Source organism: Clavelina lepadiformis, chromosome 5 (genome assembly GCF_947623445.1).
Source record: "Clavelina lepadiformis chromosome 5, kaClaLepa1.1, whole genome shotgun sequence".
NCBI classification, from domain to species: Eukaryota; Metazoa; Chordata; class Ascidiacea; order Aplousobranchia; family Clavelinidae; genus Clavelina; species Clavelina lepadiformis.
This window is the reverse complement of record NC_135244.1, coordinates 1,232,605-1,345,787: the sequence shown is the minus strand read 5'-3', so window position 1 is coordinate 1,345,787 and position 113,183 is coordinate 1,232,605. Positions and strand designations below refer to the sequence as shown.

General features: G+C 38.6%; 15 protein-coding genes across 30 annotated transcripts; 5 read left to right on the top strand and 10 right to left on the bottom strand.

Annotated features, from left to right (window-relative positions):
- The first annotated feature begins 1,049 nt into the window (after positions 1 to 1,049).
- LOC143458976 (uncharacterized) lies at positions 1,050 to 22,239 on the top strand. Of its 5 annotated transcripts, XM_076955894.1 has the most exons (20): positions 1,050 to 1,173; positions 1,757 to 1,916; positions 2,758 to 2,927; positions 3,912 to 3,963; positions 4,505 to 4,672; positions 5,470 to 5,639; positions 6,197 to 6,248; positions 6,795 to 6,962; positions 7,197 to 7,367; positions 7,804 to 7,973; positions 8,099 to 8,147; positions 8,799 to 8,941; positions 9,066 to 9,140; positions 9,383 to 9,497; positions 9,602 to 9,691; positions 10,795 to 11,678; positions 11,754 to 12,138; positions 18,874 to 18,972; positions 20,955 to 21,220; positions 21,635 to 22,239. In XM_076955894.1, the coding sequence occupies exons 2-20, from the start codon at positions 1,763 to 1,765 to the stop codon at positions 21,758 to 21,760; spliced, it is 3,507 nt and encodes a 1,168-aa protein (XP_076812009.1). In that variant the 5' UTR covers positions 1,050 to 1,173; positions 1,757 to 1,762; the 3' UTR covers positions 21,761 to 22,239. The 5 variants fall into 5 exon arrangements, with proteins under 5 accessions (XP_076812009.1, XP_076812008.1, XP_076812010.1 ...); XM_076955893.1 differs by having other exon boundaries at positions 10,795 to 12,138; XM_076955895.1 differs by lacking the exons at positions 20,955 to 21,220; positions 21,635 to 22,239 and having other exon boundaries at positions 10,795 to 12,138; positions 17,228 to 18,914.
- Positions 22,240 to 25,576: 3,337 nt separating this feature from the next.
- Positions 25,577 to 28,323, bottom strand: LOC143458675 (troponin C, body wall muscle-like). 2 transcript variants are annotated; one of them, XM_076955524.1, is made up of 6 exons: positions 28,195 to 28,323; positions 27,926 to 27,956; positions 26,956 to 27,102; positions 26,182 to 26,345; positions 26,015 to 26,114; positions 25,577 to 25,756 (listed from the first exon to the last, which is right to left on the bottom strand). In XM_076955524.1, the coding sequence occupies exons 1-6, from the start codon at positions 28,195 to 28,197 to the stop codon at positions 25,716 to 25,718; spliced, it is 486 nt and encodes a 161-aa protein (XP_076811639.1). In that variant the 5' UTR covers positions 28,198 to 28,323; the 3' UTR covers positions 25,577 to 25,715. The 2 variants fall into 2 exon arrangements, with proteins under 2 accessions (XP_076811639.1, XP_076811640.1); XM_076955525.1 differs by lacking the exon at positions 26,956 to 27,102 and adding an exon at positions 27,393 to 27,539 and having other exon boundaries at positions 28,195 to 28,319.
- A 3,444-nt stretch (positions 28,324 to 31,767) lies between these two features.
- Positions 31,768 to 50,576, top strand: LOC143458674 (diacylglycerol kinase delta-like). 4 transcript variants are annotated; one of them, XM_076955520.1, is made up of 31 exons: positions 31,768 to 32,729; positions 33,562 to 33,694; positions 40,230 to 40,280; positions 40,510 to 40,572; positions 41,021 to 41,101; positions 41,660 to 41,764; positions 42,754 to 42,886; positions 43,312 to 43,418; positions 43,606 to 43,731; positions 44,007 to 44,106; positions 44,243 to 44,405; positions 44,474 to 44,582; positions 44,779 to 44,918; positions 44,990 to 45,166; positions 45,304 to 45,463; positions 45,593 to 45,868; positions 46,087 to 46,180; positions 46,413 to 46,563; positions 46,737 to 46,897; positions 47,055 to 47,117; positions 47,237 to 47,354; positions 47,448 to 47,564; positions 47,665 to 47,866; positions 47,989 to 48,139; positions 48,211 to 48,317; positions 48,395 to 48,531; positions 48,635 to 48,836; positions 48,926 to 49,042; positions 49,111 to 49,228; positions 49,389 to 49,519; positions 49,778 to 50,576. In XM_076955520.1, exons 1-31 carry the CDS (start codon positions 32,638 to 32,640, stop codon positions 49,856 to 49,858), a joined length of 3,966 nt encoding a protein of 1,321 aa, XP_076811635.1. In that variant the 5' UTR covers positions 31,768 to 32,637; the 3' UTR covers positions 49,859 to 50,576. The 4 variants fall into 4 exon arrangements, with proteins under 4 accessions (XP_076811635.1, XP_076811636.1, XP_076811637.1 ...); XM_076955521.1 differs by having other exon boundaries at positions 31,769 to 32,729; positions 49,114 to 49,228; XM_076955522.1 differs by lacking the exons at positions 31,768 to 32,729; positions 33,562 to 33,694 and adding an exon at positions 36,979 to 39,605.
- Positions 50,577 to 51,899: 1,323 nt separating this feature from the next.
- LOC143458724 (uncharacterized) lies at positions 51,900 to 53,668 on the top strand. Its single transcript, XM_076955576.1, has one exon. It carries the CDS (start codon positions 52,337 to 52,339, stop codon positions 52,874 to 52,876), a length of 540 nt encoding a protein of 179 aa, XP_076811691.1. The 5' UTR covers positions 51,900 to 52,336; the 3' UTR covers positions 52,877 to 53,668.
- On the top strand, positions 52,952 to 55,267 carry LOC143458719 (protein YIPF1-like). The gene is made up of 2 exons (XM_076955568.1): positions 52,952 to 53,764; positions 53,950 to 55,267. The coding sequence occupies exons 1-2, from the start codon at positions 53,380 to 53,382 to the stop codon at positions 54,804 to 54,806; spliced, it is 1,242 nt and encodes a 413-aa protein (XP_076811683.1). The 5' UTR covers positions 52,952 to 53,379; the 3' UTR covers positions 54,807 to 55,267.
- On the bottom strand, positions 54,829 to 57,814 carry LOC143458722 (mitochondrial fission factor-like). Of its 3 annotated transcripts, none has more exons than XM_076955570.1 (6): positions 57,549 to 57,814; positions 57,221 to 57,366; positions 56,986 to 57,080; positions 56,442 to 56,636; positions 55,312 to 55,393; positions 54,829 to 55,183 (listed from the first exon to the last, which is right to left on the bottom strand). In XM_076955570.1, exons 1-6 carry the CDS (start codon positions 57,772 to 57,774, stop codon positions 55,040 to 55,042), a joined length of 888 nt encoding a protein of 295 aa, XP_076811685.1. In that variant the 5' UTR covers positions 57,775 to 57,814; the 3' UTR covers positions 54,829 to 55,039. The 3 variants fall into 3 exon arrangements, with proteins under 3 accessions (XP_076811685.1, XP_076811686.1, XP_076811687.1); XM_076955571.1 differs by having other exon boundaries at positions 56,986 to 57,047; XM_076955572.1 differs by lacking the exon at positions 56,442 to 56,636.
- A 584-nt stretch (positions 57,815 to 58,398) lies between these two features.
- Positions 58,399 to 59,279, bottom strand: LOC143458723 (ankyrin repeat and SOCS box protein 11-like). The gene has a single exon (XM_076955575.1). The coding sequence runs from the start codon at positions 59,212 to 59,214 to the stop codon at positions 58,408 to 58,410; it is 807 nt and encodes a 268-aa protein (XP_076811690.1). The 5' UTR covers positions 59,215 to 59,279; the 3' UTR covers positions 58,399 to 58,407.
- A 3-nt stretch (positions 59,280 to 59,282) lies between these two features.
- Positions 59,283 to 63,523, bottom strand: LOC143458721 (pro-neuregulin-2, membrane-bound isoform-like). The gene has a single exon (XM_076955569.1). It carries the CDS (start codon positions 62,102 to 62,104, stop codon positions 61,010 to 61,012), a length of 1,095 nt encoding a protein of 364 aa, XP_076811684.1. The 5' UTR covers positions 62,105 to 63,523; the 3' UTR covers positions 59,283 to 61,009.
- Positions 63,524 to 66,155: 2,632 nt separating this feature from the next.
- LOC143459670 (uncharacterized) lies at positions 66,156 to 68,553 on the bottom strand. Its single transcript, XM_076956897.1, has 5 exons — positions 68,419 to 68,553; positions 67,981 to 68,072; positions 67,222 to 67,323; positions 67,028 to 67,157; positions 66,156 to 66,724 (listed from the first exon to the last, which is right to left on the bottom strand). The coding sequence occupies exons 1-5, from the start codon at positions 68,440 to 68,442 to the stop codon at positions 66,467 to 66,469; spliced, it is 606 nt and encodes a 201-aa protein (XP_076813012.1). The 5' UTR covers positions 68,443 to 68,553; the 3' UTR covers positions 66,156 to 66,466.
- A 2,099-nt stretch (positions 68,554 to 70,652) lies between these two features.
- LOC143460182 (uncharacterized) lies at positions 70,653 to 81,427 on the bottom strand. Its single transcript, XM_076957598.1, has 21 exons — positions 81,261 to 81,427; positions 80,952 to 81,112; positions 80,255 to 80,437; positions 80,008 to 80,091; positions 79,686 to 79,844; positions 79,304 to 79,453; positions 78,793 to 78,870; positions 78,470 to 78,588; positions 77,786 to 77,931; positions 74,545 to 74,626; positions 74,243 to 74,359; positions 73,908 to 74,059; positions 73,644 to 73,714; positions 73,499 to 73,548; positions 73,207 to 73,366; positions 72,845 to 73,047; positions 72,531 to 72,680; positions 72,195 to 72,324; positions 71,937 to 72,040; positions 71,576 to 71,751; positions 70,653 to 71,276 (listed from the first exon to the last, which is right to left on the bottom strand). Exons 1-21 carry the CDS (start codon positions 81,383 to 81,385, stop codon positions 71,210 to 71,212), a joined length of 2,667 nt encoding a protein of 888 aa, XP_076813713.1. The 5' UTR covers positions 81,386 to 81,427; the 3' UTR covers positions 70,653 to 71,209.
- On the top strand, positions 75,153 to 77,136 carry LOC143460183 (uncharacterized). Its single transcript, XM_076957599.1, has 6 exons — positions 75,153 to 75,417; positions 75,738 to 75,778; positions 75,963 to 76,008; positions 76,156 to 76,356; positions 76,565 to 76,662; positions 76,734 to 77,136. Exons 1-6 carry the CDS (start codon positions 75,245 to 75,247, stop codon positions 76,814 to 76,816), a joined length of 642 nt encoding a protein of 213 aa, XP_076813714.1. The 5' UTR covers positions 75,153 to 75,244; the 3' UTR covers positions 76,817 to 77,136.
- A 4,191-nt stretch (positions 81,428 to 85,618) lies between the features above and the next one.
- On the bottom strand, positions 85,619 to 91,165 carry LOC143460978 (uncharacterized). 2 transcript variants are annotated; one of them, XM_076958688.1, is made up of 11 exons: positions 89,896 to 91,165; positions 89,542 to 89,710; positions 89,412 to 89,484; positions 87,576 to 89,264; positions 87,442 to 87,494; positions 87,161 to 87,352; positions 87,020 to 87,101; positions 86,741 to 86,935; positions 86,477 to 86,658; positions 86,296 to 86,395; positions 85,619 to 86,223 (listed from the first exon to the last, which is right to left on the bottom strand). In XM_076958688.1, the coding sequence occupies exons 2-11, from the start codon at positions 89,653 to 89,655 to the stop codon at positions 86,105 to 86,107; spliced, it is 2,799 nt and encodes a 932-aa protein (XP_076814803.1). In that variant the 5' UTR covers positions 89,656 to 89,710; positions 89,896 to 91,165; the 3' UTR covers positions 85,619 to 86,104. The 2 variants fall into 2 exon arrangements, with proteins under 2 accessions (XP_076814803.1, XP_076814804.1); XM_076958689.1 differs by having other exon boundaries at positions 87,442 to 87,496; positions 87,584 to 89,264.
- Positions 91,166 to 93,063: 1,898 nt separating this feature from the next.
- LOC143460980 (uncharacterized) lies at positions 93,064 to 96,138 on the bottom strand. Of its 3 annotated transcripts, none has more exons than XM_076958692.1 (8): positions 96,002 to 96,138; positions 95,672 to 95,807; positions 95,542 to 95,614; positions 95,273 to 95,391; positions 95,073 to 95,157; positions 94,847 to 94,968; positions 94,238 to 94,337; positions 93,064 to 93,773 (listed from the first exon to the last, which is right to left on the bottom strand). In XM_076958692.1, the coding sequence occupies exons 2-8, from the start codon at positions 95,753 to 95,755 to the stop codon at positions 93,574 to 93,576; spliced, it is 783 nt and encodes a 260-aa protein (XP_076814807.1). In that variant the 5' UTR covers positions 95,756 to 95,807; positions 96,002 to 96,138; the 3' UTR covers positions 93,064 to 93,573. The 3 variants fall into 3 exon arrangements, with proteins under 3 accessions (XP_076814807.1, XP_076814806.1, XP_076814805.1); XM_076958691.1 differs by having other exon boundaries at positions 93,082 to 93,773; positions 94,712 to 94,968; positions 95,701 to 95,807; XM_076958690.1 differs by having other exon boundaries at positions 93,084 to 93,773; positions 94,712 to 94,968.
- Positions 96,139 to 98,897: 2,759 nt separating this feature from the next.
- Positions 98,898 to 101,447, bottom strand: LOC143460237 (uncharacterized). Of its 3 annotated transcripts, none has more exons than XM_076957668.1 (6): positions 101,234 to 101,447; positions 100,903 to 101,093; positions 100,761 to 100,845; positions 100,400 to 100,656; positions 99,932 to 100,031; positions 98,898 to 99,471 (listed from the first exon to the last, which is right to left on the bottom strand). In XM_076957668.1, exons 1-6 carry the CDS (start codon positions 101,235 to 101,237, stop codon positions 99,050 to 99,052), a joined length of 1,059 nt encoding a protein of 352 aa, XP_076813783.1. In that variant the 5' UTR covers positions 101,238 to 101,447; the 3' UTR covers positions 98,898 to 99,049. The 3 variants fall into 3 exon arrangements, with proteins under 3 accessions (XP_076813783.1, XP_076813784.1, XP_076813785.1); XM_076957669.1 differs by having other exon boundaries at positions 100,535 to 100,656; XM_076957670.1 differs by having other exon boundaries at positions 99,334 to 99,471; positions 99,762 to 100,031.
- An 8,272-nt stretch (positions 101,448 to 109,719) lies between these two features.
- On the bottom strand, positions 109,720 to 112,038 carry LOC143458767 (uncharacterized). The gene is made up of 8 exons (XM_076955625.1): positions 111,931 to 112,038; positions 111,598 to 111,788; positions 111,456 to 111,540; positions 111,085 to 111,353; positions 110,814 to 111,002; positions 110,538 to 110,634; positions 110,137 to 110,464; positions 109,720 to 110,083 (listed from the first exon to the last, which is right to left on the bottom strand). The coding sequence occupies exons 1-8, from the start codon at positions 111,932 to 111,934 to the stop codon at positions 109,720 to 109,722; spliced, it is 1,527 nt and encodes a 508-aa protein (XP_076811740.1). The 5' UTR covers positions 111,935 to 112,038.
- Positions 112,039 to 113,183: the final 1,145 nt, after the last annotated feature.

Below are 113,183 nucleotides of genomic sequence, written 5' to 3'. Positions count from 1 at the left end.
GTAACCGTCACAAGCTTATTTACATGACTACACATTCAGCTCAAAGGGTTTTGATGCGACTTTACCATCCACGTATCGCAGCTTATTTTTAGCTTATGTTAACACAAATGACAGATATTACTTTTAACTTTTGCATATCAATGTTTTATAAATTCAGTTTCATCTCTTTCTTAATAAAGTTGTATTTTATGATATATTATGATGATATATTACGTTTATTTATGAAACATAAACAAAGTATACAAGTACGTAAAGCTTGCACAGCATAGTACGTGCAAACTGTTGCACGATTTGACCACCCAACCATCTCAACCACCCAAAAATATTAGTAGGACAAATTTACAACTTCTATAATTGTGCTAAAATTAATATGACCATAATATAATTAATGTGCGGGTTGAAGTTTCTGTTTAGGTAAAAAAGTTTAAATAGCCTATTTTAAATGTTTAACAGTTTATGCGTGATGATTTTGATTGTTCCCGATGGTGTCGCAGAATTTGTGGTCAGCACAAGGATTTTGTTTATTAACAAATTCCAAACAGTCATTGAAGTATTTTTAAAGACTACCAGATTTATTTAAATAAAATTTTAGCTGCCAGAGGTTATGACGAAACGTAGGCTACATCATACGATATTGAACCACTGCAATAAATAGGCCTATACCTTTATGCGAAGCAAATCAATTTTGTGCGCCATGCTCACCATGTTGATATGACGTCCGAGCCAAACGCTCCAAACACTTATGCTTATTGGCGCATAGGAATGTGGCGCATGGCCTTAACTGCTGTTTTAGATTTTTGTGGACAGCAGAAAATCTTTTACCTTGCTTTGTTAGGCTAACAATTAAGTTAGCGCCCAGCTGTAATATAGGCCTACAGATAATTAAAAGTAAAATCGTTTTTAAAAGAATAATTAAAATTACAATCTAGGTACAGACCTATCTTGCAATTACAGAATTAGCCTATCTCTGTATCTATAGATTTTTGCGTGTAACTGGTCAAAGCCACACAGAGACAGTTCACCACTGTTGTTTGCTTTCACTTTTATATAGTGAAGTATGTATGTAGATTGATTAATGATGAAAATTGCTTCAGAAAATGTTAAACATATAATTATGAACATCTGTTGTGAATAAGACGACAAGCTTTATGGGAAGTGGCACCAACAAAACAAGTGAGTAAACTATTTCCTGTTTTTTTGCTCCAACTCTGGTCCCACCTGACTCAGAAGAACGATTCATCCCTTTGACCCAAACTGCAGAGTACAGCCTCCAGCCAGTATTGCAGCCTCTTTCAGCAAGATCTTGGATGCGCCAAACAATTAAAAATGATAAGTCCACTGCACAAAAATGCTCTCATGCAATGGATATACGCAATACCACAGTAATGTACACAGTTTGACTTATTCAAAATTTAAATCAATTGAAAATTGAGTGCACAGAAGTTCTGTACAAGTCATTAAATGCAAAATAATGCATTTTAAGTGCGGCACTGAAGCTCATGGAAAGCAGTATTGAGTGCTCGTGTGCCAAACTCTCAGTATGGCCTATGACAGTTGACAAGTTTGCTTTTAGTGTGTTGGATAAATACACACCAATAAATTTATTGCCAAAAAGTTGTTTCTGATAATACTTATAAAATACTAATCTATAAAGTGTCAATGAACTTATCCAAAGTGTTAAAATTTCCGATTGTTATTGAAATAAAACTCCTAAAAGCTATTTGTAGTTATTAAAACAAGAAAATATAACATTTAGGTCAACATGAACAACGATGAGCAACAACCTTCAACAAGTCATCTTCCGTCGAACCAGCGAAGTGCTCAATCTCCTCCTCGATGGCCAGATGGAGACCACAGGAATCACTCCACGCACCGATACCATCCTTACCATCAGCATGATCATCCTGTTCATCAAGGTAGTTATAGTAAAGAAATACATTGTTCAGCTTGAAGTTACGCATACTTTGCATTATTGTAAGGCTGTTGTCTTGTTTTAATAATGGTAGTCATCAGAAAATTGTATTTCTTGTCGATGTGTGGTAATCATAGCTGCCTTGTTAATGGCTTGATAATGGAATCTAGTTAACTTAAAAGTTGAATGGGTTGATTAGATTGTTTCTTAAAGGTCCAATGTTCACATAATTTGCTTTTCGCAAAAATGTCCATGACAACATGCCATGTGATAATGGATGAAATCAAGACACCAAACTTTAGTAATTCCATGATATGCAAGGTGGCACACACATTCCACTATATTGTGACATTAGTTGTCTTTGTTGTTGCTGCTTGTATCAGTAATGCTAGTTGGCTTCAAGACGTGATCAGCTGATCATTTTATATTTATGCACCATTGTACCTAAATCTAAGTTAGTTATCAAACAAAGCGCTGCTAAATTAATTTGAAAGCAATTTCTGAACCTTGACTGCCGGACTTTAAGATCTTCACTTAAGACATAAGTTGAGGTGTGAAAGTGATCTTGGCAAAAGAGCTTGTGAAGTTGCTATTGTCATGGTTAGAATGTTAGAGAATAGAGAGTATAGTTGACGCAAGTGAGCTTTTGAGAAAGTTCTGTTGGCAAAGTAAATACACACTCAGAGTATGGGTACAATTAGTATTTCACACTTTTAATGCGATTTACTTTTACTAGCTTTCATTGAAATTGTACTGCAAAAAATTTATCGTACTTTAGCAAAAAGATAAAATCATATAAATGCAGTATTTAAATGAATTATATATACATTATTTCTTATACATAGCATCCACCAGCATGTATGGACATGGAAGTAACTATACTCAGCGTCAACATGAGCAACAACCTTCAACGAGTCGTTTTCCATTGAACCAACCAAGAACTCAATCTCCCTCTCAATGGCATCCAAATAGAAATCTTCTGAGTTCATCAATGATGCAACCTCAAATATATGAAGTTAGTTTTATTTTTTAAGTCCATGATTAGTAATGTTGGTCAAGTGTATACTTGATTGTAAAATATGCTGGAGTTAATGAAGTAATCTTAAATTATCCTACAATATTAGTGTTTACAAAGTGGAGTTATTAAACTTCCACTGTTTATAGCTATTCATGCGTATGCACCCTTGCATGTATAGACCAGTGTGTAGGCATAGGCATCGATTTGTTTGTTTTTGTTGAGCTTCAAAAACATTAAGTGCAAAATTTACTTGTCGAGTTTTTGTGTGTGTCATTGTATTTTTCTATTAATTTACGTCATAAAACTTTTCCGTTTTTGAAATTTGTCTTCTTCTAGAACTGGTGGTGACTGCGTTGTACATTATGTTCATTGTTGTGCTGTAATCAAGTCATTTTTTTAAAACTCGAGTCAAGTCATTTGGGAAGTTGAATTAAGTCAAGTCGAGTTAAATTACTAATTGGACCAAGTCAAGTCAAGTTAAAATTTAATGCAAGTCAAATCAAGTGATGTCATTGGCTATACCTTTTAACGATCGTCCGCAACGAAATAAGATGTCCGTAATTTAGATGGTCAATAAATTAAAAACAAGGAATGATTTGCATCAAGTTACTTTTCTAGACTCGAGTCAAGTCAAGTCATTTCAAGCATTGACTCAACTCAAGTAATTTAAAAACGTGACTCGAGTCATTATGACACTGGTTTATTGCACCCTAACATTTGTTTATTTATATTTTTTCTGAGGAAGTACAATTTTTATGTCCAAAACATGTCAAATTAACTTGTTAAATTCGATTTCTTCACTTGTTGCTCCAAATACAATCTTTTCTATAAAAATGATTTAATTTTACTGGTGCTTTAACACCTTCTTCGATGGGTAAGTTACAACTTATATTGTCAGTTTTTCTCTGACAACACTCTAACTTAGCACATAGAGCATGCAAGAAAGTTTATAATCAACATTTACTATAAACTGTCTTGCAGCGTATTTCAAGTTTTCCACCCACATACACCGGTCAACAGCAAGCAGCCCAAAGTATGATACACATGTGACATATCAAATGCTTGCAATTGTTTGGGAATTATGTCTTTTGTATCAGTTGTTTTTTATGCATCAGACCTCTATTTAATTGAAGTGCATGATAAAAGCAGCACGTAACAAATGTAATTTTGATGCTCACAATTGATGCATCAATGGTTCATTGATTGTGTCATAGAATTATTAGTTGGATGTTTTCTAAAGGATATGGTGGACAGATGCTTTCCTGGATAAATACAATATTCAGTTTAATTCAGAATCGTAACCATTAATCAATGATGACTTCCGACCTCAATTTCAGCAACGAGTATTTCAACTTAACTTAATGAAATATTTACAGCCTGGTCTAATTTCTTGTATCTTTTATCTTGAAGTGATTTGCAGTTAATAAACAAACAATCACAAAAGTTAATTTGCTGAAAATTTTTCATGGAATAGTTTTGTTTATTGTAAATTTTTAATGAAATTGCTAATCTATATACAAAGCAATCCATTCTAATATGTATATATATCATTTTTTTTTACTTTGCGTCGTTAGACCCAACCTTTGATTCAAGTCAACATCATCAGTTAAGGCAACTTGAACAACAACCATCAGATTATTTACGAATAAATCAATCTGAGCAACCTCGGCAAGAGTTAGGGCAACATCATTCACCTATTTTTTATCCTCAACAAACTAGAAGGCCTGAGTATAAAGCGCAAGGTATTAATGCTTTTTTCCCTCATTCTCACATAAGATATGGTTTTGTGTAATTTATCATAAAATTGTTATTCTGGGAATTATTCTTGTCTTTTGTCGATGTGAAAATGCTCGTTTTTGATTTCATGTCAGGCAGCACCTAATAGCTTTGTTTGATATTACATTGTAAATTTAGTTATATGATTGCAGGGTAATATTTTGCTTCTAAACTTTGTATCTATTTTCCACATTTATTATGTCACAGCAATAAGACGAAAGAATTTTTTTCAAGAAGTGATATTAGACCTGTAAATAAATGATTTTTTAATATTTATGATACTATGCCATACCATCATACTAGGTTTATACTCATACTATACATACTATACCATCATACCATAGCAAAAATGAGTTGCAAGTTTATGCTCTATTTCATGCATTTTTGCCAAAAGTTCCAAACATTCCTACCGTGTCCGATGACACATCACTTCTTCCTTTTTTAATGTTTTTTGCTTATGCTGCTAATCTGCTCATGTTTCAATCTGTTCGTTTCTGGTTTGAATACAATTATATTTCGATTTAAACTTTTCTTCTGGTTTTCTATTCTTGTCTCTAACATGATAATCAAAAAGAAAAACGACTCGGTGTAAATTAAATCAAAGTCAAATTTGTTCTTCTGTTGGCAAATTCTATTTTTTTTACTAGCAAAGAAAAATGCAACATTGTGAAAGAAACAAATAAAACTTTCATTATAATTAATCAAACAAGTAACTACCAAACATGTAACTACCAACTAACTAACTCATATTTCTTATATATAGCATCCACCAGCATGTATGGCCAAGGAAGTAACCATACTCAGCATCAACAAGAGCATCAACCTTCAATTAGTCGTTTTTCATCGGATCAGCCAAGTACTCAATCTCCTCGTCGATGGCATCCAACTAGAATTCCACTCCATCCATCAATGATGCTACCTCAACCACATCTGGTTAGTTTTATCTTTGAAATCATTGATTAAATTATTATTAATTATTATATTTATTATAATTACTAACATTGGTCATGTGTATACTTAATTGTTGATATGATTTGCTGGAATTGACGAACTAATCTTAAGTTGTTATAAAATTATAGTTTGTGATGTAAGCGTAATAAACTTCCACTGTTTATAGCTATTCATGTGTACGCAGACATCCTGGCATGTATAGACCATTGTGAAGTCATAGGCATAGATTTGTTCATGTTTGTTGAGGTTCAAAAACAAGTGAAAATTTACTTGTCGAGTTTTTGTTTTTATTTCTTTGAGGAAGTACAATTTTTATGCCCGAAACATGTCAAACTAACTTGTAAAATGTGATTTCTGCACTTGTTGCTTCAAATACAATCTTTTATATAAAATGATTTAATTCTACTTGTGTTTTAAAACCTTCTTGGATGGGTAAATTACAACTTATATTGTCAGTTTTTCTCCGACAACACTCTAACTTGGCATATACAGCATGCAAGAAAGTTTATAATGAATATTTACTATAAACTGTCTTGCAGCGTATTCCGAGTTTTCCACCCCCAATCACCGGCCAACAGCAAGCAGCCCAAAGTATGATACACGTGTGACATATCAAATGCTTGCAATTGTTTGGGAATTATGTGTTTTGTATCAGTTGTTTTTTATGAATCAGACCTCTATTTAATTGAAATGCATGATAAAAGCAGCACGTAACAAATTTAATTTTGATGCTCATAATTGGTGCATCAATGGTTCATTGATTATGTCATAGAATTATTAGTTGGATGTTTCCTAAAGGATATTGTGAACAGATGCTTTCCTGGAGAAATACAATATTCAGTTTAATTCAGAATCGTAACCATAAATCAATGATGACTTCCGACCTCAATTTCAACAACGAGTATTTCAACTTAGCTTGATGACATATTTACAGCCTGGTCTTATTTTTTATATCTTTGATCTTAAGTGATTTTAAGTTAATAAACAAACAATCACAAAAGTTAATTTGCTGAAAATTTTTCATGGAATAGTTTTGTTTATTGTAAATTTTTAAAGATAGGACTAATCTATGTACAAAGCAATCCATTCTAATATGTATATCATTTTTTTCTGTTTTTTTTTACCTTGCGTTGTTAGACTCAGCCTTTGATTCAAGTCAGCATCATCAGTTGAGGCAACTTGAACAACAACCATCAGATTATTTACGAATAAATCAACCTGAGCAACCTTGGCAAGAGTTAGGGCAACATCATTCACCTATTTTTTATCCTCAACAAACAAGAAGACCTGAGTATGAAGTGCAAGGTATTAATGCCTCTTTCTCTCATTCTTTATGTAATATGTTGGTACATTAGATATGAGTTTGAGTAATTTAACTTTAAACTGCAATTTTATTGTACTTTTGGTGACATTTTTTGTCCTTTGTCGATATATGACTTTAATAATCATCCATCCATATATCCATATAAACATCCATCTATGTATAGTTTGTTTTTATGTTTCTATATTATCTTTTTTTATATAAATTTGTGTCATTAGATTCAATCTTTGATTTGAGTCGACATCATCATCATTTGAGGCAACTTGAACAACAACCATCAGATTATTTTCGAATGAATCAACCTGAGCAACCTTGGCAAGAGTTAGGGCAACCTCATTCAACTATTATTTATCCTCAACAAACTGGAAGACGTGAGCATGAAGTGCAAGGTATCAATGCTTCTTTCCCTCATTCTCACATAAGATATGGTTTCGTGTAATTTATCATAAAATTGCCATAAGTTGCAAACATTCTAACCTTGTCCAATAATTTATACATCACTTCTTGCTTGTTTTGATGTTTTTTTGGTTGTAATGTTTTTTGCTTATGTTCTTAATCTGCTCATGTTTCAAACTTTCTGTTTCAAGTTTTAATTTAATTGTATTCTGGTTTACACTTTTATTTTGGTTTTCTAATGTTGTCTCTAACACGATAATAATCAAAAAGAATAACGACCCGATGTAAATTAAAGTATGCTTAAGTCAACTTTGTTTTTCTGCTGACAAATTCTACTTATTTACTAGACAAGAAAATGCAACACTGTGAAAGAAACAAATAAAACTTTAATTATAATTCATCAAACAAGTAACTATTTCTTATATATAGCATCCACCAGCATGCATAGACTTGGAAGTAACTATACTCAGCGTCAACATGAGCAACAACCTGCAACGAGTCGTTTTCCATTGAACCAGCCAAGAACTCAACCTCCCTCTCAATGGCATCCAAGGACAAATCCTTTGCATCCACCAATTATGCAACCTCCACCGCAGCAGGTAGAGTATTAATGGGTTTTATTTTTATTTTTGACTGTAACTAGTTACTTCACTTATAAGCGATCATAGCTATGTTAAAAGATTCGTTGTTGATAATATTTTTATTTAGCAAAACTGTTTTGTAGAATGTTCCTGGAAGTTGGATTCAGCCTTTCAGCCATCTGCATGCCCAAGGTATGATGTGTTTGTGTTGTTTTAGCTTAGATTATGTTTTTGACATTTAATGTTCTTTAATAGGCAGTAATTTATAAACAACGTGTGGTACCTGAGGATTTTTGTGGTATTGCTTTAGTTAAGGCCCACAATGGCACATGCCAGAGCTATCAGAGCAAGGTTAGCTTTGGAGATTTCTTGCAAGCAGATTTTGCTTAATAGAGCGGGCAGCAAGTTAGCTAAATTAAACAAACGTAAAATTTGCTTCCAAGTAACCTCAGAGTAGTTGCAGCCTATTGCTAAATTCTGTCTAATGGTTCATGATAAGTTAGGAATGTATTTTGGTGTGTTAAAGCTGTTAAAATATTGCAAATGAACTTACACTTTTGACTTACACCTATGTTTCACTTTTCTACTCACCCTACCCTTTCAAAGCTACCAGTTCTTAGTAAACCAAAACTATGTCACTGATATAACTTGATATATGGTGAAAAAGATAAAACTGAATGAAATGTGTAACATGTGCTACAGTAGTAACTTTTTGGCGAAATTTCCTTAAACCAGTTATGGTCTACACTCTACAGTAGGTACAACTCAAATTGTTTGTTGCTAATATGTTATAAGATTTGACCGAACTCATCATTGTAACTGGATTTATTTTCTCTTTCCTAGAACCTAACTATAGCGCTCATCCACATGAAAAACAAAACCAATTTCAACCTTTGAAGTTTCAATCATATCAACTGCCTTCAAGCTTTTCACATCCTCAAAACTGTGTTCCACGGATTCCGCATCTTCAAGGATTTTCTTCAATGGTTAGTTATCAACCAGGATAAGAGCAACACTAAATTATTTCACTAAAGTTCAACAAAATTTTTAATGATTTGTGGCTTTGAATTTTTTAAAGAGTAACAATTTTACTTCACTTTGATGTTTCAGGCATTTTTGCCACACGAAGCTTACAGATATGACGCCGTGGCTTCTCAGCTTTTCCAGCCAGGGCCGCAATCTGAGGTAGCATTAATAATGCTGCATTAATATAATGCTGCATTATATTTCAGTGTGATTTATTCAAGTTTTTTTAAATTACAGCATTAAGCGTAGTTATTATCCACAATTGTTCACATCATTATTCATATCCCAGGCCGCTACAGCTTTATGTTGCAAATGGTACATGACCATGCATGACCTTTGCACCCTTTCATCTATGATGTCATATTTAAAATTTTCATCTGCAAATTTATGACTCTTTTTAGACAAGGCATCGTGCAGAAAGCAAGCCATCAAATTATCAAAGCACAAATATGCAATCATCAAATTACTCCAATCTTGTTAGTGACAACCAGATACAAGACTCAAATCTTATACAAGGTAAAAAGTGAAATAAAGACATTTTCAATTTTGTTTTCTGCATAAAGCGTTTTCAAATCTTTGATGGCACATGAGTCCTTATTTTGTAAATTGGTTTGATTTAGGTATCCACGGAAATGTCAATATCAAACAAAACCAATATAATGTTACACAACAACACCAACATGATGAAGTGGTCGTAAGCGATGAAGATGGTATGTTTCAGTAGTTTGCTTCATTTTTAAATTTGCAAGTATGTGGCAGAAGGTAACGATTAATGGAAACGTGGAGAATTGTTTATTTTGCATAAGTTGATCTTTACAACAGCACTTTGCCAACAAACACTTCTCTTTTTAACTCGTTTGGGCTTAAATGGTGGTTGTTGCAACACAATGTAAAACAGCAACGATATAAAAGCAATAACATGCTTGATGACTAAGATGTAGATCTAGGATGGTAACAGTGGTGGACTAGCTTAGGAGTTGGCATCAACTCTAAATACTGAGCTCAGTGAAGTTTAGCTGAGCAACTACCATTACCAGTATAAATATATTAACAAAATACTATACAAACATCAAGAGTAATTAGAATTTTTGTATAGATACGTTACTTTTAATAACAAAATCTTGTCGTACCTGGATGCCATTACAATCAACAAACTGTGTTTTGAAATTACAACAAAAAGTTTGCTCTGTTCTTACTGTTTATCATGCCGTTAACCAGTTAGCTGAAACACAAATATCTGGACAGTAAATATTATGGATATCTGAACTACCTCTACTTAAGACTAGGCTGGCACCAACCCTAAAGACTGATCCTGATAAAGAATAAAAACTGATAAAGCTGTAGCTAAAGTTAGCTGTAGCTAAGCATCTACCATTGCCCTTATTAATACATCAACTGTAAGGCAGGTAAGGCTTTACATAAGATATTCCTGTTGCTGGTATCCACTTAGTACACATCAGCTTAATCTATTTTTGTCACCCACATAAAACCACCTATTCATGCTTGATACAAACACCTGAGTCATGAATATTGTTTGCACATACTGTAGTGACATCATAATTTCCAACATGTATGTCATATGCTGATTCTGTGTGTTACGGCATTATTTCTGGCAATAACTGTTTGCTAACTAAGTGTCATATAAAAATCTGTCCGTTAAACTTCTTGCAACTACTTTTTGCTTAAGATCAATTTCAAATTTGGACTTTCACCCACTTGACCCAGGGTTTTGTTATTATGTGTGTCATTTTGCTGTTTTTGTATGTCAGTCATGAAGACAAATCATGTGTGATACAGTTTTTTATATTTTTAGGGAAAAAAGCCATCGCCGAAGTGCTTAAATGTCAAGAGAGGTATCTGGAACGTGAAGGAGATTTGCATTTCCAAGGCAGCGGACTTTGCCAAGACAACATCCCAATTGTCCATCCAAGCATCACTGAAATAAATTTTTACGGTGGAGAACTGGCTAAAAAAGTAGAAAAATATGAACCATCTTCAATCAACGACTCTAAAGATTTTCATCGTGCGGGAAATACTAAATTCAAAGATATCTTAAGAAATTCTGGTACGTCACGTTTGATATCTATTGTGGGAATCCCAGGTGCTGGAAAAACAATCCTGAGCAAAAGACTTGTGAGAAGCGGAAACAAAAAAACTGACCGTGTCTGGTTCCACAAGAAGTTTATGAACATGGATTATAAATCAGAGAAGCTGACAGTGAGGGAGTTGTTTTTTGACAAAAGCTACCCAGAACTTGATAAGAAGACCTCCTTCAATGCTTTTGCTTGGGTCAAGAAGAATGGCCATAAATGTACATTTGTGTTTGACGGCCTTGACCAAGCAGAGTTTAAATTAAATGAAAAGCCTCCGGAACAGGACTACGACACTCCATGTAAAGTGGAAGATCTGTTCAGTAATTTGTGCTGCGGACACTACCTATCAAGATCTGATATAATTATAACGTCACGGCCACATTCACTTTTATTTCTAACACAAAACATGAGACCTGTTACAACTTACCAATTGGATGACTTGGCATTTCATGACATGAAAACACTTTTTTGGGCATATGCTGGCGGAGATGCTGATGAGTTATGGAGGAAACTTAATAGTGAAGCTCGCCATTTGCTCCGTCTTTGTCGCAATCCACTTCTTCTTCAACTTGTCATATCAGCCGGACTTGATCCATCTTCAAAGGTTGGGGAAATGTTTACCTTAACAAGACTTTTTGAAAGTCTTAAAGACAACTTGAAATACTCTAAAAATGTGCAGGATGTTGAAATTTTGATGTCAAAGGAACTTTTGCGAAGCATTGCAAAACTGGCGTATCGAGCCACCAGCAAAGGAACAGTCGTCATTACTGTCGATCAACTCAAAGATGTTGGACTAGATCCCAGCAAGGTCCATGACATCATAGTTCAGTTGTTTACCTGCAAAGATTTCACCAATTGCTTCAGAGTATTTGATGGAAACACAAGGCTCTACTTCAGTCATCAAAGTTTTCAGGAATATTTTGCTGCTTACCACATTGTATACAACATGATGAAAGATGAGTTTGAAAAATTTGTGGAGGAAAGGTTGTTTAAAGACCACTGGGCTGTTGTAAGAAGATTTGTTTGTGGTTTTCTACTTGATTTGGAAGCTAATTCTAAAACAGGTATTTGGTTGTTTTTGCATAGTCCCTAAATGAGAATAATTAATAACATAGCCTAGTTTGTTTATTGGTTTAGAGAGTAACATGATTAGTTTTGTATGTTGATGTATTTTGACTTATGTTGGCCACCCACCTGACTTTCATATCTTCATTTTCTCATTGGTCAATAATATGTCTTTACTTCATTTTATTCTTTCTTGGCATTATTTGTTTAAGTGCAAATTGTGCAACCCTAAAAATTAATCTGTAGCTAACACTTTATTGTGTGCGCATATCCATATATATATATATATATGTGCATATATCTATCACAATTTCGTTCTGAATCGTGCCATGGTTGCAGGGAAGTATCTGGCGAGTTGCATTGTGGGATAAATTTTAACTGTCACGAGAAGTATTTGTATACACCGTTTTTATATCAGTCACGTTTTATTCGTTTTTATTCACATCATCACGTTGTTCGCATTGTCACCGTCACGTTTTATACATCGATTTATCCGCGTTGTATTGTCTCTTTGTACATGTTCACATGCTGCTGTGTTTTAGTTGTTTATGTTCTTTTACTTGTTCTTGTACACCTGTTTTTATCAAATCTCTTGTGACGTCTCACGTAGTTACCCCAAGGGCTAAATTAGTATCGTGTTTTACGTTCCACGTTGATTCCTTCATCGCATGGAATTTGTTCGGTGTAGTACTGTGCTCGGCTGGGCGACGGTGGTGGGCAGTAACGTTTGGGTGATATAGCAGAAGGACGTATGTTTTTACCTAAGAGATATGCCATTAAATGTGAATAAAGAAGACAGAGCTAACTGACTAGCCGTTAAGCGGGAAGATTCCTGGTAAAGAAAGTTTTGGTTACAATTGGCGAGCGCGCCAGGATCCCGCAGTCAAAAAGGTATCAAGGTATTGTTCAACAGTATGGCTTTTAATGTGACGTTACCTCCACCGAGATATAAGTCCAATGAAGACTTTCAAGACTTTCTCAAAGTTTTTAACTCTTACTGCGCCAGCATTAGGGCAAATCAAGATTTTAAGAAACACCTCCTCATTGAAAGTTTCGATAAGGACTTTGTCTGGGAAATTCAAGGGAAAGATACCTCCATCTACGACTTAGAATTCGACGAGTTGGTGGAAAGGGCCTCAGGAGCAGGGCGATCAAAGGCGGAAATCAGCAGATTGAAAAACAGCCTTTTGGATAGGGTACAAGAACCGGACGAATCTACACGATCATTCGTCTACGCTTTGCGGAAGCAGGGTGACATGGCATATGCCAGTGCAGATCAAGCACCTGTAAAAAATGAGGTACTCTACTTGGTATTGATCCGGGGTTTGAGAAACCGCAAAATATCGGAAACCTTAGTCGCAGACCTAGAGATCGGCAGAGTCTTCTTCACTACCAGCGCCCGAGCCATTGCCCTGGACGTCTCGGAAAAGACTCCGTGTTCAGACGTGTTCACTGTCGCTCGACCTTCACATGGAGACGAAAGCCGCCAGGACGAAGCGACTGTCTTGATGAAGAATGAACTTGCTAAGATAAGTGGCGAGATAAAGTTGTTTAATGACAATATTCAAGGCCGGATTTCCAGTATTGACGAAACTGTGTCTTCAGTGAAAACACAAATGAACACTTTACAACGAGACGTGGATCGCCTCCATTGGAAACCACGCGCACCGGGTCCGTCTGAAGGAAGAAATCAATGATACCGAAACCGTAAGTCCCCTCCCGATAAAACATGTAGGGTCCGAAACGACCCACGTTCAAATACAAATCCGTCTAAATATGATTCATTTAGGCGAAATCGTCCAAACCGTCAAAACCTAGCTACGAATCACAACCCTCAGACTAACGCATTTGATGTAAACAGATCAAAGTTAAGTTGGAATCGATCCCGTCCGACTGCTCCAGCCAACGCAACACCCGCTCAACAACAATACCGGAAAAGGTTATGCAAGTATGTCAATGTGATGTTGTGTTCTATGCCCATTTGTGCTCTGGTAGACACGGGAGCCAGTGTATCACTCATGTCTAAAACTTTGTTCGATAAAGTTTCGTCAGAAAATCCGGGTACTACACTAGGCCCCACGTTAGATACACAGTTAACAACGGCTAGCGGGACGGCCCTACAGGTGTTAGGCCTTGTCACTCTGTCAGTGCAAGTGGCCGGTTTGATCACAGAGTACGAAATCTACGTCGTTTATCGACTCACAGAAGATTTCATCATTGGGTTAGATTTTGTTCAGCATCACCAATGCCGGATCTGCTACAAAGACAAAATTCTAGAAGCCGGATCGTCGTCAACACCCCTGCTCGATGGGAAAGTGACCTTACAGCGAAACGAGGTTTATATCGTAGAAGACCTGATCGTCCCCGCTTCCACTGAGGTGTGTACTTTCGGCATATTTTGTATGGATCCGATGCTTAAGATGCCCGACGTTGAGTTTCCGGCACTAGTCGAAGGTAATCTCCGATTGAATGATAAATATGGGGTACTAGCGGGTAATTACCTCACGCAAGTTCATAACGGAAAGGTCCCCATTCGATTGGCTAATTTCAGTGATGACGAAGTCAGATTAGTCAACGGAACCAGGGTCGCCACCCTACACCCAGTCTCTGTATTCGGCGGAGGTGATGTTTACCAGCCCGGCACGTGCGCTTTAGTTTCGAGATTAAATTCCACGTGTAACTGCAATAATAACCGATGCATTGTGAACTCCGACCAAAGATGCTCCGTGGCGTCGGTAGAAGAACATCGTTTTAAACCCCAGCGTGATCACTTGCAAGCTATTGAAGAAGGCGTAGATTTAGGGACGAAGCTGTCTAAGAGTGAACGTCGCGAAGTACTCAATTTATTAGCGAAGCATTGGAAGTGTTTTTCGACCAGTCAGTTCGATCTAGGTAAAACCGACTTGATAGAACACCATGTCAACATTGGGACTAACGCCCCTGTGAGACAACCGCATCGTCGAATACCCCCTCGAGACAAGCGCCAGGTGGAAGAAATCCTCACGGAAATGGAGAAGCAAGGCTTGATTCGCACATCCACATCCCCTTGGTCCAGCGCCATTGTTCTTGTACGAAAAATATCGGGCGAGTTGAGGTTTTGTGTTGATTACAGGCGCGTGAATGACCTGATGAAAAAAAACAGTTTCCCAATCCCACGTGTCGACGAGAGCCTGGACGAATTGTCGAGTAACATTTATTTTTCTACCCTGGATCTGCGTTCAGGGTATTGGCAAATACTCATGAATCACAGGTCCCGCGAGGTTACTGCTTTTACCACCCACATGGGGTTATATGAATGGAACGTTATGCCGATGGGTCTCAGCAATTCGGCAGCTACATTTCAACGATTGATGCACATCGTTCTAAATGGATTGGAGTGGCGCGGCGCTTTAGCGTATTTAGACGATGTAATAGTGTATGGTCGCACATTCGGGGAGCACATGTCTCGTTTAAGCGACGTTTTAAGCCGACTGGAAGAAGCCGGTTTGACACTGAAACCGTCCAAATGCTCTCTTTTTCGGGAGTCGGTGAAGTTTTTAGGGCATGAAATTTCTAAGAAAGGCGTGATGTGTGACGCCGAGAAAGTAGAGGCAGACGCGAATTGGCCGATACCTCGTACCGTGAAACACGTTCGACAGTTTGTGGGTCTGACATCATATTATAGGAAGTTTATTCCCAATTATGCCAAAATTGCCTCACCGTTGCACAAGCTCACCGAGAAGAACAAGACGTTTCAGTGGACCGAAGAGCATCAGAACGCCTTTGCAGAGATTGCCCCCGCTTTGAGATGGCTACAGTTGGGGAAAAGACCTCTGTACAAACACGTTAAAAACTTGTCAAGAATGACTAAGCATCTATGGGCCCAATTTGGAAGTTTACACACTTTTGACGGCCCCGTCTATTGGGCAAATAGTAATCGCAGTTTACCGGGAACACACTGTTATCGACTTATAACTCCGGAACCTATGCGTTTGTCTGTCTTACAGTCACTACACGATTGCGTTCTTGGCGGGGCTCATTTAGGGTTGACGAAAACTTGCCACAAAGTAGAAGAAAAATTTTATTGGCCTGGTTGGAGACAGGACACCGAAAAATATTGCCGAAACTGCGATGTATGTCAAAGGAACAAGAAACCGCCGGCCGAGCCAAGGGCGAGGTTGGTTCCGTCCACGGAAGATAGGGCAATGCAGAGAGTAGAAATAGACGTCGTGGGACCCCTACCTATGACATCATCAGGTTTTCAATACATCTTGGTGGCGTGCGATTTATTTACCAAGTATGTAAGGGCCTGGCCCATGCGCAGTCAAACAGCAAAAACCACAGCGGATGTCTTGTTCCACCGATGGTTCACAGTCCATGGTGTACCAGATGTTATCCACAGCGACCGGGGTGGGAATTTTGAGAGCGAGGTCTTCAAAGAACTATTACGATTGATGGGTTGTTCGAAAACAAGGACCACAAGTTATCATCCACAAGGAAACGGGGGAGTTGAGAGAAACAACAAGACTATCATCACCATGTTACGAAACTACGTACAGGAGGATCAACGTAGTTGGGATCAAGCTTTGTCAGCCGTCGTAGCGGCCTATAACGCGAGCGTCCACGACAGCACAGGTGTATCGCCGCATTTCTTATTAACTGGTCGTACGCTTCGTTTACCTGCGGATTTATTGGGTACACCGACCGGTGGTGTGCTGAAAACGTCGGTTATTCAAGATTTACAAACGCGGTTAAAGATTGCAGAAAAGACGGTGCGGGAAACTCAACGGAAACAACGAGCGAAGATGGCAGACCTCTACGACCAACGACAAAGGGGGCTACCAATTGAAGTGGGGAAAGAAGTATGGCTGAAAGACCCAGTGGTCCCACAGGGAGAATATCGCAAATTTCATCTTCCTTAGAAGGGCCCTTTCACGGTAGTGAACGCGCGACATCCCACTTATACTATCAAAGATAAAGCCGGCAAAGAGCAAACGGTCCATTTTAACAGAATGAAATTAAGGGTTCATAGTGATGACAAGCGTGACAATCAACTCCCGTACGATCATGTTCCGGATAATTGCTTTAACCACTGTTCTCCTTTTGAAGGTTTGGTGTTCATACCACTAAATTCAACGGATACCGCCGCCGGAGAACCCGAGGCTACATCAATCAACACGAGCGCGACTGAGCGATTATCCAGTAATCAAGGACCAGAAGACTCGGCAGTTGGGCAACTCAGGATCACAGAAGAGGGCAATAACGAGACAATGGAGACAAGCCAACCTGCCCTCGAAGAGAACGGCCCCATTCCCAGCGAGACCACTTCGGCCATGACGGAAAGAAACCTACCGCCACGGCGAGCTCGAAGACAAACACGTTTTTACCCGGATATTGAATAACTTTTCCGGGGACGAAAAAGAACTGAACGGGGGGGCGATGTCACGAGAAGTATTTGTATACACCGTTTTTATATCAGTCACGTTTTATTCGTTTTTATTCACATCATCACGTTGTTCGCATTGTCACCGTCACGTTTTATACATCGATTTATCCGCGTTGTATTGTCTCTTTGTACATGTTCACATGCTGCTGTGTTTTAGTTGTTTATGTTCTTTTACTTGTTCTTGTATACCTGTTTTTATCAAATCTCTTGTGACGTCTCACGTAGTTACCCCAAGGGCTAAATTAGTATCGTGTTTTACGTTCCACGTTGATTCCTTCATCGCATGGAATTTGTTCGGTGTAGTACTGTGCTCGGCTGGGCGACGGTGGTGGGCAGTAACGTTTGGGTGATATAGCAGAAGGACGTATGTTTTTACCTAAGAGATATGCCATTAAATGTGAATAAAGAAGACAGAGCTAATTGACTAGCCGTTAAGCGGGAAGATTCCTGGTAAAGAAGGTTTTGGTTACAAAACTACGTATTAAATACTTTATTTTAAGTATAACTTGTTTTAGCGATGAACATGTTTTTTTACTGTATTTTATTGTACTGTTCTTTTTATATATTTTCATGCATGTCCCAACTTATGTATAGTGAAGTGCTCTACTTTTTCTTTGTTTTTATCTTCATATAATCCAAAATTTTTGACACAGTGCAATAGTAGATCCAGCCAATGCTTGTTGGGTAATAATGCAATATTACAATGTGCTTTGTAAATGTATTACATTTCTATGAGAACTTTTTGTTAAACCTTTTAATCTAGTGATGCGTGTAACAAGCATTTTGCAGATTTGTTTTGATACTTGCTACAGACACTTCTTGGTTAATTTGTTGGAAAATTTGCTATTTTTGTAATTTTTTTAAAGGAAATCTTAAATGGCAAGCATCTCAAAACTTCAATTACTGGCAGTGTCCAATTATCTCTGACTTGTTTTATTGTTTTTTATTTCTGGTCACCTATGATTAGATTCCGCAATATTAGCTGTTTTTACCATGAAATCGATGTTAGTTGTTGTATTTTAGTTGTTTATTTCGTTGATGTTCTGCTTCATCGCTTTAATACTTTTACTTTGCTCAAATACTTTATTTCTACTTGCTTGGAACTGAATAGTTTCGCCATTATCATGCCACCATTGCCATTTATTTATTTATTTCTAAGCAAAGTCGGCAAATTTCCAGCCCTATTATGGTTGTGACTTTGTTTATATTGTGTCTATTTTATGTCGGACTAACAGTTGTTTGGCTACTGATGTGTGATAATTTGTAACATGTGTGTTTAGCTTGAAAAGTGTTTGTTATTTGTTTTTAGATCTTGAAGAGAAAACGGAAATTTTGAAGACAAATCTTATTCAACAGTTAACGATCAGTTCAGAAGGTGTCAACAATTTTAACAGCAACCTTACAACAGGTACTTCAATACTTGATAGCACTAAGTTAAATCATTTTATCAAGGCAATAAAACTAATTCTATGGAAAATGACAGTATTGGAAGTTTTATGATGGTAGGTATTTACCTTCTTTTACTTCAAGATCTTGAGTTTTTGTTTGAGAATTTTCCCAGATTTTTGACACAAAATGTGGCATTTTACTAACTTCTGTTCTTTCATATATATTCCTGATGCTACAAGAGTCTTAATTTTTTTAGTTTTCCTCTTCGTTTCTGCCTGTGTTGAGCTTGTCGTGCTCTTTTATTGAGTTTGGCAGTGAGAGGCCAAGTTGCATACAGTGTTGATAGAAGAGCAACACGTCTGTATGCGTTGACCAACTGCTGTGAGGTTGTCTTGCCAGTCTATATCTGGCTTTAAATTGTCATTATTTGGTAATGATGGAGCCTAGATATTTGAAAGAAGACACAAACTCCACATCGATATGATCGATGCAGATTGATTGTGGGTCAGAGCCTTCACCTTATTACCCACATACATCCATTCTTCCAGCAAGTTGTGGACTCATGTTCCATGTTAGTCACAATACTGACAGTGTCTTTTATCAGGACGAAGCTAGTGTAGGATTCTTCTTTTTCCTTGCTGAGGTTTTTAAAGGTTGATTTTGACTCTAACGTAGAACATTTTGATGACAAAGTGCCGTAAGGAACCTTTTCCTTAATTTAGATGCTTGCACTCAAATCCTCATCGTTGTTTGAGCCGGATGTTATTCAGCCTCCCAGGTTAGATGTTGGGACATGAGTTGAGCAGCTACTGCGTCGTGCTCTTATCCAAAACTTGCAGGCCATGTATTCCGTGGGATACGAGGTAGATAGAGCAATTGGATATAACATGGTCTACGGTTGACAACCTCGCACTACACTCACAACCTACAGAATTTGCCACTCCCCATCTGTACATAGTTGAGAAGGAGCACTCCTCACTGGTTCGCTGGTGATTAAGCCGTCCCCAGAGAATTCTGGTTAGCAGAACTTCAATGGACTAGGCGCGGGCGTTAGTGATGAAATTTCAAGAGTTTTCTGCTGTTCTACATTTGATTTGTGGTTCGCTCAGCGAACAGCGCTGATGACTTTGTTTGAACCCAACTATAGAGCGTCTGGGAAAAATACAAAACTATGTATAAAGCTCACAAGCACAAAAACAAAATTTTCAAAATGTTTTCATCGAGAGCAGATTTGCCAGGCAGATTTAGTGGTTTTGGATGTTTACGGTTTGCTTTATACTGTGATGCCAACATTTTGAGTTTTTAGTACATGGGTAGACTTACAGCTCAGTATGTAAACGTTTCTTTCTGTTGGTACTAACGTGTATTGGATGGTTTGTAAGAATTAGTTGAATAATAATAAGTAAGAATAATTAACCGTGGTTGCCCCTCAAGCCAATATTTTGTTGCTTTTTCCTGAGTGGCAACTCAAAAGATATGTTTGAGCGGTTTTATTTTTATCTCTGCAAAGACATTTATGTCTTCCAGTGTAAATGATTTATTCATTTTGTGTAATCGAGCCCCCAGTATTGAAACGGCACACATTTTTTAATCCTGTCACTTGTCAACATTGAGATAATTTAATGCTTATCTTTAATTCTGAAATTAGATAAATCTACTGCATACCAATTTTCCTTATGAATTTAATACTAGCCCATAAGCTTACTATGAGCAACCTTTATTATGAGCCAATCATGACAGCTTCTGAAATTAGCCATCTCTAGGTATTTGTCATTTTAATTTGTTAGCCTCTAGCCCAGTGGCTGCTTTTAGCTTTTAGCCGTTATTCCAGTTTTTTTTTAACTAGTTTTGTTTAAATTTTGTTTTTATTTGAAGCTTACTTGAGTTTTGTTCTAAATATTCATCTGCAGTTGTAAATATTTTATTAAATTGTTAAAACTCTAAAATTTATTTCATACAACAGCAGCTGGTTGATCATTGTGTTATGTTTATATATTGTAGCTGAAGACCACGCACCCAGACTACTCGACTTGTACGCCTGCGTTGGAGAAGGAAAAGATTCGTCCATCGCAACCAAAGCAGCAGAGCATTTTCCAACAACAATCCAATTACCGCAGCCGATAAATTCAAACCTGGTCCCTGGGTTCTGCTTCGTCATGAAACACGTCACAAAGCAATTGGATGTACTAAGTCTGGCCGGCTGTTCCCTGGATGCGAATTCATTTCACGAGATCGCATCGGTCATAAAAAAGATGAAACCAGGACAAGTAAGATGTTGTTTACATGAGTTACTTATTTCCGTTTTGTCTATATGTCATAATAATACCTATTTTGACATCTAAAATGAAGTAATAATGAGCTAAACGATGCGGGATTAAATAGGCCTATTTTAAATTGCTTATTAATGAAATAGTATCATACCAAGTTATAGTTGACACGTGATGTAATTAACGACGCTGTGATTAACTTGAAATATTATTAGAAACAAACATAACGAATCATCTGAATCTACAACTTTGGTCGGTACCACAAATGAAAAATATTTTCCGTACTTTTGTATATAAACCACGCACATAGTATGTTATAATAAGATAGAATCTGTGCATCGACGTCATTAGCACTGAGTTGAACCGAGATAGACCAAGTTATAGTTGACGTCATCACAAATATTTCAACTCTAGATTGGAGAGATAGATATCGGTGTTAACCTTCTGCAACCATCGAACACCGATGACGTCATCGGGTTGTTGAGAGTCGTGAGGGATGAGAATGTTCATTTTGGCATCAGACTTCTCTCACAGAAGTGAATCCGGATGAACGAGACAAACTCCAAGAAGCGCTAAATCAGGGATGTCCAACCTTTTATTAAAGTGGGCCGCATTGTCACTTGAAATAATTCACTGGGCCGCACGAACCTATTAAATTTCAAGAAAAATGGGTACATAAAGTGCATACTTTTGGAGTGAAAATGACTAACGGGCCGCAGGTTGGGCATCCCTGCGCTAAATGATGTGTGTCTTGGCATCTTACTTCGCTCACGACAATTTCATTTCAGTTTTTTGAAAGTTGCGACACAACCGCTTAAATTAAACAAAAACTAAACCAAGGTGAAAAGAAGGATCATTGTGATGTCATAACTAAGCCATGTTTCCAAAATTGAATTGAAGTTTTTTAAATTTATTGGTACGATTTTTTGTCAATTTGTTTTTAGCTTTGTTGTTGTTGTTTTGATAGTGAGTACAATGTTCATGGTCACGTCATAATAAAAGAATATTGATTTTCTTGAGTTGGTGCTTCATCAATAGAAATGTTTATAATATTTTTAAAGAAAGCTCAAGTAATGGGTAGGCCAAGCAGACTTTTTCAAAATATGTAAATTGGTCATTCGCATCATATATGTTTGGCCATCGTCACTCAGGGAACGAAAAATATAATGCTAACCATTATTAGGTAGAAAAATCACACAATGACGGGAAAAAGTAGCAAAGCCCAAAGGCTTAAAACGTGCAAGAATGACATAAACACATGATAAAGACTATCAATGGTTAGCACGGCCACTAAACCCAATATGCACGTAACAATAAAACAAACGAAAACAATAATAATTGTTACAAATAAAGTTGGACACTGATGCAGCAAGGTAATTAAAAGCTGATGGCATAAATACAGTAACTTGGTAACAATCAACAATAAGTGCAGCTGGATGGTGAAAGAAACCCCGTTCCAAGGATTGTAATCCGGTTTCCGTGGCCAAGGAGAGGGCACGATAGTAGGCCCCATGTTACAATAAACTTATTCGATTGCACATGTCTGCAATGAAATACTGAGAACTTATAGCCCTCAGAAGTCCAATACAAGGTAATAAAGCGAAACGTCACACTAACATAAGAACTAAAAAAGAAAACATACACACATAATGAGCCATTGGAAGAACACGTCAGGGAGCAAATCAGTTTAAAAATGAAGACGCTCATGGAGCAAAAATGATGAAACCGGATCAGATCAGTAATCTCAGGATGACTTTGTTGAGAATCCAGGCTTTGATTGATTGGAATCTCACCGTGATTGGTGCGGATGACGACCCTTGGAGTGTGGAGCGGTCCTTGAACTTCTTGGTATGTTTTACTGAGTCAGGTAACGTAGCAGTTTTGCACCAAAAATCTCAGGGATTGTTTGGTCGCATTGTTTCAACAAACAGGCAGAAAGATATTATTTTTACCTCTTGTTTCTTGTACCTATAGAATGAGTAGTTATTCCCAGAACATTGTTAGAAATTGGTGGCAAGAGCACATTTAAATATTTATCTGTGATTGTGCAGGTTTCTAGTAAAAAATGTCATTTCCCATGTACTTGTCTACTTGATAACTTTTAGATGTTTGGCAGGTACTGGGTCTCTGCTGCCAGAAACGGTGGTTATTTTATAGCAAGCTGATGTTTCCGGATTTATTACAAAATAATTGTTCGATGGTTTTTTATTTGGTGGGTAAAGTAACAGTGATTATGGGTGTTGAAATATTTTCCGGAGTTGAGTTTGTTGGAGTTTGAAATCCTGACTCCCATCCATGTGGTCGATATACCGGAAAGGTGTTTGAGGCGATTTGTGAACAGAGGCAGGTTAAGGATCGCCGGTGCCTTGGAACAACCTTAAGTTGTGGAGCTTCATTTCCACCATGTGACGTCTATTCAGGCACGTTGAAACAGTGGCGTGGTTTTTGGCCTCCATGTGCCGAAGCAAAAAATGCCGCCCCAATTTGCACTACCGAATTTTGACTTATATTCAAAGCGGGCCAAAAGTGTTTAAAAGTTGGTTCGTAAATTCCTGCATTGGCCTATCCCGCCCAATTTTTTTGGTTTGGTTCTTACAACTGAAAAATGCTTTAAAGTACCTAAAAATGACAAAATTTATTGTCATATTTACCTGTAACATAGCTCAGCAGCTTATGATGCAGGTTACAATTTTGAAACGCCGTATACAAAGATGACACGCTTGTCATACAGTATGTTTTCTATTGTATTTGTATATTTCAATTTCAAAGTAGCATCAACTTACGATTTGCGATGGTGGATAATTTCTTGTAACTTAATTGTAATGATGGTTGCATGGTTGTGTAAAATATTAAATTCTACAATTATTTGAGTGTTTACAGAAAAGTTTCAAAGAAAGTCGCTAATCGCCTTGTTGGGTCGTCTGTGGCCATTTTCCTCAACTTCGTCTATAATGACATCACATTTGCTCATAATGACACTTTTTCTTAATCACTATGAGCGACTTATACTGTAGGATCCATTTAATATGACGTAAGAAAATCATTCTATCTTTGAACCGATTTTCAAAGCTATGGTTGATTGGATACCGGTAGTTGGAAATGTCGTGACCTTGTTCCACTTGAACTTGGCCACCTCACTCTCCCTACGCACTATCGCCCACTGCTGGATGTGGCATCGCCTTTTATTCGCGACTTCCATATTTGGAGTTTCCCTTCTACCCTGGTTCTTCTCAGCAGGTCGAGCTAATTCTGCTCATCACAGAAGATAGGTTTAAATCTCGAGTTTCAATGCAAGGTTCTATTTTATTCAAGTTTTGCAAAACACTTTAGCAGCTGGCACTTGTGTATTCTTGTACTTTGTTGTATTATTTTGATAATCTGCTGCATTTCTACTTGCAATGGTGCAAATAACTCTTTAGTTATGAGTTATGACCGAATTAACATTATTTTTGATTTCTATGCTGTTTCACGCAACAGTGTCATTTAATCGGGTATATGTTTAGTTTCGCGTGTCAGAGCCGGTCTGCCTTCGTTTATCGACCAAGTTCATGCGTTTCTGTCACCAGCATTTTTGTTTCTTTTACAAAACGTCATTTTATATTTAACAAAATATTATTTATAAAATTTTGTTCTTTTAATCCAATTCACAGAACTCCAATATTTTAATGAACATCGAGTGCAAACACATTTAAACAGACCTGGCATACACGGTGAACTGAACAGACAGTTGTAAATAATCGTATTAATCGTATTGTCTTTAATTGCACAGCTTTAAGAGACAAAAACTAAACTAAGCTGCAACACAACAAGTAAAATTAAACAAAAGCATAAAAAGGAAACTGATAATCTTAAAATGGTGAATCGTAATCACGCAACTGAAAAGAACTGAGGAGCTGAACTGAGAACATCATGGACGTGATTACGAGATATGCGACGAAACTACAAGGGGCGTTGATTAATGACTGCGAGGAGCGTTGCATTAATCATTACTCTGTGCTCTGTGTTAGAGTTTGTAGTTTTCTGATGGATTTTTTAAAATTTAACTTCGTGCGTTTTCATCTCTCTTTGACTTGACCTCGTCTATACAAGCAGCTCAAGCACTTACCATTGATACAACCATCCGCATGGGAATTGCTCTTTCACTCTGAAGCTAATTACTCTCTTTATTACGAAACATTCCCCTCTGTTACATCACAAACAGAAGATCTAAATAAAGCCTGGGCTCCCGATAAGGCTAGTGACTGGCAGTGACGCGTATCTCAACGCAAGGGTAACGCTGTTAATGAAACAGCTGCCACCAACTCTGTGTGTCTACATGCTAATACCTCGACTGCTGTCCTATACCGCAAACTGCAATGAGTTTGAACTGAAAGCGACTTTATTGAAACACGACTTATACTGCGCACGACAGCGGGTTTTGTAAAAATATTTTCATCACTGATTCGATGCGTTGTTGTTGATGTTTTACGAACTTCATGGCAAGTTTTTCTGTATTTTACACCGTCACTGGCACACATTTCATCATGTTCACCCACTCTGTTGGAAGGAAAATGAGAAAGTAAATTAACTTACATAACATTTTGTTACAGACAAAAAGAACACCAACACTACGAAACCATCTATGAGACATATCGAAATTTTTACATAAATATTTACTATTAGCCCTATGCATGTCTATCACTTTAATGGCAAGGGAATTGACTATTTTACCGTAAGTAGTTTACGCAGCGCGTTGTAAAATCACAAGCAGTGAAAGCTAATAACAAAAGTGCAGTTATGTTATGTCTTGTCCACCTTCGTAATCCAGCATCCCGTCGTGATTTTTGTCGCCATCTTGCATCATCTCGTCCACCTCGTACTTCTCGATACACTCCCCGGTTCCGTCCATCGCGCTCTGCGGGGAAAAAGGTCATTTTCACCCCTCCGCTCCGCACGATGCAGACGCACGTTACCGTAGTTACCTTGAGCTCGTCCCACTCGATGTATCCGTCTCCGTTGAGGTCGAAGAGACGGAAAGCCTCCGACAGTTCCTTCTCGTCTCTCTCCGGAGCTTTGGTCTCTTCATCGGCCTGCATCTGCCGGTACATCATCATGCAGAACTCGTCAAAGTCGATCGTTCCGCTGTCTGCGCGAAATATGAGATCTCGTCGTAAACGGACGTCATAATCGCCGATGAGATAATGTTGCTCGTGGATTGGTCAAAGTATTGACTAACTTTAAATGGTTAACACGCTGCTTAAAATCTTAAATTTAAACCTATGGCCAAGTTACCATGCGCATTGATTCAAGCAGCATGCAAGACGCTTGTCACAAAGCAAGCTTGTCACACACCAAATGTTTCTAAACATAACTTGTCGTACTTCATACATAGCATGCAATATGACGCTGAGCTGAAATGTGCCACGGTGACTGAGGTGTGGGGTAAGAACGGGTTGAGAAATCACATTCAGGTCCAGCTATGAAATCCAATCCAGATATCTTGCATTCCTATTTGATACTGATGAACGATGACTTAGTTGTTATTAAAAGTCACAATCAGCCCTTCAGTGACGTCGAACAAGCACAAGTGAGCTTATTACGTCATCAACGCAGTGATCCCTGTATGTCGTTGATGACGTGACCAATAAGTGACCTTTTGGTGGTGACGTGTGTCAGCAAACCAATAGTTTGCTAATGAATAGGTTTTTCAAGCTTATGACGTAAATGTTGATGAAGGCGATAAAATGGGGAATTACCGTCCTCGTCCACTTCTTCGATCATTTCTCTGAGGTCGTTTTCGGTCGGGTTCTGCCCCAACATCCTCATCACCTTGCCAAGCTCTTTCGTGGTGATCGTTCCATCCTCGGAGTCGGTCACGAAGATGTCGAAAGCTGCTCTGAATTCTACGAAAACACCGATCAATGAAATCGCGACAGAATTTAGCGTTAGAGTGTTTTTCGCTCCAGAAGTACTCGTGATGTGGCCTGGACATGACGTCACTTGTTTTTGACTCGTCCTCTTACTGACACTAGCATGCGAGGGTCACAAAGGTCATGCTAAAAATCCAAAAAAATAAAAAATCCCAAATTCCACTTTGAAGCAAACTCCAGGTCAAGAAATATGCCTGCAACTGCACAATTATGCTCTTGTTGTCGTCATAGACCAGTGTGACGCAACAAAGGCCGTCGCTCACCGTCCATGTCAACCTCGTCGACCATTTCCTTGAGTTCTTGCGCAGTTGGATTTAACCCGAGCATTTTCATGACGGTGCCGAGCTCTTTCGTGGTAATTGTGCCGTCATCAGAATCGGCGACGAAAATGTCAAATGCGGCTTTAAACTCTAATCCCGTGAATGGGAGGAAAATCGCTCTCGGTTAAAAAAGAGCTGGATATATAGCGGTGGGCGGAATTAATGTTGCATCGTCGCAGTTTACGTCAGACAGACTATCGTAAAATTTACACATTGACTGGTTATTCTATAAATCGTTGATGTTATTTGTCGGTGCCTGAATTTTCACCGGCAGGTAGCGCTGCTGATCAGGATCAAAGAAATAGGTTAAGTATTATATATTTTATATATTCACCACATGATATGATATGATAATATTCATCAAACGAAACTTTTATAAGAAAACTAAGAGTCGCATTCTTCATTTGAAAGATGCAATTTAGTTTTCACAGAAGAAATCAGAAGTTCAAAATGTTTTAATAACGGTTAAACTTCACCTGCTTTTTGCTCTTCTGTCAAGTTGAAATCCTACAAAGAAGAAAAATTTTCTTTAATTTTTGTGGTTTAGCATTTCAGTTATCAAACATAAGCTACAGTCCATCTCACAATGAGCATTATTCTCATTGCTCTAATAGGCTACATATTCTACTCTACGTGAAAACTTAAAGCGTAGCAAGTTGTGGCCAGAATCCAGACAAGTCTTAAACATTACATCCAATAACTCATAGGCTAGGGCTAAAGACTACTTCATTCTTATTCAACTTACCATCTTGCCTGTAGAAGCGGTCTCCCTTGCAAAGATTACTCAACTCGAAGTAACTGAGGGAACGTCTGTTGCTATGACGTCAGCCCCAAGTGGCGCTTTATCTTCAGCAACTGCTGCTGTCTGTTACGAAAAAGGCTTGCTACGTGACTCTAAGTGGTTTTCAAGACCATCTACTTATCGCTTGTGACGTCACTGTAGTCAACCATGGATAGATTACTACAGTAATGCACCGTCTAAAGTCTAAGCTATTATGCTTATTGGGTTAATATGCTTCAGGGTTTTTATTAATGAAACTTGAACTTGAAACCCAAAAATGTAATTTATTGGCATCAAATTTAGTGGCATTTGCTAAGAAGTACACTAATTTCTTCAAAATTGGTTTTATCACATTATTCAAGAGTATTACGTTTAATTAACCAACTTTTGCTAATCTACCATCATACAGCGCAATTGTATGATTGCTATCTTGCATGTTTTAAACACTTCGGGCTTTGTCACTTTTTCCTGCTCAATTGATTGTTTTTGAACATGCTCTTTATTGCGCTGTAATGGTTAGCATCGTTATTGCTGCGCACGGTTAATAATGGATGACGTAACAAATGGTAAGATAAAACTCTTGGGCGGCACTTTGCGGTCGTTTAACCTGGAAGATGGTAAAAATGTAAACAAGATATCAAAGAAAAAGGCAAAGAAGTTGTTTCTATCCCACTTCCATCCAAATATATCAAACAAAAATGATGCGATGCATAGCTTATATAGTCAGGGTTGCCATACCGTCCTTATTTATAAGATTTGTCCTTATTTTAAAGGTCCGTGTCTTAGAAAATATGTTTGTCCTTATTTCTAAGAAATGTCCTTATTTTCACTTTCGTCCTTATTTTTAGGGCGGAGGTGGGCACTTTTGTCCTTATTTTGGGCATTTTGTCACCTTACGATACCATTTTGTACCAAAGAGATACCAAAATTATGAACATGCAGATAGTGTCTTGTTTTTTTTTTTTTTTTTTTAGGAACATTGGTTGCTTTCTCTTGTTGTACACTGTTTAAGGTGGTATTCCTCGTTCGTTTTCTAGTCGTCCTTATTTTTGAGTTGAGACTGATGGCAACCCTGTATATAGTACATGGAAATATGCACTTCAAAGTATTCTGCTTGGATGATGAGCTGTAATTGGCTGGTGTTGAAGGTCGATGTGAATGTTAGGGCAGGCAGCTATACAGTCTCCATAAACTTGCAGCCCTTTCCAAGACCGAACCATATCGTTGTTTCTGTTATCTGTTGTTAATATGTTTTTATTACAAGTTTTTTACAACTATACTACACCATCACACTGTCATTGTCACGTTGTCATGGTTACGTCGCCGTTTAGCGTCGTGTTGAAGACCATTGTCATTGTTATTGAATAACGCTTGTCAGTGTTAATGAGAAATTACGATTGTGTCATCAACAAAATGCCCTCAGAGTGATAACATAACCAAATTGTCCTAATTAATTAAGTTTCTGTTTGGTTATCAAAAGTTTCAAATTCCTGATTGGATTACAAGGATCATCACTTGAAGTATGACCTACGATAGATTAGTCGAGATTGTTACATCCCAGTTAGTGATAAATCTTGTCGGTTTCCGGAAATTGACGTTTGACCTTTACGTGTGAGTTTATTCTTTAAAGCGGATAACTGTAAGCTTTGTAAGCTGCAATAATGAAAGAGCTACACAAACTTCAACATGAAAATCGACATTTAAAATTTATAAACTATAATTTACCAAAAATACTGTATTACATCTAACAGCAGTTACAGGTTTAGGTTAAGTCATAGTCAAATGATAACTTGAGATATAATTTCACCTAAAGTGAGTTTTGAGATTGACATCTGAATTAATTCGCAAAAAACAGTTTTGAGTGAATGCAGATTTTTGACCTACAAAAATAGACCATGATAGCGATAGCGCTTAGTGACGTTAGGGAATTTGCAAAGGTTTGAAAACATCCCACAAAGGATATAGATTAGGTCTCTTTTCAAAAGCACATTTCTTTTAAAATTATTTTATTTTTACCTCTACACTGCACTTGGCTTTTCAAGTGTGGTAACCCTTCAATTAAAAAAGCACATTTTAGTGCGTTTTTAACTTTTCTTTCATGAGAAAACGCGACCACTTATAGAAATGAGGATACAGAGATCGAAAGATCTCAAAATTCTTCCCAATACAGGCGATTTTATTCTTTTCCGGAATCATTGTTGAATCATTGAGTCATTGTTTGGGTTTGCTGCAATTTGGAGTGAAAAACGGTACTATAGTTGATGGCAATGACAGACTTGGTGTAACGCTTTTTGCAGAGTTTATAATGTTCTCAATTGGTAAAATTCCGAGGGTAACACTGGACCTGAGATGTCATGATGCAGACAACTTGGAACATTTCTAATCTAACAAAGAGATATTTAAATGCCAAAATGGCCGTTTGCGTTTACGGTGAAATCTTTTTGATACCGGGTTTGCATCTTAACAATCCACGTTTAAAATTATATTCTCTGCAGCTGTGTATGCGAAAAGCATTTACCGCAGTTCCAGTTTCTGTGCACTTTTTTCAATAACAAAACTAAAGATAAAGTGTAAGGTGAGGCCTACGACGAAGATCACATGAACATGTGAACCATGGCTGTCCCAAAAATCCACTAGGCACGACCCTTTGCATATGTTGCCTTAACCAAGTTATAGGCCTAGAGGTGATATTCTATCAAGATTGACTACGTTTAAGCTAGAACGTAACATGAAAGCAATGTTGGTGATAACGGAAACTTTACTGTCGGCAAAGCATTGACGAACATTGCTTTTGGCCACTTTTAAACAGAAGTCGAAAACTTTTGAAAAGATTACTACAAATAAAAAAGACAATAAACAATATATTTGTCGGACAATGAACGCAGATGAACTCAAACGCCAGGTGTGATAATTTTACTTGACGGATTACTGACTGCTTGTTGCCTGAAGCGGTCGGTGACTCGGTGTAGTTTGAACTTCACCACAAATCGTTTAATTCAGTCTTGCATTGTGTGTATGGCCCTGTTTAAAGTCGGCTGTGAATCCACGCTCTTTTACAGTGACCCATTTAGTTCTTGTATCACTTACCACGTCTTGTGTGTTCATGTAGGAGCTTGAGTTATGATTTGCGTGAAGTCTGCTTTGTGCTGATTGTTGTTGAGGGTTTGTGTGCTGATGGTTTATAGTGATATTGTTTCATTTGATCAGCTTTTCCATTTCGCTCTGTAGATCGACTTGAATCGACTCGAAACGAGAGTAGCTGATTTTCGTACTTCCTCATTAATTGTCTGAGGTTATCAAGCTATAAATAAAATTCGAGACATGAACTTAAACATACCAAATTGATTTGAACAAAGGCATATGTTTTGTTTTCAATGTTTTTACTTTCTTACGATTTTAATGTTTGACTTCTGTCTGAGATCATTGAAGCGTGGCGGTTACGTCATTATATAAACCAAGAATATTTTTTTCTCTGCAACTCACGGCAGTGACTGTCAAGTCATTCAGAAAATTTTATGCTAGCGTTAAGTTGCACATGGAACATGGAAGATGTGAGATGGATCGAAATCCAGAACTTCATCCAATAAGCTAGCTTCACTGGTGGAAACGGTACTGGTTTGGAAGTTCTACAGCTGTGTGGATGGTGTTTTGTTGCTACTGTAACTACTAGGCTTAGTTATGTGTTGCTGTATAGGCGCTGTGCATACCAGTAAGTCTTAAAAATTAGCCTAGGCCTATGTGATTGCTTCAAACATTGACATAGTCATTGATTATCTGTAGGTTTACAATCTCTATCGACTAACTTGGTAAGGCACCAAGTTGCTAAGACAGGCCGTTTACGTGCAGCCTTACCTGGTTAAATACAAGACTGAATACGGTGATAAAGTTTTGCTTTCTGAAAGTGAGTACGTTTCAGTTTTGTAGACGAATTTTTGGAAATTTGTCAGTTTTTTTCTTAGTTTCAGCATCCACAGTGTTTTGGGTTTAGCCTAGTTTAATCAAATAGCCTATACCAACACTGCCAGGCAAGTAGGCTATACCTCAGTGAAGGAAACCTTCTTTGGTCAAAAGTAGATTTCAAACTGGTCGAATGAAATTTTAGAAATATTGGTCCCTAACCTAGACTTTTAAAGGCAGAAAAGAAAAGTGGAGCTTAGTGGAGAAGTGCATAACTGTGTGATTCATTTGTTTACGAGATTCTTGCTACCCAAATTGTGACATCAAAATCATTTTCATTTGGTGGTTCACTAGACCAAAAGATGTTTATTTATGTACAAACAGAGAAAGATTTAAGTTGACAATTCCATCGTTTTTCTCACCATACTATTAGTGTTAAGTTAAACAACAGGTTTGTATAATTTTATTCGCTAATCTAAAACTGTAATTATGACTTGTAAATTGTTTTAAATGGATGAAATGCCGTTGAGGGCAGGCAAGAAGAAGTCAACCAATTTAATGCAGCAACAAGCAAGTAACTCCAGCAAGCCTTCTACTCGATTGTGAGTTCGCCTTCTTATTCAAAATTGTAAACTAACACATTTTATGACCATGAGTGAAAATATCTTTTTGATTTAATTTTGTTTTCCTTCCAACAGAATGCTTATCTTTTCATAAAATAATTTTAGACATTTGTATACGTGTAAGTTAATCGTGTCAAGCTAATACTTAATAATACTTTTCATGGCAAGTTAGACCATATATAAGTATATGTACGTGTGGTATGTAGTCAACCAACTGTCTGCAGTCCTCCAGCAGACCAAGTTATTTAACATGGATGTAGCTTCACAATAGTTCCCACTTTTAAGCACCTAGCACTTTCGACAGAAACAAACGTTTCGGCGTAACAGATTTTGTACCGTAATTATTAAACGAGTTGGATTTTAGAAGTAGGGTTTAATTTGTTTCGGTTTCATTTGATCACAATTATATCGTCACCGCCTTAATTACAGCATTGTTCATCTGGTTATTTGTAATACCAGCAGGATTTGTGTAATGAAGTGATAAGGTTTTATGATTTTTGCGTCTACACAGTGGCATTGTGAAGAAGCCCATCGTTCATCACTGAACACTCCTTGGTAGTTGATGTCATGTAATGCAATTCTGGTTTTGCTCAAAGTTATGTGCTTGGTTGAGATGAGCATTATGTTGCAGCAAACATTGTTTTGGATGTTGTCTTTGCAACATGGTGTTGTTGATCGTACAAAGTTCGAGAGTTTGTTTGCTCAGACCTCGTTAAGCCCATACACTAGCTCCCTGTTTAGGCAAATTATGCAAACAACAGGCGATGTCATGCTCATGACTTTGATAAACTTTTTTATCGCTCTTGTTCAGCGAATCAACGATTAGAATGAAAGAACTGCCCAACTCGGTGACTCTGACGTCAGAAAGTGACGATGAGGAGCAGGATGATGAAGGAAAGCTGATTATGAGGAAAGTCTCCACGCAGAGGCAGCTCCAGAGCAAGGTAAATCCTCACATTTTCCCCAGTTGCATATTTCTTGGTTTTGTGTTCAGTTGCATTTGAATGATGTCTTTTTGTATACTATTTGTGAAGATGTTTGTGTTAAACTGGGTTTAAATTTTTTATTTGTTTTGAACGGATGAATTTTTTACTGCTAAGCCATAGCTGTTGAGGTTGTTAATCATCAATTTTTTACTGAAAAAATATCATATTAAAAAACTTCCTGTTAGTCTTTGGCAGCCTACTAATAAAATTAGTATATTTAAATTTATAAATATTTTTGTTAATTTCCCCGTTGCCTAAATTGGCAAGATGTTCACGCCTCCTGCGAGTCTATAGTTAGCAAGTTGCGTGGCAAAGAAATGTAAGTGGGCTTGCGTGACCATCAAAATCTTACTGTGCTTTAATTCAATGCACAAACCAGCAACACGATCAGTGCCAGCGCTGACATAAAGCTTCACTTTTAAAGGGTGAGATTTGAGCGGGGAAAGGGAAATCATTAAGCTCTTGCGGTCTGCGCTTTAATGTCAAACGAGCTCGTAGAAAGCCCGAGGCTTGTGCCATAAATAGCCCCTGATGCCTTGAATGATTCACAACCATCGCACAATGATGTGAGGTTAATTATTTATGCCTTGCTCAAGAATATAGATGTTATTACCAGGAAGCGCTCGCAAATGAACGTCTCCTTTCGCTTCTATGAGTAGATCTCTTTACATACGATCATTGCACAGCGTTGTAGCTGGTGGGATTAGATCAGGTTTCATATCTCCTATTATGCGGGTGTACATCATCGGAATAATCCATTTAACTACATAATTAAAGCTTTATTACTTTCGTGGGAATAATACGATATAAGACACCCACAACGATATGATCACGTGATAAATCGTCGTGGTACTCTGCGCTGCGACCCTTCACACCAGATATGTCGTCTGTAATGCAAAAATGCGTAATGGGGTTTCCACACATCTTTCTATTTTCCGTTTTAAAATAGTTAACAAAAGGAAAGTCCTTTTCGATGTAATAAGCGTGCTACGTCGCATTTAACTTTTTAGTGATTCATGCCTCTATTACGTCACAATGAGTCCGGAAACGTCACGATTGGATAGGCGTTATGAAAATACCAAGATTGAAAAAATATGAGAAACTCAGTTTGTTTGACTAATGAGCTTTGTTATTAAAATTTCTCAGTTTTCTTAGTCGTCATTTATATCCAATTTAGAATTTTAATTTAGCGATGTTTGCGCTCGATCGGTATTTGTGTGTGCGATCCATATTCCATTGTTTGGCCGTAAAAATTGATATTTCTATGGACTTACCAGGTCGTCTTCCGCTCTTTGATTGGTTGAATTTCACGTCAATATTTTGCTTAGTCAGTCCAACTAGAAACATCTCCCTTTTAAGCTGTCAATTTGTCTGGTTGTTTAGCTTTAGCTGTGCTGCGGCCGGAGTCACCATACGCTGGTGTGTCCGTGACCTATTTTCCTTTATGATTATGACGTTTTGAGACGTCACAATATCGTACTTGTCTCGCTTGACTTGTTTCGATGATCGTTCGGCGCCCCAGGGAATGGTGACCAGCAACGAAGTTTAGAAGTGGAAGTTCTCTTCTAATAGGAACCTTCTCGTGGGAAAGTTGCCTCTGCCGTGGACTCAATTCTTCCAAATTCGACTCAGCAATAAGCTTCCTGTTCAAGAATTCCAACCAATCACAATTTGTGACACATTCTCGATTCAGATTAGGTCAGAAAATGTGCAATTCTCCCAAGTGTAGTTATAATAAGATGAATGGCGGTGAAAGCATGCTTCTGTTTGTAAAAATACCCTCTGGTAGGCCCGCTTTCCCAAGAAAGACCGGACTTCCTGTATCCCACGGCTTCGTTTTATTTAAAGAAGTGATTCTACAGAGGTGTTTCAATTTCCCCCTTTTATAGAACATCCTGACGTTATGAAACCACTCATGTACGCTAATGATTTCAAAACACACGTGATTGTCGCTTGTTACGCTGCAAATTTGTTTATTATCATAGCGACAGCTACTTTGGAGAATCGCTTGAGAAATACTAGTTAATGATCGACCACCATTGCTTTATACCATCAACGTGATCAGGCTGTTTGTCTTTCCAGGTCATTGTCGTTGGGAATTATTATAAATTACAGGGCTTTGTGGCGAAATAATATTGACTCTTCCGTTAGATCGGACTCCGATGGTAATTTTCCGCCAAAAAACAACATCTTTGCCTCGGCGTATTTGTTATTGCAGCGAATGACAATCACCCAATTTGATTTCGATCTTTCTTTGATTCAACGCCGGCACAGTTATGTGGTCATGTACACTTTGAGACCAGTTTGTTTTTCAACCAACTCAGCTATTTTTATCCCAAAAGTTTCAGACGAAATCCTTTTCACTGGAATTTGACGCGCGTTGAGGATTAACAAGATGTGACGACCAACAAAATCTCATAAACATTTTAAAGTTCGCACAATCGTTGTATATTGCAAGTAATGTTTATTTCCTACTTGATGGCGCATTAAAGATACGCAGTTGATAATTTAAACGACTGCATCAAGCCTCCAACATATACCATCCCCAAACGATGCCATGAGCTCGGTCATTATGCGGTAGTTTTTGGTTAAAAATAAGAAAAGTATTCGTATTTACCTGAAAATCAATCTTTTTTTATCGATCCCGAAAGTTAATTATACGGTTGCTTAGTCATTGATGACGTACTGAATTTCGTAACCGACTCTAATAATAGAAGAGACGCATAAGTTCGTGGTTTCGTTTTCGGACAAATCTTCTGGTTTCTTTAGTTACGAGAGAAATGTGTGCAGTTATTTTTATCGCTTATTGCCTTTGTCTTTAACATGTTTTTCTGGATCGTTGCATCGGAATTCATTGTTTGTATGTTAAGTCAAGAAAGGTCTTTTTATAGAGTTTCGACTTCACATCGCCCTCCACAAAGACAGATGCTTTTAAGTAAGAAGCCGCTCTATAGCTGGCGATCTTGTGTTTAGATATCATATAAAATTTCGACAATCTTGTCGCATATCGTATAAGAAATAATTATTTCTTATATTATTGATTATAATCATAGGTAACAGGTCGCCGTGTGATTTAAATGTGGAACATTTATTTGTTCTTTTTAAATACGTTTTTTAATATGGTAGTTTAGCTTTTTGAGTTGCGTATACTTCTAAGCATCGTGCAATATTTTGTGGTAGTTCTGCCCACCTCAGGGGGCGCATTTTGTCATACTTTCTTCCCGCCAGACGGCGTCGTTGAATACAAGATGGTTTTTGAATGACGCGTCAAAGTAATTGCCACCATTGATGACGTACGAGGCAACGCGCTGTACAGTAGCACATGGAGGTGCATTCTGGAACCTTGTGTTATTTTGTGTCATTATTACTTTATGCTTGCTAAGTGGGTCAGATATTTTTTACCCTCAAACCGTATTTAAATTAATCTAAAGTTCTAAACCGTCATAGCATGAGCGGAAAAGTAACTTTTTTCAACTCTATGACGTCACGATGACGACAACAGAGTGACTAATTTGCCGTAAGTAAGTCACGCAGCCCGTTGTTAAAGATAGGCGGTTAGGTTAGAAGGATTGTTATGCAAAAAAGTCGATTTAAGATATTTCAGGTTTAATGGAAGGCAGTTTCAGGTTGGGTCTAAAGTTAGATTGACAAGAAACCATGAAAAATAGCTTTAAACCGACGATTTTGTCCGGTGAAATTGTGGCTGTCTCAAGACAATCCACTTAAATCTTCGTAGAAGCGCTTTCCATATTATGACGTATGCACCGAAGGCGCTTATGATTAAAATCCCACCGAAGCTTTGCCGTTGTTATGCGCATGAATAGTAGAGTATATGACCGATCCATCCCGTTATAGATACCCACGGTGCGTGAAAATGTCGATGCTAACTCAATTATCTGCCGAAGCAGCCTCTGTACCGCAGAAGCATTGGACAAAGCTGAGACGTGTTATGGCCGATGTGCTTGTGATGCCTATCTGTTAATACTCGTTATTGCGAACTGAATCTATTGAGAGGGTTATTTACAGTTAGCCGCAGTAAACAGTACGTCATCATACGTATTTGATGACGTGTGGATACGTAACTGTTAGTAAGTGGGTGCTATGCTTTGTTATTGACTAAGGCCAAGTTCCTCCCACCACGCTCGCTTTGCATAACAATGGTCTTTATTACGTATCGAGTGTCGTTATTTATAGCTTATTTCGCTCGTGTTAGTGACCTCGTTGTAGGGGTCAAGTGTGTTGATGATAGCAATGCGGTAACTCCATTCACCCCGTGGCTTGCGTGTACATGTTTGTGACGTCATAATAGGAAACACTACGAGCAAGTCTTCTTTCATCGATGGATGAATAATTGATGGCCTCGGATGGGATCAGGATGACTCTGGATCAATAAAACCAGCGGTTTCCACCCCCGGGAAAGCAGCTTAATGTCGGTCGTGCCAAATATAATCCTACGCTGACACCGGTTCGTTCTGTGACGACAGAACGCCGCGCGTATTATCCGCGCATCGCTGTCATTGCTTTCAAATTATTTCTGGTTGAAATTCCTCTTTGATGTCTATTGTGGCTTTAAGCAAAGTTTTGGCATGAAATCGAATTTACTTTTCCGCTTGTTTTAAACTTGCAGCTAAAAATAAACCATTTAGGGTTGTTTTGCACGGATCGGGGGGTAGGTAACGAGCCTCGTTTACCGGCTCCGTCAAGGCTGAACAGATTGGAATTTTCTGGCTTTAAAAATCATTTGTTGTCTCACAGTCGACCTCGTTATTAATTATAATGATTCACTGTTTTTTGTCATGGTTTCGAACCAATTCGTCGTCTTGGTTGCAATCATGGTGCGGGAATATCTACATTCTACAGCAATGATTTGAACATTTTCCTGCACCAAATGCGTCACAATCCTCATGCGTGACGCGACAGCTGTTACACGCTTGCAACAGTGATCTGTACTCAATTGTTACGTCACTATGTGAGATAGCTGCGTGTATTCAATGTAGATTAAATCGTGCGAAGTCGCATAAGAGTTTGTCCTGGAGGCCTTGCTACGCCGGATGCACTCGCCTGTGTTTCAGTGAAAGCACTCACCGTATATCGAGCCAGCTTTTGCTAGCTATTGACCTGCTGCTTGTTGCTCCCCTTGAAAACCTTTCATCTATTTTGGTCGACTAGCTGCACGGGCGCTTTCAGCTAAGTCGACCGTCCATGCAGACGTGACAGACGATGTTTTCGAACAAACATCTCATCCACACATGATTGTTTTGTTCTTTGAAACTTCGGTCGCTAATAAGATGTCAATTGTCAACCTCGTAGCTTTGTTTTGTTTGTTGCAGAAGCGAGGTTTGATTTCTCTTATCACTCAAATATACCTGGTTATTTGTCCTCTGTGAATTGCGCGCGATATTAAGAAGCGAATGATTCGCCCAGGGAATAGATAGGTCGAAGAATTTCATTATCGGTGGAATAATAACCTTCGTAAACAGGCGACTGTTGCTATTTCGGTCGCCTCATTGTCACAACCGGTTAGAACCGATGTCAGCCTTGATTATGTTGATGTGGTAACATTTATCGTTTTCCACACGCGACCAATCAAGCGAATCACGGCAACCACGTTTCTATTGTCCTGTAGATATTTCAATTAATTATATCACTGAATGGATGCGAGTAAAACGCGCACGACCTCTCTCCGTCAGTGCTATTTATAACTGCTCTTAACTGGTCGTACGTGCAACACGGGTGCAAACGTATTCAAATGAACTGGCCAGCCTGCAAGCCTGGATAGCTATCTGCACCAGGGAAGGATTATTTTGTCGCAATGTCGGAAGTAGATTTCCGTCGCAAGTTTCACGTGGAATGCTCCACGCAGCGAAAGGTGATGAACCGGTGTGAAATTTACTGGAATAAGTTCCAAGTTATTTTAAAACAGGAAAGGGAAATGTTTTGGTAACTTTACGGGAATACTTTCATGTGATGTTGCAGTGAGTACCCAGAGCTACTAAAGTTTTAAATTAATCCACGCAATGTCGTAAACCTTTAATCTATAACTGAGCTCTTCCGATGCTGTGTGTAAGACTACACAGACAAGCTCGTACTTTGAGGTTGCGGTATGTTACATCATAGACATTTGTGGTAGCGTGGTGTTTGCTAAATTGTATCACTTCGTGACATCTGCCTACATGCGTTTAATTTTTAGAGTGATGGGTGCATTAAAAAGGTTTATGTATCGACCGAAACGTATGACAGATAATATGCTTTCTGCTGTTTTGGCTTTTGTACCCATTCAACGTACGAGTCGTAATTCCAATATTCTGCTTCTTATAAAATTAGACTTTAAGATTTTAGACTGCGCACATGCGCTGGTGTTTTGGTTCAGGTTGCAAAATTTTGGATCAATACCTTATCAAACGTGATCGCACAATGGCTCACTTTTATCTCGATAAAACTTCTATATATAACTTGGTTTTAAGTTGATCTTTTCACCATGTTTATTTTCCAGGCCTGCATAAAGGAGGGCTACCTACAGAAACAAGCGTCTATGTCATTCCAGGTGAGGTTTGTAAATATCAGCGTCAATTCACTGCTTTGCTTGTCATTTATTCTCTGAAATTCTTCGGAATTTTCGATGTCTATATAAAGCTTACAGTTGTTTAGTTTGTGTGGATTAATTTTCTATCTTGCGAGCCGCATGTGTGCTGCTGACACCCAGTGACCTTCGAACTTGCAATGCGGTGTACAAGGTGCCTAATAACGCTGTCAGTTGTTTCTTATTCTTCCAGAGGTCGCGTTCACGATACTTCAAACTTCGTCCGAGGAGACTTTATTTTGCCAAACACGAAAACGTAAGTTACAATATTTTAATACAGGATGATGCCTCCACGTAATCGAGTGTCATTTGGTAGCTCTTTGGTGTCCATGGCAACATCATTGCCCAGTGTGACAAGAAAACAACACTCTTTTGTTTGATTTCACTATAGCGTCGGAACTTCATTATGACGTAATAAAAGATTTCACAAGATTACATTTTGTTTCCGGTCACTTGTTTTACAACTTTAATGATGGAAAATATGACGTTTGAATTCTGACGTAATTATTGCTTGAGGCCACAATGATTTATTGACAGCACGAGCGCGAAATGTTGCGTTCATGGAAATCAGTGTTTGTGTTATTAACGGAGAAAAGCTCGCACTGATTCACGCAACATAATTTTACGGCAATCTTTTCCATGTAGTGAATGCTCTGATTGGTGCAAGGTTATTCGACGCTTTATCTTCGTTTATTTGCTCACAGTCGGAGATCTTTGATGAACTTGACCTCACAGACTCCAGCGTGGCAGAGAAAAGTACAAAGAAGGTCAACTGCACATTCTCGGTGAGTGGGAAGTTTTTTCTTTCGCAAATTTTCCCGTCCAGTTCCAAATTTTTAACTTTTTCCTGTTCATTGGCGCGTGTTAGTAACATCTGACTTGAATTTTTCGTCCCCACCGCGCTTTTGCGGAAAATAAAATGATTGATAATTTAATAATTGATTTTTTGAAATTCGACTGTTTTCATCTTTTATTTTCTACCTTGTAATAGACACAGGCGAAATAATCACCTCGTCTATTTATTGTGCACGTTTATGCCGAAATTCGATAGTTACGAGACATTTTTGAAAAGGCATAATTTTCGATCTATTTTTAGAGCGTTCCAAGATCGCTCTGAGCGTACGTTACGTACCGTAGGTTCATATGGGTTCAATGTGGGCTAATGTTCTTAGGCGCCAAGTCATCAATTTCCATGTCTTATATTTCATCTACTTACTCGTCTTGCTACAATTTCTTTTTGGCTACAGTTGGCTTTTTCTCCAATTATTCGATGGAAACGGAGACTTTTTGCTCCAAATTTTAGTCACAGACCAACATTTACCTTTGTGACGCGCTTTTTGCAGATCATTGGCCCCAACTACAACATCATCCTTTGTGCGGAATCCCGCAAGGAAATGGATGAATGGATTTCCGCCATAAAAGCCGTCCAAGCTCGCGAATTTTACTCGGTAGGTCGAGTGTTTCTTTTTTTATGACGTCACAGCCCAACACGTGCGTAACTTTGTGTGAAATGCTCGCTGTAGTGTTTGTGTTTGCATTCTGCCGTATCTGTGTGACCGAGTCTCTCGCGTATGTTTGGTTTGAAAACAACCGCGCGATGGAATATAAACAATCGGATCCATCGTAAAACCTTCCAACATCGTAAACTTTGCAAAGCGGGTATTTATGACACAGTTGGGGAAACTTTTTCATTTTGTCTTCGTGGAAAAATTTCTACAAATCACAAAATATTAATATTGTGTGCTCCTCCACATCGAAGCTAGACCCTAGTGATTGCCTGATTACGAGTATTACAATAGAACGATATGATCTTTTAAAGCTAAATTAACAGGTTTGCTCAGCAAATCAACCTTTGTTCGGTAAACAATTGAACAATCCAAGTTATTTGCCTTACTTTGTGTCGTCATAATGCCATTGCTCAGCTATTAAACGGCCGTGCACTTGTAAGAAGGGATTGTTACGGGGCAGAGATCATTATTACTGAAGAATAGAAGCTGTCGTATAATTGTTTTGTGCTTTGCGTGGAGTAGTAGATTAAGTGCTGAAGTTATTTTTTGTTGCCATTTTAAGCGTTAAGAATAACAGGAAATGACGTCATTTTAAGAATATGTTAGACATTTTTTGCAGCGCTTCAGCCATAAAGTCACTTTTTTATTTTGGGATTTTGAAAGGTTAGTTGCCCAACGCATCAGGGTATTTCGGTCACATGCGCATGAATTTCTGTTGTAGAGTTCCATCTTTGAAATACGAGTTTAGTTTTCATCGCAAGATTATCTCCAAAACAAACGATAAAAAGCATTCTGTGCGGTTTTAGTCTTCTATATTTATCCTGTAATCCGTGCGTAAAAGTGTCAGTCTCGAAATGGTGAGTCCAACACTGTTGATAGATATCAAGTGTCCTTGCACTGGTCATACAGCTGTCTGTTCTCTATCGCAGCCTCATCAAGTGTACATGGACAACTTCTCAGACGGCCACAACTGGTACGCCTACACTCACAACCGCCCGACCTACTGCAATGTCTGCCGTGAGGTGCTGTCCGGGGTCATGAATCACGGTTTATCATGTGACGGTAAGCATTCATATCACGAGCATGCATTGTTGTAATATACTAGCCTTGGTTTTATTGCGGGAAATTTAATTTTTATTGATCCCTGTAGTTAGCGTCGTAATTTTAACGAAGATTAACAAACGAATATCGTTGTTCGCATCTTACGCCAGAATATTGTGAAGTGAATCGTGATTATATTTGGGGAGGTTCTTTCAACAAAGCTTCAGACGCAATTTTGACTTGGGAAATAAAACTCCTAAAGTTCCATTGAACTTTCCTTCCGAATATTGTTCAACAAACGCTATTGTGTGACGTAACTGATGCTATTTTCTGCTCGGAATTGTTTTCTTAAAATATTTTCATAATCCACGTCACAATAGTTTTATTGTCGTTATGAATCGATGGGGGGTCGCTATTGTTATTTTAACGAAACTATGACTACGCAGTTTGCAAGTTCAAGGCCCATAAGAGGTGCGCGGCGAAGGCGACCAACGGATGTAAGTGGACCACGCTGGCCACCGTCGGCAAACACGTCATTGAAGACGAAGACGGGGTAAGTCCCCTTACTCAGAGTGACGTCACAATTAAACGATTGTTATATGCTACGTAACTACTGTATTACACCTCAGACTTTTATATTTTAAAGCGAACTGTTTGAGATTTTAGTTTTTTATGCAACGAATTGATTCTTCTTGGGAAAATGAGTTAATTTTTGGGACTATTCTCTGTTTTTTTCTCAGCTCTGGATTCCACATCAGTGGTTGGAGGGCAACCTCCCCGTCAGCGCCAAGTGCGTCGTCTGCGATAAAACGTGCGGAAGCGTGCTCCGGATGCAGGACTGGAGGTGTCTCTGGTGCAGATCAGTCGTAAGTGACGTCATGCGTCCTCCATGACGTGCTGCATGTGTTTGCGATCGAGCATTTGACGTTATTGTCCATGGTTCCTTGTTAATCTAACTTAAATGTTATAACAAAGTAACCTAAACTTAGTGTAAATCTAACTTTAATTTAACTCTAACTTGCAACTTCTTACATACTCATTCCCTTCACCTGACCGCCTATCTTTAGCAACAGACTGCGTGCCCTACTTACTCTGTACATATTATAGCGTAGTATCTCATCTTAACACATCACACACACAGGTGCATACATCTTGCAAGTCCCAGCTTGGTGTGAAGTGTCCTATCGGGTCGTGTAAGCTTTCCATAGTTCCGCCCACCGCTATCAACTCCGACTCCGACGGTACGTCTCCTAACACTTTGTGGCGCTGTTTTCCGTATTATTGTTCCGCTTTCGTGTCGTTCCCCAAACATTAATTGCGGAAATACTGTATCCGCCGAGGAAACTTTTAAATGATGAATAATTTACTTCTGGTTAGATTACTGGCAGGCTGTGCCCTCTTCGAACTGCACCAGCCCCTTGCTCGTCTTCGTCAACTCAAAGAGCGGGGACAACCAGGGCGTCAAATTTCTCCGCAGGTTCCGTCAGTTCCTCAACCCGGCGCAGGTTTTTGATCTCATGTGCTCGGGGCCACAGATCGGGTGAGTGTGGCGTGGCTCCTGCCGTCAATTTGTCTTCATCCTTTTAACCATGCCACCTGCTAGTTTAGGCTCCAGATGTTCCGCAAATTCGACATGTTTCGTATTCTCATTTGTGGCGGAGACGGTTCCGTGGGTTGGGTTTTGTCGGAGATGGACAAACTCAAATTATCCTCAAAGGTAAATTTGCCCGCTTGTGACGTCTATGGCGGTTTAGTTTGTGACGTAAAATTTTCATTATATTTTTAACGACGATTGCGATCGTTGTTAAAAGTTACTGATCCATCAATAACTAAGTAACAGCAATGCGCTTGTAATCAATTTTTTCCCTGCTAACTTAATGATTATTACTAACTGCCAACATTGACATCATCAGGCTCAGGTTGGGGTATTACCCCTTGGTACGGGCAACGACTTGGCCCAAGTGATGGGTTGGGGCAATATGTGTGACGACGACACCCAAGTTCCATCCATCATAGAGAGATACGAACGAGCCAGCGCCAAGTTACTGGACAGGTGGGTTCTACTACTGACGCCTGGCTCGCGACCACGACACAATTAAATTTGTTATGCTCACAACGTTTCAGGTGGAGCGTGTTGACTTACGAAGGGAAACTCCCTCTGACGATACCAACGGTCGTGGACGAAGCACTCGATCACAAGGTGCTTCAGCTTCCTATGACGCAGTACGAGCACACGGTGGCTGACCACCTCAGCACCATTCTGAACTCGGACAAAACCTCCAAAGTCGTCAATTCCGCTTCGTACGTTGTTGTTGTGCGATTTTTTTGAAATATTTATCCAATATTTTGCTACTTCCGTCTGCCCTTAACTAAAAATCGATAAAATTTGCTCTCATTCGGTGATTCACAATGGTACGATTGTTACGTCACAAACGCAGTGTGTTATGCGAGACGGTGAAGGACTTCGTGGCGAAGGTGGGTCAGGAGAAGAGCGGAGATGATGAGCTCCCTCTCAAGTGCCAGAAGCTGGAGGAGAAGTTGGCATCCCTCATCAACACTCTCTCCACCGAGAGGAGACTCGCTGAGCTCGAACAACAGGTGAGAACTATGACGTCATAATCACTTCATCAACTTGAGTAATGTGCTGTTGGTCATTTATTTTGTTAGCCATATGGCAACAGTGACGCACGTTGTGATTGTTTCGTCATAATCGTGAAACATTTTTAGAGAGAAGAGGAGGGCATAGTGCTCCCGTGTTCCGTCCCATCCTGCGATGCGGAGTCATCGATGCGTGATAAGTCGGTTGCAGATCGGATGGAAGTGGAGAACGTGAGCAAGATCTTGGAGGATCTACCGCTCTCTCTGCCTCTGGATGCTGCAAGGGATCAGATCCCTGGTGTCGTCCTCACTACCGATGACTCTTCATCAAACGAGATCACTTTATCCAAGTCCGGAGCCACCAAAGAAGCAGAGGATATAGTCAGGAAGGATAAACTGATGAAGGTGAAGAAGCCACTGATTTAACTTGAACCTTCCGCGAGCGTTGTCATCATCTCGTTTTGTTTATCGTGAACTGATTATTTGTGACATCAAGCTATTGATGTTGTCATGATGACGTCATGCTTGTTTGCTGAGTGACGTGTTTACCTGTTAAAACTTATCACCCAGGTTTTACAAGCCACTGCGTCTTAAAATATTTTGAACACTTTATGTTTCAACAGAGAACAAAAGTGTTCGAGCAACGATCCCAGCTGATGCTGAGAGCGAACAGTCTGAAGAAAGCGGTGCGACAGATCATAGAATATGCCGAGAACGGTAAAAAGTTGATCGAAACAATAGAACCCCTGAAACACGAATATACACGCACCTGTACAGTTGTACGCTCTGTTACTTCTAACTTATCCTTCACTACGACCCATCCCTGAAGTGTATGAATATGTGAAAATATTTATGAAATCAATTTGATATCATTTGTCGTCAGATCTATTACGTTTAATGTATTATGACGTGGTCGCTTTAAAATGCTCATCTATGACTTCATAAACAGCGTTGGATGACCAGAATCATCCAGGTCTTCAGAAGAAGCTCTCTGTTCCCTATGAAGAAGAAGAAAGCGTTCCTCTGGTAAAAACCTCATTTGTCGACTCCCAGCAGGAGGATGTGACGTCAGCGGCGAAAGAAGCTCTTAAAATAGACACGTTAGTGCGCCTTTGTGTTTTAGTTGTTCCTGTTTGTTATGTTCATCTTTACTGTTATGTAACATCAGATTGATATGAAACAAAATGTTCCTGGTTTGAAGCGGGATGAAGCGGTTTTATCTTGAATTCGCGACTCTCGATCGTGTTTTACGTCATCATTTTACTTTTTTCAGGTCCCCCAGCCTTCTTCTTCCCCCTACCGCCCGCCCCATGTCGAAATCGGCTCCCTCCACCCCCACAACGATCCACGAAGCCCCCATGTTCGAGAAATACACCAGACAATCGTCAGTGAGCCCGAACCCGACGCGCGCATCGGCCGCCACGCGCAGAGAAGGTCGGTCATTGTTGTAGCTATGGCAACCTCTTGGAAGTCTGTCACGTTCTTTCGTATCCTGAATATTCTGCTTATGATGCTATTTCTAAGTGGTTTTGGTTTTAGCCTTTGTTACCAAACAATCGGTATAATTGTGAAAGAATCGTTTTAATTGCAGGTCTCTCGTCTCACAGCATCCGGGAAATTTCCAGCTTTTCTCAGAAAAAATCTTTTTCGACGCGTAAGTGCTTTCATCTATTACGTCATAATGATCTTTTCTTGAAATAAGTTTTTTCATTAACTTCTACGATCAACGTCATATCCGTTCCGTGTCATGACCTTGCCGTGTTTGTTGTTCAGCCATCAACCCGCTCTATAGCGCCCACAGCCGGAACAGTTTTTTGAGTCGGGTCCTGCTTGCGAACGCTGATGCTCTATGCGCGCCTGCCACACCGCTACTACAGACCGACGACTCTGTGTAAGGATTTCTTCGACCATATCATAGCACAATGCTGTAGTAGCAGCCGATAGAAGCAGCGATTGTCAAGAAGTTTTTTGTTTTTTACCGCAGCTTTAACAGTTTGTTCAGTGAGAAATGCGTCATGAATAATTACATCGGGATTGGACTCGACGCAAAAATCACTTTGGACTTTCACCGAAAACGCGAAGAAAACCCTAAAAAATGCAGGTGGGTCGTCCGTCTATGACGTCAGAAATGATACAGTGGCTGTCGAGATTTGCTTAGATGCCTATGTTGCGGTAATGTATTATGATGTCTATGTGCGCAGCCGCACGAAGAACAGGGTGTGGTATGGCATGCTCGCCACCAAAGAGTTCGCGGTGAAGACCTACAAGAACCTGGAGCAGCGCATTAAGCTCGAATGCGACGGGCACCATATTCCTCTCCCGGCCTTACAGGGCATCGTCGTGCTAAACATCCCCTCCTACGCAGGGGGCGCCAACTTCTGGGGCTCCAAGTCAGCAAATGAGGTGAGTGCGCCATTTAGCGGGAAATCTCTAAAAATTATCAATAAAGAAAGTTTTTTTCCAAAATTCTTTGAGCATTCTTTGAGCTGGAATTGTAATTTCAACATTTCATCTCGCACCCGCAGATATTCCTGGCGCCGTCCTACAACGACAAGGTGCTGGAGGTGGTGGCGGTGTTCAGCACTGTACAGCTGGGCATGGCCATAGTGGTGCCTGACGGTGTGCTGCAGCAACACCGCATTGCTCAATGCAGGTCTGTGAAGATCACCATATTAGGTAAGAAAGATCACAAAGCTGCCGCATAATTACGTCACAAGCGCCATTGTTGTAATATTACGTCATAATAGGAGATGAACCGGTTCCGATGCAGACAGACGGGGAAGCCTGGCTCCAACCACCGGGCATAGTGAAGATCAAGCATAAGAACAGAGTCCAAATGCTGGCCAGGGACAGGGTGGGTGCTTTGTTAAGTCATAACACGATGTATTGTTGCGTCATAACTGTCCAATAATGTCGTTTGTTATTTCACAGAGGCTTGAGGTTGCATTGAAGTCGTGGGAAGAGAAGCAATGGGACCGGAGCCAGCAGTCAAACTTTGAACTTCTCACGGACAATGAAGTTTTCATGGTCGGACAAATCGCTGAAACAGCCACCGCCATTGCCGCGAGGTATAATTGACCCCTGTAACCCCCAAAAACTTGGAATAAACCCCGGTTTCTCACTCGATTGGCATTTTTCATTGTTAACGTCATACTGTTGTTTGTGACGCAGCGTAAATGAATCGATTGGCGATGACGTGTCATTGAAAGAAGAGCTTCTCCCTTCCGTCTCCACCCTGCTTCGTCTCAACGTGAAATTGCGCCCTCAAGGGAGAGTGACCAAGATGGCAGGTCACCACTTGGTGGCAGAATTTGTGGTGGTAGTGCTTGACCTCGAGGCGCAGCTGGATGCGATTTTAAGCAGAAGGGCGCAGGTTGGACGGGATTGTCAACTATTTTTGTAATTGATTACTTTTAATTATTATGTCATGAATGTCGTCATAAGTTAACTTTGACCTTTCAGGATCTAGGTCACGACCTGGCCGAGAAGTTCGACAACTGGATCGGGTGGCTCCGTCGTGAGATAAAGAAGATTAAGCAGATTAAGTGGCTGAGTCAGGTCGAACAGAACAACGCAGAGGTGAGTGCGCGAACCGTGGTGTGAATAACTCGAAGCGTAGTGAAGATGACTTCATCGTCTTGTTCCAGCAGTTCGCGGAGAGCATCCCGCACTCGTCGAAGCAGATGAACCGGAACTCGAGCGGTATGTTCAAGATATTCAAGAAATCTTCGTCCAAAAAGGAGAAAACGTCGCTCGACTCCGATGGTAAGTCCCCTCCCCTCCTATTTTGACGTCATAATCAGCGGCGCCGGTTAAGGGCGGGAGCTATTTACTTTGGGATACTTTAGACTTTCGGGATTTTTCGTTTATTTGCGTTTTGTTTATTCGCGTGTGACGTAACAAACTGTTGATTGTGACGTTGCAGCGAGTAGCTGGAGCTCAGACGAAGTCGTGTCGTGGTTGGATCTTCACCATCTGCAGGATTGCAAGGAAGCGTTCATCAGAAATGACGTACAAGGAAGACAGCTTGTTAAATTGGAGGCTTCAAAACTAAAGGTACCGTCGTTAATTGTTACGTCATAAAAAAGATTTTATAACGCCATAAGTGGATTGCCGTCAGATAGAAATTGGTCGTACAAAATTTATGAAGTAAATTTAAAACCATGCAAAGTGTTGTAAATGTTTGTTGCTGTTGAAACAATGCATTGTTCACGCAAGATATCGCCCCATTTCGAATTCTTTTTTCGTATCTTTGGATTATCTTCATGATTCTTATCACGGTTGATTGCTTAAACTGAAAATTTTTTCTCAAAGGATCTCGGGGTCACCAAACCAGAACAAATCAAACGGGTTCTCTCCGCCGTCAAAGAACTACACGACCCATCTAACCACTGAAGCGTTTCCTCCACCCTTTATGACGTTACATATTGCTTTTTCTCGATTATTACGTCAATTGTTTTTATATTTCTATTATCAAGGCCCCTCTATCTCAATTGTTAATATCCCAGCGTTGTATTGTGGCCGACAACTGAACTCGTCGATCGGGTTTTCTTTCGATTTCTCGCCGTGTTTTTTCTTTTCATTTCCCGCGTCGTTATTTATGTGTCCACGGCTCCGGAATACTGCAGAGTTGTGCAAAGTCTTTTGACCTAAACCCGGACTAACCCTACCCAGTCTATGACGTCATACACCGATACACTTCAACGCGTTTCACATTCCGCTTCTACGGAGATTGTTGCCATTGGCAACCGCGCCAGGCGTCGTTGGGTTTCTAATTCCGTCATTTACACTGTGCGTTTCTTCCTGGCGATTACGTTTCGTGCAATAACGTCACGGTCCGGTTACCGCAACGTTTTGTAGTATTATTCCTGGTAATATCGGGAACTTGCTCTACCGCAATTTCACATCGATATTTTTGTCACCGCTATATGGCGCTGCTGAGCAAGCCAAAGCGGTCAAGGCTCTTGATATGACGAACGTCATACCTACATTTCGGTGCTGGTAGATTTTAAGTAAATGCTCGTTTTAATGTTTTTGTTACTTTAATTTCTCTAGCTTCTTGCTACTCAGAGATTACAATATTATGTTTTCCTAAATAAAGCGATTGTTTGTATTTCGTCTGCATATCGCTTATACAACATATAAGACTATTCAGTGGAAGTCGTTCTTGTTACTTAGCGAAAGCCAACGCTGTGTCAGAGTCTAACTTACTTCGTTTGGGAATGAGTGATCATGACTGCACCGGAATTATATTATAAAAGAGTTGACAGATGGCAAAGATTGAATTTTTGATATTGTACTGCTTTGCATTGGTCAATAGTTTTATTTAACTTGAAAATTAAGAGCCTGTTTAATTGTTAGGAGTATTGTTGTTGTTTAATATTTAGGAATACGTATTCGCTTATTTCCGATGTCAATGATGAGATGAAAAAGTGTTGAACAGAAATTTATTTAAAAAAAGATAAAACACCAAGCTTTCACTGGATCTACAAATTACAAAAGTTTATCAGGGAAACATCACCTTCTTAAACTATACAAACGTGTATTTTCATATCGTGAATTTTTTCTAAGTTCAAAGGTATCACTTCGCCAATTAGCGGACGACCAAACAGTGTGTTGGCTCGTGAAGTGATTTCAAAAACTTGAATTCGTCAACTGTCGTCTGCACTTAAACCACTTGTAAAACTTTCGAAAGCTACCATATATACCAGTCTAGGTAATCAACGTTGTGAAAATGAGATCAACAATTTAGCAAAAACTATAATAGAACTACATTTGTTTAAGATCACACGAAAAAACAGGTTTAAAAACTTTCTAAAACTTCAATGATAAAATAAATAATATATAATAAATTGAATAAATAAAACTTTAATGATTACTAACCTGCAGTAAACCTTTACCACATCAAGTTTTCCTTCAGAATTGTAGAAACAGGAAAATTAGGCTTCTCATTCATAAGAGAATTGTTCTGAACAAGATTTATTTCGTTCTTGCTGTTATGTGGCAAGCTGACAATTCATTATGGTTTAATCTAAAACATTGACACGTTACTGAACAAATGCATATTTATTATTTAGCTATGCGTAGCCTTGCAGTGTGGTAGGCGACTGTATTAGTCTCATCAAAGAAAAAAGATCAAAAATATTACAATAAGACCAAGAACGTATTTAACAAAACAGGCTATAGTTCTATATCATTTTATTGTGACGAGGCCATGTTGAACTTATTTCTGTAATGATGTTATTTCATTTTTCATACAACGAGCAAACGAACCCTTTTGATTCCACAATAGCCTAAGATTCATTTCGCAACTTACGATACACTTCGAGTGGTAGATTTCTTCCGAGAAATAAGATGTCGATGATGTAACAGTTGCCAACTCCTTCATTGGATTGAAAACGCAAGTTTTTAATCTGTTACGTCATAATTAATTTCGTTAAGCAGATGATTTGCTGGTTATGCAGCAAACTTACAAAACAAGTTACAGTTGGAGCAGTTTTGGGTGTGAGAGAACTAAAAATATGATTCACATTCGATTAATTTCACGTTTCGATCTGTGCAGCTGATGCCTGCTGCTAGTTTTGGATCAGCAAACAGCAACTCAATCACTTCGTAATCTAGTACAGTACCCTCACTTATAACTTAAGTCTGTAACTGTTTTCATTTTTTAAATAACTGGCTGCGTGACCTATTTGTGCTGAAATAGTGACTCTGATAACTTAATGACAATGTAGGATCCAGCTGTTACTTTTTGTTTTTTTGATCAATTCTGTTTATATTCACAAAAACAGGACGCTAGTTAGCCTGCACGTCTCAGTCGCCTGTTGATCTGGTACCCTTGACCTAGAACTTAATCTGGAAACTGCAACATTCATGGATCAAAGCTCGTTGTACGACACAGAACAGCAAAAAGCCGCAAGAAAAATTCAGGCTTTCTGGAGAGGTTATTCCATCAGAAGGTTACTTCAGGAAATTTGCTCGGAATACAACGCAGTAGTTGGTGCAATCGACGGACAACTGGATTATCCTGCAATCCAAGTATGCCACGAGTGCGTGACAGCTGGAAAATGCATCTTAAGAAGACCCAGGATGACTAAACAGAACCAAAACTGTTGCTTCCATGACACATCTTCATTATCAAGAGTCAAAGAAGATGTGATAGATGAATATGAAGACACATTCACAGACGAAATGATGGCCACAGATACTGAAAATAACTCTGCAAATAGTGACGATGAAAGCGTGCACTCAGCGGTAGAATTATCATCTCCTGAGAAACCTGACAAGGATCCTGAGCAATTTAAACAAAACTTAATTGAAACAAAACGCGATCTAACTATGGAGCTTGTTTGGGTGCAACAAGCAATTGAAAGTAGAAGAAATTATTTGCAAATTAAAGAACAGATCGCATAAAATGGGACAAAAATATGGATGCATTCCTCAATATTGGTATTCATATTACAGTAGCCTAATACTGGAGTTTGTCACACTGTTAAACTTCTTATTTCTTATCTAAAATGGTTAATCGTGTGAATCCTTTGAGTTAGATATATGTTTGTTGTCAAAAATATTTCTGGTATATTTGATTTATTTTCATTACACTTTGCTAAATATGCATATTTGAATAACTTTACTGTTTCTGTATACGTCATATTCTGTGGTGGTTTTTATAAAACTTTTGATTTGGAATTGCATCCATGTGAAATGTGCATGCACACTCAATTGAAAAACCAAATATATCTAATTAAAACCAATCTTATGAGCACTGTTCCCTCTAAACTGCACGCGTACCCAAATGCGCACTGCTGACACGGTCTCTGCGCACAGAAAATCTGTGTTGCACGCAAGAAAAAAATCCAACTTGAATTGAAAAATAAACCCATAATAATGGCCACAGTGCGCACGTGACACGTCTGATGTTGCTCACAGTGGTCCAAGGGACCGCTCAGGGAGTTAGTGTGTTTGCTCAGACTCGAGAAAAATTAGAGGGAACATTGCTTATGAGGTACCTGGTGTGTAATAATTTACAACTAAACCGGTTACAAAGAGTTAATGGTAGAGAACAAGGAATTATGCCAAAGTGCAGTACCATCGTTACCCATTTGTTTGGGTTGTTTTCAAGTCTTGATATTGGACTATGTTTATCTTTTATTTGTGTATTTTATTTTTGTAGCAACTATAATTATAGGCATCGGTACAACGAGATTGTCATTATGTCGGACTCTACACCTGGATTAGATTTTCACGAGACGACGGGAGACAAAATGTGGGACATGGAGGGACAGATTGGGCAAACCACAGGCAAGTTTCACCTCAAAGATCTTGTCCCAGTTAGAATAAGTCAAGTATTATTATTGATTGCTTGAGAGCATATTTGTTGTTGTTTTGCTAAAACATGATTAGCTCCATTTTTTTCGCTCCCCACTGTCAATGGTGAAAAATAAACGATATGAATAGTGGGTACAATTACTCATTTTCCTTTAAAGGAGCTGCAACGTTGGATGTTGAGAAAAATGAGGAGACGCACACCTTCTCCAAGTTTCCAGACTCAGCAGTCGATATAGAAGAAGAGGATGCCACTGACACTTCTGAGCTCATCAAACAAAAGAAAAATCCTGTTTGGAGCTTCGCCTACTACCAGGAGTTCTTTGATGTGGACACTTCGACCGTATTGTACAGGATCAAGGGTTCAATGATTCCTTTACCTGGAAAAAGTTTCAGTCATACTTACATTGGTGGAAAACCGGACATATACGGCCCGTTCTGGATTTGTGCAACGCTGGTTCTTTCGATAAGTGTGTGTGGAAATCTCACAACACTATTTAGCCATTGGGCTGACAATGGTTACAGCTATAAGCCAGAGTTTGAATTGCTGCCGATCGCAGCGATCATAATATACAGCTACACATTTCTGGTACCACTTCTTGTGAAAGCTTTCTTTTGGTGGAGGAATTCATCGACCATGTTGTCAGTGTCGCAAATGATATGCACATATGGATACTCATTGTTCGTATTCATCCCGGCATCCATTCTATTCATCGTACCTTACGACATTTTTGATTGGATAATTGTTGCGGCCGCAATTTGCCTTTCTGGTACCGTCATCCTGATAACCTTGTGGCCAGCGTTGAGAGATGACAACAAAAATTTTGGCATTATTGTCCTTATAATTATCTTCTTGCTCCACGCTGGGATGGCAATCTCCCTGAGACTTTACTTCTTCAGCTCAATGGACCAAGTGCCAGCAGATAGAGCGGCAAATGTGACCACGGAAATTGTCAAACATGTTTCAACGAAATCTGTCATTCCAAATCCTCCTATTTCACGTCAGCCGGGTGAATAAAATGAGAACAGCACGAATTAAATTATTCAGAATTGTTATTTTACTCTTGAAGTTTGACTTAATACAGCAACGTGCAATACAAATACACACAATAAGCCAAAATAAGCAGAAACATAGGCAGATTACGACATAATATTGTGTTATGATTATTCTGTAATAATTGCACAGTGTTGGAATATCTGACATCTCCATAATCTGCGTGTGGAGTGGTGAATGCAGAGGATGAAAAATTGTCAATATAATCGCCGATGGTTGTACAAAAACCATCCATTTACGAGCCAGAAAGCGATTGTGATGCCATAGATGCAATAGTCACGCCTTACACGAGCTTCGTGGTCTTTCTCTAGAACTGCAATTCTTCGGTGCATCTTGAATATCTTGAAAATTATAAGAATGTTTGTGTTATAAGCAGAATTTTTGCACTTATGTTGTGCTGTATTTAATAAAGGTAATCGTGCATATATTGTTGATAATTAGCTACGCCATAATATAGCACAGTGCAAACCTGTTTCCGCATCACTGCAACATCATCAAGTTCTTCACTTGATGAATGTTCTACGAGGCCCAGTTGTTCAGAAGCAGCGTTACTGCAAGAAATGTATTTAGTTTAGTACAATTAAGGAATAATCGTTGCAGTAGCTTATTCTGCATACCTGCCCTAACAAAAAAGAAAGAAGCATTGTTCAACCTCAGTCACGCATGACTGACCACAATCAACACAACAGCAAAATAACAATGATGTGCTTCACTGAACACAACTCCAAATGCCAAAACACGGTGCTGCAACACTGAAACTATATTTAAGACTGCTGGAATTCAACAGAAAATGTAAAACCAACAAGCAAGCAGCACCACACAAAGCAACTTCATGCACATGCAGACACACGGAAGATTTACAACCAAAGTTATTTTCAACTCTCATTCTGGGAATCTTGTTGTATTCGTTTTGTTTCCATTGGAGATATGTCAGTATAGTAAGGGCTATAATCACTGGGTGGGCCACTTTAATCTCTTCTGACACTTATTCAATGGCTTTGTGTGCTCAACAAATATTTGTACAGTGGACTGTGATATTAACCGTGATGTGAACAACCCTGTGGAATTCGAAACATTTTATCAAATCCGTACCTAGGATGAGTAATAATGGAAACAGGATATCCAGTGATGTAATACTGTCACGTGTCAAGGGAATACTGGTCATATTTTCTAAATTAGGGGCTTGGTGTTTTATTGATTCACATTTTGGCTTCAGTAAAAAACAACAAGATATGGGTTGGCACAAGGCTTTAAGTATGTCTATTGTCTATACACATTCCACATGTTCTATTTCGAGATATACGTAAGACAAGAGATCAGTTTGGAATGAATGGGTTGCTACCAGGGTCTAGGACTTGTTGTGGATACACCAAGAAATCTTAATCTGACATTTCAATAAATTTCTATTCTAATAGTGTTAGCAGAACAACAGAAAACAAAAAAATAGCTGGAAAGCAGGGGAAGCGGTGGTCTTAGTGACCAGCAGACGATTCATGAGTCGTTCACCTTGAAAACTCACTACACCACGACACGCAATTCATGCAGTGATCATCATTCTCTTTAAGAGGACAATAACTTGGATGAGTGGAAGGTTCTAACCGTTCATCGCATTCACTCTCATCCATTCCATCGCTATGGCTTAAGCGCTTCAGTTTAGTGATGACATCTCTGTAAAACTTTTTACTTTCGTTTTGCAAGTTCTCCAGCATTGACCTTGAGTTAAGCGCACTTTCACCCGCTGATGCTGCTTGACCAATGACATAAGTTCCCGCGTCATATTCAAGCGAGCTTTTTCTACGGTGCAAGTTTTCGATGATCAAAACCTTAACGTGTAAACCTCGTGCTACGCGCTCATTTGGATGTCCTCTCAGGCCAATCAAATAACATTAAAACTAATCCGATACAGTGACATCGTCAGCATAAATATAACCAAGTCGATTAAAATTTCAATATCATGATATCAAACCACGTGATTAAATCATTTCCTTTGTGGGAAAATTTAATGTTTACTCTTCGAGCGACAAACAGCTAGACGCTATTTCAAAACAAACTCCCAGATGCCAAGGTTAATTGTTAAATGTCATAAGAATGCAGATTTGCAAGCGTTAGACTGTTGTTCCAAGGCTTAAAAAGTAAATCTCACCTAATCAACGTCGCAGTTCTGTTTTCATCATCGTCATTTTTATCTGGAGTTTTGTTGCCAACCTTTGAAACAGAAGAAGACACTTCCAATGCTAACTATGATGAGAATGACACACAAAATAGAACCAATATGATATATAATAAAAATTATGCGTTATACATGAACTTTATTATCAAAGTAATCATGAAAAAAACTATCTTTATGCTTCAGTAATGGAGTTGTATGAATAACTTACATCCATAACTTCGAGATTTCTGTCGTGGAGTGTCAGCGTTCTTGGTGGAGTTCTCAAAGACACTGGGATTTGATCAAAGTCACGCCGTGGATATGTAGGGGACGGAAGATCTTTTCCTTCACTGTATTCAACGCCCTGCTCACCAACTAAAAACATGTTTTCATTTTCATAAATTAATTAGTATCACTGTAATGTGGATAGCTGTTTGACAAATGTACTAAACAGAAGTTACAGTAATCTATGTACACAAAATGAAATGTATCATATTTTATAGCTAAATATGTAAAACAGTTGTTAAAATTTAAAGAATTATTGATTTCTGTCCGACCTGACACAACAATTCTGTCAGGGACTTCCATTTTCAAAGCAGGGTTTCCCCATGAATTATTGTAATTTATCTGCCCATCACCAACAGTTTCTGTGCTGCCGACTGTCAAAGTGTCAGGAACCCTCATTTGGTTGCTTATGTTTTCGGTGAAGTCGCTGTTGTAAGCCAGTTGCTGCAGCACGGCAGGGTCATTATCAAGTTCAGGGGTAGATGAAGGAATGTCCATCACTTTAGTTTATTGATCGGCAAAAACTTTAATGAATATTATATTGGCAACTACATAAAGAATATTTCCTACTTTCTAATCTTTAAAAAACTGTTATTTTGCATTTTGTAAAATACCCCGTAGCAAAAACTTCAATGATTCAAAATGTGTAAAATTGATGAGACGGAAATTGTTCTCATTGCACAAAAAGAAAGGAAAAATATTGAGGTAATGGAGAACAAACAAGTAATTGCAACATGGTTTAAATACACAATTCAGCAACAAGAGCACACGCCTTTGGTTAACTAATCCAACTAACCAATTTAGCATAAAACCCCTTTACGATTAAAAACTCACAATCTGCACACACATTAATCAACCAAAAGCACGGCATCTTCAAGTATATCAAAAGTAACATACACACATCTTAGTTGTACAATCTACAAAAAACTGCATTCGGGTTATAACGTGAGTTTTGTGTACATATTGCACAGTTGCAAATTTGTTATGTTTATCGGCAGTTTATTATTAAACGACCACAGCATCACATTTGATACACTCAGTGTCAGTAATATTTGACATTACCATGACTAAGAGGCTACTTGTTAATCAGCACAAACATAGTCAATAACTCACTCAGACACTTTTTAGAAACTAGTCCATTTCAAACACGAGGTAGCTGTGAATGTATCGAGGTAAGTTTAGTTCTTTCACTGCTGTACTTAATCGTTTCCGTGATGCCAAAATGCGGCAAAATATTTGATGCCGACAAAGCTCCAATAAACTTCGAGGATTCTTTTCAACAAATAAAAGCAAATTGTGGCTCTCCGTGCCAACAGATGTCACGTCTCTTGCTGTTTGATTTTCGCTGTCTTCCAACAAAGGATTCGCCCCAAATTTGAGAAGAAGTCTTAAAAAATTTGAACGGTTGAGCTTACTGCACATGTGCAAGTAGGTTGATGTAAAATTCTTTTGAGTGTAAGTCATTCTAGCACCGGCCAAAAGCAGCAATTTCGCTGCTTGGAGATCATTTTTCTCCCATGCATGATAAAGAGGCTGTTCAGATACTCCATCATGATTAACGTTTGTGACACCATAATTGAGCAGTGCTTCGGCACAATCTAAGTTTTGAGATTTGACAGCGACAGACAGACAAGATCGCAGGCCATAATCAGTGGCCCCATTTTTCAAAAGAATCTCGCAGCAGTTCAAGTGTCCGAAATCACAAGCAAAGTAGAGAGGAGTTTCAAAGGAAATGGTTTCCTGGTTCACTCTTGAACCTGCTTTAATCAAAGCAGCAGCAGAGGAAGCGTAACCTTTTAAACAGGCGAAATGCAAAGGAGTTTCTCCGCGATAATCAACCGCATTCACATCATGGCCTTCACTTATCAATCTACAAAGCAGTAGTTTCCGATTGTTAAGTGCTGCATCGTGAAGACTGGAGAAACCAATCATCGCCATACCTCCTGGTGAGAAATGCTCTTCAACACACTTTAAATAAACAGTGACAACCCTAAGTGCCTTATTCGTCTAAATGCAAAGAACAAGGTGTTACGAAAAATGTCACATATACATCGTATAATATATTTAAAACCTTTATCATGCTAACAGAAACAATTGATTAAAGTTGACCATAAAAAATGGAAATAAATAATTACAGATAAAAGTAGTTGTGCTGGCAGGTAAGGGATCTGATACTGTAGGTGACAATAGCAAACTTTATCAACTATTCTTCCACACAAGGTATGTCTCTGTACAGCCTACTCAAAAGCTAAGGTATCTGACTCTAAAAGATCTGATAAAATTTAAAACAATATAAATAAAAATATCTGGAAACATAATATTTAGTGATCGGCAGCATATGGGATAATAGATAGAGATAACATTGGGGTTATTGGACAACTTAATGACCATAACATATGTCACGGATTATGTAAGTCATCTGGGTTTACGCTCACGATTGCTTCCATGATATTTTTATTGCTTCAACGTTAACTGGAACCTGGATAATATACTGCTCTGCTGTAGCTTGCCATTGTTATGCCTTCGTATCAGAATAAGATAATTACTGGTCTTGTGTTCAGTTAAACTTACTGCTCTGGTTAACACTGACTTGCTAAGTTTGATACAGCTAAATTTGTTCAACACATACAGACAGCAAACAATTTTTTTGCAAGTTTTCATATTAAATAAAAATACATGTATATATAACAACGACATACAGATAGACATTGAAGTAATGCAGGGCAAGATGCACGACATGCAACAAAACATAATTAATTACGCCTTCATGCTGGCTATATATATAAATATGTATATAAAATGTTTCCAAATAGACAAGCTCTAACAAACTAAAGCTTATATTAAAAGTTTGCTCTAACTGTTGATAATTATTCTGTAAGTACACCAACAAAATTGATAAGGTATATTACAAATATTTTCAAAATCGTAAAGAAATTCTCATTGACAAACCAACAATAAATAAAAAAGTTAAAAATTCCTCCAAAATATGCAAAAACTATAATTACACCACTGCCTTCAAGTTAACAATACTTGGTTAAGCAGAGCAGATAACAAGCCTGTGGTACACAGTGCGTATGGTGTAACTATATTACTAAAAAAGCATTTTGAAACTTAATTAGCAAAAAAAGAACAATATGAAGCAATTATAAAGAGCACGATGACGTAATAAATTAGATCACACAACCAGAGGATTAATCCTTTATTGAGCATGACAAGAGACCTTCACACAGTGAAGAACTTTACAGAATGAACTCGTGATAGCCTCGTGCTGTCATACTCGCAATCTTAACAAACACGCTGTTTGCTACGGTCATCTACTTAACTAACTACAGTGAAAAATAGAAATACTTGTGAGGTAAGAAAACAGACAAATATACGCTGGGAACACATTGAAATAGCTTTGCTTTAAGACACTGAATCATACCAACACAAATAAACAATACCAAAAGCAAACTATTAAAAAGCATAAAATCATGTTTTTGAAGTTTCTAATAAAAATGCATGCAAAGAACAACATGTTTTCGGAACATGAATGCATGTTGGAATCATTTATTGTCTGTTACAAATACCTATTAAGTAAAGAACACTGTATATAGCATCCCGACAAAAGCGACAGTGGTTATGCCAGTTGCATCGTCCGCTGCTCGATCCATCTCTGGTTGGATGAAAATCATGTTGCTAAAGATTGAGGTAGAGGTTGGGCAGAGCCACGATCCACTTCAACTACCGTTGATTAACCACTGCGGGGGGAGGAAGTGCTTCCATGTTTCCTTCTTTTAAAAAGATAATAAACACAAATGCAAACTAGAATGATAACGACCAAGGCAAGAGCCATCCCGAGAATTGCGATCAGCTGTTGTTGGCGTTCTAATTCATTCGGTGATAAATTGAGTCCACCACCAAATTTCACTGTTGGCTTTGGTTTTTGAGAGCATCTTGGTCCGGTGTAACCGTCAAGACATTTGCAGAGTGGATTTCCGTCGCTTTCAAGACAACAGTAGCCATGATTTCCGCAGAACGTGCTTGGATGGATGGCAGGGTCACATTCTTTCTTCGAACAAGTTTTTTGATGTTCCTGCTTTGCAACAACAACCAATGTGACAGAGTAGTTTGCATCAAGTTGGATAACTTCATTCATAGCACGACAAATGAAGTGGCTGCCGTTATGTTTTGGTTTAATATTTCTCACAGTGAGTGACCCGGAACCACCACTTTTCTTCGTTTTAATGGAAAACTCCTGGGGTTTATTTGTGCTATTGAGCAAGACATCGTTATAATACCAGCTTATGGACGGCTTTGGTTTTTTGCCAGAGGCCTTGCATTTTATTCTGAGCTTTTGACCAACTTGCTTTTTAAACATTGCTGATTCTTTCTTAAACTTGGGAGGTAACAGGCAGGTTTTGCAACGGAGTTTCTTCTTGATCTTGCCAGTGGATTTTATTGGGTTGAACTGATTCCAATAAAAATGGCCATCAACCGAATTTTGCAAAAAAAGAATGTATTTTTTTCCTAATTTGACATCTTCACACGGCTTCGCCTTGCCGCCTGGTCCAAATGTAATGTTCACATTCTTTTTTATTTTTCCACGACTGTACGGAAACACAGTGACAACTTTTGCAGTGACATTGTAAACTTGATTACTTCCTTTGCCGACTCGATCAACTTTCGCGAGTGTCATCGCTTCAACTAATATCTCGGACGATGCAGCAGCTTTCTCCACAGACATCTCATTGTGAGGAAGACACAATTGGCCGTTTGCCAGAGAAGTGATATGAGAAATAAATATGACCGAACCAAATATGACAGCATGCATGGTTAACATAACCATAAAAAATAAAAATAAAATTCTGAACTGAAACTATGTAAAAACAAAAATAAATTACGACTATGTCATGCATTATATACAAATCTTTGTATAAACTATATCAACAAGCTTTCTAAACTGACGATTTTAACATACAAAGGTTACGCACTGTTTTTTAAGACAGGTGGTTTGGTTAAAAGAATTGGTATGCAACAAGTTGATTTTAGCTGGTTAAGGTTTACTTGAAGTCCCTAGTATAGATTTAGGTAACTATGTTATAACAGTTAACTTTGATCAACTAGAAACTGTGCAAAATAGCTTTGAACGTATGATTTTCTAGTGAAATAGGGCAGCCAAAGCTTTTGGGATCAAGACATAACCATAAGAACAAAAAACGTAACATATGTGACCACATTAGTGCAGCATACAATATTTATAACCAACAAGACATGCGTATTAGGAGAATAAATGATTAAAATGTAAAGTACTTAACTAAAAAAGTTCTAATTAATTTTATGAACATACAAAACTTGTAACTTATTTTGCAGATCATGTACTCCACGACAACACCAAAAGTAAAAGGCTAAAGCGCATTTAGCTTCTTAAGATTAAGATTAACTGACGGATGAATGAACTATTTAATAGCAGATGGGGCAGGTTAGGAACTTGAAATTACTGACGTCACATAATGGCATTACGTTACGTTAACTGAGTTATGTTTCACTAAAAACCTTATTCCTATATCAGGTTATTACAATACATTCGTACCCTGGCAGTTTATTGTATGTGCTGTACAGTGCAAGCCAAAGAACCTATCGCCCATAGTGAAAATACTAAATAAATCCACAAGCTCTTACATGCTAGACTGAAACTGTTTCAATAAATAGCGGTATTTCACAATTCTGATGAACGACTTTCACTTGTGAATATTCTGATAAACACCCAGAGCCCAACTGATCTCATTGAACTCACGCACCGAGCGCCTAACAATAAAGTTGTGTAACTACAGCCCACATACCTGGCGTATGGCTTTTCATAACACCTTATATCTATACGCCCACTCTGCACAACTGTTTGCGTTTATGTACACATCGATCGAAGCCAGCGTTAGTTTTATGAGGTGGTGGAAGTAACACGATAGCCTCTGCCAGGACAAAATGCTTCAGGCAGTACATAGGTTGTTTACCCGGCATTTTCCGGTTACGTAGTTCACTTACGTTAGCACGGCGCTTCTACAGTGGCGCGGGGGGCACTGGTGCTGTCTAAGCCGTCTACATGACGAAGACGTTGTTAAATAGCGGTTCTCTTTGTGGCTGAGGCGACCTGGTACGTTTAGGAGAAAATTACTTTGCCAAATATGGGCAACTGGGAGAATTTTTTAGCTTGTCTATATACCTGGTGTGGAAACTCCAAAGCAACACGTTTATTAGAGCTGGACACACCCTATACAATGATACACCCTTAATATAGATTCAATACCCTCTAAAGAGCAAATAAAGTAGGATAGATGGTAACCTACGTAACGGAAATCATTGAAATCATTAGATGAGTTAGCATGACATGTAATTCAACGTTCACGGGCGTTTAGTTTTAAAGTTGCGGTCTTAAACCCAGTACACCACCTGTTTTAGAAACATTTTATAAACCTTTTAACCTATAACCCATTTATAATCCAAAATAATAGTTTAGGTTGAATAAGGAAAAATCGCAGGTTTTTCGTGTAAGGTCTACGTCTTTGGGTATATTTATATTTGGTAACTATCTTAGCCCTAAAATCACCGTTTGACTTTGCAATATATTTTGTAATTATATTCAGAGAACCCAACTGTTGCATACCGTTGTGTTTTTCCTTTTTATTTTCCGACACGAGCTTTTGCAACCAGAAGGTTGCTTCTTCTGGTTTATACTAAGAGGTATAAATGATAGTAGCTGCGTACAACAATAAATTGCCATGGCGACGACTTATTGGATTCTCACGAGTGGTAAATTTTTACGTCACCATTACCTAGTTACCTAGTAGTTAGTCGATAAATGAGCTAAAACTTGTACACGTAACTGTTTCTAATACGTGATTGGTAACGTAAATCGAAATGCCGGTAAAATAAAATCTAAAACAAGTTTATTTCGCTTTCAGTCATATCACGTATAGACGGCGTAATTACCACTGCGTACCTTGTTTATCTACGTCATTCGACGATAACCTTTCGTCAGCAGGGTAAATGTATCAAATTAAAAGCAGTTATACCAGACTTGACTTTTGAAAACTTGCGAAGTTAAACTCGGTGTTGCTTGGCTTTCCATTCATTCCCTGAGGTATAAGCAGTCAAGTAACATAATTGGAGTGAAGTGGCCTTGCTTTATAAAGGCACGAATAGCTCGGGAACATCTTTTTCTCTTTTTGTGCGTAATTCCAATATAAATTTCCCAGCTTATGATTTATTCATCCGTCAACTATTTCACCAGTTTTATTGTATAAAACATCTTTTATAAGAAACTAGAGAAGTTTCTTTGTACAGAGCTAAGAATTCAACGCTTTGGGCCGCCTCAAAGTTAAGAAAGTATCTTGGTTTCAACGTTTGTTGCTTGCACAAACGGTTGTATGTTGAAATACAACATGTGGCCTATAAAATTTTCTAACAATGTTTAGCTTGGCAGCCAACTTCGATTTTGTTGCCTTCTCAACGAAAATCGGCAAATTTAGGTTGGTTTTTTGGTGATATTCATTTTCGAAGAGAAGTTGACATCCTGATAAATCTATTACGAACTCATCATAAAATATAAACCTAAATAGAAAATTTGCGCTAAAATGTTGGAAACTAAAACCAAATTTGCAAGAAGTTCCAGCCAAAAGCTTCTTAGAATTTATGAACGTATTTTATCAAGCGCTCATGTTAATTTCTTTAAAGGAATAAAATCAGTTTAGGAACAAAATTTTAAATATTGGAATAAGACCAAGAATGTATTTAGTTATGTGTGCAAAAATGACAACATGTTGTTTTTATGAAATCATTCAGGTCATTTTGAACTTATTCCGGTGACGATAACAAGCTGTCATTGATACGAAAACCGGTCTCAGCATCATCGATGAAACCATCACAATTACTCAGCAAGTAGCCTGATTGTCCGCGCTCCCCAAGAGCTTGAGCAAATTTTGTCCGCAAACTTTCAAATCTAAGCATTGCGAGTATTATTTCGTCACCAGTTTAAATGTAACGTCTTCCAAATCGTCATCTGTTGTTCAGACGCGCCGTCGCGATTCGACAAACGTAACAATTGACCCCGAACCTGCCGCGAGCAATGATGTAATTCTTGACAAAGTTCAAAGCGAACATAAGCGCTGTTTCATTTCATGTTTTTTGAGGATAATTTACCACTTTTTAAAGTTTAACTCGTTTAATTCGCACCAATGAGCAAAGAAGCAAAAGATTAAAAAATGCGAAAGCTTAATTGTTCTTGTAACGTCATAATCCGACAACAATGCTAAGGGTTTTTGTTGCCAGGATGAATTTGAAACGAATCACCTGGGCCCGGTAGAGTGGAGACGGCTGCTAATATAGCGACGATGTTCACGTAAATGACCAAAAACACGTAAATTCAAACAAGTATCGTCGCCATGACGATACGCCCTTGTCTCCTTTAACAATACGTCATCATGAGAATGTAAATAAAGGATCTTTTCGCGTGGGAAGTGACGTCACAAAGGTATTTGTGACGACGGCAATCGTCTACTACCAACATGTCGAGGAATGCGAAATAAAGCAACAGGGACCAAGGTGCGAACGCGCAAAAACATTGAATGAGTTGTTATTAGTAGTCGGCGGTTTGAAACGACGCGCATCGGAAACATTTGAAAGCGTCTTCGCTTTCCACGCGCCCATTATGGGGCCAGATCAAAGAGGAGACCACACACACTTATCGAGGCTCGTTTGACACTTGAACGAAATATTTCCATTGCTACTATCGCCGACAGCGCTAACTCACAAGCCTTGTGAGGTCAACCTTTGTTACAGTGTATGATTAATATGATGTCGTTGTTTTAACGAATTCCTTGGTAAGTGTGACGAGATAGCTGAGATGACTTTTGTAAGTTTTATTAAAAAAACAACTATAACGAAACAAAATCCCGATGACAGTAAAAAATTCACGAAATTCAAAAATTCCCGATGAAAGTAAAGATTTTCAAAAGGCGAAAAACACATAGACATCTTCTAAGTGAACTGCCTCTCAGAAAATCGTGAGCTGGTCATGCCACGGCGCTACTACTGTCCTATTTACACAAACTGCTTTCTTTAAACATTTCTGGATGATATTTCTCATCTCTAATTCACATTAAGATGGATGCAACGAATACCGACTCCATTCTAAATAAGACAAATCCATGACCTTTCAACTGGGGTCAGCGACCAGGTCAAATGGGGGCAAAGGTGGCGGGTTACTGACGGCCAGCTCACTGACGCCACCTACCGTCCGCCCACCCACTGGTTGGTCAGAGATGAAATGATCCAACTTTTTGAGTGAAGTACTCGAGTCATCGAGATTCTCGACGTCAATTGTTGAGTCGTTTGTTAAACTTTCGGATTTTATGTCCAGCCTTGGCTTTTTCGGGTCTAAGTTGCTCGTGAAATCATCAAATGAAACTGTTTCCTAAGAAATTAGAGAAATCGATAAAAATAATCATCACTAATTAGAAATCAGGCTGACTTCATAAAAACAGCTATGCAGAAAAAAATGTACAGTTTTTCCACATATGATTAAATGGTTAAGATTACTCTGCTAGTTTTTCTAGGTTTTAAAATTTGGGAGAAGAATTTGTGATAAAAATAAATGTCCAGACGTAAACAACATAAATAAACGTAAAACCAACAGAACTTTAATTTCTGCTTCATCTCATGACTTAATATTCTTGTATTTAATATTTACATATCACGTATTTAATAACAAACCCACAGTGGGCAAAGTTTCAGTTATTATTGCTTCAGATGCGCTTGAACGCTTCCGAGACTGCTGTTGTTTTTTCGATATTGGCATCCCGGCATCTTCATAAATTTTTCTCTTTATTGCATTTTTTAGTTGTCCTCTGATGAAAAAGAAAAAGAGTCGGCAGCTGTCCCAGAAAAGTAAAAATTTTGAGAATTTCTTACATTGATCTCGTTTTTACAACTTCGCTGATTTTATTTAAGTCAGTTCCAAACGACTGGACAGCACTTCGTAACATTTCTATTTCATCGTCCGTCCACTTTGCTCTATAATAAACAAACTTGTTGAGATAGATGTACATAAACAAACGGTAAAAGTCATATTATATTGTAAATAAAAATAATCCAATATCATAGAAATATTATCAAAAACAAAAAACAAATAACCAATAACACTTTTTCCACTGGAAATTTTTTTATGAAATTTAGCATGGAAAAAGTTTTATGCACAAATGGTTCACCTTCTAAGATATACGACATGTTAAAATGGATGCAACACCAACACATTTTCTGACAATACCATATTTACTCAAATAGAAGGCTTGGCGTATTTTTAAAAGCGTTTTCTGCAGCTTCTGATTAAAGGCGCCTTAATGAATTTACAAACTTGACTAGTTCCGTAAACAATGAAATTACTGTTCTATTTGTCCTGTTGTTACCCTTGCTTCTTTAAGTCTGATTTGTTGATAAAAGAACGTTTTCACATTGCAAAGTAGCAAGCCACAGGTTTGTATTGCATTGATTTTTTGCAAAGTTTCCTGCACCTTCTATTGTTTTTTAAAATCAATCCGAGCAATCAATCAATCCTTCTATTCTTTTTAAAAAATAATCCGAGCGCCTTTTATGGAAGAAAGTATGGGATTAGCCAATGCTGGAGTTTTCTTTCAACCTGTGACCAGTAATGAACAATGACAAATATCTCACCCGGGTGGGGCTTCAACATTCGGATTTATCTGCATTGTCAATTCTGCAAGTTTCGAGAACGCTTGCCCGGCTGATGTGAATATTTGGCTCACCTAAAACGTTAGTCAGTCAGTTTAGTACAATTAAACAAAAACATTTTTTCAAATAACTTAAGTAAATTTGCTGAAGCTTAATTTCCATATTACTATCCAGGAACAAGGTCTATCAAATTGTTTGTGGTTTTTAAACACCTGCATATTAAAATGATTATAAAAAGTGTTCGGCTAGATGAAAAAGCAGAAATCTTTGATCAACTTGCTGCAAACTTATTCTAGATTACATACATTTTATTATTTTAGTCTAAAACATTATGTGTTTTGAAAGAGCGCAAAATTTTTTCAAAGTTTTATGGTAAGAAATTCAAAGTTTGTCCAGAAATAGACCAATATACGGCAGTACCTTGTTTGCTGCATTTTGATCCATTGTTTGTGCAAAGTCAGCGAACCAAATAATCTGTAAGAAGCAGCATCAATCGAAGAACAAATGCAATCTTCTAACGCTTCAGTAAATTACAGATTAGTAACCTATAACTTGCAGATTCAAAAAAAATTTTGCAAATCAAATTTGGTGGGGTACTAGACTTAACATGAAAGTGAGGAAAGTGCAGGACTTACAGACCCGACTGGAAAGTGTGGCAGCTTTCAACGAGAAATCGTGCATGCAAACATGCAAATTTTGGCGAGTACTGAAATCTAAATCTTGGTTTATTTATTAAAAATTGGCGTGATAAGTAAACCATTCGACGTACACGATGACGAATCTCGTGTGTGCAGGTGTCACACTTTCCATGGTTTACAGACATACCAACAACAATATGCAAAGTTTTTTCATTTATGCTGATTCATATATAATAATCAAAAAAAGCAAGTTTGTTGTTTCAACTCCGATTTAAAACAAACTGAAAATTGAATCAACGAAAAGTCAAACTTTGTATCTCTGTATTATGCACAATTTCTCCCAAAATAACTTGGAACGCAAAAATATGCCACTCTGACTGCTTTGTAGGCCTGGGGCCGTTTTTAACAAAATTTTGCGTACGCCAAACAACCAAAAATGACAAGTGCTGCTTGGTGTGCAAAACGTAATAAGTTGCCTAGTGATGTGCACAGTAATAATTTAATATCTAAGTCAAAAATTGAGTTCACAGAAGTTCTGTCTATGTCATTACGTCAAAATTATGCACTTAACTGCCTAAAGTCAGAAAGTGCGCCACTGCTCAGCAGTGTGGCCGCTCATGTCAGTCTACAGTTTTAACCCCATCTGTCGCCAACAAGCCCACTTTTTCGTAAAAATTTATCTTTTCGCACTTCCAAGGACATTTAAGAACACGGCTAAACTGTGTATACAAAGTCATCCTGTAGTTGTCAGTTGTGTACTAGACCAGGATATTTCAGTAGCCTAGTCTGCCAACTTTCTTTGTACACCAATCTGCCAACGCTTTTTACGCAATCTACTTATTGCATTTTTTGGTGCTAAATTACTGTTATTATTATTATTACTGTAGCACGCGCTAACTAAAGCGTTCCACTCAGTTTTATCTATATGTACTGTGGAGATTTTGCATGTGAACCACTAATATTAATTTTGTATCTGTGTAGTGTGTAGTGCTATTAGCATAGAAATCTTCTAGTAACGCAATTTGGCGCGTCTTCACTAAAACAAAATAAGTCATAAACTTTTAAGCAACAACACTTCTGAGTTGTAATGTATGTTTTTAAAATGATTTTGCAACAAGTAAATTTCAAATGCATTTTACATGGGAAAAGTTTTGTATTGTGAATTGAATAGGCATAAACTAAGAACACTTGCGCCCGTAAGAATAAAACCAAACGTCTTTGGTGTTAAATTGATAAAACTTGAATGAATTCTAGCATTACATGCTCTCTGCTTCGATTACGTTCTTTGATTTGTACTGAATTCCATTTTCTTGCACAGTTGAATATACACAATATCTCTGTTAGATAAATTTCTGTTTGAGTCTGGTAATAAATTAAAATGAGTTGAACTTCCAAAAGGTAATTTTTTTACAAAAACCGAAAAAAGTGCTAATATTTATTGCTATGAATTAGCGGTTAACAATCAAAATTAAGCAAAGATCTGGAATCAATTTTTGGAAATTTTTTTTTTTTTTAGAAAAACAGAATTTCGCCCTAAAGGGCGTCACCAGTTTCTTTAATCGACAAGCAAGCAGTAAAATCAACTCAAAGAAAAGTGGAGAAATCATACAACTTCCAATAATTTGAAATAATATCATTAGCACATAGGCCTAATGTGAAAGTATAAAAAGTTTGCTATGAACGAAACCCATAAAATCATACGCTACTTGCCGCAGTTCTTTTAATAACAGAGATATACCGTACACGGATCATCAGATCTACACATGGTTACAAGAGATCTTAAATAAAAACTTTGTAATTGCATTTGGCTGTGAACAAATCTACTTGTTTTTCTGAAAACAAGTTTTTGTTTTCTTTGCTTGCTGAAAAGCGACAGTAAATTTATCATGAGATGTGTTACAAATTGGATGGTAATTCAAACGCCTGAATACTTGCTGTACCGATCTTGATGGTAAAATGGCATTAAGTGATGATATGAATCATTACATAATCCAGCTACATTCAAACACAAATGTGAAGAGTGAAAAATATAATTGTATCTAGATTACAAGTTAAACCGATGAATTCAAGGTTTAGTTAGTTGAAAATAACAGTATGGTAAAATGCTCCACAAAGTGCAAAAACTCTGATAAAACTTACGACAAAATACAATAACTGTTTACAAAATGCTTTTAATCTGGGCTTATGATAACAGCATCAATCCTAAAATGTAAACAAGTTGTTTTTTAATGCCTGAACTTATAGAACTAATATTAATATATGACTCAAGACAAGGTCGATGCCTTTCAACACATAAAAAATCAAGCAAAATGGAGGACCAAATTATTCACTAAAAACAAGGTGAGCAGTGAAAAAAAAAATTTTTCCAAATGAATTTATGCGGCGATCAGGAAAGTATTTTGTAACGGATTCTCACAATGTAAAATCTAACTGCATATGTAATGTGTAAGTGCAATTCATCCAAAGTATTAACGAAATAACTGCTTAATATAAGGTAGTGTATGTATGCAAATATGTAGCTAGTAGTATGCTAGTGTATGTTATATGTGGTTAATAAAGGTGCAAATAAGTCTTCAATGGGGCGATTTGCAAATCCGTTCCAGGCAGTTAACGACCAAAGCTGTCCATCCAGTTTGATGGCTGAAACACAAAAATACCATTTACACAGAAGCAACAAGTTTGTCATCTCACAGCAAAGCAATCACATAACGCAAAAATTTAACTAATTCATTTCAAATATTTTTCGTTAATGTATCTAATAAGATAACATCTAATCTAATAAAATATCTTAAAATTATAGAGATTATTTTGTTGTGAAGTTACGACATTGATGTCAGGTATAATACGTAAAAATGCAACACAACAAAAAACTGCAATAAATCGAATGTCCTGAACATGTTTCAACCAAACAGGCGTAAAAAAGCTGCAAACAAACCTACCTTGCCCCACATCCACGTCCACTCTCTGCGTGAAAATATTCATAGAAGAGGATGAGCTCCTTCCAGAACTTGTCGTTTGCATACTCCTCGTTCTCACCATGGCACGGTCTCTTCCCTGTGCTCGCATCCGGCTCGAAGAGTGACACAATCCGACGAGAAATCTCTTTTGCAACATCCTGAAAGTCAGAAGGAATCAGACGTTTAACAAGATAGCACATTGTACGGAACTGCAACGCTTTAAAATTTTGCAATAAATGAACCGATGCGTAAGATAGTGAACTTGCTGGTTTTCATGCTCATTTTTTTCTTGAAAGCATGCATTTATAAAGCAGATTGCTTGGCTGTAAATAAGTGTCTTAACCTTTAGACGAAGCATATTTCCTGAACCAGTTGGACATTCCACTTTAAGCTTTTCTCCATAGAAATAATCATACCTCTCCAGGGATTCAATGATAAGATAATTTACTAAAAGAAAAAATTAACATCGTACTAAACTTCTATAATTTAAAACAAGAATAATGATAAAACCCAAAACTCTTTACCGAATATATTGACGTTTACCATTCAAAATTGTAAATTATAAAACATCAGCCCATATCCAACACATCACTGTACCCACCACACAGCCATACTGGACCCCTCCAGTTGCTATTTCCACCAAATAAATAGGTATTTGACTCCCCTGGCACGTAGTCCACTCTGTGCTCCTCGCCATTGACATGCATCACAAATGGATGGTCCTTGTGCACCTAAGACAACAACGAATACTAACCACTGGACTTAGACTAGACTTTGCATGAGATGCTGTTCAATACAACTCATGGCTAGTCGTCAAGCAGCAGCATAGGTAAGACAATTTGCAGTGGTTTACAAGCGCAAAGTTTCACTCTGCTGTATGCAAGATACTCTAATACACATCTTGAAAAGGTATCCTCGATCATAAAAGAAGCGGCACCTTTGACAGGGATCGTATCCCGTAAGGAGAGAGGAATTCATCCTCATCCAGGAGGTACTTGATAACTGAGAGAAGTTGCTCTTTAGTGGGAATTGCGAGCAAAATTCGATCTCCAGTTGATTCAGACCCATCTTCGCTCATGAAAGTTATCTTCGTGGAAAGAGTTTGTTTAATTTAATGGTGGGATGTTGGTCAGAGAATGAGTTCTCACCAACAGTGCAAAAGGGCCATTTATTTATTTGATTGAAGAGAATTTGTTGCAAAAATCGTTTCTTCAAAAAACTTTCTCCTAAAAGAAACAGAAGCAGATTTACCCTGTTATTTAAGTCCTTTCTGTTCTTGATGAACCAGTGAGTTCTCTTCATGAACTCCGGCATTTTCTCCGTGTTCTCCCGATCGAGCACGAGGCACGCGTAGAGAGGGATGAGTCCGACCATGGATCGGATGCGGAGAGGCTGGGAGCTGTCCTCGAATCGAAGAACGTCATAGTAAAATCCATCCTTCTCATCCCACAGACCTGGGATGGATCAGGATTATAAAATTACCGTTGTCTAATTTCATCAGACAGAAATGTCGTCAGACAATTCAAACAAATATGCACGATCAAACGGCTGCAGTGTTCGGGTTACACATGACCACCAAATAGATATCTTATAAACATGTGGTGGGCTGGTACCTTCCCCATTTCCAGCTGCGTTCATGGCGTCTGCGATCATGATGAAGTGCTCAAAGAACTTGCTCGCCATGTCTTGGTACGCGGTGTCGTACAACGAGAGCTCCAACGCGATGTCAAGCATCACCACGCAGAAGAAAGCCATCCAAGCCGTGCCGTCTGCCTGTGATGTCACGAACAAAACGCTGTTACACAACAATCCACTATGATTCTTGACAGATAAAAAAGTATTATTTATTATTTATAATTCTGCGTTCATGAAAATTGTAACACAGACAAAGAGTAACAAAGTCACCTGTTCCAGCTCACCACCAGTGGGCAGTGGTTTAGATCGGTCGAAAACTCCTGAAACAATAAAAAACAGGATTAGCAAAAAAAAAATTTAATTTCTAGGTTTAAAGCAGTTGTTTGAGAATTTGCATCACTAGGTGGAAATTTACCGATATTGTCAAGACCAAGAAAACCACCGGAGAAAACATTTTTCCCATTTGGGTCTTTCCTGTTCACCCACCTGGAAAATGATCAAACAATATAAACTCAATTCGTAAACAGAGAGCCAAAGATTAACATTTAAAATGTTACATTTAAGTAAAAGTGTAAACTTCAAAGTGACTAACTGCAAAGCGTGATCTATTTTAATCGACCGGAATAGGCGCAATATAAAATTGTATAAAATTTGAGCAATTACAATGCCCTCCACGTACCATGTGAAGTTTAATATGAGTTTCTGGAAGCACCGAGCGAGGAAAACCTGGTCTCGCTGACCCTTGGGTGCGGTCAATTTGTAAACCCGATAAACTGACCATGCGTGAACAGGAGGGTTGACATCATCGAATGCGAACTCATACGCCGGGATCTGGTGATAAGTTGGAAACTGATTTATTTCGAAACAAAGTGACTGAGTCAACAGAAACAGAGAAGCTTGGATATAGTTTTCATTCAACTTGTGTCAAATTCTGGTTAGAAAAAGCTATTTAGCGTTTGTCCCCACATATGCGGTCAAATATGAATAATTTCTAACAAAAATTTTGTATTTTACCTGACCACTAGGTGACATGTACCATTCTCGTAGAAAAAGCAGAAGCTGATTTTTTGCAAATTCTGGATCAATCTTGCAAAATGGGATCATGTGGAAAGCAAGATCCCAGCAAGCATACTGAGTGAAACAAATGGTTCAGCACAAACAATTAACAATTGTTAACTTCATCGATGATTCGACACAGGTATTGCTAATTACTCTATTGCAACTATACAGGAGTTCCATGTTATCAAAAACCAAAAATGCTAAGCACAATATTCGGGAATGCGAACTTGACTGTTTTCATAGAATAGGTCACTTACCCATGGGTATTCCCATTTGTCCGGCATTGAAACTACGTCACGGTTGAACAGATGTTTCCACTCGTGGTTCCTACCGGTCAGCCTGAAGGAGGAATTTGAGGTCAACAAAAATTAATAAACAAACTTACATCTATAAATACAGTTTATTGTGGTTCTTTGCAGCAACCTGAAGCACAATATATAGCTGCTGCTTTGTAATTTGTGGTAAAATTATAAAAATAAACCCCACGTTAAAACACTGTCTGCAGCTTGTTTTGTTTCGTATAGATTTATTCGACCACTTAAAACACAGTAACACTTCAAAACTTGTTGCATAAGCAAATGACAATGTTCCTTGTGACAGTGTTTTTACAAGGAGTACTTTGACGTACTTCAGTTGGAAAACGTCGTAGCAAAGGAAGAAACGCGTTATCATAAGCAAAAAGTATCTGACAGCTATTCTGCAATAACACAGCAACATAAACGCTCATAAATGTTTAGTAAAGATTTCTGTAAATCACATTGAAATGTTATTAAGGTTGCTTGTAAGGTTCCGACGAGAAAGAAATAGGGTTGTTTGTGTATGTGAGCTTTGTCATCAAATATTTTACTGTATCAATTCCAGATATAGGTTTAATGGTTTTCAACAAACTACTTTTGCTATTTAAAATACTTTTGAGAGGAAAACACTTTTCTCAAAACGTACGAGGAGGCGGGAAAGATGGAAATTAACAGCAGCCCAACATGCGATGAATTGAAGTGTCCCGATCACTGCTGCACAGGCAAGCCGCTGCACGAATTCGAGATCCATCTTGATCACTTCTGCTGCAGTAAAGAAGACTACGAGTTTGAGCAGGCACACGAAGACTCAATGCGTGCATACAACAACACTTCGTAAGTCATCTGCAGTAAGGATGCATCATGTACACAGCATAATGCTTGAATGTGTGTGTGCATGAATGTGTTGTAATGATAAATGTGAAAAGGAAGATAATTATCCAAAAGCAGTTGCTTTAGTTGAAATTCACAACAATAGTAATTTCGATCAATCTACCTCTGTTTTTTGGCTTATTTATTGATAAATCATAATTTCTGAAAGAAGCTTTTATTTTGCGACATTCTCGTGTGAACAAATGCATTACTGCCATGCATCATCATCAGCATGAATCTGTATTCTATAGCAACTGATCTGAAAAACTCTTATATGATAACAGGTTCTACGCTCCAGATGATGATATCTATGGAGCAAGCCAAGGTAATATGTTTGGTCTAAACAGGAGCTCAGCGTTTCTATTGAGATATCGCTGCTTGTGTATCTAATACACAACTTTGGGAAGTTTTCAATGAGTTTCAGGCGTTTGATTGGCGGCACAACTTTTAACGATAAATTGAGAATTATTACAATAATAGCTGATAATTATTTGTCTCTTCCCCAACAGCGGAAAAAGAGGAAAAATTGAATAATTTTCTGGGAAACATATCAAGGTTGGTTGGTCACCAGGTGGCGGTCTATGTGCTTAACTACCAGCTAACTGCGATCTAAAACACAAAGATATACAACATCTTGTTTGAAGCGCACTTTGTCAAGTCTTATGTAGATGGTTTGAAAACTGTTTCATCATAAATGTGCAGATTGAGTCACTTTGGATTGCTGGGGGGACTTTTAGTGGCTTTCCTGCTTGTCGTACTCTTGCTGGTTGCTGTGTGGTTCGCTTTGAGGTGGAGGAAAAAATATTTGAGGAACAAACGCACCAGCAACTTGATGGTGCACCACACAGTCAACCACACTCAAATTGAAGATGGAATTAATTACAGCGACATGGCCCCTGCTGCGTAAGTGAAAGCCCCCGCCAGGTTCTTCAACTTTTCATTAAAATTTTTTTAAACCTTCTTAAATTTGGCTTAGCAAGTAGCAAAGTTTTCAGAGCAAGCCAAGAAAAGTAACTTTTGTAATCGTAATTTCCATGAGTCAGTAACAATATTAGTTACAGAGTTAACATAAAAATAAAAAAATTTAAAAAGTTTTGCAAAACTCTTGTAGAATCACTTTGGCTTGTTCATCTGCATCAAGCAACCCGGTGCATGTCGAGATGGTTGAGATGGACGAAGAAAAAAGACCTTTTCCAGATCAAACACCAGGTAAGTGGCAAGATTTTCCCAGGTGGAATACAAACATGTGAAAAAATTAATTATTTCTTTTTTTTAAACAGCCGCAAATAATTCATCAATGCTGCCAGCTTATGATGATTTGTACGAAAACAATTCGCCCACAACAAACGAAAATCAGGAATAATAATCAAATATTTTTCACAAAACTATTTATCAACTCTAACCTTGTTGAATTTTGCATTTTTTTCGAGTGGTATTTAAAACAGTGCAATGTCAAGCAAAACCTTTGGCAATGAAGTCTTCTTTGCATTCGATAAAGAAATCTTTTCTAAGACTGACAGTGTAATCACGTCCATAAAAACTACTTATCATACAATATTGCTGAGCATGTGGCAATAATCTCAACACTACTGTTCAAGTCGGATGCCAAACTACTGAAGTATGGCAAACTATTTTGAAATGGTGCGATTGCTTTTCATTAAAAGAAGGTAAAGCAGACAACAAGTTTGTTTTATATCACCGAGCACGTTAAACTGAAGAAGAAATTTGACATTATTTTCAGTAGTTAGAGAGTCACTGCAAAGTACTTGCGGCTAATTTGACGGTCAGTGTGACACTTCGTGCAAATATTATGATCTCAAAAAAATCCCTGTGTATGACAAGAAGCCGGCTTGCGTGCATAGGAATGACCAAGTTTTGCAAAAGTAATAATAAATAAGTGGCAGTTAGATCTGGTCTAAGTTAATGTTGCGTCTTTTATATCAATATATTGTTAGACTGTAGACATAAGACAAATTGTATAGTAGTTTAAACAATATGCAACAGTTTCAGTTTGAATACAATGGTTACTGTTAAGATAATCTATTTGGTAAGCTATTTAAAGAAATCCATTCAATGGATTATCCCATAACCTGGGCGCACTTCGGTTAAACCAACGTTCTACTTGCAGCTTTGCAGTACAGATACGATTTCCGATACCGGTACAGGATTACTGCCATGAGTTGGTTAATTAGTTAAAGGTATCCCACATGCCATGGCATACAACAGATATTGCATCGAGGATATAGAATTTGACAGTGATTGTGAGATGCTCAGTAAAACTTATGACATCACGGAGAAAAATGACATCGATATGTGATAGAGTAAAGTGTACCTTGATCGTGGAGGAGGGATTTGGTCAGCGTCTCCGTTCAACCAATCAGCAACAATGTAGTGGTAGAACTGTTTCGACCACAGAAGTCCAGCACAAGCTTGTCGGAGCGTGTTCATATGTTCCTTGTCGAAACCGGGAAACTTGCTCTGAAGATGGAGAATTAAATTTTTAAACTTATTTTAAACTCTGTTGAGGTGAAAACATGAGCATGAAAAGATGAAAAAGCAGGAAAACATGAAAATTTAACATGAAAGTTATCAACTCTCAAATCCCCTTAAAACTGTGTAATGATTAATGCAACGCCCCGCGCAGTCATCAATCAACGCCCCTTGTAGCTTCGTCGCACATCTCGTAATCACGCCATTTATGTTCTCAGTTCAGTCCCTCAGTTCTTTTCAGTTGCGTGATTACGATTCACCATTTTAAGACTACCAGTTTTCCTTTTATGCTTTTGTTTAACTTTACCTTTTTGTGTTGCAGCTTAGTTTAGTTTTTGTCTCTTAAAGCTGTGCAATTAAATACGAGTATTTACAACTGTCTGTTCAGTTCAAACTGTTTAAAATTCAAAAATCTTACCCAGGGAAGAAGCAGCACACACAGAAAATTTATAAAACAACTATAAAAACATGGCAACTATAGTCATTTCCAAGAAGAAAATAATTTATTGAAATGCTTGAAGACAACCTTATAAAAGATTTCAGTGTCGTGGATGCGTTCTTTGAAAATTTTTTCAAAATCTTCACCAAATCCTGCCTCAATCGTTGGTGAAGATTTATAGAGACGAGATTTTAAAATGACGCTTTCTGCAAAGAAATGTAAATTAAAAGTTTTACAAAAGATGCCAAGACAAAACAAAGGAATCTCATCAAGCAAAAATTTCTATAAATTTGATAATTTCTTTACTTAAATCGTTTTCTTTACAGCACAGTAAATCAATATTAAACTTTTTAAAATATGTCAAATTAGTTTTAAGTTTCTTAGCATAAAACATTTGCTATAAATCTTACCACCAGGTGGCACTGTAAGAACATAATAGGCAGCAACTTTTGTTCCTTTCGGTTTGGGTGAAACCGCTTCCTTTTCTCCTGCATTGTTCAAAAATAGATGAGTGTTTAAAATGTTAAAATGGCAAATTTCCACAAACAAAACATGAAGCATCCTTTTAGAGTTGGTTTGCTAAATCGTAAATCAGCAGACGATCACAGAAACATTAAAAACTCGACGTACAAATGTTGGCAAGCTTTTGCTTGAAGCAACGCAATACAATGGGAAGATGAGATAACGACACCTGATGTGACATGAGTGGGAACTTGTGAGAGGTTGCACCTGAGCAGGCACAAGTGCTTGGGAAGGCGCTCATGCACGACATACCACTGACTAAATTACAGTCTGCACATGACATGTCTCTATTGTCATATGATTTGCAAAGCAATGATTTATGCCCCTTAATTCCGCCAGAGCAACCAAGCACGAAGTATAAGCATCGTATAAGCACAAACACATACGTTGTCCACTTACCACTGACAACATATCTGTGGAACGCATCCTTGTAGTATGGAGTGTAGTTCAAGATATTGAACAGCTTCTCAGTGTTGGTTTCGTTCTCAGTAAACAGCATAACTGGATCAGGCTGACCTGGTACTGAGTCGTATTCCCAAATCATGGTGTCTGTAAGGAAGAGTCACACAAACATACACAATGTTGTTTGTTAATTAGTAACCAATTAATCGCAGAAAGTATAAATTAAGTCGTTAACAGACTTACCACAATTCATACTAAACCACTTTGTTACTCCATATAAATGCTTAACACTTAGGTGTATTTTCAACCGACATAATATAAACACGAACACAGTTAACAGCCGAAACGCCTCGCAGACCCATCACTACACAGGCCTCACCTAGCGTCTCATGTTTGCAGGTGACCTGGTGGTCACTTGTCTTTACGATTGACGGCTTGAGTGTGCAACCTTCATGGGTGCAGCCCCATATCCACGTGTTCCTGTACCAGAGGGTGGGGAGGACATGGACGGTTGCGGTATCGGGACCACGGTTTGACACTGAGTTGAAACAAACAAGGAAATTACTTTGATAAAAAAATTTGAAATACGTCGCTATACCTTACATGAATCTGAACGCAGAACATAGAAACAAGTGATACAGTATAATAACAATTAAACACAACTTCATTCTAATGAACCAAATAAACTAAATGTCTCCCACCAGTTATTTTGCAAAGGATATCTTGCGGTTCACCCTTCGCATACTCAGCTCTCACATCCCAATACTTGCTCTCATTGAAGCTTTCTACAAAGTGGTAAGTGCTAGATAATGTCAAGTTATCTAAGCTTGACCGCATTATTGATAGTTTAAGCTTCAATCGTCAAACTACTCTGCATAAGGTGATACCCATCTCACAAACTACATCCTAAACACTTTCAACATATCTAAGTTGAATATAAACTATTACCTGCATCTTCCAGTTCAAACTCCGGCATATCCAGGCTGCGATGTCTATTTTCATCAAGAAGCGAAGAGTACGGATATTCCGACTGAGGATATTTGTACAAAGCCTTCATATAGGAATGAGTGGGGGTGCTATCCAAGTAGTAGTAATTCTCTTTCACATCTTCGCCGTGGTTCCCTTCTGGGCCTGAACATAAATCATCAACATCTACATAAATCTTCCATTTTAAACGTTTTTGATCGATTTATTTTATTATCTTTGATGTTCATGCAATTAGTTTATTTATTTGTTTTTATCCATTATGGAATGGCATAGTCATCTTCATTTTTGGACTGAGGAAGGTCTTTGCACAACTAAAACTCAGCAACGATACCTCATCGTTCGAGCCCCAGGTTGCCGAGCTAGCCTTTGTGCAAGTTCCTATTTTCATACATTTTTTATTATCTTTTTAATTTTTTACTTCTGTCCACTAAACAGGAGCAAGTGCCGTTAACACCTTGGCCAAGGGCATTACAATGGTAGGTATTGAACATGAAACACAAGCCACATTTCTCTGTCAGCGCTCAAACCATTTGGCCATCGAGCTGACACGTCTCATTAATAAGTTTTAGTATAAGACATAAAATAGCTTAGATATATTCCATACATGTATTGTGCACATATTTTTCTACTAAATTAACAGTAGAACAAATAGTGATACCAGTCAAGCCAAATAGTCGTTCTTTAAGGATCGGGTCCTTTTCATTCCAAAGTGCAACGGAGAAGCAGAGCCTGCATTGTCGGTCGCAGATTCCCAACAAACCATCCTCTCCCCATCGATATGCGCGAGACCGGGAATCGTCGTGACTGAAGTAATCCCAGCTGCAATAAAATTTACCTCAAATATGCTGCAACGTACATGCCGACAGTTACATGCACAAATAAAATTAATGCGATCTCAAATAATTCTAGCTAAAACGCTTTAAATTGTTTATGCATTATGACGTAATAGTAGAACCATTGAACCAACCAGCTTCCATCGGGTGAGTAATCCTCCCTCACAGTCCCCCATTGCCTCTCCGAGAGATATGGTCCCCACCTCTTCCAATTTTTCCGTCTTTCTTTGTCCTCAAGTAACCTCAGTTTTTCTGCCATCTTAACCTTAAACCAACACACTCACTAAAAAGAAATATGACCGGTTATTGAAACTAGAAACTAAGAGCAGAAACTAAGCTATCTCACTCTGTCACTACAGGTCTATATCATCATCATAGAGCCTGAGCTAACGTAGTACGCCTTCCTGTCTTCCGTAATAGACATGGTAACGTTTTGCAGGACATTGGACACTGGTACTTTTCACCATGCCACTGATGCCAGTATAGCAGCAGTGCGTGTATCATAGGGCACTTTGCCATTGCTGGTGTCCGTTGGATAACAAAATTCTTGACACAATTGCCTAAAGACTACCGGTACTAGATTGCACTAAAATCATTTTACGAAAAAACTAATTTAAACGCTCTCCTCGAATTTCCATTGGGCCTCGACAGCTTCGCTTTAAAGTCGACACAGCCACAGGGTCATTGACCGGCATTGACCGGCTTGCGCAAAAACAAACTTTGTAAACTGCAAATCATTTTGTAAACAAAGTTTAGGCTAAAAATTTGTCACATCATTTCACGCTTCTACTTTGGGAATTCCCCTTTTGTTAGGTTGATAGATTTAATTCTTTAATTGTTTTTGAATGTCTTTCAAGTTCCGTAAAATTGAAAATGGAAATGAATGCTATGTTGTAAAAAGTGGATGCTTTGACAATATTTGTCTTGTACAGTATTATGTAGTAAATATTTATCAGTCTAATCAGTTTGGTAAGTCTGTGCCTGAGTGGTTGACGCATGAAACGGTGTACACGAACGACATAGCAATCCTGAACAATGTCTTTCGTTTTTCACAGCAAGAACTGTTTGCCTCTTTTGACTGAGCTCAGACTATGACGTCAAAACAATGATTTCAAACAACGTCAACTTGAAAAATCATTCGATGTTTGTGCCGTTACACTGTAGGCTTGACTTGGTCTTTCATTATTTTAAAGCAAGAAAAAATCGCTTTTTGAAATGTGCGCTTTTTGCAGCCTCGAATTTTTAAAAATTATTTTGGGCCAAATCATCCAGGTGTTTCCCCCTAAAACTGTACAAAACAAACTTATCAAAACATTTATATGAAGCAAATTTTATTTTTACCGTCTGTTTACTTCGACTTTCAGCTCGGTTTAAATTTCATGAAGAGTTTTTTGGACTTTTGTCCCGTTTATGTTGATTAGCAACTCGATTGTCTCCACGTCTATTAGTTAAATACTAGTCCATGCACAATCTATCTCTCAAAAATCTCAACAATCCGATAGTGTCATAGGTCATAGATGTTTGATAATACAGATAGCTAACAACACATCTTTCCCATCTACAGTTGATAATTTTGTATCAGTTTATTAAGTATAACAATACTTGTAAAACAAGTAAATTTAGTTGGCCAAGTTAGGGCTCTGATGTTTCCAAACGGATTTAACTTACAGAAAAGGCAACGTTCTGGGCAGCAAGTCAAAATACTTGATTTGGATTAAGTTAGTCAAAAAATATTCCTCATAAAACTCCCGGGGATCGGGTTGACAGGTAAATCATCTTAGTTATGACGACGACACACAGTGAAATATTGGCCGTGCCGGCAAAATTTTTAATTATAAATGAACGGCCTACTATCGATTGAGAATTCTCTTTTGAATAATGATCAAAAAACTTACTGCCCTTGCAAACTTCAAATGTCCGCTTTTACTATAAGTGCTGCAAATTTTGCCGGGAACTGCATTGAAAAGACTTAAGACTTAATTCATTCATAAACACTGGCGACCAGCTGCCACTCATGGTAAATATGTTGACGATGTTTGTTTGACGCGATTGTGAACTTGACTGAGCGTTCTTCACCAAAGACGTGCTCGGTCAAAACGAACAAAGCAAAAGCTTTTGAAAAGTTGGCCGCCAGGCATTTTTCACATTACCCTTACCCACGCACAGCAGAAGAGTAATTATAAAATAATATATAATATATAATATATAATAAATAGCCCAGCATCCACGCATGTCATCATGGTCAACACTGCCGTCTCCCAATTTGCTTCGAAGTGGGAAAGCAAACCTATGAGTTTAGGAAACGCCTCCGGAAAAGCTAAGTTTACTTACACGTAACAATTTACTTCTTACCAGCGTTACATACAGTTGGTGAATCTGGGTACTCGGATACTGACAAAGTAATCGCGGCATTATGATTAGGGGGACGCCATAAGCAGCAATATTGACATTTTGGTCAATTTCTGGTCCGAACGCATAACCTACATTTCAATAACAAGATTAAAAAGGAGATACTACGTTCAACATGTTTAACCTGCCTAAAGGAACATCACAAACCTGAACGATTGATTTGTAAATGCTGTGAGCACAAACAGCCATCCAGCAAAAAGCACAAAGAAGGAAATAATGCAAAAGAACGGTGCCCTTCATGCACAGATCCAAGTGTCGTCTTCTATCTACTGTATGCCACTGAGGAAGATCACGCATCTCAACATTAGGTTAAAGCAGGGGTGGGCAACATACGGCCCGCAGACAGTTTCCGGTCTTACATGATAATTTGGCCTGCTGCCACATTCTGCCACAATCCCTGTATTGCGTCACTGAATAAGTCCAAGTTTGCCAACCTGAGAAAGATGGTCATGAATCTACTTGTTCTGTTCGGGTCTACATACATTTATGAGCAAACATTTTCGACCATGAACATTAATAAGACAAAGCTGGGTTCCAATATAGGCCTATTCAGAAATCCGGCCCGCCAAGTACTTCATTTTCTCATATCAGGCCCGCCGACCGAAGAAGTTGCCCGCCCCTGGGTTAAAGCAAACGATGATGAGAATCTTTATACGATGTTTTGCGCGATTATGCCTGGAGTGAGAATGACAAGTTACTGCTGTATATCGGTATCATAACCGACGAATTGCAAACAGTGCAACTAATCTTAAAGGATACAAAATGTTAACTAAATACATGCCAACACCATCTCATCACTTAATTAATTTTGATCATATTTAAGGTAAATTGAACGCTTAACTGCTGGCAAAGATAAACAAAATCTTGTCATTTTACCGAGGTATAATCAGCAGGACTAAGGTAAGAGCTAGAAAAATCACTGAAATAATACATCCCACTCTTGTCACTGTCAAAAGCGCAACATCATCCTGAAAGTGGTACAACGCCTAAAAACAATCTTGAATCAGCTCATCGGCGACCGCGATGCTTGTGATGCGACCGATGAGATGCTTTTAATAAAATAGATGATAGGTCTTGCTTTTTAAAATAGAGCATACAACAAATATAACCGGAACAAAGGCCGTGCCAAGGTAAAATTTTACCGAGGCAAATATGTTATTTTTTTCCTATAATGGACTTAACACAAAACAGAAGTTAAACGTGTTTTCAATGAGAATTCTCGAAAATTTATGGAGGCAAAGAGCCGTATATGTCTCGATGTAGCTACAACATAAGAAACTGTATTTCAGTGAGTCGAAACAGCAAGAGTGTCATTGTGCTAATTTGCAAATAAATTCTCATCTTTTACGGAATTCTTGTACAGATCTGATAATATGTTGAAGGACTTATTAATGGTGTCTGGTGACGTATTACTTTTGTATGTTTCCAAAACGCTGTTCTATGTTTTTAGCACTTGCTTAATATTTGTCCGATTTGAAGCATCAGGCTTACTTCCAAATAAAATAAACCCGTTAGATACGACAACGCACATTATCAATGATGGTAGGAGTATTTCTTTGAGTGCCTCTAAAAGCAGGTTTCATTGTGGCATGAACCAATGCATCAACAACAACACTGTTAGCTTGGTTAAAGTACATGTTGAACTAGACTAAAATTGTTTCTACAAGGACAAAACAATCCAAAGTATCTTTGCGCTAATTACAAGTTCTTAAGTTCTTAAGTCATGCAAAATACAGCACGACTACCGTGACATATCAGCCAGAAGCTAGGTCTGGAGTATTTTAAGGTTTGCTGTAAGGCAAGATGAGCTGAAATACTATTTAATATGAAATAAACAACCATTGTTGAAAGCTGGCACATGGTGCGTGTAATTGCAAGATTTGTAGACAAGTTTCATCCAGATTAGGTCGTAAATTACTATCAAGTCAGTCACAGACAAATAAACTAACGGCCACGCTTCGTCTATATTGCCATGTTTCCATTTACGCAACTTTCATGAAATGAGATATATTTTATCGTTTGATGCGACAATTCGGCGGGTAGCTTATGTTTAAGTTCTTATAGTAAGATACAAAAATATTAAAATATCATGTATTTTGCGGTAAAACACACCAAAAAATTTCACAAGAACAAGATTAAAAACACCATACAATAAAATCTCAAAAGTTTTTTGCAATTTCAATCGCATATATATTAATTTGAAAGAAGCAGCCATAAAAACACAATTTAAACAGAACCTTTTACGCATAGTAGTTGCATTTGGACAACTGTTCATGAAAGTACGGCATCTTATGTTAATTTGGTGCATCGCTGTCTTCTTGCAGAAGGCGTACGACATTGCTTACGTCATCAGTGTTACTACAACTCCCACAGTAGTTGGCGCAGTGCAATTTATCACGATCTCCATCGGCTGAGGAACCTGGTAATCTTGGACATAAGATGTCGATGGTAACGCTGAAGAGGTGGACGACGCCTGTTGGCTTTATTCCGACTTCTTACTTTGTGTTCGTTTTTTTCTTTTGTTGATTTTATTTACTTCGTCTTCGCAAACTTTGTTTTTCTCCGCAATTTATATTTTTCTTTGTTTGGAAAGAACCGGGTCGTTTTGAGACTCTCTTTGGGACATTTCTGACTGGTCAGACGCAATTTGAGTTTTCCTCTTGCACCTGGACTGTTTTTTCTTTTTTTCTAAAAATGAATGTGTGATTGTGAGTTGAACAATCATAAAAATGTAAAAATGTTTCCATCAATCAACAGTACCCGGCGTTTGTTTACTGACTGTTGCTTGACTTGAACTTGTGCTGTTTCTGGCCAACGTCACGGTCGATGTTTGACCTACATGCGGAATGGGAAAGACGTTCTAACAAATAGGAATTGTAGTTAGAAATAATTTTATTGGATTTATAGTCCAATTTTTTTCCTGGTTTCCAGCATTACTCACGACATTTCTTTCAGGTGAGGGCAAACCACAAGTAGATGACAACCCTAAAGAGTTGCGAGATTGTTTGAGATAGACTGTAGTCTGCAAAGGCGCCAACGACAAACTTGAAGGTTGCTCGCTACAACCAACTCCCTGGTTTTCGGAAAAACATAAACGTCTTGGCCGAGATCGAGAACTCCTTTCTGAAAAAAGACCCGTTTCTAAAGCTTTAACATAATACAAGCACCAAGAGTGTTTCAATCGCGACCACTTCTCCTTCCATACCTGCACTGTCATTTGCTGACGTTGTCGTTGTCGTCATCATACCATCGTCGTTTTCAAACAACCTATAAATAACATGAGCATCTTGCGACTCATCATCTACACCTAGCGTTGGACATTCTACCACCATAGGCATTTCCGGAAAACGTGACGAAGCACGGTCCCTATGTTCCATAGGGCTACTCCCTCTCAGGCGACCTAAATAACGTAACTTCATTGTTAACAACAATATTGTTAAGTACATCGCTTAATAATTAAAATATAAACGTAAAATGTTTTTACCAGGTGGAATTATGCCTGACGTGGTTTCGACGATATCGCTGCTGTCTGTGGTAAATGTCGCCGTTGATAGTTGGCGCCGACTCTGATAACAAAAATACTGAAACTTCTGTACAAGACGCTATAAAGGTCGCAATCACTCACGTTTCTTTCAGTGGGTAAGCGGATAGTCGATGTCAGGTTAGTAGAAAAATTATAAGGTATTGGTGAGATTACAGGCGGAGACGAAAGTACCACCAATAAACTTGACGAAGATTGCGCGCTGGTTTCGACTGAGTGTTCGATTCTCTGGTTACCAATTGAGCATGGCTTTTGTGGCTTGTGTTTTTTCGACTTCTACAATAAGAATAACTCAGCTTGCTGTATAGTATTTGTGGTAAAACAATGGAACCCAGAATGAACTTGTTAATCAAAGGTCGAACAACCTTTGCCTTCTTTGTTGTTGACATTTCAGTCGGCATTCCAATTTGAGATTGATCTGGAAACAAGTAAAGATCTTGGTGGAAATATCTGATCACACCGCCAGTAACAGTAATGTTAGTGACGTTGTTAAACAAACCTTGTGGTTGTGGTGGCAATACTGATGTTGAAATCTGTACCGAAGAAGAACCAGACGAATGTTGTCCTCGTGGCGAAGTCGCTAACGCCGACACTGGAAGCGATATTGAACCTGACGAATGTTGTCCTCGTGGCGAAGTCGCTAATGCCGACACTGGGAGCGATATTGAACCTGACGACTGTTGTCCTCGTGGCGAAGTCGCTAATGCCGACACTGGAAGCGATATTGAACCTGACGAATGTTGTCCTCGTGACGAAGTCGCTAATGCCGGCACAGGAAGCGATATTGAACCTGACGACTGTTGTCCTCGTGACGAAGTCACTAATGCCGGCACTGGAAGTGATGTTGAACCTGACGAATGTTGTCCTCGTGGCGAATACACCAATGCCGAAACTGGAACCGATGTGGAACTTGACGAATGTTGTCCTCGTGGCGAATACACCAATGCCGAAACTGGAAGCGATGTGGAACTTGACGAATGTTGTCCTCGTGGCGAAGTCACCAATGCCGACACTGGAACCGATGTGGAACCTGACGACTGTTGTCCTCGTGGCGAAGTCGCTAATGCCGACACTGGGAGCGATGTTGAACCTGACGACTGTTGTCCTCGTGGCGAAGTCGCTGATGCCGACACTGGAAGTGATGTTGAACCTGACGAATGTTGTCCTCGTGGTGAACTCGCTAATGTTGACACTGGGAGCGATGTGGAACCTGACGAATGTTGTCCTCGTGGTGAAGTCGCTAATGCCGGCACTGGAAGCGATATTGAACCTGACGACTGTTGTCCTCGTGACGAAGTCGCTAATGCCGGCACAGGAAGCGATATTGAACCTGACGACTGTTGTCCTCGTGACGAAGTCACTAATGCCGGCACTGGAAGTGATGTTGAACCTGACGAATGTTGTTCTCGTGGCGAACTCGCTAATGTTGACACTGGGAGCGATATTGAACCTGACGAATGTTGTCCTCGTGGTGAAGTCGCTGATGCCGACACTGGACCCGACATGGAACCTGACCGATGTTGATCATGTGGAAAAGTCACTGATGCCGAAAATTGAACCGACGAAAAGGCTGACGAACTTTGTCCTTGAGGTAAAGTCGCTGATACAGAAAATTGTACCGACGAAGAACCTGACGTATATTGATGAGGTAAATTTGCAGATGCTGAAAATTGAACCGACGAAGAGTCTGATGATTGCTGTCCTTGTGGTGAATTCCCTGACGCAGAAATCGGAACCGATGGTCCTTGTGTTAAATTCATTGATGCTGAAAATGGAACCGAAGAACCCGACGAGTGTTGAGCTTGTGGTGGACCCACTGATTCCGTAAATGGAACCGAGGGAGGACGTGGGAAAATCTGAGGTTGTGGAAAACTCGCTGTTTGGCCAAACGGAACAAACGGAGAACCCCACAAAATTTGAGCTTGTGGTAGAATCGTTGGTGCCCCAAATGGAAGAGACAAAGAGCCCAACAAATTCTGTCCTTGTTGTAGAATCACTGGTGCCCCCAGCACAGGTGACGAAAATGGCACCGAAGAGAAACCTAATGGATGTTGTACTTGGAGTTGGTTGGCTCGTGCGTAAGTTGGAGGCAATAGAGAGTCTGACGGAAGTTGTGCCTGGGATGAAAGCGATGGCGCGCTTGAAGCGTAGTAGCCAGGTGTGGTTGTATCCTCAACTCTCTGGGTATCTGAAGAACACAATTTATTTTGGAGTTGCTCGTCTTTCACTTGTTAAATCAAAACATGAAAAATTAAGTGGATATTTATAATAATATAATACATATTTTTTATAGTAATAATGCAGCTAAATCACTTATTTATGTTAAGCCTAATACCTGGTTGGTAATTGTTGACCGTAGTTCCACTTCTTTCTGCAGACATCGTCGTTGTTTGTCTTTGACCTCGTCCCTGGTAAGAAATATAGTTAAATTTTACCTCGACATGCAAAAAATTATACGCACTCACAGAAATTATTTCATTGGAGGACGCGTTGCTGGTCGGCGTAATCTTTGAGTTGTGAGATGGTTGTAGAAATACCGGTGCAGCTGATGAAACCAATAATAAAACTTGAAGAAGCATGGTCGATGGGATCGATGGAGGAGATTTCTGTCTTCAGATGGTTTATGTTGTCTTTCTGCCCGGCAAAAATAAAATATATCTTGATTAACGCTTATGTTGTTACAGTTCATGCATTCAGATGATATTCTGGATTAAAATGGTATTGATGATATACATAAATATACTAATGAATGCAACGAGCAGTTTTACCGTAGCTATCCAAATTAAGCCTATACCATTACCATTAGCTATTAAACTTACGTAATTTTAAAGTAAAACAGACACTATTGAAAAAGTTTCAGCGAAGAAGTTTTATCTATTTTCTTTTAGTGTTCAACGTGACGAGTCCAGTAAAAATGAAAGCGTTAAGTAAAAACAAACAAGCATTAAATCTGTAACAATAACAGTCAAAATGATACTTCAGTTTGCTAACTACACAAAAAGGATAAAATAAAAATTTCTTCAACACACAGCGCGAGATCCGCAAAAGTTCAAGTCTAAGCCAAAACATATCGAGCTCGACAATCTGGTCTGCTAAAACAATCGTTAGAAAAACTGGAACTGTTATGGCATGGAGATACTGCAAGTTTTAATGGTATTGCAAATTTAATCTACATGGTACGTAGGAGGGTAAGTGAATAGATATACACAGGACAAAAAACAGGAATTTCATTTGTGGAGCCACAATATTTCTACATCTTGTTTATATCCGGGAAATACTTTTCACGGGTTATTATAGCGGTGCTGAACTGAAGAACCAACGAAGCTAGCTAGGAAAGCGAAACAGTTGCAATGGAACCGCTTCTAAACCTCAAGCTTGAAACCGATGTCTACAGCAGTGGTTGTTCAACCTCACAGGCGGGCTGAGCAACTGAAAAACATGCCGAGTGCTTAAAGCACCAAAACGTCTTTATGGATTGTTGCCTCGTCGTGGTAAGAAAAATTAAGTGCACAACTCCCTATTTCACAGCTCAGTCACAGAACACACAGTAGAAATAAATCGTTGGATCTAATCACCACTGTCTGCAACGTGCTACATTTGGAATATTTCGCACATTTCAAAGTCTCAAAAAGTAAATTGTAGTTTTCAATTACACTTGGACTGTACAGAAGACATGTTGAAGAGTGACAGGCATAATACCACCTGCTGCAAAGATTAACACTCAGAATACTCATAGCTAACAAGAAAGTGTCTATGAACACTGTCGTAGAATCATTGGAGGACAATATAAATACAATATATAGTTTGATTTAGTTGAGGTAAGCTACTTGGACCAGCTGGGTGCTGGCTACGCCCAAGTTATCAATGTTGAAAGCAAAAATTCGTCCTCAGAATTTTTGCAAGCTGTAGTTTGCTCATTCTTCAGACGCAAAACCCTCGTGGCTTGAAGCAGAATTCCCAGCAACTTGCATACCTCCAATAGGCCAACAACAACATATTCTACGTTCCGTTGAGGATTAAGCCACAAAACTTACAACAATGATGAAACACTTTGTAGCAAAGCATCACTATGCAGTGCTTACACAAAGAAGCATTGCAGCAAAATGAACGACCATTTTTCACGAAAGACTTTTTATATAATTTGGCAACCAATCACATTGCAAAGAAACACAGTTAGAAATAAATCACAAATTCTCCAATACCTGACTTATAGCCAATCAAATTACGCCGATACGTAGATAAAACCGCGTCAGAAAAACTGACGTCATCAGTATGATAGTGATTACTACTGAGTTAAGATGTACAGCAGCAAATCTTTCCTAATGCCTTTTCAACGCTACGTGAGCAATAATTGTTGGAACATCTCAAATAAAACAACAAAAAGTACAACAAGCAAGGAACTGTTTTGTATGAACTGTATGTATAGAATCAGCATGCGTGACGTTCGTGTAAAAATCGAGCTATTGTGCTGGAGAGCTACAACCTTAAAGCCATAAACGAGATTCAGAGCTAGGCTTTTAACTTCCGGAACAAAATTGTTATTTATGAAAGTAATACCCAGCGGTCATCCAAATGTTGTAAAATGTTTATAGGTCATAATATTGGCTGATGGTTAGATTTGACAAGTTTTTTTGCATTCTTAAACAAGTTGATGAAACTAAAAATATCAATCACAAGTAACTTCAAATGTTGGTATGATGCTGGAATATTTGTCATCAATCTGAGGAAACTTTTGCACGATTTAAACTTGAAAATGATTCCTCACTACTCGAGCCCATGTTACCAAGCTTGTTGTCTGCGTGCATTGTTAAATAGAATTTTATGTTTTGCGACTTTTGTGATCCTTCCCGAATTTTTGCATACTTTTTACCTTTACCACATTTCTATTAATTTGTTTTTAAATTTTTTTCAGATATAACATCTTTATTATGTTAAATGCAACTGGGGAATGATGATAACTAGTGCATATGCACGCAATCAATCTTTATGTTTATACGAATTATGTCAATATATATATTACACCAACTTACATGATGATCAAAAGAACAAATTTAAATTGTCTTCGACTTATCAAGTCTTTGTCAGGTTGTATAAACAAACTTTATTGTAAGTTCGGGTTAAGCAGTAATCTGATTTCTTTGTTACACTTGCAACACTTCTTTGTTCATCTTGTGATATACACCAGAATATCAAATAGAAATTATATTATAGGAAACTTCATTTCAACATGAGCAGAAGTGGCAATTTCTTTCGGGATTCATTTTCCTTAAAAGCGATTTATGGTAAAATGTTCAACGTTCAATGACAAGCGGCCAAGTCTACACAAATCAACTTTACCAAGAAACTGTAAAATGCTCCAGTTAACAATACACAAAAACTTAAACAAACATCAAGACGATCAGACAAAGCAATGGGTTGAATACAGATTAAATAACTGGTTGGGTTAGAAATGTTGATGTGGTTGGAAACATTGCCTTAATTGTTGCCTTGATATGTTAGGAAGTTGCAAGTATTATCATCAGGTGGCTTTGTATTTCTTAGATAAAATTTCCTATATTAAACCAAAATATTAATTAATCAGAAAACATCAGCGATTTTGCTGATAAACAAAGATCCTGGAAAATATGCGAACACTTAAAGATGAAGATCAAGATTATTAGAGATTCTGCATTTTCTAAGATTTTCGAACGCAAGTCCAACACAATATCAACAACAATGAACATCAGATAGAAGTACCTGCAGTGTAACCAATTGCCAGGTCTTCAACTAATTGTATAAAGGTCCAATTTGTTTTTAGTTTCTTCAAAACCATTGCTTAGGCAACGAAAGGCAAACTCAGTGAAACAAATCGCAGCCTATAACAGCTTTACGTCAATAGCTAACTGATCGTAAGCTACTTGTGCTTCCTACCGTTTAGTTGTTACAGAGTTGAAATTATTTTCGCAATAAAGTTCATATGCAAATATATTTTTCGTTTACAGCAGCAATTCGATATGTAGCGCTTGTAAATACTTTCTTAAAGAACAATACATATAAAAATGTTGTTTGTATTTTCAGGTAAAACACATTAACACATTTAGCATTAGCACAAACATTGATAAAAAAATCTGAAAACGTCTCAATTTAAGCAACATATAGGCTATAATTATTAAAATCAAACGTATATAAAAACAGTTTAAGCAAAACCCATTCATGCATTGGTGTTGCCTTTAGACAACGTTTTATGGTGGTACGGAAGGTAACTTGACGCATGGCTGTTTTCTTGCTGAAACCGTACGATATTGCTTACGTCATCAGTGTTATAACAAATCACAAGTTACTACAAGTGTTGCTACCACTAGCTGGCGGACTGAAGTTGGTCACGATCTCCGCCTGCGGAGAAACCTCAGTGTCGTGTTCATGAGATGTCGATGGTAACACCGAAGAGATAGACGAAGCCTGTTGACCCCACTCTTCAAAAACTTCCGGTTTGTTGCAGGGATTTCTTGCCTTTTCATTCACATCTTTTTCATTTTCTTTCGATTATTACCAAACCAAGTTTGTACTATTTCTTCGGTGAGCTTGGTCCTGAGTGCAATTTCCTTTTTTCTTTGTTTAGAAAGAGCCGGGTTGAGATTAAATTCTTTTTGGAGTGTTGCTAACTGTTCAGGAGTGAATTTAGTTTTCGGTTTTCTCCAAACTTGTTTTCTCTTTTTTGCTAAAAAACGAACGTGTTATTATGAGTTGATTTATTATAAAAATGTTAAAATATTTTGAGAAACCAAAAGTAATCGGCATTTTTAGTTATCGTTGCGTGACCACAGCTTGCGCTCTTCCTTGCTGATGTTTGAGCTACACCAAGCGGTGGAATGACGCTCTAATAAGTGACGGCATCAGTAACTTCACCACAAGTAAAACATTTCAGAGAAGTTAATACCGACCAAGAACCGGATAAATGTTTATTTGAGGTGAAGTCGCTGATGCCGAATTTGGAACCAATAAAAAACCTGTCGAATGTTCTAGTTGCGGTGAAATCGCTAAGATCGACGATTCGGTCAAGCCTGTTGGCTTTGTTCGGAATCGTCAAAAACATCCCTTTTCACTTCTGGGATTTGTGACGTTTTTCTGTTACTTGAATCTAATTTTGAGATTGTCCTAAAGGATCTCTGTCAAACAGCTTACCAGGGTTGTTGTTGGTGACCGTGGCTTCATCCGAAAATGCACTGTTTGTGGCTGACGTCAGAGTTGATGTTTGACCTTCACTAAAGGGCGGAATTACCTCCTAAAAAAAAATTAGAATTATACTGTGGACTTCAACTGCGCTAACAAACTGACTGCAGGTGCAAAACAATTCTCCTTGTTTGCGGCCAATGTCGCCATTGATCTGTGGTTTAGGCTCAAATAAGAAATATAGCTGAAACTTCTGCTCGGGCAGCTATGAGGTTACACGCCTACTCACGACATTTCTTTCAGTGGAACAGATATTGATAGTCGACGTCAGGTTTGAAAAAATGTTTTGGGCTTGGGTTGAACCATTAATTAAGATGATGTTACCAAAAGATAAACTTCGTGTTTTCTTGCGAAATGTTTAGCTTACTTTATCATATGTGTGTTAAAACTATGATAACCAGATAACCATATGATAAATTCGCTAACCACAGCTTGATTGAAACTTGCGCTCTCTGTTGCTGGTGTTATATATGGGAATTGATTTGGAGGCAAGTAAGGATTGTGATTCGAAACTCTGCCGTCACCATCGATTTCTTCAAAGTATGTTACATTGAAACCCACATTTTGCAGTGGTGACGTCATCAATTCGTATAATGGAGCCAATGAAGGGTCTGGCCACGGTACCGGTACAAAACTTGAAGTTCGGTCGCTGGGTTCGATTGTACTCTCAACTGTCTGAGGATCTTAAGAACACAATTTATTTTGGAGTTTTTTTCCGGTCTACCATACAAAAAATTAGTAAATTTCAACAATATTTCTGTTAAATTACTTGTTACATCACATTTACCCATCGGGAAACTTCCAGCTGTAGCTTCACTGGGATGTCCAGTTCTTTCTGCAGAGATCGTGGCTTTTGGATTTCCATCCTCTTCCTGATAACAAATATAGTTTAAGCTTCTACTTAACCTGCTACACTTACAGCTGTTGTTTCGCTACAGGACACGTTGGTTTTTGGTGACGTATAGAGTGAGATTGTTGTAGAACTACCTGTGCAGATGGTGATGCCAATAGAGTACTTGACCACATACGGTCGCGGGGATAGATTGAGGGAATTTCTCTGTCTTCAGACAATTTGCTTTCTCCGCTTGCTTTGGTTTTTGTTTCCTCTGATGAAAACAGTAAAGTGTAGCAAAAATAATATACATAAAATAATAATAAAAATAGCAAAAATTGAGTGGATATTTATTATAATATAACACGTATTTTTTTATAGTAATAATACAGTTAAATTACTTTTTTCATGTTAAGCCTAATACCTGGTTGGTAATTGTTTGCCGTAGTTCCACTTCTTTCTGCAGACATCGTCGTTGTTTGTCTTTGACCTCGTCCCTGGTAAGAAATATAGTTAAATTTTTCCTTGACCTGCAAAAAATTATACGCACTTACAGAAATTATTTCATTGGAAGACACGTTACTGGTCGGCATCATCTTTGCAGCTGACGACACCAATAATAAAACTTGGAGAAGCATGGTCGCTGAGATCAATTGAGGGGATTTCTCTCTTCAGGTGAACTTGTGTTTTCTTTCGGCCCGGCAAAAGTAAATAAAAAAATATATTTTGATTAACGCTTATGTTGTTACAGTACATGCATTCAGATGATATTCTAGATTAAAATAGTATTGATGATATCCATAAATACTGATGAATGCAAGCAGCAGTTTTATCGAAGCTAACAAATTTAAGCCTATACCATTACCTTTAGTTATTAAACTTACGTAATTTCAAAAGTAAAACAGGCACCACTTGAAAAAGTTTCAGCGAAGAAGTTTTATTTTATTTTTGTTTTAGTGTTCAATGTGACGAGTCCAGTAAAAATGGAAGCGTTAAGTAAAAACAAACAAACATAAAATCTGTAACAATAACAAAAGTAAAAAAAAGACGGTGACGGACCCACAATTAACTAGGAAGACTTAAGTTTGCTAACCTTACAAAAAGAATAAAAAATAAAAATTTCATCTCAACAAAAAACGCGAGATGCGCAAAAGTTCAAGTCTATGCCAAAACATATCGAGCTCGACAATCTGGTCTGCTGAAACAATCGTTAGAAAAACTAGAACTGTCATGGTATGGAGATACTACAAGGTTTAATGGCATTGCAATGGCAAGGTACGTAGGAGGGTAAGTGAAGAATAGGCTAACACAGGCCAAAACACAGGAATTTCATTTGTGGAGCCACAAAATTTTTACTTCTCGTTTACACCCGGGAAATACTTTTCACGGGTTATTATAGCGGTGCTGAACTGAGGGACCAACCAAGCCAGCTAGGAAAGCGAAACAGTTGCGATGAAACCGCTTCTAAACCTCAAGCTTGAAACCAATGTCTACAGCAGTAGTTGTTCAACCTCACAGGCGGGATGAGCAACTCCAAAACATGCCGAATTCTGAGAGCACCGAAACTTCTTCGTGGATTATTGCCTTGTCGTGCAATAAAAAATAAAGTGCACAACTCCCGATTTTGACAGCCCAAGTCACCGAACACACAGTAGAAATAAATCGTTGGATCTAATCACCACCGTCTGCAACGTGCCACGTTTAGAATATTTGACACCTTTCAAGGTCTCAAAAAGTGAATTGAAAATTTCAATTACACTTGGACTGCTTAGAAGACATGTTGAAGAGTGACAGGCATAATATCACCTGCTGCAAAGATTAACACTCAGACTACTCGAAGCCAACAAGAGAGTGTCTTTGAACACTGTCGTAGAATCCTTGACAGACAATATAAATACAGTAAATAGTTTGCTTTAGTTGAGGTGGGCTACTTGATTTCGCTGGGGGCTGGCTACGAGCAAGTTATCAACGTTGAAAGCAGAAATTTGACCTCAGAGTTTCGGCAAGTTGTAATTTGCTCATTCATCTCTCGCAAAACTCTCGTGGCTTGAAGCAGAATTCCCAGCAACTTGCATACCTTCAATAGGCCAATAACAACATATTGCAAGTTCCGTTGAGGATTAAGCCACATAACTTACTTAACTGAAGCAACATGTAGCAATAAAGTAGACAAATTACGTCCCTTTGTGATGAATTGATCACTCAAAATACTAAAAGTACTTTACCATATTTACCAAGAGCAACAACATATTTCAAGTTCCGTTGGGGAGTAAGCCACACATCTTATAACAATGAAGAAACAGTTTGTACTAAAGCATTGCGTTGCAGTGCTTACACCACGAAGCATTGCAGCAAAATGAGCGAGGACTTTTCACGAAAGTCCTTTTATATAGCTTTGCAACCAATCACATTATAAAGAAACACAGTTAGAAATAAATCACAAAATCTCCAATAGGTGATTTATAACCAATCACATTGCTCCGGTACGTAGATAAAACCGCGTCAGAAAAACTGACGTCATCAGTATGATAGTGATTACTACTGAGTTAAGGTGTACAGCAGCAAATCTTTCCTAATGCCTTTTCAACGCTACGTGAGCAATAAATGTTGGAACATCTCAAATAAAACAACAAAAAGTACAACAAGCAAGGAACTGTTTTGTATGAACTGTATGTATAGAATCAGCATGCGTGACGTTCGTGTAAAAATCGACCTACTGTGCTGGAGAGCTACAACCTTAAAGCCATAAACGAGATTCAGAGCTAAGCTTTTAACTTTCGGAAAAAATTGTTATTTATGAAACTGATTCCCTGCAGACATCTAAATGTTGTAAAATGTTTATAAGTCATAATATTGGCTGATAGATATATTTGACAAGTTTGTTTGCATTCTTAAACAAGTTGATGAAACTAAGAATATCAATCACAAGTAACTACAAATGTTGGTATGATGCTGGAATATTTGTCATTAGTCTGAGGAAACTTTTTCACGATTTAAACTTGGAAATGATTCCTCACTACTCGAGCCCATGTTACCAAGCTTGTTGTCTGCGTGCATTGTTAAATAGAATTTTATGTTTTGCGATTTTTGTGATCCTTCCCGAATTTTTGCATACTTTTTACCTTTTCCTCATTTCTATTAATTTGTTTTTAAATTTTTTTCAGATATAACATCTTTATTATGTTAAATGCAACTGGGGAATGACGATAACTAGTGCATATGCACGCAATCAATCTTTATGTTTATACGAATTATGTCAATATATATCTATGTCAAAAATTGCCTTTATTTTTTGTCCTGATATGTTAGGAAGTTGCATGTATTATCATCAGGTGGCTTTGTACTTGTTAGATATAAATTCATATCTTAAACCAAAACATTAATTAATCCGAAAACATCAGTGAATTTTGCTGATAAACTAAGATCCTGGGAAATATGCGAACACATAAAGATGAAGATCAAGATTATTACTTAAGATTAAAAGATTAATTAGAGATTCTGCATTTTCTGAGATTTGCGAACGCAAGTCCAAGCACAATACCAAAAACAATGAACATCAGATTGAAATACATAATATTGAAATAGTATAACCACTTGCCAGGTCTTTAATTTTTACGGAGTTGAAATTATTTTCGCAATGAAGTTCATTTGCAAATGTGTTTTTCGTTTTCAGCAGCAATTCGATATGTAGCGCTTGTAAATACTTTTTTAAAGAACAATACATATAAAAATGTTGTTTGTATTTTGAGGTGAAACACATTAAAACATTTCGCATGAGCACAAACATTGATAAAAAAATCTGAAAACGTTTCAATTTAAGTAACATATAGGCTATAATTATTAAAATCAAACGTATATAAAAACAGTTTAAGCAAAAACCATTCATGCATTGGTGTTGCCTTTAACGTTTTATGGTGGTACGGCAATATATGTTAATTTGACGCATGGCTGTTTTCTTGCTGAAACCGTACGATATTGCTTACGTCATCAGTGTTACTACAACTCCCACTAGCTGGCGGACTGTAGTTTATCACGATCTCCGCCTGCGGAGAAACCTCGGTGTCGTGTTCATGAGATGTCGATGGTAACACCGAAGAGCTAGACGAAGCCTGTTGACCCGACTTGTGAAAAACTTCCTGTTGGTTGCTGGGATTTCTTGTGTTTTCATTCATCTTGACTTTCATTTTATGTCGATTAGTATTAAACCACGTTTGTACTGTTTTTTCGGGGAGTTCGGTCTTGAGTGCAATTTCCGCTTTTCTTTGTTTAGAAAGAGCCGGGTTGAGCTTAAGTTCTTTCCGAAGGATTTCTAACTGAGCTCTCGATTTTCTCCAAACTTGTTTTCTCCTTTTTGCTGAAAAAACGAACGTGTTATTATGAGTTGATTTGTTATAAAAATGTTAAAATATTTTGAGAAACCAAAAATACTCGGCATTTTTAGTGATCGTTGCTTGACCACAACTTGTGCTGTTCCTTGCTGATGTTTGACCTACACCAAGAGGTGGAATGATGTTCTAATAAGTGACGGCCTCAGTAACTTCACCACAAGTAAAACATTCCAGAGAAATTGGAACCGACCAAGAACCGGACAAATGTTTATTTGAGGTGAAGTCGCTGATGCCGAATTTGGAACCAATAGAAAACCTGTCGAATGTTCTAGTTGTGGTGAAATCGCTAAGACCGAGGATTCGGTCGAAGCTTGTTGACTTTATTCGGAATCGTCAAAAACATCACTGCTGGGATTTGTGATGTTTTTCTGTCACTTGAATCTAATTTTGAGTTTGTCCCAAATGATTTCTGTCTAACAACAATACCAGGCGTGGTGTTGGTGACCGTGGCTTGACCCGAACATGCGCTGTTTGTGGCTGCCGTCAGAGTTGATGTTTGACCTTCACTAAAGGGCGAAATGACCTCCTAAAAAAATTACAATTATACTGTGGATTTCAACTGCGCTAACAAACTGACTGCAGATACAAAAAAATTCCCTTTGTTTGCGGCCAATGTCGCCGTTGATTTGTGGGTTTGGCTCAAATAAGAAATATAGCTGAAACTTCTGTTTGGGCAGCTATAAGGTTACACGCCTACTCACGACATTGCTTTCAGTCAAACAGATATTGATAGTCGACGTCATGTTTGAAAAAATGTTTTGGGCTTGGGTTGAACCATTGATTAAGATGATGTTACCAAAATTAAACTTCGTGTTTTCTTGCGAAATGTTTAGCTTACTATATAATGTGTGTGTTAAAACTTAAAACAATGGTATCCAGAATAAATTCGCTAACCACAGATTGATTGAAACTTGCGTTCTCTGTTGCTGGTGTTATATATGGGAATTGATTTGGAGGCAAGTAAGGATTGTGTTTCGAAACTCTGCCGTCACCGTCGATTTCTTCAAAGTATGTTACGTCGCTACCCACATTTTGCAGTGGTGACGTCATCAATTCGTAATATGGAGGCAATGTAGAGTCTGACCAAGGAACCGGTGCAGAACTTGAAGCTCGGTCGCTTGGTTCGATTGTACTCTCCACTCCCTGGGGATCTTAAAAGCACAATTTATTTTAGAGTTTTTTTCCGGTCTACCATACAAAAAATTAGTAAATTTCAACAATATTTCTGTTGGATTATTTGTTACATTACATTTACCCATTGGGAAGCTTCTGGCCGTAGCTTCACTGGAATGTCCGCTTCTTTCTGCAGAAATCGTGGCTGTTGGTTTTCTATCCCGTCGCTGGTAAGAAATTTAATTTAAGCTTCCACTTACACTGCTAGAGCTGCATTCACTTACAGTTGCAGTTTCGCTACTGGACCAGTTGATTGTTGGTGACGCTCGTATAGAGTGAGGTTGTTGTAGAAGTTCCGGTGCAGCTGGTGATATAAATAACGAACTTGACGAAGCATGGTCGCTGGGACCGATTGTGGGAGTTTCTTTGTCTTCAAACAATTTGTTTTCTCCGCTTGCTTCGTTTCTTGTTTCCTCTGATAAAAACAATAAAATATCGTCGTTGCCGCTTATCTTTCCACTGTAAATATATTCAGATGAGACTTGGCTAGGCTGATACATTTTACAAAACGAATATGGTGTGCAATAAATTAGGCTTATACCATCCCAAACTTACCCATTTTAACAGTTGTCAAACAGACAAGTCAGCATATAACACACGTTATAAATGTAGCCCTTGATATTCAGTGTGATGCGTGCATGAAATATGAAATCATTGAGTCAATTTATTCAAAATAAACATTAAATCTGGAACATTAATAAGAATTAGGCTAATGGTTAAATGATGGCTGACCAACATTTTCCCAGAAAGCTTTACATTTGTTGTCTCCTTCTCTACCGGGCAATGTAGGAAGAGGGTAAAAATATATTTGTTGTTCAAAAGTTCGAGCCTATATTAAATAACTGAGTTTGATAGTTTGACCTGAAATAACCGTTAGAACTAATGGTATTCCAAAGTTATTCTACATGGTACGATGTAACGGTGGAAGTGAAAAGGCAAAAATCGTTGACAAAAGTTCACATAAGGAACACAAAATGTTCGAAAGTACCAAAACATACGTCATGAAAATGCCGAATATCAGGAGTACCGACAAATCTGAATGGATTGTTGCCTTGTCACGGAAAGGGAAATGCTTAAGTAATGTATCAATCACAATGAAGCGAACAATTCTCCGATGCTGAGAAGCTGAAGCCACCGAACAATTAGCAGCGCTATATCGTTGGATCTTATCACTACACTTAGAAACAGTGGTAGGTTAGGTGTATACACTTGGAATATTTTTCACTTTTCAAGATCTCAAGAAAGCAATAGGTTTTATACCAACAGTAACACGAGTTAAAATACATAAGTTGGAGTTTTCAGATTGCACGGAAGACATGTTGGGGGCTACAGACAAACTGTCCCAGGCTGCAAAGATAAACATTCAAAAGCTGCTCGTAACCAACTTGAGAGTTTTTTTGATAGCTGCCGTAGAATCGTTGACAGACAGTATAAATACTGTATATAGTTGACTGTTGTTGAGGTAGGCTACTTTGATTGGCTGGGCGCTGGCTACAAGCAATGCATGAATGTTGGAAGCAGAACTTCGACCGAGGAATTTTGGCAAGTTGTAGTTTGCTCATTCTTGATACACAAAGCGACCGTGGCTTAAAACAGAATTCCCGGCAACATGCATATCTCCAATAAGCCTTTCAAAAACAAATAATGCAAAAAACCGTCCAATTTTCAGGCAGAACAAGAGACAAAATCTATTGCCGCTGTAGGTAATGAACGTTAAGCCACGCTGTAAACAAAGCACAGGTTAAACCATCTTGCCAACAACATGTAGCAATAAATAAGACGAATTAAGTCCATTTATGATGGATTGATGACTCAAACTACTAAAAGTACTTCAACAAAAGCAACAACATATTTCAAGTTCCGTTGGGGAATAAGCCACACATCTTACAACAATAATGAAACAGTTTGTACTAAAGCTTTGCGTTGCAGTGCTTACACAACCAAGCATTGAAGCAATTTGAAGGACAAATTTTCAAGAAAGACGTTTTATATAGGTTTGCAACCAATCACACTTTAAAGAAAAACGATTGGAAATAAATCACAAAATCTCCAATAGGTGTTTTATAACCAATCACCTTTCGCCGATAAGTACACAAAAGCGCGTCAGAAGAAATGACGTCATCAGTTTGATTGTGATAACTACTGAGTTAAGATGTACACAAGCAAATCTTTCATACTGCTTTTTCAACGCTACGTGAGCAATAATTTGTGGAATATCTCAAATAATACAACTAGTAGTACAACAAGCAAGGAGCTGTTTTATATAATATATATGCTTAGCATCAGCATGGGTAAGGTTCAGATCAATTCGAGGTGAGGTAGTTTGTTTGTATAAATCCCATCTTACATGATAGATATCAAGTACAGGTACAGGTTAGGCCTACGAGGACACGCTATTTGCATACAGGCTACAAAGCTACAACCTTGAAATCATAAACGAGATTCAGAGCTAGGCGTTTAACTGATGGAAATAATTTCTCTTTTATGAAATTGATTCCCAGCGAACATCAAAATGTTGTAAACTGCTCATAAATCATAAAATTGGCTGAAGGTTAAATTTGACAAGATTCTTTGCATTGTTGTGTTTTGATCAGAAACGTATCTTCAATTGTAACTTGGATGGTTAAAATGTGAATTATTAGTAACTTGATATTTTGATTTAGTAACTTATCGTTATATGAAATGTGTAAAGTTTAAAAGTATTATTCAAATATTAATGCAATTGTAAAGTTTTATTCAACTGACCAGAACATGAATCATGATTAATTCATGATTGCTATACAAGACTTATAAATAAAAGCTTGACATATTTGCATGAAATTTTATATAATCTAAGGCGATTGTTACTTTAAGATGTCCAAGAAAGTTTATAACTTCAGGATATTAATATCTTGGCAAAATGATTCACTTAATTTGGACATTGTAATTTGTAAATCATATTTGTAAAGAATACTTGTAATTGTAATCTCCAGAACTACTCTAACTATTCAGCGCTTAATGGCAACCACAGTTTTTCTCGTTCAATACTGATGTATAGACATGAGATAAAAGTTTTGGAAATTAGCATAAAACAATTTTGCAACGCCGTATAATCCGAGTGTATGTGATGAACACAACAGTGAAAATTTCTGATAAACAAATATTATATTGCGTAGGACTCTAACCGCAAAGGTATAATTTTGGAATAAGATAATCTTAATTTAAGCAAAATTAACAACACGTAGCTGGATACTTCCCTGCAGTGGACACCTAAGCCAACCAAAAACCTTCCTGCTTTGAAATCTAACTTAGATGATGTTGCACACAAAGAAATACAACAATGGAAACGCATTCTCACGTTTGTATTTCTGAACGCATGTCCAAGCACAAAACTAACAACAATGAGCCTCATACTGAAACACCTGCAGTGTAGCCATGCTCCCAAACAATTGTATCAGGGTCCAACATGATTTTAGTGCTTTCAAAAACCATTTGCTAAATAATGAAAGACAAACTCCCTGTGAAACAATCTGCAGCCTTGTAACAGGTTTTAAATCAGTAGCTAATTGACCATACTTCTGTTTAATGTTACTGAGTTGAAGTTATTTCTGAAATAAAGTTCATATGCAAATATAATTTTCGTTTACGGCAGCGTTTCAGTGTGCACCGCTTGTAAATCCTTTCTTAAAGAACAATAAATTTAAAAATATTGTTTGTATTTTGTGGTAAAACACATGAAAATATTTCACGTGAGCACTAAAATGGCCATAAAATCTGAAAAGTTTTCTCAATTTAAATAACATACAGGCAAACACAAACGGTTATAGAAACACAGTTTAAGAAGGACCCATTTTTAGACGTTTCTTGAGAGTACGGCATCTTATGTTAATTTCGCGAATCGCGGTCTTTTTGAGGAAGGCGAACGACATTGCTTACGTCATCAGTTTTACTACAGCCCACAGTGGTTGGCGCAGTATGGTTGATCACGATCTCCGTCTGCGAGTGAATCTCAGTGTCATGGTCATGGTCATGGTCATGGTCATGGTCATGGTCATGGTCATGGTCATGGTCATGGTCATGGTCATGGTCATGGTCATGGTCATGGTAACGCCGAAGAGCTGGACCAAGCATATTGACCTTATTCTGAATCGTCGCGTCTGGGTTTGTGGCGTTTTCGTTCATCTTGACTTTTAATTTATGTCGATTATTATTACACCACGAAGGTAAGATTGCAATTTACTGTTTTCTTCGTTTGGAAAGAGCCGGGTTAGGACTAAATCCACTTTGGGGCATTTCTGATTGTTCACGATCGAGTTCAGTTCTCATTTCGTCCCCGGTTGTTTTTCGTTTTGGTGCTAAAAAAACGAACGTGTTAATATGAGGTGATTTATTATAAAAATATTAAAATAGTTTTTGAGAAACCAATATATTCGGAATTTGTTAATGATTGTTGCTTGACCAAAATTGTTGCGGTCTATGGCTGAATATGGCGGAAGCGACAAACCACCTGAAGAACGTTGTAATTGTGGTGAAGTCCCTGATGACGAAATCGGAACCGACCAACCACCGGAAGAATGTTGTAATTGTGGTGACGTCCCTGAGGACGAAATCGGGAGTGACCAACCACCTGAAGAATATTGTAATTGTGGTGAAGTCTATGATGACGAAATTGGAACCGACCAACCACCTGAAGAATGTTGTAATTGTGGTGAAGTCCCTGATGACGAAATCGGAACCGACCAACCACCTGAAGAATGTTGTAATTGTGGTGACGTCTCTGATGACGAAATCGGAACCGACCAACCACCTGAAGAATATTGTAATTGTGGTGACGTCTCTGATGACGAAATTGGAACCGACCAACCACCTGAAGAATGTTGTAATTGTGGTGAAGTCTCTGATGACGAAATCGGAAGCGACCAACCACCTGAAGAATGTTGTAATTGTGGTGACGTCCCTGAGAACGAAATCGGGACCGACCAACCACCTGAAGAATGTTGTAATTGTGGTGAAGTCCTTGATGACGAAATCGGGAGTGACCAACCACCTGAAGAATGTTGTAATTGTGATGAAGTCCCTGATGACGAAAACGGAACCGACCAACCACCTGAAGAATGTTGTAATTGTGGTGACGTCTCTGATGACGAAATCGGAACCGACCAACAACCTAAAGAACGTTGTAATTGTGGTGACGTCTCTGATGACGAAATTGGAACCGACCAACCACCTGAAGAATGTTGTAATTGTGGTGAAGTCTCTGATGACGAAATCGGAACCGACCAACCACCTGAAGAATATTGTAATTGTGGTGACGTCTCTGATGACAAATTGGAACCGACCAACCACCTGAAGAATGTTGTAATTGTGGTGAAGTCTCTGATGACGAAATCGGAAGCGACCAACCACCTGAAGAATGTTGTAATTGTGGTGACGTCCCTGAGGACGAAATCGGGACCGACCAATCACCTGAAGAATGTTGTAATTGTGGTGAAGTCCCTGATGACGAAATCGGGAGTGACCAACCACCTGAAGAATGTTGTAATTGTGATGAAGTCCCTGATGACGAAAACGGAACCGACCAACAACCTGAAGAATGTTGTAATTGTGGTGACGTCTCTGATGACGAAATCGGAACCGACCAACCACCTAAAGAACGTTGTAATTGTGGTGACGTCCGTGATGACGAAATCGGAACCGACCAACCACCGGAAGAACATTGTAATTGCGGTGAAGTCCTTGATGACGAAATCGGAACCGACCAACCACCGGAAGAACATTGTAATTGCGGTGAAGTCCTTGATGACGAAATCGGAACCGACCAACCACCTGAAGAATGTTGTAATTGTGGTGAAGTCCCTGACAACGAAATCGGAACCGACCAACCACCTGAAGAAAAAATTAATTGTGGTGACGTCCCTGATGACGAAATCGGAACCGACCAACCACCTGAAGAATGTTGTAATTGTGGTGAAGTCCCTGATGACGAAAACGGAACCGACCAACCACCTGAAGAATGTTGTAACTTTGGTGACGTCTCTGATGACGAAATCGGAACCGACCAACCACCTGAAGAATGTTGTAATTGTGGTGAAGTCCCTGATGACGAAACCGGAACCGACCAACCACCTGAAGAATGTTGTAATTGTGGTGACGTCCCTGAGGACGAAATCGGGAGTGACCAACCACCTGAAGAATATTGTAATTGTGGTGAAGTCCCTGATGACGAAATTGGAACCGACCAACCACCTGAAAAATGTTGTAATTGTGGTGAAGTCCCTGATGACGAAATCGGAACCGACCAACCACCTGAAGAATGTTGTAATTGTGGTGACATCTCTGATGACGAAATCGGAACCGACCAACCACCTGAAGAATATTGTAATTGTGGTGACGTCTCTGATGACGAAATTGGAACCGACCAACCACCTGAAGAATGTTGTAATTGTGGTGAAGTCTCTGATGACGAAATCGGAAGCGACCAACCACCTGAAGAATGTTGTAATTGTGGTGACGTCCCTGAGGACGAAATCGGGACCCACCAACCACCTGAAGAATGTTGTAATTGTGGTGAAGTCCCTGATGACGAAATCGGGAGTGACCAACCACCTGAAGAATGTTGTAATTGTGATGAAGTCCCTGATGACGAAAACGGAACCGACCAACCACCTGAAGAATGTTGTAATTGTGGTGAAGTCCCTGATGACGAAATTGAAACCGACCAACCACCTGAAGAATGTTGTAATTGTGGTGACGTCTCTGATGACGAAATCGGAACCGACCAACCACCTAAAGAACGTTGTAATTGTGGTGACGTCCGTGATGACGAAATCGGAACCGACCAACCACCTGAAGAATGTTGTAATTGTGGCGAAGTCCCTGATGACGAAATCGGAACCGACCAACCACCTGAAGAATGTTGTAATTGTGGTGACGTCCGTGATGACGAAATCGGAACCGACCAACCACCTGAACAATGTTGTAATTGTGATGACGTCTCTGATGACGAAATCGGAACCGACCAACCACCTAAAGAACGTTGTAATTGTGGTGACGTCCGTGATGACGAAATCGGAACCGACCAACCACCTGAACAATGTTGTAATTGCGGTGAAGTCCTTGATGACGAAATCGGAACCGACCAACCACCTGAAGAATGTTGTAATTGTGGTGAAGTCCCTGACAACGAAATCGGAACCGACCAACCACCTGAAGAAAAAATTAATTGTGGTGACGTCCCTGATGACGAAATCGGAACCGACCAACCACCTGAAGAATGTTGTAATTGTGGTGAAGTCCCTGATGACGAAAACGGAACCGACCAACCACCTGAAGAATGTTGTAATTGTGGTAAAGTCCTTGATGACGAAAACGGAAGTGACCAACCACCTGAAGTATGTTGTAATTGTGGTGAAGTCCCTGATGACGAAAACCGAACCGACCAACCACCTGAAGAATGTTGTAATTGTGGTGAAGTCCCTGATGACGAAATCGGAACCGACCAACCACATGAAGAACGTTGTAATTGTGGTGACGTCCGTGATGACGAAATCGGAACCGACCAACCACCTGAAGAATGTTGTAATTGTGGCGAAGTCCCTGATGACGAAATCGGAACCGACCAACCACCTGAAGAATGTTGTAATTGTGGTGACGTCCGTGATGACGAAATCGGAACCGACCAACCACCTGAACAATGTTGTAATTGTGATGACGTCTCTGATGACGAAATCGGAACCGACCAACCACCTAAAGAACGTTGTAATTGTGGTGACGTCCGTGATGACGAAATCGGAACCGACCAACCACCTGAACAATGTTGTAATTGCGGTGAAGTCCTTGATGACGAAATCGGAACCGACCAACCACCTGAAGAATGTTGTAATTGTGGTGAAGTCCCTGACAACGAAATCGGAACCGACCAACCACCTGAAGAAAAAATTAATTGTGGTGACGTCCCTGATGACGAAATCGGAACCGACCAACCACCTGAAGAATGTTGTAATTGTGGTGAAGTCCCTGATGACGAAAACGGAACCGACCAACCACCTGAAGAATGTTGTAATTGTGGTAAAGTCCTTGATGACGAAAACGGAAGTGACCAACCACCTGAAGTATGTTGTAATTGTGGTGAAGTCCCTGATGACGAAAACCGAACCGACCAACCACCTGAAGAATGTTGTAATTGTGGTGAAGTCCCTGATGACGAAATCGGAACCGACCAACCACATGAAGAACGTTGTAATTGCGGTGAAGTCCTTGATGACGAAATCGGAACCGACCAACCACCTGAAGAATATTGTAATTGTGGTGAAGTCCCTGATGACGAAATCGGAACCGACCAACAACCTGAAGAATGTTGTAATTGTGGTGAAGTCCCTGATGACGAAATCGGAACCGACCAACCACCTGAAGAATGTTGTAATTGTGGTGAAGTCCCTGATGACGAAATTGGAACCGACCAACCACCTGAAGAATGTTGTAATTGTGGTGAAGTCCCTGATGACGAAATTGGAACCGACCAACCACCTGAAGAATGTTGTAATTGTGGTGAAGTCCCTGATGACGAAATCGGAACCGACCAACCACCTGAAGAATGTTGTAATTGTGGTGAAGTCCCTGATGTCGAAATCGGAACCGACCAACCACCTGAAGAATGTTGTAATTGTGGTGAAGTCCCTGATGACGAAATCGGAACCGACCAACCACCGGAAGAAGGTTGTAATTGTGGTGAAGTCCCTGATGACGAAATCGGAACCGACCAACCACCTGAAAAACGTTGCAATTGTGGTAAAGTCCCTGATGACGAAATCGGAACCGACCAACAACCTGAAGAATGTTGTAATTGTGGTGACGTCCCCGATGACGAAATCGGAACCGACCAACCACCTGAAGAATGTTGTAATTGTGGTGAAGTTCCTGATGACGAAATCGGAACCGACCAACCACCTGAAGAAAATTGTAATTGTGGTGACGTCACTGATAACGAAATCGGAACCGACCAACCACCTGAAGAATGTTGTAATTGTGGTGACGTCCCTGATGACGAAATCGGAACCGACCAATCACCTGAAGAATGTTGTAATTGTGGTGAAGTCCCTGATGACGAAATTGGAACCGACCAACCACCTGAAGAATGTTGTAATTGTGGTGAAGTCCCTGATGACGAAATCGGAACCGACCAACCACCTGAAGAATGTTGTAATTGTGGTGAAGTCCCTGATGACGAAATCGGAACCGACCAACCACCTGACGAATATTGTACTTGTGTTGAAGTCCCTGATGACGAAATCGGATCCGACCAACCACCTGAAGAACGTTGTAATTGTGGTGACGTCCCTGATGACGAAATCGGGAGTGACCAACCACCTGAAGAATGTTGTAATTGTGGTGACGTCCCTGATGACGAAATCGGAACCGACCAACCACCTGACGAATATTGTACTTGTGGTGAAGTCCCTGATGACGAAATCGGAACCGACCAAGAACTTAACGTAAGTTGTACTTGTGGTGAAGTCTCTGGGACCGACGATCTGGTCGAAGCTCTATAGCTTCGTTCGGTCTCGTCAGAAACATCCTTGTTCGTTTCTGGGTTTTGTGACGTTTTTTCCTCTCCTAACTTATTTGACTTCCTCCTGTTGTATCTGAACCAATTTTCTACTTGCATTTCGGAAAGATTGTTCTCCTCCGCAATAACCTTTTTTCTTCCTTGCCAACAGTATTTGTCGTGATCAAACTTCTCTTGCAAAGCCTTTAACTGTTCGTCGGTAAGTTTTTTGTTTTTTTTATGCACGGGTTGCGGGTTCTTTGCTAAAAACGAGCATGTCATTATGAGTTTACAAATATTAAAACTCTTAAAATTATTTCTATCGAACAACTGTACCAGGCGTGGTGTTGGTGACCGTGGCTTGACCCGAACATGTGCTGTTTGTGGCTGACGTCAGATTTGATTTTTTACCTTCGAAGAGCGTAATGATGTTCTGAAAAGGCAAGTTAGAATTATAGTTTTGATTTACGCACCACTAACAAGTTGGCTGCAGGTGCAAACATATGCTCTTAGTTTGTAGCCGATGTTGCCGTTCATGTGTAGCATTGGCTTTAGTAAGAAATATAACTGAAACGTCTGTACAAGCTGCTGTAAGGCTACACGCCTACTCACGACATTGCTTTCAGTGGAGATGGTGCTGATAGTCGACGTCAGGCTTGAAGAAGAGTTTTGTGATTGTGGTGGGAGCATTGATGAAGACGATGGTTCCAAAGATAAACTTGACGAAGCTTGTTGGCTGGCTTCGTCTGAACGTTCGACTTCCTGGTTGCCGAGTGAGAATATCTTTTTTGGCGTGTCTTCCTGCGGTTTCAATAATGAAAAAAGTTAGCCTACTATATAATGCTTGTGCTAAAACTTTGGTACCCAGAAGAAACTTGCTAACCACAGCTTGATTGAAACTTGCGCTCTCTGTTGCTAGCGTTGTATTTGGGTTTTGATCTGGAGGCAAGTAAGGATTGTAATGCAAAACTCTGCTTACACCGTATGTCACGCTGCTAATCATATTTCGCGGTGGTGGCGTCATTGATGCGTAAGATGAAGAACCTGACGGAAATTGTATAGGCGGTTGAATCACTGACGCCGAAAACGGAACTTGCATAGAGCTTGAAGCTCGATTGCCGGGTTCAAATGTACTCTCAACTGTCTGGGGATCTGAAGATTACAATTCAATTTTGAGTTTTTTTCATTCTAATATAAAAAATTGATTAGATTTCAACAATAATTCTGTTAAATTACTTGTTATATTACACTTACCCACCGGGAAGCTTCTGGCCGTTGCTTCACTGGGATGTCCACTTCTATCTGCAGAGATCATGGCTGTTCGTTTTTCATCTTGTCCCTGGTAACAAATGTAGTTGAAGCTTCCACTTACCCTGCTACAGGTCCACTCACTTACAGCTGTTGTTTCACTGCAGGACACGTTGATTGTCGGCGTGGTACGTATATAGTGACGTTGTTGTAAAACTACCGGTGCAGATGGTGATATAATTAACGAACATGACGAAGCATGGTCGCTAGGATCGATTGAGGGAATTTCTCTGTCTCCAGATGTTGAACTTTTTGCGTTTGCTTTGGTTTTTGTTTCCTCTGATGAAAATGTTAAAATATATCGTCATTGCCGCTTATGTTTTCAGTGTAAATGTATTCAGATGATATTTGGCTAGGATGGTAAACTTTACAAAACCAATATGACATGCAATAAAGTAAGCTTCTACCATCCCAAACTTACCCATTTTAGAAGTTGTAAAACAGACAAGTCAGCATCGAACACACGTTGATGTGCCCAGTAAGTATGAAATCATTACATCAAGTTAATCAAAATAAATATTAATCTAGACAACAACAATAATAATGAAGCTAAAAGATGCTGACTGGCCCACGCTTGTTATCCTCCTTTTCATTCTCAACAAGCAATGTAGGAAGATTTTAAAAATAAATTTCATCTCCACTTAGATGTGTGTGCTGTTTACACGTTCGAGTCTGCATTAAATAGTTGAGTTTGAAAGTTTGCCCTGGAACCATCGTTAGAACTAAAGGTATTGCCAAAGTTATCCTGCATGGTAGGGTGGAAGGGAAGTGAAGTAACGTAACAAAAAGCGTCCACAAAAGGAACAAAATATTCGAAAGTATGAAAATGCTATCTTCAATCAACTATCTTCAATGCCAAAACGTCTGCATTGATTATATCATTGCATTGTCGTGGAAATGATATAATATTGGCTCAAATTTGATGAAGGCACGATTCTCTGATTTTTGGAAGCTTAAGTCAGCGAACCAACCGTAGCATTAAAACGTTGAATCTTCTGACCACACGTGGAAACATTCAAACACAGGTTAGGTGTATACGGTAAGAATATTTGGCACCTTCTAGGATTAGGTTTTATGCAAACGGTGAAAAAAGTTGAAATAAGTTGAAGGAGTTTTCAATTACACTTGGACTGCTCAGAAGACTTGTTGGGGAGTGACAAGCAAACTATCACCTGCTGCAAAGATTAACAGTCAGACTACTTGTAGCCAACAAGAAAGTGATTTTATGTACTGTCGTAGAATCGCTGATACAGTATAAATACTGTATATAGTTTGTTTCAGTTGAGGCAGGCTACTAGATTTGGCTACGCTGGCTACGCTGGCTACGCTGGCTACGCTGGCTACGCTATCCATGTTGGAAGCAGAACTTCGACCTGGGAATTTTGGCAAGTTGTACATTGCTCATTCTTTAGACGCAAAACCCCTGTAGCCTAAACCAGAATTTCCAGCAACTTGTCTAACTCCAATAGGCCGTTTCAAATATAACAACTAGCGCAACAATTGCCTCCAATTTTCAGGCAAAACAAAGTTACTATCTGCTGCTACTACAGGTAGCGAACGTTAAACCACATTCAGGGTAACTTCAACAACAACATATTTCAAGTTCCAAACAAGTAAGCAAACATGCCACAACCATAGTAGATTGTACTAAAACTTTGCGTTTCAGTGCTTATA

What these genes read in the sequence shown, in the direction of transcription:
- LOC143460182 (XM_076957598.1), bottom strand. Translation starts at nt 81,385, where the DNA reads ATGGCAGAAAAACTGAGGTTACTTGAGGACAAAGAAAGACGGAAAAAT. An exon ending in ACGACTATTTGGCTTGACTG is followed by an intron (nt 80,438 to 80,951) that starts GTATCACTATTT and finishes ATTTATGTTCAG; the next exon opens with GCCCAGAAGGGAACCACGGC. An exon ending in ACATGTCACCTAGTGGTCAG is followed by an intron (nt 74,060 to 74,242) that starts GTAAAATACAAA and finishes ACTTATCACCAG; the next exon opens with ATCCCGGCGTATGAGTTCGC.
- LOC143458674 (XM_076955520.1), top strand. Translation starts at nt 32,638, where the DNA reads ATGGATGAAATGCCGTTGAGGGCAGGCAAGAAGAAGTCAACCAATTTA. An exon ending in TGCTCGGGGCCACAGATCGG is followed by an intron (nt 44,406 to 44,473) that starts GTGAGTGTGGCG and finishes CTGCTAGTTTAG; the next exon opens with GCTCCAGATGTTCCGCAAAT. An exon ending in AACGTCGCTCGACTCCGATG is followed by an intron (nt 49,229 to 49,388) that starts GTAAGTCCCCTC and finishes GTGACGTTGCAG; the next exon opens with CGAGTAGCTGGAGCTCAGAC.
- LOC143459670 (XM_076956897.1), bottom strand. Translation starts at nt 68,442, where the DNA reads ATGGATCAAAATGCAGCAAACAAG. An exon ending in ATCAAAATGCAGCAAACAAG is followed by an intron (nt 68,073 to 68,418) that starts GTACTGCCGTAT and finishes CTAACGTTTTAG; the next exon opens with GTGAGCCAAATATTCACATC. An exon ending in GTTGTAAAAACGAGATCAAT is followed by an intron (nt 67,158 to 67,221) that starts GTAAGAAATTCT and finishes CTTTTTCATCAG; the next exon opens with AGGACAACTAAAAAATGCAA.
- LOC143460980 (XM_076958690.1), bottom strand. Translation starts at nt 95,755, where the DNA reads ATGCTTCTCCAAGTTTTATTATTGGTGTCGTCAGCTGCAAAGATGATG. An exon ending in CTTCCAATGAAATAATTTCT is followed by an intron (nt 95,615 to 95,671) that starts GTAAGTGCGTAT and finishes ATTTCTTACCAG; the next exon opens with GGACGAGGTCAAAGACAAAC. An exon ending in GGTCACCAACAACAACCCTG is followed by an intron (nt 93,774 to 94,237) that starts GTAAGCTGTTTG and finishes TTCGTTTTTTAG; the next exon opens with CAAAAAAGAGAAAACAAGTT.
- LOC143458722 (XM_076955570.1), bottom strand. Translation starts at nt 57,774, where the DNA reads ATGGACATTCCTTCATCTACCCCTGAACTTGATAATGACCCTGCCGTG. An exon ending in AGAACTGCGACGTTGATTAG is followed by an intron (nt 56,637 to 56,985) that starts GTGAGATTTACT and finishes CTTGCACCGTAG; the next exon opens with AAAAAGCTCGCTTGAATATG. An exon ending in GAGAGTGAATGCGATGAACG is followed by an intron (nt 55,394 to 56,441) that starts GTTAGAACCTTC and finishes CATTTCTTGCAG; the next exon opens with TAACGCTGCTTCTGAACAAC.
- LOC143460978 (XM_076958688.1), bottom strand. Translation starts at nt 89,655, where the DNA reads ATGCTTCTTCAAGTTTTATTATTGGTTTCATCAGCTGCACCGGTATTT. An exon ending in CAACAACAAAGAAGGCAAAG is followed by an intron (nt 87,353 to 87,441) that starts GTTGTTCGACCT and finishes TTCTTATTGTAG; the next exon opens with AAGTCGAAAAAACACAAGCC. An exon ending in CCTCACCTGAAAGAAATGTC is followed by an intron (nt 86,396 to 86,476) that starts GTGAGTAATGCT and finishes CCTATTTGTTAG; the next exon opens with AACGTCTTTCCCATTCCGCA.
- LOC143458724 (XM_076955576.1), top strand. Translation starts at nt 52,337, where the DNA reads ATGGATCAAAGCTCGTTGTACGACACAGAACAGCAAAAAGCCGCAAGA.
- LOC143458723 (XM_076955575.1), bottom strand. Translation starts at nt 59,214, where the DNA reads ATGGCGATGATTGGTTTCTCCAGTCTTCACGATGCAGCACTTAACAAT.
- LOC143458721 (XM_076955569.1), bottom strand. Translation starts at nt 62,104, where the DNA reads ATGGTTATGTTAACCATGCATGCTGTCATATTTGGTTCGGTCATATTT.
- LOC143458767 (XM_076955625.1), bottom strand. An exon ending in CAAGTTTCAATCAAGCTGTG is followed by an intron (nt 111,003 to 111,084) that starts GTTAGCAAGTTT and finishes TTGAAACCGCAG; the next exon opens with GAAGACACGCCAAAAAAGAT. An exon ending in TCTCCACTGAAAGCAATGTC is followed by an intron (nt 110,635 to 110,813) that starts GTGAGTAGGCGT and finishes TTGCCTTTTCAG; the next exon opens with AACATCATTACGCTCTTCGA.
- LOC143458675 (XM_076955524.1), bottom strand. An exon ending in GACAGAAGAGCAAAAAGCAG is followed by an intron (nt 27,103 to 27,925) that starts GTGAAGTTTAAC and finishes GTGTTTTCGTAG; the next exon opens with AATTCAGAGCAGCTTTCGAC. An exon ending in CGAAGAAGTGGACGAGGACG is followed by an intron (nt 26,346 to 26,955) that starts GTAATTCCCCAT and finishes TATTTCGCGCAG; the next exon opens with ACAGCGGAACGATCGACTTT.
- LOC143458976 (XM_076955893.1), top strand. Translation starts at nt 1,763, where the DNA reads ATGAACAACGATGAGCAACAACCTTCAACAAGTCATCTTCCGTCGAAC. An exon ending in TGCTACCTCAACCACATCTG is followed by an intron (nt 5,640 to 6,196) that starts GTTAGTTTTATC and finishes ACTGTCTTGCAG; the next exon opens with CGTATTCCGAGTTTTCCACC. An exon ending in TTCAAGGATTTTCTTCAATG is followed by an intron (nt 8,942 to 9,065) that starts GTTAGTTATCAA and finishes TTGATGTTTCAG; the next exon opens with GCATTTTTGCCACACGAAGC.
- LOC143460183 (XM_076957599.1), top strand. Translation starts at nt 75,245, where the DNA reads ATGGAAATTAACAGCAGCCCAACATGCGATGAATTGAAGTGTCCCGAT. An exon ending in TTTCTGGGAAACATATCAAG is followed by an intron (nt 76,009 to 76,155) that starts GTTGGTTGGTCA and finishes ATAAATGTGCAG; the next exon opens with ATTGAGTCACTTTGGATTGC. An exon ending in TTTTCCAGATCAAACACCAG is followed by an intron (nt 76,663 to 76,733) that starts GTAAGTGGCAAG and finishes TTTTTTAAACAG; the next exon opens with CCGCAAATAATTCATCAATG.
- LOC143460237 (XM_076957668.1), bottom strand. An exon ending in GGCCAGAAGCTTCCCAATGG is followed by an intron (nt 100,657 to 100,760) that starts GTAAATGTAATG and finishes TGTGCTTTTAAG; the next exon opens with ATCCCCAGGGAGTGGAGAGT. An exon ending in GGTCACCAACACCACGCCTG is followed by an intron (nt 99,472 to 99,931) that starts GTATTGTTGTTA and finishes TCGTTTTTTCAG; the next exon opens with CAAAAAGGAGAAAACAAGTT.
- LOC143458719 (XM_076955568.1), top strand. Translation starts at nt 53,380, where the DNA reads ATGTTGCTCACAGTGGTCCAAGGGACCGCTCAGGGAGTTAGTGTGTTT. An exon ending in ACAGATTGGGCAAACCACAG is followed by an intron (nt 53,765 to 53,949) that starts GCAAGTTTCACC and finishes TTTCCTTTAAAG; the next exon opens with GAGCTGCAACGTTGGATGTT.